The sequence below is a fragment of the Tamandua tetradactyla genome, chromosome 8, assembly GCF_023851605.1.
Source record: "Tamandua tetradactyla isolate mTamTet1 chromosome 8, mTamTet1.pri, whole genome shotgun sequence".
Classification (NCBI taxonomy): Eukaryota; Metazoa; Chordata; class Mammalia; order Pilosa; family Myrmecophagidae; genus Tamandua; species Tamandua tetradactyla.
The window spans coordinates 429,999-574,177 of NC_135334.1; positions in this window are offsets into that span (position 1 = coordinate 429,999).

Here is a 144,179-nt window from a genome sequence, read left to right on the forward strand (position 1 = left end):
AGTCCTGAAATGCAGAGGGACCAGACTTTCTAGAACATCAACTAGCTCTATCCTTCTATCCCATAATAATGGCAGCCCCTTCCAACATGAAAAAATTAGAATGGCCATAGCCCAAATACCCCTAAAAAGTGAGAGAAAAATCAAAGGTGATGGTGGAGTTACATAGAGAAGGTAGGATTTAATTAATGAGCATGAGTGCTGAATCAGTTTATTGATATTTCTTTTAATCTCCAGTACCTAAGAGTAGCTAGAAATAAAAACTTAACATTGTGGAATTGTAACCCATACCAAACTCTGAAATCTGTTCTATGACTACTCTAGTTTGCTAGCTGCCAGAATGCAACACACCAGAGATGGATTCTCTTTTAATAAAAGAGGATTTATTTTGTTATTTCTTCAGAGGAAAGGCAGCTAACTTTCTACTGAGGTTCTTTCTTATGTGGGAAGGCACAGGATGGTCTCTGCTGGTCTTCTCACCAGGCCCCTGGGTTCCAACAACTTTCCCTGGGGTGACTTCTTTCTGCATCTCCAAAGGCTTGGGCTGAGCTGTGAATGCTGAGATGAGGTATGCTGGGCTGTTTGGGCTGTGCTATGTTGACCTCTCTCATTTAAGCACCAGCCAATTACATCAAACATCATTCATTACAGTAGGCACGCCTCTTAGCTGACTGCAGATGCAATGAGTAACAGATGAGGTTCACGTACCATTGGCTCATGTCCACGGCAACAGAACTAGGCACGTTTACCTGGCCAAGTTGACAACTGAATCTAACTACCGCAACAACTAATTGTTGTAATGTACTTCGAAATTTATTACTTTTTTCTATATGTTATTTTTAACCAAAAAAAATGAAGGAAAAGTATAATAGAGAAGATAGAATTTAATTAATAAATATGACTGCTGAATCAACATATTGATATTTCTTTTAGTCTCCAGTATCTTGGAGCAGCTAGAAAAAAAAATGAAAAATCATGAAATTGTAACCCATACCAAACTTTAAAATCTGTTGTATAGCTACTTGTTAGGATGTGATTGGAAATTTATTGCTTTTTTGTATATGTATTATTTTTCAAAAAAGAAAAAACTTAAAAAAAAAAAACAATGAACAACAACAAAAAAATGAGTGAATGTTACCTAAGGACTTACACTCTATTCTGGAGAGATTTAGTGTATTTCGGGTTGTACACAGGATAGTTTAGTATTGGTAGGCAAAATGTCTGTTATTGTGCTTTATTTAGAAAGTAAGGCGTTTCAAGGTGTTATGTATAGCTGCCGAATTGACAAGGGGTGGACTGTGTTGGTTAGGTTCTGGTGTCAACTTGGCCAGGTGATGATGTCCAGTTGTTGGGTCAGGCAAGCACCAGCCAATTATAGCAAGGATATTTTGTGAATGGTTGAAAAACCAACAGACTGGTTATTAAATCAACAGTCAGTTGATTGCAGCTGTGGCTGATTACATCTATGATCAACTAAGGGTATACCTCCTGCAAATGAGATAATCCAAACAGTTGGATTTGAACCAATCAATTGAGGCCTTTTAAGGGAAAGAGGAGAATTTTCACTGTTCCTTCAGCCAGTGAGCCTCTTCTATGGAATTCATTGTGATCCTTCACCGGAGTTGCCAGCTTCACACCTGGCCCTATGGGTTTTGGACTCTTGCATTCCCACGGTTGTGTGAGAACATCTTCATAAATCCTGTATTTACAGGTATCTTCTGTTGGTTCTGTTTCTCTAGAATAACAGGTGTGTATTCTTTTCTGGATGTGGTTACTGTAGTCTTTGACTAACTTATTGGTGAGTTAATGATTGTACAAAGTTTTCCTTAAATGACTTGAAACAATAATCTCTGTGCCTTTGCAGTTGGAGCATGTGTTGGAGCATGTCTTTAGCAGGTAGCTCACAACTCTGCATTACCCTTAAATTCATGCCTACACAAATTTTAAAGATCATCCAGAGGTGAGGGATTAGAACATTCTCTGGTCTTTCCTTGATATGTGCAGAGAACAGAAGTGTGGACTTCTAGATTTCCAAAAATATTTTGGAGTTTTTCAAAGCTCCTGGTGGACAGCTCATTCCCTAGTTCTTCTTTGTTTGGTTTTGGTCTACCAAAAACCTACTTGGTAGTCTCAAATGGCACCACCACTGCACACAGTTGTGATATGAAGCAATTTTCACTCATTATTTTTTACCAATATCCTATGAAAAAAGTTATTTTTATGGAGAAAGCTATGAGTTAGTTCAAAGAAACACAAACCTTGAGAATGGAGCTTTACAAGGAACATCAGGCAGGACAAATATTAACAATTTTTGAGAGCTCCATATCTATTCTACCTCCTCTACTGGCTTCTAGACAATGGTTATTCACAGCTACAATAGTTGCAAGGCTGTTAATTTTCAAGGCTAGCTCAGAGCTGGGAATAGAGTTGTGGGGAAAAGGCAAGGTAAAATCTCACTGTTCTTACTGAGACTCAGTTTTTTTCTTTAAATAAACACCCCTTGAATTGTAGTAAGACTTTGGCTAATTTCTACAGTAATTAAAAGTTGTTGTTTTTCAAATTTTTGCCAGTTTTCTTGTTTTATGAGTGAGTGGATTTTCTGAGATACTTCACCATCCCAGAAACACTTTCTTTCTATTATACTTTAAATCCAATTATTCCATTTTGGGCTTTGGACCTTATGCTGATTAAACACTGTTATGTATCCCAGAAAAGCCATGTTCCCCCTCCTAATCCAGTCTTATGGGGGCAGACTTAATGTCTAGGGTGGGGCCCTTTTTATCATGTTGTTTCCATGGAGATGTGACCCACCCAATTGTGGGTGGATGCCTTTATTAATTGGTTGTCATGGAGATGTGCCTCTAACCATTCAAGGTGTGTCTTACTCCCCTTAGTAGAACCCTTTAAGAGGGAACCATTTTGAAAAAAGCTCAGAGACAACACAGACAGAGACGTATGGAGATGCAGAATGAGAATGACCCAGGGGAAGCTGTTTGATGCCAGAAGTCAAAGGACTAGCAGATGCCAGCCATGTGCTTTCCAGCTGATGGAGGTATTCTGGATGCCATTGGCTTTTCTTGAGTCAAGGTATCTTTCTCCAGATGTCCCAATTTGGATATTTTTATAGCCTTAGAACTGCAAGCTTTTAACTGTTAAAAGCCAACCTATTTCTGGTATATTGTATTTCTAGCAGCATTAACAAACTATAACAGACTTCATATGAGTTTTTCACAAAACTTTATCCTATTTTAATGCTTTGGCACCAATTAACATGATGAATTGGCTTTCCTGATCAAATGGAGAACAGGCTGGGTTGTGTATGGCTGGGATCAAGGTAGACTGGGCTTTGGAAAAAAAACAGTGGTATACCATTCATAACTCACTGCATGGCTAATATTGTTATTCTTTACCATGAGCTGAGCCTCTTCTTTGGGTCAGCTCAGATTCCTAATTCTACATCATCCCTCTTTTCCCTGACCTGACTCCTCAATATGTTAGAGACATTAAATCATGATGTCATGATAGACCAATAACTGTATAATATTTGGAGGCCACTGGAACCAGTTTAAATATTATGCCTTCAAGTGAATCATTTTGCCCTGCTATCAAACCCCAGTATCCTTACAGGGGCTGCTGGGATCAGCTAGTTTATACATTACTTCTTGGCAGGACTGAGAGAGACATCCTGGCTCTGATCACTGATCTCCTAGGAAGATTCACCTGATCTTGCTGTGCACTTGTGTCCAGGACATTTGGGACCCTTCTTTGAGGTCAAGCCCAGATCCCACAGACCTCTACTATACCTGCTGAGAGGTGAAGAGCAGGTATTTTCTCTACCTGACTCTAGTCACCTGTCACTGACAAGAGGAATATTTAGTAACCATTCATGGTAGCTTCTCTAACTGGAGTTCATCTCCATTGCAGCCCTTGCCTCCCAGTCCTTCCAACACCAAAGCTGTTCATCTTTTGAACTACCAGAATACCCTGGGGATATGAGACTCTGACAACTTTTGTCCTGCTGCACCACTGTTCACATTCCTCTCTGAGCTCCTTGGAGGATGTATTGGTTCATCAACTTTTTAAAAAAAATATCTGGAACATGCAGAGTGACCACTAAACGTATTATTCAGTTAGAAGAGCTCAGGGGGAAACATTTCTTGGTAAGGGTATCTTTTGTTTTTGTTGCAAATGATTAGTTGTTGCTAAATCATCCATTTTATCATGTTTTGTGGCTAATTAAGAATTGTGTATGAAGCTAAAGAAACAACTTGTTTTGTAGAAGTTGAGTTTTCAGTCCTATAAAGCTTGCCAAATCCCAAATGTGCTAGATAAGCACTTTTCTTAAGCACTACAAGATGGGGAAGTGGGGGGAGTAAGATCCTAACCACTCCTATAGGAAGCATCAGCCCAGCAGGACCAGCTGACTTAGTGCAGGCACAAATCTAGCTACAATTCACATCTTTTATGTGAAGTGTGGCCTCATTTACAGAAAAAAGGAACTCTGGCAGCTCCCTGTCCCACACTGTAAGACTGAAGGACCCAGATAAATAGTGAGACCCTCAGAGAGCCAGAGTTGTGGCTGCTGGTCATAGGCTGTGGTCTCAAATCCATGAATTGAGATGGTCTTTGCAGGGTGGAGAAGGAGACAGACTTAGAGCAGAAACTGGGGGTGGTTTGGAGTGGAAGCTCACTTTGTCACCAACTCTGTAACTTGCCCCACCCATGATCCACTCACCCTGACCATCACCCACACTGTCACCTGCTGCATCCATTGTCTGCCCCATCCACTCTGAACTCCATCACCTGTACCATCAGTCACCTGATGTGTAGCTCTGAACAAGTGTCTTAGCCTCTCTAAGTCCTGGATCCCTCCATGAGATTATATGGATCATTATATCACAGGTTTCTGGTTGATCAAGGAAGATAAAATAGAAGCATGCTTCACATAGTTTAAGAAGCTATACCAACCTAAAACATTCCCATTAGTTTTGGTGCTCAAGATTCTAAGGTTAAAAAGTTGTGGGCAATTTCTCCTTAAATCTTCTTAACTAGAAAAGAACAAAACAAAAAGCATCAGGCTGAGTCTAATGAAGAGTGGCTGAAGGGAATGAATAAGCTTTAAACACACTGAATATAACTGAAGTTTTATCTTCTGCTCAATGGGGACAGGGAACCCCTAATCCCCATTAAACCTATCCTTTCAGACTAAGGAATCCTTTTTTGGAGCTAAGTATCAAGATGGGAGTTCTTGCTAAACTTTACATCATGTTTCTGTGGAGGTAGATTCCCCAGGGCTCAGGGGCCAGGGCACTACCTCATAACTTGCTTTTATGCCCTTGGGTCCCTGAGCCTGGATGCTGAGGATCCCTGCGGATGACTTCCTAGGCGACTGAGATAGCCTCACTTAAGAAAACACACATGCTTGGCTTGGCTCCCATCCCCTGCTGTATCAGAGTCTTGGAAGAAAGATGGCAGTGTGCTCCCACCCTCCTATTCAAATTAAAGGAGAAAATGTGAACTTTGAGTGTTCACAGGATTTACAGCCAGCAAAAGTCAAGGATAGAGGCTGGAAGAATGCACTGTGAACAGCAGATTCTGGGTAATAAGCCAAGAATAGGATTCTGTAGATCCTATTGGAGAGATTCTATCTTGTTCACGTGAGAGACAGACGTTTCCACTGATCATATTGCTCATTTTAAGCAATTGAAGAAAAGATGTGTAGTACATGAATTGAAGGCTATATTGAAGGTGGTACTCATGCACTAAATGATGAAGGACTATACAATTTGGCCATTAAATATCTTACAAGCCCCATTTTCTATGTGTAATAGTTAGGTTCAGGGGTCAACTTGGCCAGATGATGGTGTTCAGTTATTCGGTGGCTGCGGTCTTAAATCATCAGCATCTGAAATTTATTTGTGGCTGATTACATCTGCGGTCAGCTAAGGGGAATGACTTCCACAACGAGTGATATGTAATTTAATTAGTAGAGGCTTAAAAAGTAGAGCTCAGCCCAGTTCTGAGGAGAACAGTACAACTCAGTACAGCCCAGCAGAACTCAGCAGCAGACCAGTGCACCTGAGTTCAGAGCTCAGAGGAGCTCAGACCAGATGTTTTGGGTTGCAGAAAGTATTCATCCTGGGAAAGCTGTTTGAACTGAGAAGCCAGTAGGGAAGGCCAGCAGATGTCACCATGTGCCTTCCCATGTGAAAGAAGAACTCAGATGAAAGCTACCTGCCTTTCCTCCAAAGAACAGTAAATTTGTAACTAAATAAATCCTCTTTAGAAAAGCCAAATCCATCTTTGCTATATTGCATTCTGGCAGCATTAGCAAACTAAAACACTATGCTTGTGTGGATTTTGTCTGGAACAGCACATGCCAAAGAAAACGATTTATCCTGTTGATATACTTGGTGCTGCCCTCATCCAATTAATAAAAGACAAGTCCTTTGATAATTCTGAAGGATAAAAGCTTCTAGGGTACATCTAGTCTATCTCCCAGGCAGAATAGTTCATTATCATTTTCTTCAGCATGGATCAATAAAGTGATGCCACCACTTGATCCCCTTCCATTGAGTCTCATCTTTAAATAATTTATAAATTACTATTTATAAATTTTGGATGAACATATGGAGATTGTGCCATATTTTCATCTTCTTTAGCCTGCCCACCTTTGGTGCCATGGAGTTCTTATATACATGGCCTCAACCTTTGTGCTCAACAGTGATTTAGTAGACTGAAAGAAGAAAGGGTGGCAGGAGAAGTCAGAGAGGAGGAAGCAAAGGATACTAACAATAAAGTATGGTTCAGTGAGCTAGGAAGGAGGGACTGCTGGTGAAGATGAGATAGGAAACCTGGAGGGCATGGCTCCATTTTAGAATTGTGTGTGTGCATATGTGCACATGTATGTGCTTGCATGCATGTATGTTTGTGGTGTGTGTGTTAACAGACTTAACATGTGGCTTTTTGGAAAAGACACACACTCTTTCAAAGCAAAATTTAACTGAACTTGATACTGCAAGTTTAAAGAAAGGATATCTGATTTCATGGTAGCTCTTATCATTGATGGAAAAGTAGACATCAGTGTTTTTAATTAATAGACTTTATTTTTTAAGCAGTTTTAGGTTTACAGAAAATTGTGTAGAGCACAGAGAGTTTCTTTATATTACCTCTTCCCCACTGACGGTTCTCCCTTTATTGTCATCTTGCAGTACTGTTGCATATTTGTCACAACTGATGAATCAATATTAATGAGCTATTTCATATTATTAATAAGTAAAGTCCATAGTTCACATTAGGAGTCACTCTTTGTGTTGTGCAGTTCTATGGGTTTTGCCAGATGTAATGCCATATTTCCACCAGTATGATATACAGAGAGTTTCACCCCCCTAAAAATGCCCTATGCTCAACATATTCATCCCACCCTTCCCCCAGTCTTAATTTTAACAAGAACATTTCTCTCATAACTGCAAAAGACTCTTTCATAGATCATTGTATTCTATGTCCAAGCCAGATGCATGGGTGGGTAAGGGTGGGTATTGACAATTTCATTGTCTTTCTACTTGAAATCTCACAAAACTGAAAGCCAGTTTTTCATTTATGCAAAAGGAAGTCAAAGGAGATCAAGGGAGAGGAGGATATTGCAAGAGCTGATTGGAAGAGGTTGATGTGTCTTCTCTGAGAAGCTGAAAGCTGATGGCTTAAGGTCTCATCCAAAAGGTCTGTGGAAAATGTCTTATGAAGATTCTTTATATCAAAAGAGCTTCTGTAACTCTACTCTGGGGCTGTCTATGTGCTTCCAGGGCACTGCCATCCTGAAGGTAGCATCACAAATGAATTTGTCCTTTCCCACACTGTGAAGACCAAAGCAATGGATGTAGAGGCTCAAGACTGTGAAAAACTGACTTACTGTAGTTCAGATTGTGCTTTTTTCTTTTCATGTTATGCTAAGACATTCATCACTTTCTTCATATTTAGTCACTAGAAAAGAGTTTTTCTGCTATATTTAATTAGTAGTAATGCCGAATGTGCAAGTACATACTCTTGTTCTCTATTTTCTACACCATTCTAAGACTTAGCATTAGGGGCTATATCATTAACTGCTCCCTTTTCACCTGCCAGGGGGCAGGTATCCACAGATTCCTGGGTCTACTTCAGTTTAGAGTTCTGGCGGATACCTTAGGATGTGTCAGGGGGAACTTCAGAGGTTTTGGGGGAAAGCTTCCCCCCCAAACTGCCTCCCCATTTTTCTCAGGAATTTGAATTTTTTTTCATGGAGGCAAAACCCCAATAAAAGTTAACACTTGAAGCATGAGACATGGTCAGGGAATCTGGGTCTCAGCCTTGTCCAGCTCCCTGGCCTCAGTTTCCACATCTGCACTGCTTTTGCCCTGCATTTTGGAAGCAAGGAATCTGGCAGCCTTCTTCCACAGCTGTTCCCCTGTGACAGTGGGACCCTTCCTCTCTCTGCCTTTCCTCACACAGGCCCCCAAATGCCCTCTGCTCCTCTGGGAAGTCTATCATAGCCACAGCAATTCCTCTTCTCTCACCATTGAGCCAAGGCTCTATGTCACATGGCAAGGAAGGGCAGGGACCCTTGTAACCCAGTTTTAGAATGACCCTTAGGGAAGGGGGAAAGATGGTCAGGAAAATCTGTGTAGCCCACACCCAACAACTGCTTCAGTTAAGTTTCTGAAAATGGGGACATTTATTTAATTTATTTTTTGGCAACCCATGGCTTCAGGTGAAACCAACATCATCAGGAAAGTTTAGGGGCAGGGATTGGAAGTGGAATTAACTCTCCAAAAGCTGGTTTCCTCTTTGCTCTTCCTATACTTCTGTATCCCTGGAGCTCAGAACACCTGACCTTTGCCTATACAGGAACCTTCCTACCATGTTGCTAAGTGGCCACAGCTGCCCTCTGGCCTGGGCACCTCTGGGGGATATTTGACTGGCAGTGTCAATGCTGCACCTGGGCCTGCGGGTCTCATAGCCTCCACCTTTTGCACTAACAGACTTCTTCCACCCCACTACCATAGTCTCTGCTCTAAAAGACATTGAGTCAATCATGCATTCATTGAACAAATAGTTAGAGCAGTTTATGATTTAGGATCATGCTCTTAGTAACCCTCCTTAAAAACCTTCCATGGCTCCCCACCACTTACCAAACAAAGCCAGACTTTATTCAGGGCATCCAAGACTCTTAACTACTTGGTGCCATCTTTCTTCAGTTTCACTCTCAATCACTTTTCTTTGTGCACTCTGCTCTTCAGCCACTCAGTTGGTTTTATTTTGCCAACTCTGTTTTTTTTCTTATGATTCCTTGCCTAGCACTTGTGATTCTCACTCTGGAATTATATGCACCCCTCCTCTCCCCTGTCATCCCTGTCTTCTGATTTACATTCATTTCCTCTGGGGGCAGTGTCATTACAAAGAAACATCATTTAAATGGAGAGTTAGACAGACATGGATTTACTTTTCCATTTTTCTACCAAACTTAGGCAACTTCTGCACCTTTTTTGTCCTCCTTTTCCCAGGTTCACTAAAATGGTGATGATAGTATGACAGAGGGCTTCAGTGAACATTAGTTGAGATAATAAATAAAGCAGTTATTCACTACCTGGCACACAAAAAGTACCTGGTAGCTGCCTGTCAAGGTTATTATCTCAGTGGAAGCTCAAGTGCAGTGCTTGATGTACCATAGTTGTGCAACAAAGATGGAACTTTTTGTCAAACTTCCTGTAAGAAGCTCTTCTAAGAATCCCTTCTAAGGAACCTCTGCCCCAACCAGGACATCTCCTACATACCTCACCCAGATGGATCTTTTCCCTTCTCTTAGAGCATCTTGCAGTTCTATGGTGGTGCTTTCACAGGTGATTTGTGGTGTGGATAGAGATTTTGCTGCTGTTATCCAGAGAGCTTATTGAAGACAGGGACCCTGGCATTCCCAATTTCTTGTTTGCTATCTAGCATATGAGAATTCTCCCTGTAAATGTTGTCCTAGTTGAGTTGAATTAGATGGGATTGAACAGAGACTGGACTGAATTGGACTGGTCTGGGCTGCACTGCACTGGGTTGGATTGGACTGGACTAGGTTGGATTGAATTGGATTGAAGTGAAGCTGATTTCCATGAATCCAATGCAGAAAGGGCCCAGTACAAATCAGGGCTGTAGGACACAATTTTTGGCTCAGGCTATGTGTCTGGTGGTCTTTCAGGAAGCTCTTGATTAATGAATTGGTTTGAACAAAAGACTATGACTGTGAAAGTGGCCAAATTTAGAAGGTTTTCAGGGTAAATTTCCCATAGCCATGAAGTAACCACTAATCACATGAGGATTTTGCACACTCAAAATGTGGCTAAAGCTCAGAGGAACTGAATTGTTTATTTAATTTTAATTAATTTAAATACAAATAGCTAAATGTGGTTCATGTATACTCTATTGGACAGCTATTGAGTTATTCATGGGTTTACTCCACAGACTTCAACTGGGTCCCTGTTATGTGCAAGCAAATTTCCATGACTTTTCTGGCTTATTTTCCCAGCTGTAGAGATCTTTTCTCATTGTGAGGGAGCCTTGAGGTCTCCTTCAGTTAGGAACTAGCCCTTCCTCTGTCCTCGGAGGAGCTAAGATAAATTTCTCTGCTTACCTGTCTCTAGTCTAACTCCTTTGACATGCAGTTGTCTGTCTTCAAGGGAGGACAATTGCCTTAGTGCAGGGTCATCTGCCATGCGCTATCCTGCACTGAAAATTTGGGTATCCTAAGGTTTCAGTGGGCTTGAAATGTTGGATTTGGAGCAAGTAGTGAAGAAAAGACCAAAGGAGGAGGAGAAAGAAATCACACCCTACTCGATATCAGAATCTTGAATTTTCCTTCCTTCTCTTTGATCATTTTATCAATTGTGTTTTATTCCTCTCTTGTTCTCTGATTTTAGATTTTTTTCATTTTCTCTCCATTTTCTATCTTCAATGTTTTCTTCTGCCTTAAAGAGAGTCTCCACCTGACACTTAGAGTGAAAAATTATGATGTTTAATGGCCTTCACAGTCAACTTAATTTTTTAAAAATCAAGACAAAATAAACAAATGAAGGAAAAACAGGGGTTAACAAAGAAAAATATGCTAAGTACAACTCCCATCACTTAGGGAAGAAAACAATCCAGAAAGACAGGTAACCTGGATTTCTACTGTGCAAATGAGAGCTGCACAGAGGCAGGCAATTAGCTGAGAACTAGGCTGACAACTCAGTGGGGTTTTCTGGTTGACTGGCTGCTGTGAGCTGATGGATTTTCTACTCTAATCCCCCGTCACTATATTTGAGAGAAGAAGTGATCTGCCTTCTGTGGGTGAATGCTTGACTCCATCTTCCAGAGGCATCTAGTAACATGTAAGGTCAGACCCACCTTTAAAACCCCAGCTTCCAATATCCCCCAAGGTTGTATTCAGAGAGAGGCAGGTGTAGGTATTTGGAAAGGGTGGGACTGCCACTTTCTAAAGCCCTGAGGATAAATGACTCTCAGACTTTGAAATCTAATGGACTTTGCCCTGCAGGTTTTCGAAACTGTATGGGTCCGGTGACCCCTGTGTTCCTTCCTCCCTATGGAAATGTGTCTGTGTATCCTATGAATGTTCCTCCTTTGTATGTTGGCAGCAAATAACTTGTTATGAGTTTTCAAAGGTCCAGAGCAAATGGAGAGAATTTTGCCTTAGGACAGACCATGCCTGTAACTGATTTGATGAGATTTTATACTATCTTTAATTTTGTACTTCATTTGTATTGCTATTGAAAGGTTTAAGGTTTCTGATATTGTTATGAAATTAATGTATTTTGTATATGGGAAAAACATGTCTTTTTTAGGGGCCAGAGGGTGGAATGTGCTGGTTTGAAAGGGTATATGCCCCCTAAGAAAAGCCATGTTTTAATATAAATCTCATTTCTTAAAGGTAGAATAATCTCTATTCAATACTGTATATTTGAAACTGTAATGAGATCATCTCCCTGGTTGATGTGATTTAGTTAAGAATGGTCGTTAAACTGGATTACGGGATAACATGTCTCCACCCATTTGAGTGGGTCTTGATTGGTTTATTGGAGTCCTATAAAGAGGAAATATTTTGGAGAATGAGAGATTCAGAGAGAGTGACACTACGAAGCAGAGAGTCCTTCAGCCAGAGATCTTTGGAGATGAAGAAGGAAGATGCCTCCCGGGGAGCTTCATGAAACAGGAAGCCAGGAGAGAAATCTAGTAGATGATGCCGTGTTCGCCATGTGCCCTTCCAGCTGAGAGAGAAGCCCTGACTGTGTTCGCCACGTGCCTGTCCAGCTGAGAGAGAAACCCTGAACTTCATCGGCCTTCTTGAACCAAGGTATCTTTCCCTAGATGCCTTTGATTGGACATTTCTTTAGACTTGTTTTAATCGGGACATTTTCTAGGCCTTAGAACTGTAAACTTGTAACTTATTAAATTCCCCTTGTTAAAAGCCAAAAAAAAAAAAAAACCCCAGCTTCCAGAGTTCTGGGAGGACTCAAACTCTGGAGTAAGGACATGGGACTGTCCCAAGAGAAATACAATTCAGGTAGAGGCCAAAGATGGTGTCATTGGCCTGTCTGCACCCTCACTGGGTGACATTGGGTAGATGAATTTATGTTTCAGTTCCTTTGTGAATGTGTGCAGAGAGTCAGACTAGCTGGGCCACATAGAGGGTATTGAAAAATTACTTGAAAAATCAGTAAGGCAATGGATTAACTAGAATGTATGCCCCATGAGACAAAGGCCTTTATTTGCTCCATACATTGTTGCTCCTTCAACACCTAGAATGGTGTTGCATAAAGCAGGAGTTCTAAATGCATTTACTGAATAAATGAATGAATGAGTGAACTACTAAACACTCCCTGGATGAACCTTATTTGCTATGCTTGTGATAGAACTCTTAGATAAACTGCCTGACCTCAGAGGGCTTTCATTCTAATAAGTGAAGAAAGAAAATACATCAACAGCAGCCCCTGGTTGTGATAGAAACAACAACATACAGTGGGGAGAGGGTTGGGAATTGCAATGTCTAATTTAGGAATAGATTGAGCCAACTCAGCAATGCTCCTTGAAGAGAAGTGTCCAGGATTCTGATTTAGCGTTACCCTTCCAAGTCTCCTTCCACCTCCAGCATCTCAGACAAGGGCTATCTGCCTGTCAGAGCAGATGTGTCTCCATTTCCGGGATGACTCCTGTGTCTCTCTAAGGAGACCCTCACTGACTGGAGCTGATGATGGTGTCCATGTCCTCTATTGAAGTGGGGATGAGCCCCTTGGCAGAGACTGACCAAGGACCAGAGACTGCCTCCTTGGGCAGTCTAGAGACTAGGCATTAAGAAAGGAGACTAAGTCTGAGGGCTTGGTGGTTAGGAATACCATTTCAAGGTAAATTTCCCATAATTGCACTTTATTGCAAAGCCATTAGGATGATAGTGCTATTTTTTCCCTGTCGGTTATATCTCTGCCTTTTTCACACATCCTGGAGACTCCTCCCTCTGTGCTAGGAAATTGTTGTGTCTGTAAGTGGAAATTTGAAAGAAACTGCCCAGAAAGCCATTTGCCAGAGCCAGGCCTGGAGCCCCTGGTCCTTCCTCCCCATTCAACCATTCATCGTGCCTACCCTCCTTGCAGGAGCCCTTCTGGGGCAGCAGACACCAAGTCAGCCCCACCCCAGGCACCTCTAGGAACAACACATTTTTTTGTAACTTCTGAGAGGGAAAGGTTGCTCTTGCCCTGACTGATGCAGATGGGCTATACTGAGTGCACCTGGATGTTCAGTTCATACAAAACAGGAGTTCTCAGAGGGTGGTCCAGGACAGCATGAAACAGATCTTCTGGGACTCTGTTAGATATGTGAATTCCATGCATTTGCATTATGCAAATGAATTAGACCCCAGACCGAGTGAACCAGAAACTCTAGGGTGGGCTCAGCTATATTGTTTAATAACACTCCCCCACACACACACACACACACACACACACACACACACACACACACACACACAGTAATTCGGAGGCAGCCAAATTTAGAGCCACTTGCTGAAAAACCAAGACTGTCTGGGTCAGGCAAAGATCAACAGAACAGCCTATAGCTGAGGATCTAGGACCTCAGGGAGACCCAGGGAAGGCAGTGGGGTTTAGTGGAATCTCTCCTTCTCAAAGAAACCTTTTCCTTGAGGCTTATGCACATCTCAGTTTGGATCCACATCAAACCCTCCAGCTGAACGAGCCCGTGTGGCTTTATAATTTAACCCCCAATCTCTAAACGAGTTTGATTCCATCAATCCCAAGAAGAGTCATTCTTTCTCCCTCTTCTCACAATTTGGAAGTTCTTCCTGATGCATTGACATAGTCCTTCTTGCTGCAGCACAAGTCCCCCATGATTTGGTTATTTGGGAGCCATCTAATTTCATGTTATTTAACTTCTCTAAGTTTTAGTTTTCTTTTCTTTAAAATAAAAGTGAGTACTTTTCTAGAAATGTCATGCAGAATCAAAAGATGACATATATAGAATAACCAGCAATGAGAAAACAGATGAAAAGGATTCAATAAAGGATAATTCTCCTCTATTCTCACAACCAATCCTAAGTGTTTTAAATATAAAGTTTTTTCTAATCTAAAGCTGTTATGAATGGTGACCCCCATCATCTTGTTTCCTGGAGAATCACCTAACTTCATACACACATTTTTGGCTTTTTATAACTGTGATTTGATTCTTTTTTAATACAGGCTAGCCATAATCTTTTACATTCATTGCTCAGTTAGGAAGTGGAGAAAGATAGTTGGTGTTCATGGTAGAATGCCTGAACCCTCTATTTTTATCTTGATTGTGAGGTCTCCACGGAAGAGCATTTTGTGTGGAGCCTTGTGACGTGGTTCTAACTAGCAAGCTCAGAGACATGTTTGATGTTTAATTGTAGAGGATATCCTTCCCAGATAAAATGATATTACTTCCTCCTTTCTTTGGTTCTGATACTCATTTTCCTTTTAATCATATCAGTCTTTCCATAAATATTTTCATTGTGGTTACAATATTGCTCAAATCTTCTAAGGGAGAATAGAGAGATGGTAGGACAAACAAACAATTAATAAACCAAAACAACACCAATTATATATCATAACTAGAGTCAACCCCAGGATCAGTAGCCCCTTGGGTGCTATTGGGATTGATACACATGAGCAGGAATGCACAAGGATGATGTGATGGTTAGGTTCTGGTGTCAACTTGGCCAAATAATTATGCCCAGTTTTCTGGTCAGGGCAAAGATATTTGCTGCAAGGATATTTTGTGACTGTTGATAAACCAGAAGTCTGATGTATTAAGTAATCAGCCAGTTGATTGTATCTGTGGCTGATTACATCTACAATCAACTAAAGCATGTCTCCTACAGCAAGATAACCCAATCAGTTGAAGGCTTTTAAGAAAGAAGAGAGATTCTCACTACTTGTTCAGCCAGCAAGCCTCTCCTGTCTTCATCACAGCCACCAGCTTCACAGCCTGCCCTATAGGTTTTGGAGTCTTCCATTCCCATGCTTGCATGAGATACCTTTATAAATCTCATGTTTAAAGATCTCTCCTGTTGGCTCTGTTTCACTAGAGAACCCTGACTAATAGAGCTTGGTACCAGGAGTGGTTCTTGAGAAATAGAATTTAAAAAAACGTGTTTTTACAATTAGTTTTCTACTGTGACTAGACATAGAGGCATTAATGACTCTGTTTTCAGTTATCAAGAGGGAACTGACAATCCTGGTGGTGAGTTGACAAGAGAAATACCCAGAATATCACGATTAGGGGTTGGGCCATAGTGGCTCAGCAGGCAGAGTTCTTGCTTGCCACACTGGAGACCCGGGTTCATTTCCCAGTGCCTGCCCACGAAAAAAAGTCACGATTAGATTCTGCTAACTGTACACTTATATAAGGCAAGGCTCTGAGTGATAATGCTTTTGTCACCTTTATGAAGATTTTTGAAATTAAGAGGTATAACGATGTTGGCTGGTTGTGGTTAAATACATTGGACACAGGGATGAGGGATAGGGATGAGCTGAAGGCTTCAAATTTGAAACTTCAGTACCATATGAATGATATAAAACTTTCCATGTGTGCTCTGAAAGAAAATCTTATTTCTTGTAGTGGCAGACTTGAGATGTCTGAAAAAAAGACACAAAGCCTCATTGTACAAGTAGCAGATTTACAATGTAAACTAAAATCTCAACTTTTCAGGGTATCTTCTGTTAAAGCAAGGGCTTTGTTTGGAAATTAATGGGATTCTGAAACATGGGATAGTGATATATGGCTTAATAATGGCAACAATGAGGAGATGGGATCCCTGGAATCTGCTGAACCTTTGCTAGATAGATCTATAATGGATTGCCCTAAGGAAAGAACTTCCTGACTTCTAGCTTGCCTTGAGGAAACAGCTTCCTGGCCTTCAGTCTACTCAGAGGAGTCAGTCTTTCAACCTCCACTTAAACAGATTAACCCTTCAGTGCCTGTTAAACCTCTAATCACCTCTTTTCTTCAAGACCTATAAATATACTAGAGTCCCAACAGGCCCCGAAAGTCAGTATAAGATGCGACCCAGAAGGAGGTACAAAATATTCCAAAAGAACTGTGTGAGTTTTCCAATATATATACACATAAATCAGAGGAATATGTGTGGGAATGGATATTAAGAGTGTGGGATAATTGTGGAAGGAATATAAAGTTGGATCAAGCTGAATTTATTGATATGGGCTCACTAAGCAGAAATTCTGCATTCAATATTGTAGCTTAAGGGTTTAGAATGGTGGTAATGTTTGTTTGGATGGCTGGCTGAAACATGGATCAAAAGGTGGCTGACATTATCTGAGGTTGATATGCTGGTATATCTATACTGCCCTGGTATAATGTAGATGAGGGGATCCAGAGGCTTAAAGAGATTGTAATGATAGAGTGGATTTATCATGGAAGATCTGCTCACACAACCTAGGAATGTCCAGAGGACACATATATCACCAGAAACTTGAGAAATAAATTTGTGAGATTAGCGCCATCATCCCTGAAGAAATCTGTAGTCACTCTTCTCTGTAGGTCAGATATAACTGTAGGAACTGCAGTCACTGAGATGGAGTCCTTAAACATGATGAAGATGATCAGATTACAAAACCAAAGCCAAAGGCTTGGTACTCTAGGGTAAAGACCCTTTTCTACGGCTCAAAATTTACACTGTTAACCTTCCTCCAAGCCTTCCTCCAAGGAGACCCATGGCCTTTTACCAGGGTGACTGTGCATTGGGGAAGAAAGGAAATGATAAGACATGTTAGGGATTATTGGACACTGGCTCAGAAGTGACACTAATTTGAGGAGACCCAAAATGTCACTCTGGTCCACCATTCAGAGTAAGAGCTTATGTAGGTCAGGTGATCAATGGAATTTTCGCTCAGGTCCATCTCACAGTGGGTCCAGTGGGCCCCTAGACCCATTCTGTTGTTATTTCCTCAGTTCCAGAGTGCATAATTGGAATAGACATACTGAGTAACTGGCAGAATCACAACATTGGCTCTCTAACTCATAGAGTGAGGGCTATTATGGCGGGAAAGGCCAACTGGAAGCCACTAGAACTGCCCCTACCTAGCAAAACAGTAAATTAGAAGAATACTGGATTCCTGGAGGGATTGCTGAGATTACTGCCACCCTTAAGGACATGAAGGATGCAGGGGTGATGATTCCCACCACATCGCCATTCAACTCTCCTATTTGGCCTGTGCAGAAAACAGATGGGTCTTGGAGAATGACAGTGGATTATTATAAGCTCAACCAAGTGGTAACTCCAATTGCAGCTACTGTTCCAGATGTGGAATCATTGCTTGAGCAAATCAGTACATCCCCTTGTACCTGGTATGCAGCTATTGATCTGGCAAACACTTTTTCTTAATAGTTGTTAGGAAGGACCACCAGAAACAGTTTACTTTTTGCTGGCAAGGTCAACAATATACTTTCACTTTCCTACCTCATGGGTATTTCAAGTCTCCAGCCCTATGTTGTAATCTTGTCTGCAGGGAACTTGGTCCATTTCTCCCTCCCTCAAGACATCACACTGGTTCATTATATTGATGATATCATGTTGATTGAACATAGTGAGCAAGAAGTAGCAACTATTCTAGATTTATTGGTAAGGCATTTGTGTGTCAGAGGATGGGAGATAAATCCAACAAAAATATAGGGGCCTTCCACCTCAGTGAAATTTCTAGGTGTCCAGTGGTGTGGGGCATGTCAAAATATCCCTTGTAAGATGAAGGATAAGTTGCTGTATCTGGCCCATCCAAGGACCAAAAAAGATGCACAAAATCTCTTTGGATTTTGATGACAACATATTCCTCATTTGGGTGTGCTACTCTGGCCCATTTACATGTGACCAGAAAAAGCTGCTAGTTTTGAGTGGGGACCTGAACAAGAGCAGGCTCTGTGACAGGTCCAGGCTGCTGGACAAGCTGCTCTGCCACTTGGACCATATGATCCAGCAGATCCAATGGTGCTGGAAGTGTCAGTGGAAAATAGAGATGCTGTGGCAAATAGAGATGCTGTTTGGAGCCTTTGGCAGGCTCCTATAGGAGAATCACAATGCAGACCTTTAGGATTTTGGAGCAAAGCTTTACCATCTGCTGCAGATAACTACTCTTCTTTTGAGAAACAACTTTTAGCCTGCTACTGGGTATTGGTAGAGTCTGAACGCTTAACCTTGGGCCCCCAAATTAGCATGAAACATGAGTTGCTTATCATGCACTGGGTGTTGTCTGCCCCACCAAGCCATAAAGTTGGGCATGCACAGCAGCACTCCCTCATGAAATGGAAATGTTATATATGAGGTAGGGCCAGCGCAGGTCATGAAGGCACCAGTAAGTTACATGAGGAAGTGGCCCAAATACCCATGGTCTCCACAACTGCCACATTACCTTCTCTTTGCCAGACAAGAGCTATGACCTCTTTGGGAGTTCCTTACAGTGAATTGACTGAGAAAGTGAAAACTCAGGTCTGGTTTACAGATCGTTCTGCATGATTTGCAAGTATCACCCAAAAGTGGACAGCTGTAGCACTACAACCCCTTTTTAGGGTGTCCTTGAAGGACAGTGGTGAGGGGAAATCCTCCCAGTGGGCAGAACTTTGAGTAGTGTACCTGGTTGTTCATTTTGCTTGGAAGGAGAACCAGCCAGAGATGCATTTGTATATTGACTCATGGGCTGTTTCGAATGGTTTGGCTGGATGGTCAGGGACTTGGAAGGACCATAATTGGAAAATCAGTGACAAGGGACCATAATTGGAAAATTGGTGACAAAGAGATCTGGGGAAGAGGTATGTGGATAAACCTTTCTGAGTGAGCTGAAAACATGAAGATATTTGTGTCCCATGTGAATGTGCACCAGAGGGTGACTTCAGCAGAGGAAGGTTTTAAAAATCAAGTGGATAAGATGATCCATTCTTTGGATACCAGTCAGCCTCTTTCGCCAGCAACTCTTGTCATTGCCCAATGGGCTCATGAACAAAGTGGTCATGGTGGTAGGGATGGAGGTTATGCATGGGCTCAGCAACATGGACTTCCACTCACCAAGGCTGACCTGGCTACAGCCACTACTGAATGCCCAATCTGCCAGCAGCAGAGACCCACACTCAGCTCCTGATATGGCACCATTGCCTGAGAGGACCAGCCACCTACATGGTAGCAGGCTGATTACATTGGACCACTCTCTTCATGGAGGGGGCAGCGATTTGTTCTAACCGGAATAAACACATACTCTGGATATGGGTTTGCTTTCCCTGCATGCAATGCTTCTGCCAAAGCTACCATACATGGGCTTACAGAATGCCTTATCCATCATCATGGTATTCCACACAGCATTGCTTCTGATCAAGGAACACACTTCACAGCAAATGAAGTCCAGGAATGGGTGCATGCTTATGGAATTCTCTGGTCTTACCATGTTCCCCATCATCCAGAAGCAGCTGGACTGACAGAACGGTGGTATGGCCTTTTGAAAACTCAATTACAGTGCCAACTAGGTGGCAATACCTTGAAGGGCTGGGGTAATGTTCTCCAGGAATCTGTGTATGCTCTGAATCAGCATCCACTGTATGGTGCTGTTTCTCCCATAGCCAGGATTTATGGGTCCAGGTACCAAGGGGTGGAGTTGGGAGTGGCACCAATCATTATTACTAGTGATTCATTAGGAAAATTTTTTCTTCCTGTCACTGAAACCTTGAGCTCTGTTGGTCTACAGGTTTTAGTCCTAAATGGGGGAGTGCTTCCACCAGAAGAAACAATAATGATTCCATTGAACTGGAATCTAAGACTGCCACTTAGTCACTTTGGGCTACTCATGCCCCTGGATCAACAACCAAGAAAGGCGTTGCCCTATTGGCTGGGATGATTGACTCTGACTATCATGGGGAAATAGGACTACAACTACACAATGGAGGCAAAGAAGAGTTTTTCTGGAATATAGGAGATCCCTTAGGGTGTTTTTTAGTACTACCATGCCCTGTGACTAAAATCAATGGAAAACTGCAACAACCCAAGCTAGGCAGGACTACCAATGGGTCTGAAACTTCAGGAATGAAGGTTTGGGTCACACCAGCAGGCAAAGAACCATGGCCAACTGAAGTGCTTGCTGAGGGTAAAGGGAATATGGAGTGGGTAGTGGAAGGAAGTAATGATAAATATGAACTACAACCATGTGATCAGTTAAGAAACCAGGACCATAATGCTGTTTTGTTCATGTTATACTATTTAAGTTGTAAGATATCAAGTTTAAGAATGAACATCACCCAAGGGCTTGGACCCTATTCCCGGGAGATTTTATGTGTTTCCAGTTATATGCAGGACAGTTGAGTATTGTCAGGTGAGGGAAAAAACTTGTCTTTTATTGTTTTCTATTTAGAAATTAGGCATGGTTAAGTTGACAAGCTGCTGAGTTGACAAGGGTGAAATATCACAGTCAGGCTCATGTGTCAATTTGGCCGGTGGTGGTATCTGTTTGTCTGCTTGGGCAAGTGCTTAGCCTGTCAGTTGCTATCAGAACATTTCATAGAAATAAATCATGATCACGTTGGCTGCATTCGCAGTTGATTCCATTTGTAATCAGCCAAGATGAGTGTCTTCTGCAATGAGCAGTGCTTAATCTAATCACTGGAAGCCTTTTAAGGAGGATTCAGAAGAGCAGGCTCTCTTTCTGCTTCAGCTGGTGATCTTCTCCTGTGAAATTCATCCAGACCCTCCATTGAAGTCATCGGTTTCCCAGCCTGCCCTACAGATTTTGGACTCTACGTTCCCATGGTTATGTGAGACATTTTTATAAATGTTATATTTACCAATATTTCTTGTTGATTCTGTTTCTTTAGAGAACCTTAACTAATACAATAAAGCATTTGCATGTGGGAATGGGAGATAAATCCATCAAAAATACAGGGGTCTGCTACCTCAGTGAAATTTCCAGGTGTCCAGTGGTGTGAGACATGTTGAGATATTCCTTCTAAGGTGAAGGTTATGTTTCTGCAGCTGGTCCCTCCTATGACCAAAAAGAGGCACAACGCCTAGTTGGGCTTTTTGGATTTTGGAGACAACGTATTCCTCATTTGGGTGTGCTACTCTGGCCCATTTACATGTGACCAGAAAAGCTGCTAGTTTTGAGTGGGGACCAGAACAAGAGGAGGCTCTGCGACAGGTCCAGGCTACTGGGCCAGCTGCTCTGCCACTTGGGCCATGTGTTCCAGCAGATCCAATGGTGCTGGAAGTGTCAGTGGCAAATAGGGATGCTGTTTGGAGCCTTTGGCAGGCCCCTGTAGGAGAATCACAATGCAAACCTTTAGGATTTTGAAGCAAAGCCTTACCATCCACTGTAGATAACTACTCTCCTTTTGAGAAACAGCTTTTAGCTTGCTACTGGGCCTTAGTAGAGACTGAACACTTTACCATTGACCACCAAGTTACTATGAGACATGAGTTGCCTACCATGAGCCGGGTGTTGTCTGAGCCACTGTGCCAGTTTGAAAGAATGTATGTACCCTAATCCTATTTTGTAAAGGCAGCCATTTCTTCTAATCCCTATTCAGTACTATAGTTTGAAACTGTAATTAGATCACCTCTCTGGAGGTGTGGCTCAATCAAGAGTGGTTGCGAAGCTGGATTAGATGGAGATGTATCTCCACCCATTTTTGTAGGTCTTGATTAATTTACTGAAATTCTATAAAAGAGAGATTCAGAGACAGCAGAGAAGGGCAGCAGAGAATGCTACAGAACCATGAAGCAGAATGTCCACTGGCCAGTGACTTTTGGAGATCAACAAGGAAAATGCCTGCCAGGGAGCTAGAAAGGAAGCTAGCATATGATGCTGTGTTTGCCATGTGCCTTTGCACTTGAGAGAGAAACCCTGAACTTCATTGGCTTTCTTGAATCAAGTGTCTTTTCCTGGATGCCTTAGATTGAACATTTCTATAGACTTGCTTTAATTGGAACATTTTCTCAGCCTTAGAATGGTACACTAGCAACTTATTAAATTCTCCTTTTTAAAAGCTTCCATTTCTGGAATATTGCATTCTGGCAGTTAGCAAACTAGAACACTCACCAAGCTATAAAGTTGGGCATGCACAGCAGCACTCCATCACAAATGAAGGTCGTATATACAAGATAGGGCTTGAGTAGGTCCTGAAGGCAGAAGTAAGTTACATGAGGAAGTGGCCCAAATGCCCATGATCTGCACTCCTGCCACATTATCTTCTCTTTCCAAGACCAGAGCTATGGCCTCTTGAGGAGTTCTTTACAGTCAGTTGACTGAGGAAGAGAAAATTTGGGCCTCGTTATAGATGGTTCTGCATGATATGCAGGACCACCCAGGAGTGGGCAGTTGCAGCACTTCAATCCCATTCTGAGATATCCTTAAAGAGCAGTGGTGAGGGGAAAACTTCCCGGTAGATGGAACTTCAAGCAATGCACCTGGTTGTTTCTTTAAAGGACTTGCACCCTATTCTGGAGAGATGTAGTGTGTTTCCAGTTGTATGAAGACATTTGAGTATTATTAGGCAAAACGTGTCTGTTAGTGTGTTCTATTTGGAAATTAAGTGTGTTTCAAAGTGATGTGTATAGTTGCCAAGTTGACAAGGGGTGGACATGTGGTGGTTATTGGTGTCACTTTGGCCAGGTAATGATGCCTGGTTTTGCTGCTGTGGACTTGAATCATTGCTATGTGAAATTCATCTATGAATGATGACATCTGTAGTTGCATAAGGAGAGTGTCTTCTATAATGAATGATGTTCAATTTAATTAGCTGGAGGCTTAAAAGAGAGAGGTCAGAAGAAAGCAACATGGCACAGCCCAAGCAGCTCATCATACCTCATTTCAGCATTAGAGGCTCAGCCCAGACATTTGGAAATGCAGAAAGGAATCTCCCCTGGGAAGGCCATTGGAACCCAGGAGCCAGGAGAGGAGGACAGTAGATGTCACCATGTGCCTTCCATGTAGCAGAGAGCCTCAGCAGAGGAGCTAGCTTCCTTTTCTGAAGAACTATAGACTTTTAACTAAACAAATCCCCATATTACAAGCTGATTCATCACTAGTGTGCTGCATTCTGGCAGCTTTGGCAGACTAAAACAGATGACTAAGCTCCCTTTTTTGATTTTCTCAGAGCTCTACTTAATGGAATCAGGGAAGGGCTAACTTGGGCAGAGATGGCAATGGCTCTTTGTGAAGTGAAGATGACCCACTTTGCAAAATAGTTACAACAATATTGACTGTAGTCACAAAAGTAATTTCATATCAGAATCAATATGCTTTGAAAAATGCACAAAAGTAATATGAACACAAGTTTTAATATTATTAAGTATTGCCTAACAATACTCAAATGTCTTCATACAACAGGAAACACACTGCATCTCTCCAGAATAGAGTGCAAGTCCTTAGGTAACATTCACTCTTAAACTTCATATCCAATGACTTAAGCACTATAACATGAACAATACAATGTATGTCATCTGATAAGAGAAAACAAGGTATTTGCAGTAGGAGAAAACAATGAGATGCAGCGACCTTCAGAAAGCAGCTGCTCTTACCCAGTTGGATGAAATCTTTCTCCAGCCAGTGCTCTGCTTTGATTACATGGAGTAAAGGGAAGAGGAAAATCTGAGCCATGGAGAGAATCTGGGAGACATGGCGAGAGCGTGAAACCTGAAAACACTATGCAGAAATGTAAGTTACCCAAGAAGAAAAAAAGACAAGCATGAGGAGGATTGCTTTCATTTTGTGGTGGTGACAATGCTGAAAATAATGGATTCATACTAAAAAATAAGCCATTTTTGCCAAGGGAAAAAAAAGAGAGAAAATTACATGAGATTTTTCAAAGAAAATAAACAATCTTTCCTGTTTTGATCTTGATTCCTCTTTACTCCATGCTGGATAAAGTCAGGCCTCTCCTCTAGATGTCATCAGATACTTAGCCCATTTGTTGCTGTCCAGTGCTGGAAATGATTACCTTCCCAGCTCTGATGTGCAAGCTAGAGTTTCATGGTTAGCCTTGGAAAATTGTCAAGTGATTTTTGTCTCTTAGAATAAAACTCTGTTTCCTACTGCGAAGGGTCATGAACATTTTATCACCTATATAGAATCAATATAAAAGTCATGAAGGATTAGTTCATCAGCGTCAAAATATCCACAATCTAGCTTGTCCACCAACCACTGGATCTGAATTAAAGACTTAGGAAAGAAATTGAGCAAGTGGACCTGGTAGAGATTCATCCCCATGAACTATCAGAGCTGGTGTTTTGCCTAAGCAATGTTTCTGATCATGCCTAGCCCTTTGAAAGGGTAGAGCAGTTGCACATCCCCTCTTTACTTTCTCTACTCCAAGTAAGATAATTTCTGATGTATGACTTATCATCTGTCAAAGTGCCCAGAAAATTATTTACAATAACATTTACTCTCACATTGCAAAGGTATTCTAAGGATACAATAAGCTTTGGCAACACACACACACACGTACACACACACACACACACACACACACACACACATGTATACATACCTAGAACCTGAGGGATGATGGGGAATGGAATATACTTATGACATCCAGCTGAAAGCAAGGTTTTTATTGAATGAAGTACAGAGGAGAGTCAACTTAGATAAGGTGCCAGAATAGTTCATAAGATGAGGATAGGTCTATAAAACATGGTGGATGTTTCCTATGGACAAATATCACTTAATTCATTATTTTACATCTAGAACTAGAAAGTTTATTTTTCTTTCCTTTATCCATCAAATACTAAGTATTGTAAGTGTATTCCTGAACTTGGGACCTATCCAGGAAAGAATTTGTGCTACATTTAACATTATCATGAGCATAAAAATCTCACAAGAAGGAGGAAGAGGTGGTAAAAGTGGAGAAATAGCTATAGTAAGTGTCTCCTATGTCAGTCACTGCTATGACCTTGCATGTGTCAAACTCTATTATTCAGGAAAACTCTTTCTCTGTTTTAATATCATGTCTGGGAGATTTTGTTGCAAGCCCAATTTACAAAGTCTGTGAGTGGCTCTAGGATTTCAAAGAACATTACTGCAGGTAATGAGATATTATTTTTCAAAATAAACTTAGAGATAAGCTGTTGAAGGAACTTTCTGATAAGTGCATAGCATGAAGGCTGTTCCCTCTTTGATTCTGTTGACCTTACTATCATACTTGAACCTCATCATCACAAGATGTCAACTATAAGTCAATATCATATCTATACTCAAAGAAGAACAAAAGAAGAAATCACAACATCAGTTTCAATTATCTCTTCTATTTGAAAAGAAATTTTTTGCCAAGACCTCCCTGACTTGGTCAGATATTTCAAAGACTTTTGTTACTGTTCTAGTTTGTTAGCTGCTGGAATGCAATATACCAGAAATGGAATGGCTTTTAAAAAAGGGGAATTTAATATGTTGCTAGTTTACATTCTTAGGCCGAGAAAATGTTCCAATTAAAGTAAGTCTATAAAAATGTCTAATCTAAAGCATCCAGGAAAAAATGCCTTGGTTCATGAAGGCCGATGAGGTTCAGGGTTTCTTTCTCAAGTGGAAGGGCACATGGTGAACACAATCAGAGTTTCTCTCTCATCTGGAAAGGCACATGGTGAACATGGCATCATCTGCAAGCTTTTCTCCTGGCTTCCTGTTTCATGAAGCTCCCTGGGAGGCATTTTCCTTCTTCATCCCCAAAAGTCACTGGCTGGTGGACTCTGCTTATTGTGGCTAAGTTGTTCCACTCTGCTTTCTCTGAATCACTCTCATTCTCTAAAATGTTTCCTCTTAGAAACATTTTGGAGTGTTTGGACTTCAGAAACTAATCAAGACCCACCAGAATGGGTGGAGACGTCTTCATCTAACCCTGTTAAACAACCAGTCTTGATTAAATCACATCTCCAGGGAGATAATCTGTTTACAGTTTCAAATGTACAGTTTTGAATAGGGATTATTCTACCTTTATAAAATGGGATTTTGATTAAAACATGGCTTTTCCAGGGGACATACATTCTTTCAAACCAGCACAGCCACCTCTATACCACGGCATTAGCTACAAGTATGAAGCAATTTACTGTACACTTATCTGGGCTGAATCATGTGTGATATCATGTGTAAGTAGGTCTGTGGGGATGCATACAACCTCTAAGGATGGATGAAGCAAATACTACCACTGTCCACTTTCATACTCATAAGTTGCAAAGTGTTCTGTTTATGTTTTAGTTTGCCAGAACTGCTATGATACAATGGGTTGGTTCAAGCAATAAGTCTTTATTGTCCCATGGATTTGAGGGGTAGAAGTCCAAAATCAAGGCACTGACAAAGTCATGTTTTATCCTGGGGCTGGGAGATTTCCGGTGAGGGCAGTTCTCTGTCCCATAGAGGTCTATCTCTTCTATGTCTTCTGGCTTCTGGCGTCTACTACTGTCCTCTTTCACTTTTTAAGGCCTCCAGTCATCTGATTCAGTTTGGCCACATCTGAATAGGCTCTTTGAACAGCCTATTCATAAATTAGTCAACACCCTGACTCACTTTAACAGATTAAAAGATATTGCATACAAATGGGTGTGAACTCATTAAGTAGGTGGATTAAGATTTGAACTTGTCTTTTGTGGCACACATCATTCCGTCCCCAACAGTTTACAAATACTTAACATGGATCATCATACTTAAAACCTTCTGCATCTATTAATAAATGTGATCAAGTAAGAAATCACCTTACCTCCTTACATGTATTTTTCACAAATGCAATTGGCATATTAATATAGGTTATAATATTTTATCACTAAACGTAAGAGTTTCCAATTATATTTTCACCTGCTCCCTTAGTGTTATTCCCTCACAGGAACTAGACACAATTTTCAACTGGCAGCTCCTTTTGGATTCTATCCAGAACATGCTTTCCTGAACAAAAAATATCTTTGTTTTAGCACCTTTTGCAATCTGGATAGCATGAAAATTTTCAAAATCATCAAGTCCTGGTTTCTTTGTGCTTAAAAGTTCTTTCCCCAATGCATCTCTTTCTTTTTCATTTTATTATATGCAGCAAGAAGAAGCCAGGCCACACCTTTAATAATTTGCTTGGAAATATCCTCAGCTAAGCATTCAAGTTCATAACTTACAAGTTCTGCTTTCAACATAATTGCAAGACACAATTTATCAAAGATTTCTGCCTCCATATGACAAGGATGGTCTTTCCTCTAGTTTCCAAGGACCTATTCATTTCCTTCTGAACTTTCACCATCAGTACTTTTTATGACCAACAGACTGTTAATGATGATTTAAATATTTTCCAAGATGATATTGGTTTGTGTACCATGCTCCTTACTTCCTTCTAAGCCCTCACCAGTAGAGTCTTTAACATCCATATTTGTACTAACAGTAGTTGCAAGGCAATATAGGCTTTTTCTATCTTGTACCCCAACATTCTTCTACCCTCTGCCCACTGTCCAATTTCAAAGCCACCACCATATTTTAAGGTATATGTTATGGCAACACTGTGCTCTTGGTGCCAAAATCCATTTTGCTGCACCAAAATATGGCTTTAAAAACTGCAAATCTATTATCTTAAATTTCAGGAGGTCAGATCCAAAACTGAGTTTTACTGGGACAAAACTAAGATGCCAGCAAAGCTGGTTCTTTTTAGATGCCCTAAGAGGAGAGTCTGTTACCTCACATCCCAGCTTCTAGAAACCACCTGCATTGCTTTGCTTGGGACCTCATCATCTTCAATGTCAGCAGTATTTCATCTTCCAATCACTCTGACTCTGATCTTCCTGCCTCTGTTTTATAAAGACACTTGTAATTACATTGGACTGACCTGAATAATCTAGGATAATCTCTCCATTTTAAGATCCTTAGCATAATTGCATCTGCAAAGTTCCTTTTATAGTATATGGATGGTTAGGAAGTAAAAGTCCTTGGGAGGTCTTTATTAAGCCTACAACAATTGAATTATCTGTTTACTCTTCTTGGTTTTCTGGAGCTGTTCAGCCAGCATCTGGGTGAATCCACATGGACCAGGGTAAGACCAATAGCAAGTATAATTTAGCTAATTCCAGATTTCCTAGTATTCACCTGAATAATTGCTTATAGTAGGGGGGTTCTGAAGCTATACTGAGTAACTACAAGGACGTATAGGTTCATAAAGCTGCCATCAACTCCGTCTCTTTACCCCAGTACTTGGGGATGGAGGAGGCAGTCTCAAAGGAGTCCATAACACTATATGGAAGAGGTGTGTTACAGATCACATTGGAGTTTAAATAACTTGAGAAATTAAGATAAAAACATTTTTAGAAGTCCTCTGAAAATCCCCTTTTTCTCAAGAATTAGTTTAAAAACCAATCTGGGGCAGGCCACAATGGCTCAGCAGGCAAGGATGCTCGCCTGCCATGCCAGAGGACCCGGGTTCGATTCCTGGTGCCTGCCCATGTTAAAGAAAAAAGAAAAAAAACCAATCTGGACACAAAAAATGAGCCTTCCTATTCTTAATGTCCTAAGGAAGGAGGAAAAGGAAACACCTCTGATGTCCTTTTGTGAGGAATAATATATGTCAGGCCCAAGAAATCTATATATTATATACTGTGTGTCTCAAATCAGGCTTTGCTCATGGTCGTCAGAGAAAATTGACATGACAAACCTCGTGGAAGCTGTAGTATTTTAAGATAAGTTGTTGGGATATGTAGAATTGGAGAAAAGTCAAATATGCTTACATTCAAGTTGATTTAAAAGTTTCATTGTAGAATATTTCATAAGACAATCAAATAAATAAATGGAGAGTTTGTTCAGATTGAGAATAAAAATAAGTAACAGCATCTAAGGGAGGATTCTATCTATGAAAATTTACTTGTTTTGCCATTTTAGAGGCCAAAAGAAAGGTATGGTCTACAGGGTGTTATTTTTTATTCCTCTGTAATTCCATTCTGTGTAACTATAGAATGTTAAATCTATTATTTATTATAGGTCAAGTTATTTTAATATGGTTATAACTATGTTTTTTCTCCAATTTCAGATATTGCTTGATTGATTTATCTGTTGGAAACCAATTTTCTAAAAGCATGCAAATTATCTGTAGTAGGTAAAAATTTCTTTCCTCCCATTGTCTCTCCTTTCTTTCTTTTTTTTAACACGGGCAGGCACCGGGAATCGAACCCGGGTCCTTGGGCATGGCAGGCAAGCACTCTTACCTGCTGAGCCACCGTGGCCTGCCCAAGGAAGTTTCTTTTTTCAATTAGAGAATTTAGAGTTGTAAATATATCCTATTTTTAACCTTTTATATACAGTTGAGGAAGCTGGGACCCAAAGAGGTACAGTGACTTGCCCACAGTATATCAGTGAACTGGAGGCTGAACTGAATTAGGCAAATATCCTAATTCTTGATCCAGGTGTCCTATCACCACACCATGCTGGTTGTTTGCCTCTGTACTAGATACTGTGTTTATGCATTCATTTGAATATTTATTGAGTACTCACTGTGAACCAGATGCTCTATTAAACACCGGGGTTTATAGTAATGGGAAAAGCAGATGTTGTTCATATTCTTATCAAACTTGAAGCAAGTGAAGAATACGCACTGTAAAAAAGTGAACAAAAACTTAATTATGTATCATAGGAAGTGCTAGAAAGAATAAACTTATGATGTTGGAAGGAGAGATCCACAGAATAGAGATCTAGGATGAGATAAGGGTCTGCAGAGGTGTATCCAATATGAGTCCCAAAAGGTGATAAGGGTTCATCCTGGTGAACAATGGGATACAGAGTATTTCTATCATACAGAATGACATAAATAAACACCCTCGGTCAAGAAAGGGCATAGTGCTACCAAGGAACTGAAAGAAGTTCACTATGACTAGGAGATAGTTGGCTATGGAAGAAATGATGTGGGATAAGGCTGGCGACATGGACAGAGGTCATACTTACCTTGAATACAAGTGTAAGACAGTCAGATAATAAAAAGTACAACAGAAAAGTACTTACAGGTCTTAAGAAGAAATTTGACAATGTAATACAGGTGTGTGTGTGTGTGTGTGTTTCAGAGGTAAATGGGTATACTGGAGCATAATTTATATCCATTAAAATATACAGGTCAGGACTTGCATATATTTCAGTGAGTTTTGAAAAGTGTTTGTTTGTGTGTGTAACCATTAGTCAAATTACATTATAGAATGTCTCCATGATGTTGAAATTTTCTTTATGCCACTTTTAGTCAATCCTGGAATCCAGGGAACTACCATTTTGTATAAGACATTTGCGTTGATATGACCGCATTTCCTGTTTCAGCAATGTAAGATTATTCCATTGCCTTTTCCTTATATTTTTTAATGAAATGCTGGTTCTCTTACTAATGGTCATTTCCATGAATGTAATGTGCTATTTTTTTCAGGACCTTTATAATTTAGTATTTACCTGATTATCAGAAGTTTACCATTGATGTATTTAGGTGCTTATTTAACTATTCTAACCATAGAGTTTTGGGCATCTTTGATCTGTGTGTTGATCTTTCATCATTTTTGGAATATAAAATTACCAGTACCTCTTCAACTATTTCCTTTACTCCAATTACACTTATGTTAGGCCATTTCATGTTCTACTCTAGGGGTCTGAAAGTCTGTTAAGAATTTCCCCCTTTGTGCTTCAGTTTTTATGTATTCTACTGATCTGTCTTTTAATTCACTGATGCTTTATTTCATTGTGTTTTTTCTGCTGGTAGCCAATCAAATCAATTTTTTTTTAGTTCAATAATTTCCATTTGTTTTTTTCTTTAGAATTCAAATTTATCTGATGAAATTTTTCCTCTATTCATCCATTTTTCTCATATCTTCCACTAAATTATTTAGTATTTTTTATTATTTATGTAAAAATTCCTATCTGCATATGAGATCTGGGTCATGTGTGGGACTAGCTGTATTGATGGACTTTTCCCCATTATTATGGTCACATTTTCTTGCTTCTTTGCATTTCTTGTCATTTGTTTTGATTGCATGCTGGGTGTTTCTAGAAAAGGGATGAAACTTGATACTATATTTTGAAATTTTTTTTTTTCAGGGAAGGCAGATTCTTTCCTTTGTAAAGCAGCTGGGTTGAGGAGATGATTACTAAATCCTTGTGGGTTAAACTATGACTTTTTTTGTCACATCATTATTTGTTTATCTGAGGTTTCAAATGATATTATTTAGATCTCTCTTTGCCTTTTCATGTTCCTGTGAAGAGGCTGATCACAACTTGAAACCACTAGGAGAATCTCCTTGTGTCCTTGCTGCCTTTCCCCTACACCCTACCCAGACGGTGTGATACTGGCCTGTGAGCTCTATTCTGGAGGGAGCAGTGTAACACCCATGTGCAAACTGGCATATGTATGTGCAAACTGGCATACGTATGTGGAAATTGTATGGTGGAATCCTGAAGGACTGAATCAAGAAAAAGTCTCTGGCTCATACTTCCCAAACTTACCCTGTAGGCAGGAGCAGCTTGTTCACAATTAAAGCAGAGTAAAAAAAAACAATTAAATTGAAATGGCCAGGGGCAAAAGATTACCAGTTTTTTCAAACCATTTTATTGTGAAATATAGGATATATGCAAAAGCAATAAATTTCAAAGTACATTTTAACAAATAGTTATGGTCCTTAACTCTTATTATTTACCTCTAGTATTATTGTGGTATTAGTGAAGTATTCCTGTTAAATAAAGACTATAGCTTGCAATAGGTGTTTTTTTCCATATACTCCACTATTATTAACTCTTTGTACCAGAGTCATACCTTTGAAGTAGTTCATACAAGAAATTATTTATATTTGAAGTACTAATCAGTGGGATACATGGCTCTAAACAATCCCTTTCAATCATATTCCTCTTCAATACAGCACTAGTACTTATAATCCCACTAACAAATTATCATCACCTCTATTCTTTTCCTTATATTTAAGTTCAACTTCAATAAAAGATCTGTACATACTAGGTAATCTCTTCCCCTTCCCAAGCTTTTGCCTATCACTAGAGCCTCCATATTCTACATTTTGAGAATCTGAGTTTATATTTTCTAGGGAGTTCATATCATTGAAATTATACAATATCTATCCTTCTGTGTCTAGCTAATTTCACTCAGCATTATGTCCTCAAATTCATCCATGTTGTCATATGTTTCGGGACCTCATTTCTTCTCACTGCTGCATAATAGTCCATCGTATATATACACATTTTGCATATCCATTTGTCTGTTGATGAACACTTAAGATTATTTCCTTCTTTGGACAATAGTGAATAATGCCACTATGAACATCAGTTTGTAAATATCTGTGACACTGCTTTCAGCTCTTTTGGGTATAAACTGAGTAGTGGTGTTGTTAGGTTGTAGGGCAATTCGATATTTAGTTTTCTGAGGAACTGCCAAACTGTCTTCCATAGTGACTGTACCATTATACATTCCCACAAGCAGTGAATAAATGTTCCACTTGCTCCAGCAAGTGTAGGTTACTCTCCAGCATTTGTAGGTTACTGTTTAATAGTAGCCATTCTTGTAGGTGTGAGGTGGTATCTCATTGTGGTATCTCATTGATTTGCATTTCCCTTATTGCTAATTGACGATCAACATCTTTTCATATGCTTTTTAGCCATTTGTATTTCTTCTTTGGTAAAATTTGTATTCATATCTTTTGCCCTTTTCATAATTGGGTTGTTTGTTCTTTTGTGGTTGAGGTGTATGATTCTTAAATATTTTCTCCCAGTAAGTTGGATGCCCCTTTACCTTTTTTTGACAAAGTCCTTTGAAGCACAGAATAATTTCATTTTGAGGCATTCCCATTTATGTATTTTTCTTTCATGGCTTGTGCTTTGTGTGCAAGTTCTAAGAAGTTATCTCCTATTGGTAGGTCTTGAAGATGTTTCCCTATATTTTCTTCTAGGAGCTTTATGCTACTGGTAATCTTATATTTAGGTCTTCAATCCACTTTGAGTTAATTTTTGTATAGGGTGTGAGGTAGTGGTCCTCTTTCATTACTTTGGTGATGGTATCTGGTTCTCTCAGTCCCATTTATCGAAAATATGATTCTGTCCCAGTTCAGTGGATTTGGGAGCCTTGTCGAAGATTGGTTAACATAGATCTGGGGGTCTATTTTCTGAACTCTCAATTCAATTCCATTAATCAATATGTCTATCTTTGTGCCAATACTATGATGTTTTGACTCTGTGGCTTTATAATAAACTTTAAAATCAGGAAGTGTAAGTCCTCCCACTTCATTCTTTTTTTAAGGATGTTTTTGGTTATTTGGGGTCCCTTTCCCTTATAAATTAAATTGATAACTTGCTTATCCAAGTCTTTAACATAGATTATTGGAATTTTGATTGGTATTTCATTGAATCTGTTAGTAGAATTGGCATCTTAAGAACATTTAACTTTCCTATCCATGAACATGGAACATCTTTCCACCTATTTATGTCTACTTTGATTTCTTTTAGCAATGTCGCATAGTTTTCTATGTCTGGGTCCTTTATATCCCTGGTTAGGTTTATTTCTATAATGGATTATTTTAGTTGCTATCATGGATGGAGTTTTTTCTTAATTGCTTACTGAGTGAGTTCACTACTTGTTTATAGAAACATTACTGATTTTTGAGCATTAGGTTTGTATCCTGCCAATTTGAGGAATTTATTAGCTCAAGTAGCTTTGTCATAGATTTCCTGGGATTTTCCAAGTATTGGATCATGTCATCTGCAAATAATGAAAGTTTAACTACTTCTTTTCCAATTTAGATGCCTTTTGTTTATTTATCTTGCCTGATTGTTCTAACTAGAGCTCCTAGCACAATGTTGAATAATAGTGGTGACAGTGGGTATACTTGTCTTATTCCTGATCTTAGGGGAAAGGCTTTCAGTCACTCACTGTTAAGTAGGATCCTAGCTGTGGGTTTTCCATATATTCCCTTTATCATATTGAAGAAGTTTCCATCAATTCCTACTTTTTGAAATGTTTTTATAAGAAAAAGGATGTTGAATGTTCTTGAATGTTTTTTCAGCATCAATTGAGATGATTATGTGACTTTTTCTCTTTTGGTTTGTTAATGTGTTGTATCATACTGATTCATTTTCTTATGTTGAATCACCCTTGTATGCCTGGAATAAACCCCACTTGGTTGTGGTATATAATTCTTTTAATGTGCCATTGGATTTGATTTGCAAGTATTTTGTTGAGAATTTTTGCATCTATGTTAATTAGGGAGATAGACTGTAGCCTTGCTTTCTTGTAGTATCTTTATCTAGTTTTGGTATTAGAGTGATGATAACATCATGGAATGAGTTAGGTAGTGTTCCTTTTCCCCCCAGTTTTTGGAAGAGTTTGAACAGGAATGGTTTTAATTCTCTTTTGAATCTTTGGTAAAATTCCCCTTTGAAGTCATCTGGCCCTGGGATTTTCATTGTAGGAAGGTTTTTGATGACTGATTCATTCTTTTTACTTGTGTTTGGTTTCTTGAGGTCTTCTGTTTATTCTCAAGTCAGTGTAGCTTGGTCATATGCTTGTTTCTAGGAATTTGTCGATTTCATCAAAGTTGTCTAGTTTGTTAGCATAGAACTGTTCATAGTATGCTCTTATGATTAAAAAAAATTTTTTTCAGGGTCCATGGTAATGATCCCCCCTCTCATTTCTGATTTTATTTCTTTGCATTCTCTCTTTTTTTCCCCTCTTTTCCAGCCAGTTAAGGACCACAGTTAAGGGTCCATCAATTTTACTGATTTTATCAAAGAACCAACTTTTGGTTTTTTTAATTCTTTTTCTCTTGTTCTTTTTTCATTCTCCAATTCATTTATTTCTATTTTAATCTTTGTTGTTTCTCTTCTTCTATTTGATTAGTTTACTGTTCTCTCTAGTTTCTCCAGGTGAACAGTAAGTCTTCAATTTTTGCTTTTTTTTATTTTTTGGCCTGGGCAGGCACTGGGAATCGAACCCAGGTCTCCATCATGGTAGGTGAGAACTCTGCCTGCTGAGCCACCATGGCCCACCCTTATTTCTTTTTTAATATAGGCATTTATGGCAAAACATCCCCCTCTCAGCACTGCTTTTGCCGCACCCCATAAGTTTTGATATATTGTATTCTAATTTTCATTCACCTCCAGATATTTACCACCTTCTCTTGCAATTTCTTCTTTGACTCACTGATTGTTTAAGTGTGTGTTATTTAATCTCCATATATTTGTGAACATTCTGGTTCCATGGTGGCTGTTGATTTCCAGTTTCATTCCATTGCAGTCAGAGTAGTGCTTTGAATAATTTCAATCCTTTTAAATTTATTAAGGCCTTTTTTTTGAAAGTATATCCTGATATTTTGGGGTGTAATGATCTATATATAACTGTTAGGCCTAATTCATTTATCACATTGTTTAGGTTATATATTTCCTTATTGATTCTCTATCTGGATGCTTTATTTATTATAGAAGAGAGTAGTTTATTAAAGTCTCCCATTATAGTTGTTGAAACATCTATTGTGCTCTTCAGTTTTGCCAATGTTTCTCTCATGTACTTTGGAGCTCCATGATTGTGTACATCAACATTTTTGATTGGTATCTCTTCTTGGTCAGTTGCCCCTTTCATTAATATGTTGTGTCCTTTCTTTTCTCTTATGAAATCTTTGCATGTAAAGTGTATTTATCTGATATTGGCATAGCTACTCCTGCTTTCTTTTGGTTACAGTTTGTGTGGAATACATTTTTTTCATCCTTTCACTTTCCATCTATTTGTATCCTTGGTCTAAGATGAGTCTTTTGTAAACAGCGTATAGATGATTTTTAATCTATTCTGCCAATCTGTATCTTTTAATTGGGGGAGTTTATTCTTTTAACATTCAAAGTTATTACTGTAAGGGAAGTTTGCCAGTTTGAAATGGTTGTGTACCCCAGAAAAGCCACGTTTTCTAATTCTCATTCAATATTGTTGGGTGGAATCTTTTTTACTAAGTTGTTTCTATGGAGATGTGACCCACCCAGTTGTGGGTGGGGCCTTTTGATTATGTCATTTCCATGGAGTTGTGTCTGGACCCATTCAAGGTGCAGTTGCTTACTGGAATCCTTTAAGAGGGAGCCACTTTGGAAAAAGCTGACGGAGCCACCACAAGACCCAGATGTTTGGAGTTGAAGGAAGTAAATGCCCCAAGGGAAACTGTTTGAAATGAGAAGACAAGGACCCCAGCTGACAGAGGTGTTCTAGGGGTAGGCACTGCATGTAGGTAGACAAGTCTGCTGGCTTCTGTGTATCCCATGGAAGCTCTCACCTGCAGAGCTGATAGGGAAGATCTCTCAAGCTGGCTGCAGAGGTGGGAGCGTGGAATTGCACCACTCCTTTGGTACCTGCTCTGGCCTGCATGTTGTAGCCATCCCTAGGTGTACCTTTGGCTGAGTAAATTCACCCAATACTCTCATAGTTTCTCTGCCTTTTCATTCAGGTTCTCCCTATATAATATTCAAATCTGTCTCTGGTCACCTGTACTCTGGCACTGCTGTTTTGGTCATTTTTCTGTCCTTTCTCTAGCTCTTCCAAGCTGTAGGGGTGAATTCAGACTCTCTTATTCCACCATCTTCCCAGAAGTCAGATTGCCACCTTCAGGACACATAATAGAGCACACTTGGGTGGAAGAAAATTCTATTACATTGTGAGTAGAGGGCCATTCATATTCCCATAGCCAAGAGAATTCCTAAGGTGATGAGCACAAGCCAAGGGCAAGACACAGTCTTTGAAAAGACAGATAAGATCAAGCACTTTTGCCTTGCATCAATCTTCTTGATAGGGTGACTAAACTCTGAAGCAGAGCACAAACCAATACAGAGTTAGTTTGAGAAGACTGTGAAAGGTGCTTTGTGCATTAATTTGTTTTGTTAACTCTTAGAGCTTAGAAAAATCTATCATATTACTAGGTGGTTACAAACTTAAGTAACAGAATAGTCAAGAACTAAATCATCAAGTTAACCAATGAAAATATTAAAATGCATAATGTATAACAAAAGATTATAAGGCAAGCAAAGAAACAGGAATGATGGCACATTTAAAGGAACAAGATAAAACTTCAGAAATCATCAAAAAGAAAATCAAATTTTGGACATATCAACCAAATACTTAAAATAAAATGATCTGCATTATACTTAACAACATAAAGGAAACACAGAGAAAGAACTAAATAATATTAGGAAAACTGTCAATGAACAAAATAAGTTAAATAAAGAGATTTTTTTTAATTTTAAAAAAGAATCAAACAAAAATATGAGAGTTGAAGATTTCAATAACTGAAAAAACTTCTCCAGAGGGTTTCAACAGCATATTAGAGCTGGTAGAAGAAAGAATCAGTGAAATCAAAGATAAGACAATTGAAATGATTCAGGACGAAGAGCAGAAAGGAAAAATAATGAAAATAGTTAACAGAGCTGTGATGCTTTGAAATTGTTATATACCCCAGAAAAGCCATGTGCTTTTTCCTAATCCAGTCTTATTATTCTTCAAAGAAATAATAAAAGAAAGCTACTTAAATTTAATGAATGATATGAATGCAAGAAATCAAACAAATACCAAACAGAATAAACTTAAAAAGAACTGACTCAGACACATTTTAATCAAACTGTCATGAGACAAGGACAATTCTCAAGTTCTGAAAGCTGCAAGAGGAAAACAAAGCACTACATATAAAAGAAGCTGAATATGATTAAGTGCCAATTTCCCATCAGAAATCATAGAGAAAGGAATGAAGTGTGATGAAATATTTAAAGTACTGAAAGAAAATAGTTGCCAACAAAGAGTTTCGTACCAGATGAGACAGTCCTTCAAAATTAAGATCACATTAAGTCATTTTCAGATAAATAATAGCTGAGGGATCTCTTCACTACTAGACCTACCATACAAATAATGCTAAAGGGAGGACAGGAAAGGACAGTAGATAGTAGTTCAAAGCAGCATAAGGAAATAAAGATCTCTAGAAAAGGTAAATATATGGGAAATTATAAACACTGTTACTATTGAATTGCAGTTTTTTTGCATGTAGCTCCACTTTTTTTTACTTCTTTTATGCATTGTGCTAAAAACGCATAAAATGTAATGATAAATCTATGGTTTGGGGCATATAAATTGCAAAGATATAATTCAAAACAAGTACAAGAAAACGTAAGAGTGGGGAGGAGGGGTATATGAATATGGTTTATGTATGCTATTGAAGTTAAGTTGGTATCAAATCAATGTGATGGTTATAGATTCAGATGTTAAATTTAAGACACATGGTAACCACAAAGAAAATAACTCTATTATATATACACAAGAAAATGAGAGACTCAATATGTTACACTATAAAATATTAAATAAATGTGAAAGGCATTAAAAAAGACAAGGGAATGACCAGGCAGATTTGAAAATAGAATCGATTAAATGAAAAAAATTTCCAGAATCTGGAAATGAAAAAATATATAATAACTAAATTAAAAACTCAAAGAATAGGTATAACAGTTTATCAGACCCAACTGAGAAAAGTATTAGTGTCTTGGAAGATGGAGCTGAAGGAATCATTCAGGATGTAGCTCAGAATGACAAAGAGACAGAAAGTATGGTAAAGAGACTAACATAGAGAAGAGAATGAGAAAGTATGGCAAAAATCTAAATGGAAGAGAGTGGACATGGGACAGAGGTTACATTTGAAGGGACAATGGCTGGAAATTTCCAGAATGTATTAGACACTGATTCACAGATTCAAGAAACTCAAATAAGTTCCAAGCAAGATGAATGAAAGGAGAGCCTTGGCGTCCATGGTGAAATTGCAGAGTGCCAAAGACAGGGAGGTCATGGCAGCAGCAAGGAAGAAAGAGCAGCTCACCGGCAGCCCACCACCCATGAGCAGTGTCAGAGCTGAAGGACAGTGGGACACATCTGCAATGGGTCGAGAGGAAGCAACTGCCAATCGAGCAATCCACACCCGGCAAAACCAAAGTATTTACTGACAAACATAACCTGAGAGAGTTTGCCACCAACATATGCTCACTAAAGAAGTTTCACGGGATTTACTTCCTCCAAGCAAAGCAAACTGTCTGCTGAAAGTCCGGAGACATTGAAAGCGTGAGAGCACAGAACAGCAAATGTCAAGTACGTCTAAACTGTCACTGTACAAAACGATATGAGTGACACCTTGTGGCACTGTAGAGTTGAGGGAAAAATCCAAGACTGAATGAAACTACAAGGCAATGACAGTTAATTCAGGGTGGAATCTGGAAAGGGGAAATGCTCCTGAGTAATTCAGCCTTTATTGAGGTAAAATTTTAAATAAATGTAGTATTACTTGTAAAAACAGTAGAAAAGAAGGTGTAGCGATATAATTTCCAAAGTGGCCACCACAATACTTCCAGCCCAATGGCTCTGCCAGAGATTTGGCTCTCTGTCCCTGAAATGTGGCGGGCCATGATGGGACACATGGATTGCAATATAGCAGAAATGGGCTGGCTTTTAAAAAGGGAATTTATTATGTCCAAGTTTACAGTTGTAAGGCCATAAAAATGTCCAAAAAAAAGGACTTAAGGACAAAAACAGTGTAAGACTTACAAAGAGGAAATAACAAAATGGTTAAGAGGAATTAAGAAAATGGCAGAAGTGCATTATGAGTAAGTTACTTTAAATGTAAATGAGTTAAATTCTCCAAAGGTAGATATTAACAGATAGAATAAAAAAGCATGACCCAATCCATGTTTCAAGAGAGTTATTTAAAATTAAAAGATACAAGAAAATTGAAAATGAAAAGATGAGAAAAAAAAGTATTTCATATACATAGTATCTAAAAGATACAACAATCAACAGAAATCAACAGATGCAACAATTATAAATGTTTATGTGCCTAACAGGAGAGCCACATAATGTGTGAAGCAAATATTGACAAATTTGGAGGGAGAAATAGGGAGTTCTATATTAATAGTAGGATACTCCAATACACACTTTCAATATTGGATAGGAAATCTAGTTATAAGACCAATAAGGAAATATAATATTTGAACAATACCATAAACCAACTAGATCTAATGGTCATGCACAGAAAGGTCACTCAACAAGACGACAATTTAAATTTGTCTCTAGTGCACATAGTTCATTCTACAAATTAGATCATAGGTTAAGTCACAAAACCAATCTCAGTAAATTTAAAAATATTGGAATCATACAATGTGTCTTCTCTTACCACAATGGAATGAAGCTAAAAGTCAATAACAGAAGTAAACCTGAAAATTCAAAAATATGCAGAGATTAAGCAGTGAGCTCTTAAATACCCATTGGGTCAAGGAAGAAATCACAAGGAAAATTAAATATCTTGAGAAGAATGAAAACAAAAACACAACATTCCAAAACATATAGTGTGCAGCAAAGGCAGCACAGAGAGGGAATTTATAGCTCAAAACAATTATATTAAAAAAGAAGAAAGAACTCAAATGAGTGACTTAATCTTATAATAAAAAAACTAGAAATTGATAGTCAAATGAAACTCAAAGAAAACAGAAGGAAAGAAAGAGCAAAGATAAAAATGGAGATAAATGAAGTAGAGAATTAAGAAAAAAGAATAGAGAGAATTAATGAAACCAAAGTTGGTATTTGAAAGGATCAACATACTTGACAAACTATAACTATACTGACAAAGAAAAAGAGAGGACACACATAGGAGAAAACAGTAATGAAAAGGAGGCATTACTATAACCACATAGAAGTAAAAAGGTTCATAAGAGAATACCATGAAAAAATGTTTGCCAACAAATTATATAACCTAAATGAAATGACAGATTCCTAGAACTACGTTAATGATATGAACTGGATTAAGAAAAAATAGAAGATCTCTACAGACCAATAATAAATAAAGAGATTAAATCAGCAATCTTACATTTCCCAACAAGAAAATCCTGGGACCAGATGGCTTCATTGGTCAATGCTAGAAGAATTCAAAGAAAAATTAACACCAATCCTTAAAAATAAACTGAAGAGGAGGAGACACTTCCTAACTCATTATCTGAGGCTAACATCACCCTAATACCAAAGCCAGATAAAAATACTACTGGAAAAGAAAATTGCAGACTAATATTCTTATAAATATAGGTCCAAAAATCCTCAACAAAACATTAGTAATCCAAGTCCAAAGGACATTAAAGGAATTATCTACCCCATATCAAGGGGATTTACCCCAGGTATGCAGGGGTGATTTGACATAATTAAATCAATGAATGTTATATACCACATTAGTGGAATGAAGAAGAAAAAAACATGTGATCATCTCAATTGACACAGAAAATGCATTTGATAAAATCCAGCACCACTTCTTGATAAAAACGCACTGAAATCTTGGAATGGAAGGAAACTTCCTCAATATGATAAAGGACATTATGAAAAACCCACAGGTGACATCATACTCAGCTGTGAAAAACTGAAAGTTTTCCCCCTAAGATCAGGTCCCTCTGTCACCACTGTTTTCCAACATTGTACTGGAAATTCTAGCCACAGCTATTAGGCAAGAAAAACATAACAAAAGGCATCCAAATTGGAAAAGAGGAGATAAAACTTTTCCTTGTTTGCAGGTAAAATGACCTCATAGATAAAAAATCCAGAAAAACATCCACAAGATATCTACCATAGCTAATAACAAGGTCAATGTAAAAAACTAAATAGTGTTTCTGTACATAAGTGGTGAATAATCTGCAAAGAAAATGAAGAAAAATTCCATTTATAATAGCACTGTGGAAAGCAGTTTGTTAGTTTACCACAATACTAAATATAGAATTACTATGTGTCCCAGCAATCCTGGATATATATATATATATATATATATATTCAATTATTTGGGATATATATATATATATATATATATCCCAAATAATTGAAATCAGGAACACAAACAGATATTTTTTGTCCCAAAGTTCAAAGCAGCATTATTCACAACTAACAAAAGATGGAAGCAACCCAAGTGCTTGTCAATAGATGGATGGGTAAACAAAATGTGGTACACACATACACACACAGGGATATTGCACAGTTGTAGAAAGGGAAGAAGTTCTGAAACATGTTACAACATGGATGAACCTTGAAGACATCATGTTGGGTGAAATAATTCAGACAAATGCAAAAGGACAAAAATTATATGATCTCAGTTATGTAAAATAATTAGAATATGCAAATTTATAGAGTCAGAAAGTAGATTACGATTTACCAGGAACTGGGGTGGGGATATGGAATGGGGACTTAATGCTGCATTGGTATAGTGTTTCTGTTTGGGATGATGAAAAATTTGGTAATTAATGTTGATAATGGTAGCAAGAAGTTGTGAATGTAATTAACTCCACTGAATTGTAAGGGAAATTTTAGGCTGAATATATGTTTTAATAGTTTTAAAAAAATTCCAACATAGAACTGTACAACTCAGTGAATCCTAATGTAAAGTATGAATTATAGCTAATAGCATTATTATATTAATATTGTTTCATCAATTGTAACAAAAGTACCACACTAATGGAAGTTTTAATAATAAGGAAAACTGTGTGCATGAAATGGAGTTTATGAGAATTCTGTAGTTGCTACATGATTTTTCTATAAACCTATGACTTCTCTTAAAAAAAAGGTAAAGAAAAAAGAGTTTCACGGTGCAAAAATCCAAAGCAAAACAAAAATGCCACTCTATAGTTTTTTTTTGCAGAAAATGGATTATATAAAAGGTAATCAAGAATGGAATCAGAAAAAGCAATTAGGAATTTGTTGGAATATCTAGGTGGGAGACCATTCTGGATTTCATTAGGGTAATAGAATGAACAGATATTGGGGAATTCCAGACATATTTTAAAAGCAAATTGACAGGATTTGATGAAGGATGAAGGAGAAGAGAGGTGCCCAAAATAATGGAATTTCTTATTCTATCAACTGGTTAGATGATGGTTCCATGTACTGAGATAATGAACACTGTTCAGGAAGAATATGAGTAGAGGAAAAAGGTAGAATTCTAGAGTTCAAGTCAGGACATCTTATGGTTTGGATGCCTTTGATGTATTTAAATTTAACTGTCAAGTAAGCTGTTTTGCTTACAAGAGATGTCCAGACTAGAAATATAAATTTTGGAGTCAGTTGTGTATGAAATTACCTTGGGAAAAGTAAATGTTTGGAATGTGGCGATTATGTCTGAATTCCAGAGAATATCCTGCAGAGCTCAAAATATTTCTTTAAAGAAGCTGTTAGCTCCTCACCATTCTCAAGCATAATACCAAGTATCTATTGTATTGATAGTTTTCTCCAGCTTAGTTTTGGAGAATTTATGTTTGCTGGAGATCTACTGACTTGCCTAGACCTTCTCATCTGCAGAAAGGTAAGGTGGCATAAAAATAGAAGGAGAATATAATTTAAATTTAAAGAGTTTATAATCCTTACTGGCTGCAACTCTCTATGTCTCTTTTTATGCCTATGTCTGTGTCTATGTTCACATATGATGTTTGTGCTCTGAACTGTCCTGTACATGATATGCATTTCCAGGGAAATTCAGAATCAAAAGTTTTAATCACAAAAGGTGCTTATTTTCAGGTAATTTAAACTTGGGAATTCAAAGCAATTGATATTCAAACGTTATGATTTGAATGTTGCAGACTGAATAATTGCACATTTAAGTGATATCTATTTCCTTGTATAAAAGACATTATATTGTTATTTTTAATTATCGATAGGGGAAATACATTCATTATTATTCATCAATACAGTTCAGGCTTGACATTTAATTAGGCTTTATGTCTTTAAAGCACTTCACAATCAAAGCTTGGCTGATACTCCTGGTGTCATCGAACTGGGACTTTTGGGAGTATCTCTATCCCATTTCAGTCAATTAGGTTCTGGTTGAACTCAGCTTCCATACCCTCTAGCTCTCCAAGGCCTACTCTAGTCTTTTCCACTAATGAGTCAAAATAAATTTATTTGGAATTGTTCACAGCTAACGTGCAAGCCTCCTCACCACTTGGTTCCATATACAACACATTTTCTAACTATTCATGTACTTTTTTTTTTTTTTTTTTGCATGGGAAGGCACCCAGAATTGAACCTGGGTCTCTGGCATGGCAGACAAGAATTCTGCCACTGAGTCACCATTGACCACCCTATTCAACATTTTTGAAAAATTTATACTCCCTTTCACCACCTGGTTTTCTCCTTTCACTTAATGATTTTGAATCAAATCCAAGACATCATATAATTTTATCCATGCCATATGCCCCTTTTAACTCGTATTTTTTCCAACAGGTAGTTTGTTAATACCAAGGTACAAAAGAGTCCACATCCATTGTATTGGCTACTTCCACTTTTATGGTCTCCATTAACTTTGGTATTTCTTATTTTCTGTTTTTTTTTAACATTGTAATTTGTTTGACTTGGACGCGAGTCAGAAGAAACTTGGTCATCAGTCCATTTCCAATATTCAATATTTTGTTGTATCCATGTGATTTGATTTAATGATTTTCCCTAACCCGTGGTTTTCCAATAAATTTCAAATTATTAGTTAGGTCTTGAAGCTTGATCGCATTCAGGCTTGATTTTTGCAAGAACACTTCAAAGAAAGCATTGTTTACTTCCATCACAAGGAGGAGCATCCTGCCTGGTTATCTCTCTTTTTGTTATGTTAACATTCATATGTAAATTCAAGTGACATCACTTTCTGTAAAGCTTCTAGTTGACATTATAGCTAATGGATTTAGCTGCCATCTTAATCTGTGTTTTTACCAGCATTTACAAATAATGATTTTTTTAAATAATGATTTTTTAATTGTCATAAAATTTTATTTTCTAGTTTTCAAATATATGGAGTTTTTCTCATCTTGTTTTTTTTTGCTGATTTCTTGTTGATTTACATCACAAAACATACACTGAGTGGTTTTTAAATTTATTTTTAAGGTATGTTTTACATACACGTAAAAGTCACCCTTTTAGTATAGGTTTGAGAGTTTTGATAAATGCAGTGAGCCATGTAACCACCATCACCACAACCAAGATGTAGAACCATTCTTTCAGTTAAAAAAGCCCTATGCCTCTTTATAGTCAACTTATTCCTCCAGTCCAATGACCACCACTATTTTGTTTTTGCTTTCTCCTCCAGAATGTTATATAATGGAATCATAAGTTACAAAGCCTTCTGAGTCTGACTTCTTTAACCTAGCCTATTGCATTTTAATCAATCTAATGTTGTTATGGATTTCAGTAGTTTCTTTCAGTTGCTGGACAGTGTTCTATTTTAGAGGTATATCACTGTTGGTTTCTCCATTTACCAGTTGAAGGACATTTCAATTGTTTCCAATTTGGGGGAATTATAAGTAAAGCAGCCCTACACATTGCTGTAGGTGTTTTTGCATGAGCTTAAGTTTCCTTCACATGATTAAATACCTAGGAATGGGAATGCTAGGTCAAATATTAAATATACGCTTCATTTTCTAAGAAACTGCCAAGCCATTTTCCAAAGTAACTACACCAATTTGCATTTCCATCAGCAATGCATGAAAGTTCCAGCTGGTCCAGATTGTTGGCGCAATTTCGAATTGCTAGATTTGTCTATCTGTCTATTTATCTACAACTATCTAACCATCCATTTACCTATTTATTTATTTTTAGTCCTTTTATTAGATGTGTGATGATATCTCATTGTGGTTTTAATTTGTATTTCCTTAATGTCTAATGATTCTGGGTATCTCTTTCTCTGTGGGTCCATTCCCTCTAGCAGTTATGAGATCTCTGATCTGGCCATTGGTAGTAAGATCTCATGCAGGAGAAATTGCAGATGTATTCGCTTTTCGTTTTAAGTTATTAGCTGCCTCTGTCCTAGTCATAAGTAATTTCCCAGAGGAAATTTATGTGGGAATTTATATTGATGGGCTTAATTGGGCTTTGGAACCAAAGCCACAATTGATAATAAAGTGGTCTAATACTTTTCTTTGCTATTGTAACTTGAACATGCTTTTCCACTGGAGAACATGGGAAGGAGAAATCTGTAAAAGAAGAAGAAATTTATGTATTCTGGCATCTATGGACCAAAACCACATTATGATGGCATCTCCTTATCCTGAGAATGCCTTAAAATTATCAGTAGATGAGATGTATTAGAGTAGGAGCTGCTTAATGGGTCTTGTTTTGCTTCCTCATGGTATCAGACAGGACTTTTTTAGAAGTGGCTGAGCTGGTGATGAGGGAGCATTCAGACTCAGAGAAGTCAAGTTAAAACCTTAATAAAGCAACCAGAAAATGAGTTTTCCAGGGCCACTGAGGTGTGCCTTTGGGAGTAAATCTTTGATTTTTAAGACAAGGCAAACAAATTCAGGCAAAACGATGACTTCACCACTCATACTGGCTCAGATTTTCATTTCCCATTTGGGGAATGATGATTCTTTCTTTCTTTCTTTATTCTCTTCCAACTTGCCAGAATTCATTCTTGTGCCCTACTTTTACAAAATATAGTTAATAATAAACACTTTAGATTGTGTGCCATAGATAATTTTTATATGTAAACATTTATATGTCTATGTATAATTTTTAAGTATCCATGTGAGTCACATAATTTGCATTTTACTAGAAATACTTTGTTGAAACCAGGTAAGTGATCTGGATATTTGGATGGTAAGAGAAACATAAGAGGGTGAGCTGGTGGTAGTCAGGGAAAAGGGCCACAGCTGAGATGAACTGGGCTACAGATTTTAAACTCTGCTCTGGAATAGTAAGATTTGCTATAATAAGTTTCATGTCCCTTGACACCAATTTAAAAAATCATTCACAATATCTCATCACCTCCATTTCTAATTTTAATAGCCTAATAAACTCATATTGGTTATTTCAGGCACCATCTTAATCACTGATTATGATCTTGTATATTTTGCTAGAGTACCCCAGGTCTTAAAGAGATTACAGAACATTATTGGTTGCTCAAGATTGGATATATTTTATTCAAAATTAAGTTCCATGACCTTCTGAAGTTGGAAACACTCCTGCAGTAAGGTGATTCTGCTGGTTTAAGAGTAATTGTGAGTCCACTGATCTTGTCCAAGCTCTTGAGCCCAGCACGAGTCCAGGTGCTGAACTTCATTCTCCCCAGATATCTGTGGCATCATTTGGATTTGAGGATCTCAGAGACTGTTGTTTTGAGCCAACGCTTGGTACTAGCAAAACTGGTTCCCTCTCAGCTCCTCAGTACCCCTAGAGCATGTCCCTCAGCCCCTGCCCAGTCCAATCTGCTTTAGTTCTCAACACCTCCAGGTAGCTGTTCTCCCTTCTCTGACTCACACCACGTTTTCCCCACTTGTGGGCCTGGAATTTGAAAAGTTCCCTTCTTTCTGCCCTTTTTCCTACCTCTCTAACACATTCCTTTTTACTCTTCTTACTGAAGGCATTCCTTATTTTCTTTTCCTCACTGAAGTTTGTGATGACTCTTTGAAATAATCTATTTGGCCCTTGAAATATGGAATCCAAGACAGTTAATCAATGAAAGAAATGGAAGATAATTTTGCTCTATCCTGGGAAGTATTGTATTTTATGATGGATTTTATGATGCAGAGATGGGGAAGGGTACAGGGAGAGAAGGGGGTAGGGGAAGGAGAGAAAGAAAAAGGAACAAGATGCATTCTTACAGCAAAATAAAACATAATACAACATTTAAAGCGAATATTTGTGCATCTTTTCATGTATACTACTTTTATTTATGGCAGCATAACTCAAGCGTCTTAGAGACAGAAAATCCAGGATTTGCATCTTTGCTCTTTTCTTTTCAGCTTTGCAGCTTCAGACAAGTGACCTCATTGAATACCCTTCACTGGTAAGTAGGACAAATAAACTCAGTGGGTCATAATCAGCCTCCATCCATCATCCGGACCCTGTTCCCCAAACCACATTAGACAAAGAACTGCGTGGTTTATTTTAAAAGTGAAATAACACTTTATTGCATGAAAAACAGTCATTATAGAAAAATAGGTGAATAAGGATAAGAAGACACAAGATTAGACACAACATATGTAAGGGGCCTAGAACACAAATATTCAATAAATGTGAGATATTCTTATTCTTTGGTTTCTATTCCTAAGGAACATGCTGAAAATAGGAGCAGGTCGAAAGACACAAGGAAGCATAATAGAGAAGGCTACCCTGTTTCTTGGGCAACCCAGGGCTAGTTCTGCATCCAGACCCTATGAAGGAAGGACACAGGGTGCAGTATGGGGTGCACAGGCCCAGTCTGTTGGGGGGACTCTCCTACTGAGGCCAAAGAGGCATGGGAAGCCAGTTTCTGACCAGAGTCAAAATGAGCTCAGAAATCACGTGGGATCTTGCTGGAGGAGAATGATGTCTGTTGATGAGGCCTTCAAGGTCACACCTTCTGCTTCTCTCTGTGGAGGTAGGAGGGTCTCCCAGAGCCCTGGAGGAGAGGCCCCTGGGCCAAGGACTCCATGCTGGGTGGTGAGTGGACACTGGTGTCTGGTGTGACCCAGATCAGCCTTCTTCACCTATCTCAGCTGGGAATGGGGTCATAGGACCATGGGGTCAGGGATAAGGCAGGTACAGTGGTCCCTGCAGAATTCTTCCCTAGAGTAAATTAAAGGGCATTTCAGGGCAGAGGCTTTGTTTCAAGTGAGGTGAGAGCAGAGCTGACCCTATGCCCTCCCCCTCCTTTGGCTATTGGGATGATTATCTTTCAGTTGCTAAGGTGCTATGTACAGATATTTATCTTTATCCCTGGACTTCACTGCCCTTCCCTACCATGCAGAGCAAATCCTAATAGACCCAAGAGTTCTCAGCTCCTTTGGCATGCCAGTGCTCTTTCATTCCCCCTACCTTTCTCTAGCCACTGCCCCTGTCTCTCTGCCTCTACCCTCACTTTCTCCTTCTCTCTTTCCCTCCTCCATCTCTGTTTCTATTCTAGTTTGTAAGCTGCCAGAATGGGATATACCAGAAACATAATGGCCTTTTAATAGGGGAATTTATTAAGTTGCTAGTTTACAGTTCTATGGCCATGAAGATGTCCAAATTAAAGCAAGGTATAAAAGCATCCAATCTAAGGCATCAGGGAAGGATACCTCGGTTCAAGAATGCTGATGAAGTTCAAGGTCTCTCTCTCAACTGGAAAGGCACATGGTGAACATGGTGACATATGCTAGCTTTCTCTCCAGGCTTCTTGTTTCTTGAAACTTCCCTGGGGGCATTTTCTTTCTTCATCTCCAAAAATCTCTGGCTGCATGAGCTCTTGTGGCTGTTATGGCTCTCAAGCTTTTTCCAAAATGTTCGTCCTTCCTTCATAGGCCTGGATGAAGAACTAGCTCTGGGTTGCCCAAGAAACAGGGTAGCCTGCCCACCTTTCCCCCATGGATCCTCCATTGGCTGAGACTTGGTTCGGGAGAAATGGTACATTTCTCCCACTAATGACAGCCTCCAGAATAGTCTCAGGTCCCAGTGTTTTCCCACCCCAGGAGCCTCTCTTTATTTGTGTTTCTATCTCTTCCATCAGTGACAATCAACATGAGGAGCTTCCCTGGTTGCGGGAGGTTGAGGATGCCAAACAGGAGCTGGCACGGAGCTCCAGGGGGAGAGTATGGGAGACCCAAGAATAGGACTCTAGTTCCTCTGTCTGTTGGTCTTGCGCCGTTAGGAGCTCAGGCAGGACCCACTGCAGTTGAGAGAAGAGCCACAGCAGAAAAGAACATAAATTGGAGGAAGAGAAGCAACATTATTTTCATACGCTGGTGTTTAAACCAAGGCAATGTGGTGACTCACTGCTCTCTGGAGTTTATCTGTGGCTCCAGAGGGGTCCTGAGATGTTAGGGACCTTTTAAGACACAGATCTACATTTCATCAGGGCCTTCAATAAGTAATTGCACAAATGAGCCCTGATAGACAAAACGGTGAAAGGCAGGTGGTCTTTTGGGAGGTGACCCCATGGGCCTGCTGGTGCCATGGGGCCCTGCTCAGTGCACATGGAGACACTCAGTAACATGGATGAGCACTTAGACTACCTTGTGTCCAGCTTCCCTTCAGTGCTCCTGTCCTGACTACCACGTGGAAGCTCAGAATGAGGGACTATTGAGAAATTCCAAGATCCCTACTCCTATTGAATACACTTTACTCTTAAATTCCTGATGTTCAGACCCAGTCCCCTGCACTCTGACCTCACTCTCTATCTCCAGCCCCAGGTGCTCACTATTTTTCCTTCCTCTCCCTGACATGTTTGTCCTGGTTTCCTGGCTTAGCTTTGGCTTAGGTCATCCTGGTCTTGCACCTATAACTTTCTCTGCAGAAGACTGCAGCCCACCCCCATCACAGTCTCCTGTCTTTTCTCAGAACTCTGCCTCCTTAGTGCATGGACACCCTCCAAGGAAGGACATGTGGGCAAAATGACAGTCTCAAAACTTGAGGTAACAAGCGAGGAAGGACAGTTAATTTACACAAGAACTGTGTGTGTGGGCATGCTTATAGTCCACAAATTATAAATACAGGCACACACAGGGGTGCTGGTAATGCAATGAACAACTGAACAGAATGTAACAGACATGAATTCTTGCAGATGGATCATAAATATAAGTTGCACAATGTGGGAAGTGGGAAAACTTCAGTGTAATAACAATTGTGCAAAAGATCTGGGGAATTTAATTGAAGGCAGTATAAAATGATATTGGCTTCCTTGTCTGAGCACTGTTTAAGCAGTTACCTATACCGATTCCTTCAGCCTTATAATAGAGTGAGGAGCGACTAGCAGGCCTGCTGCGTAAACGAGAAACTGAGGCAGAAGAGATGATGCATCACATAGCAAGTAAGTACCAGGACAGGGGTTTTCAAGCAGGCAGTTTAACCCCAACGATTATATCGTAACCACTATAATGTGGTGTATCTGAAATGGTAGCGGAAGTGAGGTGATAAGATTAATATTATGGGCTGGCACCCATAAATTAATGAATCCTGCCCTGCAAATCACTACTTTATCTTTCTGTTCCAATGTGTAGAGGTTCCTGATAGAATATTAAATTAAAAATATATATAAAATAAAACTCAAATAGCACTTTATTAGTGGCCAACATACTTCTGAAATAACACTCAATGAAAACTTGGTCTTGGATATGTTGGAGGATGAATTTGAGGTTTGAGATCTGAGTGGAATCTCCAGTGGAATTCCTCCTCTAGACTCATGGGCTCTTGCCTCCATTGCCTTCTGATCAGCTGCTTTGAGGAAAGACAAGAAGCAAATGGTCAGGCTTGCAGAGCAACATCCTTACTCATTGTACTCACCAGCTCCATGTAGAAGGAATGAGGAAAAGCAAACGACAGGGCAGACTTACCTTCTCCCAGCAAAGTAGCAAAGCGCAGAGCTTGGTTCCATTCCTTCTATCACTCTTTAACTCTAGTCACTAGTAAATAAGTCAATGAATGTTCTGGAAATCTGAGAAATGAAAATGTTAGATTACAATGTGCTAGGCACCATTTAAACATTTCATCTGTGTTGCAGCATAAAACAATGGCCTACTCCTTTTTATTACTAAGCAGTTTTACATTGTAAGAATGCGCTAGAGTTGCTTTATTTGTTCATGTTTTGAAGGGCATCACGGTTGCTTTTGGTGTTTGGCACTTATGAATAAAGTTGCTATGAATATTCACTTACAAGTTCTTGTGGGAACATGTGTTTTCAATTCACTTGAGTATATACTCAGGAATGGATTGCTTGTTCATATGATAATAGAATGTTTAATTTTATCAGAAGCTGTCAAATGGTCTTCCAAAGTGGTTGTACTATTGTGGGTTCCCACCAGCAACAAATTAGAGCTCCTGTAGCTCCACATCCTCACCAGCATTTGGTGTTGTCAGCTTTTTGAGTTTTTAAAAGAAATTCTAATAGGCATGTAGTAGCATCACATTGTGGTTTTAATTTGCAATTCCCTAATGACAACCTATGTTGAACATCTTTCCCTATGCTTTTTTCCCATCTGTGTCTCTTCTTTCATGAGATATTCATATATTTTGCCTATTTTAAACATTGAGTTTTTGAACCCTGATAATTAAATACCTTGCTTTTGGAAAATATTTTATATGTGTGTGTTTTTGAAGCAGAACTAAAAGAAACTAAAATAATTTTTAGCATAATAAAAACAACTAGGTTGTTCATTTCTTTATTATTGAGTTTTAAGTTATTTATAAATTCCAAATAAAAGTACTTTATCAGATTAATGCTTTGCAAACATTTTTTTTCTCAGTCTGTGACTTGTCTTTTTTTAACAGTGTCATTCACAGAGCAAAGGTTGTTACTTTTGGTTAAAGTCTAACTATTTATTTTTACTTATGGAAAATGTTTTTGGTATCATTATATTTGTTTTAAACAATGAAAGTCACATTATCCCTCTCTTTACCATTTCATGAATCTGTATGTGAGTATATAGAACTGTGCCTGCCAAATACTTCTTTGTACAATGGAAGAATAAATAAAGGAATCAAGAAATAGTAAATGACAAGTTCTGGTAAAATTTTTTTCATATGGAGGAAAACCTTGCTGGGAGGTCACAGTCCTGCCTTCTCCACTCCCCATAAGTCCTTGCCCAGACTGAGACTTCTTTGAAGAGGAGATTCAGTAGCCAGAAAAGAAGACCGGAGGATACAAGATGGAAAAAAGCCCTTGAGTTGGAGTCCAGGCTCATCCATGACCCACACTCCCTCTGATTTCAGGTACAGTGCGGTGGATAGTCCATGCAGCATGACAGAGTTCTAACTCAAGGGTCACCCCTTCTCCTTGCTCTTATGCTTCAATGTCCTTAGCCATATGCAGTTCAGAAGCGCAAGGGGCCTCGCTCAGCACAGTGTGAAAGAAGCTCATGGATTGGTGTTGGAAGGGATAATGTGGGATGTATTCTCTATGCTTCTAGGAAGGCTACAGCAGCGACTTTGGCAGTATGCTCCTGACTGGTCTTTATTCTTTCCCACTTTGGTCTCTCTGCTCCTCAGTCCACTTAACTGAAGTTCCCAAATTAGCTGTTCACAGGACCCGGGTCTGTCTCACCACAGACTTTCCCTACATGTCGTTTACGCCAGTAACTGACTTTCTATTGCCACGAAAGCCAGTGTTTGTGATTCTTCATATCTCATAATGAAGTTGAAACATTTCACTTCTTGTCACCCATATTACAAATTGCAAAAATCATCTCTTTATTTTGTACTCTCCCAACGTGTCTAGAAGTGTTTTGCATTCTCCCATTAATTAGCTTGTAAACTTGAGTTTATTTATCAACTTCTCTGTCTCAGAATATTTACTAAATTATAAAATAATAATAACTAGCTTTGTGTATTAGTATGCAGATTAAATAAAGTCATCTACTCCCAGTACCTAGAATCTGGCCAGTAAATTGTATTTCCCACGAAAAGAAACCAGGGCTTTATAGAGAAGAGAAAAAGTGCAAGATAACTATGAGGCATATTTTTGTGTATGAAATACTCATAGACCTTTATTTATCTATAGTTTTCTGTACAAACTGTGCTGAAGGGTATCCAAATAGTTAATAAGTAAAATTATTCTTTTTTTGAAGAATTCCAGCTAGTAAAGTAGAAGAAATAACAAAATTTAAAAATTGAAATTCTATCAACCATTAATGAGATGATGAAGTTAGGTAAAGATTATCATGAATGCTAAAACCGTTAGGCAAAAAATCAAAGGGGAATTTTATAATAGAAAAATTAGGCTGACATCACTTGAAGCAACCATCATTTCTGAATCACTAAATTGGGGCCACTAGACTGTATATGACTCATGATGTGATGCAACCAGAAGTACCCAGTGCCTCCTATAGAATATTTTTTTACTTCAAAATAAAACCTGAATATAACCCAGATTCTAGATATAAGGACCAGTTTAAAATGCACAAACATCTAATATAATAAGTTAAATGAGATCACAAAGAAGCAATTGGCCAAATCCATAATATGGTACATTTTACAGGGTGAATGACCTAGTTTATGCAAGAAATCAATTGCATTGGAAAGGAAGAGTGAGATAACATTTTAATAATATTTGGTAACATTAAATAACAAAATAAAACCCAATTGGTGGATTTAGGATTCTGTTTTGAACCAACCTACTTTAAGAAGATGTCATTAAGACAATAGAGGAAATTTGAATATGGACTGGTATTAGATGATTTTAATAAATTTGTTAAATAATATAATGATATCTTGGTTATAGGAAAAACTGTCTTTAGCAATAAAAGACACATACTGAAGTATTTACAGATGAAATTATAATGTGTTTGGGATTTTCTTAACTCATTCTTGAAAAAGAAAATATCGTGGTGAAGCTAAAACAAGATTAGAAAATGATGATAATTGCTGAAGTTGAGTGAGAGAGTTGATCAAATGATTTTATCTATGTTCTATGAATTTTGTAATTTTGGATATATAAAAGTTAAAAAATAAAATAAAGTAAAATCATATAAGCAATCCAGTTTATATGGAAGAGAAAAAGAACTTCAATACATGGTAGCTGTTATTATTATTAATTAATAATAAATCTTACTGGTAATTAAAAAGTTTTACTCTTTAAAGTAAAATAAAATAAAATAAAATCAGATGAATTAATTGTAATCCACCTTCACAGCCCTAACAGCCTTAATCTGCTTTATGGATGGATGAGAGTTTGTTCATTAAAGGATGTTTAGGTTGTTTCCAGTTTTGGACAATCACAAACAGAGCTGCTGTAGACATTCATGTGCAGGTTTTTGTGTGCTTGCAAATTTCCTTTTTTCTAAGGTAGATAGATATCCAGGAGTGGGATTGTTGGCTACTTGGTTCATCTGAATCAGTTCTCTATTGTTAAATAACAAATTTTTAAATTTTTTCTTGGGATCTTTCTGATTGTTTCCGTGGAGATATGACCCACCCAATTGTGGGTGGTAAGTTTTGATTACGTGGTGTTCTAGTTTGCTAGCTGCTGGAATGCAATATACCAGAAACAGAATGGCTTTTAAAAAGGGAAATTTAATCAGATGCCAGTTTACAGTTCCAAGGCTGAGAAAATGTCCCAATTAAAACAAGTCTATAGAAATGTCCAATCTAAGACATCCAGGGAAAGATACTTTGGTTCAAGAAGGCCGATGAAGTTCAGGGTTTCTCTCTCAAGTGAGAAGGCACATGGCAAACACAGTTAGAGTTTCTCTGCCATCTGGAAGGGCACATGGTGAACATGGCATCATCTGCTAGCTTCTCCTGGCTTCTTGTTTCATAAAACTCCCTGGGAGACATTTTCCTTCTTCATCTCCAAAGGTCATTGGCTGGTGGACTCTGCTTCTCGTGGCTATGTCGTTCTGCTCTACTCTCTGAATATCTTTCATTCTCCAAAATATTCCTCTTTTATAGAACTCCAGAAACTTATCAAGACCCACCCAAATGGGTGGAGACATGTTGTCACCTAATCCAGCTTAACGACCACTCTTGATTAAATCACACCTCCAGGGAGATAGTCTGATTACAGTTTCAAACATACAGTATTGAATAGGGATTATTCTACCTTTATGAAATGGGATTTTGATTAAAACATGGCTTTTCTAGGGGACATACATTCTTTCAGAGTAGCACGGGTGGTTTCCATGGAGATGTGTCTTCACCCATTCAAGGTGGGGTTGCTTGCTGGAGCCCTTTAAAAGGGAACTATTTTGGAAAAAGCTTTAGAGCCCAGGCAGCCAGAGATCTTTGGAGCAGAAGGAAAACCCCCACAGCCTTAGGAAATGAGGAGAGAAAGCTAGCAGGTCATCATGTGTCCTCCCAGTGGAGAGAAGCCCTGAACTTCATCAGCCCTTTCTTTGGAGTTAAGGTATCTTTCTCTGGATGCCTTAATTTGGACATTTTCATGGCCTTAGAACTGTAAAATTGCAACTTAATAAATTTCCCTTTTAAAAGCCATTCCATTTCTGGTATATTGTAAGTCTAGTAGCTTCAGCAAATTAAGACAATCTCCCTTCAAATTTTAAGCATGTGGAATCCTAGCTGCTTCCATAGTCAGTGCGAGAGAAAATTTTCATCTTTCTCGAGCCAGGACTAGAAGATTGCTCCTGGAGCACTCTCTGTCCATGCTGATATCCACTTTAGCCTTTCAGGCTGCTGTGAAAAAGATTGGGGGATACTAGAAGAAACAAACATAGCTCAATATTATTTTTGAATTCTGTTCCCCACCCCCGCCATATCCCTGTTGTTGTTTACTTCTCAAAATTTCCCAATTGTGACTCCATGCAGTCTGCCAGATTTCTAATTGCTGCATTAATTAGAGGAGGCAGGATGAGGTGGTCTTACTATATTTTACTCAGAACCAGAATCCCTGTTTTCTACTGAAATACCCAGTTATGGTCAAAGGTTTGAATGTGCATTCATGTTAACAATTTGTCAAATTAGCATTAACATATTTTTATTTCCTTTCTTGCTAAATCATTTGAAAGTAATTTGCATGGACCCTAATACATCATCATAAATATTTTGGCAAGTACTCTCTAAAAGCAGACATTCTTTTACTCCCCTGGTACAATTATCACACAGCATTTAATTTTGAAGTAATCTGATATACAATCTGTATTCAAATTTCAAATTCAATTTTTTTAAATGTAACCATAATATTTTATTTTATTTTTTATAAGGGAAGTTGTGGGTTTACATAAAAACCATGCATAAAATACAAAGCTCCATAATATTTTTACATAGCTTAAAATAAATAATTTCTTAATATAATCAGATATATACAGACTCATGAATTCACTTTTACATGTCTATTTCTTCGAATTAAGATCCAAATACTGTACGTATGCTGTATCTTACTGACACAGTTCTTAAAATTCTTTTCATGTTTTTGTTGCCTTCATCATATTTTTTCTTGAAAATTTTTTTTCTAAAAATGGGTTGTCATGTTAAGTTTCCCATCATATGGGTTTTGCTGATTGTATTACTGTGTTGTTTGCTTTTGACATCTTCTTCTTGTTTCCTATATTTTTTAATGATAATATCTATATGCTTAGTTAGATTCAGGTTTAAATTTTGGGCAAGAATTCCTCATAGGTTATACTGTATACTTCCATCAAGAAATATGTGTTTGTTTTTCTTTTTGAAATGTAAACATCCATTGATGATTATAGCCTTGATCCATTATCAGGGTTGATAAAATGTGTCATTCTAATTATGTCATTCAATCTTCGTTCACTGACTGAAATGGGTATAGGAAGATAAACATCATTTCATCAGCTATTTGATTTTCCCAAGTACAGTGTGTATAGTGAAGGCAAGGTAAATCTTTACATATTTCTCTTTATTTACCTGTTTTCATAATGATGAGTTTATTTACAAAATTTCTTCTAGTAGTGTCCAGTTGACTTTCCTGTGGTTGTTGCTTGATAATATTAATAATCATAACATAGTTTTTAATGACTTTAATGAACTGCTAAATTAAAACAAATTTGGTGTGTTTTAATCTATTGCAATTAATAACTTATTGGGAGCCTCTTTAGATTGGTTGGTTTCTGAGTCTTTTAAAATAACTAACTGCTTTTGAGAGTTTTCCTGCATTCTAATATGATAAAATGTTTCAGATTAATTTAACACATTTCCAGTTATGTCTCTATAAAGCCCTGGTCATTTTCCTGGAAACTGTGAAGGAGTCATTCATTAAAATATTCATTGTTTCTAAATAGTGTTAGGTAATATGTATTGGTTTAAAGACAAAATATATTATGTATTCATGTTTATAATTTCAATTCAAATTTATGACTACAGGATTTTTCCTTAATTTTATCAATCTTACATCTGTAAATCTTTTTCCACCAACTGAAAATCCTGCTTTACAGTGATAGCAGTATAATTTATTATTATTATTTTAAACCAGAATATACTCATAAGCATCTCAAAATAAGAATACCACCGCTACCACAATTTGGGGGTTAGGCATAAGTCTTTTTATCCTTAAGAATAAGATCTTTAAGAAAACTAGGGCTGTTCAATCCAATTACTGTATTTTAAATTCATTTGGAATAGGCCCACATTTGTGAGTATTGAAAGCAATTGTATACATGGTTAGATTCATTCATTTGATTTTATGGATAGAAAATATTTAAAACCCAAGCTTCTCTTGGTGGTCTCCAAATATTTGATTTGTTCACTCATAGTTAAACAATTTTTAAAAATATGGTTTATTCTTTTTAAACAACATAATAAAATTTGCTTACATGTTCTTATTACCCCATCATTTTCTTAGAGAAATGATAGCTGCTGTGCACAAATTTTCTAGTTTGTTTTTCTTTATTTAACACTTTATCCTGGAGATGAAGCCCTATAAAGGTAATCTCCATGTAAAGATATTCTCTATCCCTTGTTATTACTCATTAGTCCTCCATTCCATTGATCTACAATGGCTTATTCAACCAGTTCCCTATTGATGGATATGGGGTTGCTCCCAGTCTTTTGTCAAACTTACTTTTAGGGTGGATAGTCAAGACCCTCTCTTAAATCAACCCCATTAGAAGTCTTGGGAAAACAGAAGCATATTCCATATGTAACATCTGGTCTTTCTTCCTCCTTTCCCAGGTCTAAACATCCCAGACCATCCATTGACTCTGAGGGCACTAATGCTCCACAAATGGGACTAAGACTCATCCTTTAGAGCAGCTACCTGACAATTCCGACTGTGCTCCTCTTTTTCTGTTCAAATTTTGCAGCCTAAGCCCAGTTGGGAAGCTGTCTCCTAGCAACCAACTAGAGCTGGCAGCCTTTCTGGAATTCCCCATGTAAGAAACAATGCAAAACATGCATTGTTTTCTGACTGAACCTCTGTCCAGAAATAATGATACATAAACAGTTAAGAGGAAAGAGGAGAGAGGGGACATTTACAGATATGCTCTGTACTCCTCCCCTAGTTATCACTCACCCCAAAGTTCCCAGGAGAGATACATGAGCTTTCCATAAGCATTGGGTCTTCACTTGACATTCCAGGTCTGCTGTTCAATAGCTGTATTTAATAATTCCAGAAAAACAAACAAGCAAACCCTGCAGATTTTGTCTTGCTTAGGTTTGTTTCAGGAAAACTCAGATCAGGCTTAGAGTTCCATTTTCCCCAAATGACAGCATTGTGCCAGAGCCTGCTTCTCCCTTCGTTTTGAGTCTCCATCTTTTCCTGTCTCCTGATACCTTTGTCTCCATTTCCATAGGAAAGCAAACTAGTGGGCGGAATACGTACCTTACTTCTCAATACGGACCACCCTGGCATGCTCTGTTCAGTGATGCTGGGACTGAGCCTCTGTAAACTACACTTTCCTAGGCTCCTTTGCCAGCTTCCAGTTAGAGCCTGCTGATGAGAGGCTCTGGAAGGTGATTGGAAAACAAAGGATAGGAAAGGGACTCTTCTTTTTCCCAGTTTCTATTGTGGTTTTTGCAGCAGCAGTCAATAACTCCAGTACTTTCCCCTTTTGTCATTCTTAGTACTAGGCTCAGGACGTCAATTAGGACATTAGCCATATGTGACATCTTAGAAATCCAAGGTGCAGGATTGCTCTCACATGTCCTAACACCTCAGTGATATGAAAATCAGGTGCTTGGCAATCCTCACAAGGGTATCAGCATCAGAGAGGTGGTAGCATCTTTCTGAATTTCTGGATTCTATAATGAAACTTCTTCCTCCTCCCCACCTCAATAGATTAGGGATGGCAGCTCTTTGATTAAGTTCTAAATATCTAGGCTACCTTTTTATCCACTTTTTGCTCTTACATATCCAGTTTCTTTTATTGTATCCTCCTCTGCTTGAAAAGCTTAGCATGTTTTTCTATTTCCTGAAATTATTCTCAAAGATTCCAGGACTAGTATGAGATGGCTCTGGAAGTCGACCAATACTCTAAAACCTGTATTTGTCCCTTTGCCCTGCACTGCTCAAAATATTAATGGTTGACTTTGACAAAGATGTTAAGTTCCAGGCTCTCTTCACGAACATTCATACACTATTTTTAAGTGGGCATTTGTTTTTGTGGAATCTTTTCCTTCATTTGGAGAATATCTACCTTATAAGATTGGTGAGGCACAAAACCAACCTCCTCCATTGAAGCTGAGCTTCCAGGCATGTCCTATCCCATACTGCCTTGCAGCTAGGCTGAAGCTCTAGCAAGCAATGCAGCCACTTCTATGTCTGGGATTCACAAGGTGTCCTCTCTGAGGGGAAGATGCCAGGCAAACAAGTTCCTGGGAAAAAGGGGCAATGCCAGTGATGACATCTTGTCCTTGGTGCCCTTAAGGTTGGTGGCAGAAGGTGAGTTGGGGATTTGAGGCTTGTCAGTAGCAGCAGAGGCATCCACACTTCTACAAATCTGCAAGCTTTTTTTGGTTGTTTTCTCAAATGTATAAAACCCTAAACACATTTTTTTCCACCCAGCATATTTAATAAATTTATTTTTTTGCTAAAATCAATAAGAGTTTATTTGTGCTGCTTCATCTAAGGCCCCTGATGAGTAAAATTTCTAATCCTTACAACAATCTTCAGGGCAGGTCATATTCTAAATTTGTGGATAAGAAACTTGTGCCTGGCATGTGTCTAATAACTTTTCCTTGCCCCACAGTAAGCTTATGCATAAGCTGGGATTCAAATCAAATTTGTCTGAAAGTAGTTTTTCTGATTCTTCCTGCCCACAAGATTGCCTCTCCAGCTCCTTTTGTAGAAGGGGCACTGCCAAATCTGGATTCATTACACGGTGCAACTCAAATACACAGACACACTGAATGGGCTCAGGAGGGAAAAAAGGTTTATTTACGTCAGTGGGAGGATGAGGAATTTCCTTCTCAAATCAGCCTCTCTATAGTGATTTTTCAATTGCCTTTTATACCTGTCAGAGAAGAAAAGAAAGAATCATCTTAGTTAACAAGTAACAGAGGTCTGGAGAACTTCAATAGTTTATCTCAGTTATTTCCTACTTCCCTTCAGGATTTTTATCTTTGTGACACCTGGAAGGGGTGCCTCGGAGTCTAGGGAGATAGATGAAAAGTTTCTTCTTATCTGGGGGGTCTGAGACAATAGATGAAACCTTATTGAAATCTAGGTGCAGACTTTATCTTTACATATGCTGCTCCTCTGGGAGACTGACAGCTCTCATTCACAGCTTGCTTCCAACTTTAAAGTTATGCTTAAAGGTTACATTTTAAGTTACTATTATAATTTCCAGCATATATTTTTATTTTAAAAAGTTACTGTTACAATTTCTTAATTCTAGCCAAGTCATTCTCAATCTCATGTCTCAGTCTTTTCTTCCTACCCTGAGCACACCCTTTCTCTTGTATTCACTTATCAGAGTTCTCCTCATATTCTTGGATCAGCTTACTTTCTTCCTGTCCTGTGAAGCTTTCTCAGGTCCTTCCCTTCATTCTGGTTTTTCTTTAGTCTCACTTAAAGCTATGTTTAGAGTCAACTAGATGCTAACTAGATGTCAACTATACACCAAGATGACATAGCCACGTGTCAACTAGATGCTCCACTACATGCTAACTAGATGTCAATCATATACTAGTCTCATCTCCACAACCATGGGTGATGTCTCCCTACCTAGACCACAACCTATAACCTAGGCTTCATTATCTCAAACTTAGCTCCAGCTTAGTGCTGGGCACTTGCTGTTCAACAATTTAGAGGTGAGCTTTGTACACACTTGGAGAAGGTAGATACTAGAGAAGAAAGCTATATAGATCAAGATCTTTCTTCAAAATACTTATTCTCACCTATCCCACGTCTTTTTTTTTTCCCAGGAAAGATGCCTGCACTATCCACTCAGCTGTAGAAGTCAAATACTTCAGAGTCCCCCTATAACATCACTCATCAGTTCTCCTGGGTCTGCCTCCAACCCTTTCCTGATTCCATCCATTGCCTCTCTATCATCACTACCACCACATTGGTCCAAGTGATTATTTCTCTCATTCTCACTTGTCACATTGAATCCAATCTGGCCGCCCAACAATCCAGCCTCAATGTGGCAGCCAGACAGCTCCTTAAAAGCATGCATCACTTAGTTCTTACTTGTGTTTGAAGCCCTTCAATGCTATCTCGTTGCACTAAGAATCACAGTAAAGCTCTGACATGACCTACAAGGTCCCGTATTATCTGCCCCCGATTATCTGTCTGAAAGCATTTGATTATCTGATATTTATTGTGAGCTTAAACTAGGAGGGGAGCCAGTTATCAAATTTTTACCACATTGGAAAGTCTGTGTGAGCATCCCATTAACACAGAGGACAGCTTAGCAAGTGGTGGAGAGAGAGAGAGAGAGAGGGAGGGAGGGAGGGAGGGAGGGAGAGAGAGACAGAGACAGAGAGAGAGAGAGAGAGAGAGAGAGAGATGGAAACTTGATGGCATAATTTAAGTCCTGGCCAGAATTATGTGAGTTTCTTTAGCTAGCAAATCACCCCTTTCTGTTATGTTAAATTAAATTTTCCTCTCCAAAAAATAAAAATTGGAATTCCTTACCGATCATCTGCTTCTTGCAGCACCAGTCCTCTCTTCAGGAGGACTCAAGTTATCTTTGTTACAGTTTGGTGTATACCTTGGCAGGCTTCTTCTTGTGTGCAGATACTGATATTAAGTATTAAGTAGCATAGATTTCTAATTTTTACTTGTATTACTCTATGTTTTATTCTGCTATTTCTTTTTAGAAAATAATATGTCAATGATTTCTTTCCTTGTCAGCACATGCAGACCCATGCTTTAGTGGTCCTAGTGATTTGTAGTTAAGAATGCAGGCTTTGCCAGACTTCTTGGGTCTATATTCTAGTTCTATCACTTCCAAGATATGTAACTTCTGGAAATGTTTTTTGACTCCTCTGTGCTTCATTTTTCTCATCCCTCAATGGTAATACTATGTGAACATTAAATGAGATGATGCTAGGAAAATGACTAGGCCCTGTTAAGCACTCCACATGTTTCTTAGTTGTTACTATTAAAGAGTTTTATTGGAGGGGAGGTCCCTGAGAGATTAGAAAGATAACTTGCCTGATGAATTGGAGGTGGCAGCAAATGGAGTCTACTGCTCTTCCCTGGGGAACTGGAAACAGACTCCTGCCTTTGCTTGAGACCAACTAGATAGAGTGACTAAGATGAATCCTTGAATTTCAGCCCTTTTGTTTACCGTGTCCTCAGTGAGGAAGCTATGTACTATGAGTGCCTTTTATGACCATATAGGAGGCCAGTGGGTCATGGGGAAAGGCTGTGATTGCACAGACACCATCTACAGAACTGAGGCAGGGAAGCAAAGGTAGCCAGAGATTAATATGAGAGAAGGCCATGCAGAGAGGTTTTTGGTCAATTTCCTCACAGGGTAAGCAGAAGTGTGGGAAGGAGATAAGGGGGAAACACGGGCTTCATTTTCAGAATGAAATGAACAGTTAAGGAAAGGAGGTAAGCACACAACTTTCCAGCCTCCAGAAACATCAATACTTTTTGATAGCCAAATGCAGACTTGAGGAGCTTTCCAAAAGTTGATAGGAAGAGAGGGCTGGGTGAGTGTCAGTGGGGGGTAGGAAGGGGTGTCAGGTCAAAGATGACAGGGATAAGGAGAAGAAGGGAGGGAAAGCATAACTTGTTAGAGTCCTGTACATTGTGGGATTCACTCCAGCTTAGGCAGAAACATCTCAATTTTTCTCAAAAGGAGGTGCCTGCCTCCTCATGGGGGCCTTTTAACCACTAGCTCTAAGCTGAGGCTTCATGCTGGAACCTCAGCCACACACAACCTTTATTTATTGCTTCAGAGTCGACTAGAGTGGGAATTTATCAAGCTAAGGTCTCCAGAGCCTGTAGGGATCAGCCAAAGTGCAGTCAGCTTGTGTCTCTGGATGGTGATGAGCACAGAGGGGCCCTTGAATGAATGAGTCAGCTGGTCCTGGACACTTTGGCCTTCATTCTTGCTTGCTTTCTCGGTGAATGAGAAAATCAGACTCACAATTCTCCAGAAGCTGTCTTTTCTCTCCAAGCAGGACTATTCCCCCCAGGGAAAGTGTATAGGGTGAGAGGAATGAGATGCACATGTCCTCCTATCACATACCTACATACTCAACATCTTCAGCCTCTCAATTTGGTACTTGATCAGTCTCATCTCATGAGTAGAAGTGGGGAAACCAGGGGTTGAAGCCAGCAGTCTAAGTTCATGCCTTAGTTCTCTATGAATGGATCTAAACTTTCTGGCTGCTATTGTTACTAGCCATGGCTCTGAGCACTTATTCAAAGTGCTCCAAACCTCAGTTTCCTCATCTTCAAAGTGGGGACAATTGTAATACCCACCTGGAGGGGTGATTTGAGAATTGAATGTGAATGCATGTGAAATGCACATAAGAAATACTCAACAAAATGTAGCTAACGGTATTATTATCGCTATGTCCAAAGCACTGGATATGTGAATGTTGAAAAAAAGCCACTTTCCCTTTGATCTGGGATGCCACAGTCCAACCCCTTGGAAAATGAAGGATATGTGTCCCAGCCTAAGGCATCTGCCCAAAATATCGTTCGTTTTTTAGTCTAAATATAATAAATGAGAGACCGTGGTAAAATTGCTGCCCTTCAATGAGATGTTATCCCGCCAAGGTAGCCCTGAGATTGGTTCCCGGTTTCTACTAATCTTTCCCTCCTTGACCCATCCTTAAAAGATTCACACCGTACAAGGCTTTGATAAAAGATAAGAATGAAGCTGATCTGGTTGAGACTAAAGTGTATCAGAAGGCAGGGTAAAGGAAGATTTTGTCTGTGTTTTAGAACTTCACCTATTGTATGAAAGAAAGGAAAAGAGGTTTATTTTGTCCAAAACCTAAATTTTCTGTAGCACACAATCTAAATTAACCTGTCTGCCAGTTCAATTAAACAACCTAAACACATGGAGCCTAGAATTGGGAACAAGGCCTTGCAAATCTATATAGCTTAATGTTATATCCAGATACATTCTAGAGTATGTTGAGCAGTACACTAGTTCGAAAATATTATGTACCCCAGAAAAGCCATGTTTTAATCCTGATTCCATCTTGTGAAGGCAGCCGTTTCTTTTCATCCTGATTCAGTAATGTAGGTTGGAGAATTTTGATCAGATTATCACCACAGAGACGTGACACACCCAATTGTGGGTGTAATCTTTTGATTAGATGGAGATGTGACTCCACCCATTCCAGGTGGTTCTTGATTAGATGACTTGAGTCTTTTAAACGGGAGACACTTTGGAGAAATGACAGAGCCTACAGAAATGATAGAAGCCTCAAAGCCAACAGAAACTCCACAGCAGAGCTGACACAGATACCAACATATGAAGAACAGAGACAGAGATGTTTGCAGATGTTTGGAGCCCAGCAAACATCAGCATGAGATGTTAAGCAAGCCAGAGCCTAGAGAGAGCCAAGGGAAGCCAAGAGATGGAAGCTGGCCCTGGAGAAGCAAAGTGAGGAGCCCCCACAGGAACAGAGGCTGAAAACAACGCAGCCCAGGAGCAAGAGACCAGCAGATGCCAGCCACGTGACTACCTAGCTGACAGAGGTGTTTCTGACTCATCAGCTTTTCTTGAGTGAAGGTAACCTCTTGTTGGTCCCTAAATTTGGTCACTTTCACTTCCTTAGAACTGTAAATTTGTATCTTGTTAAATTCCCCATTTTAAAAGCCATTCCTGTTCTGGTATATTGCATTCTAGCAGCTTCCAGACTACAACAGGCAGATAATTAAAAAATATTGGCAAAGTTCTTTAAGGGACTGGACATAAAAATGTGGAACTATTAAACTTTCCTACATGGGAAATCCCTGACACTCTGTTAAACATTAAGGGTTCCCAAGTTAATAAGCCACACCCCTGATCTTGAGGCTTGCTCTTACGAAACTTGTTTCTATAGTGGAGAAGCTAAGCCTACCTGTAATTATACATAAGAGTTCCAGAGAACCTCTTTTGCTGTTCGGATATGGCTTCTCTCTCTCTCCAAGCCCAACTCAGCATGTAAAATCATTATCCTCCCCTTATGTGGGACATGACGCCCAGGGATGAGCCTGGCTCTGGCACTGTGGGATTGACAATGCCTACCTGACCAGTAGGGGGAAAAGAAGTGTAACAAATAAGGTACCCATGACTAAGACATTTCAAACACAGTCAAGAGGCTACTTCCCCAAGTTGAATTCTTGATATTCTCACAAGCAGTGTGGACAACCAAAGCTATAGGCTGAGCTTCCAGTCTTGGGGTTTGTTCATATGAAACTTAACCCCACAAAGGATAGGTCAAGTCTACTTAAAATTTAGGCCTAAGAGTCACCCCCAAGAGAGCCTCTTTTGTTGCTCAGATATGGCCCCTCTCTCCAGCCAATATGACGAGCAGTCTCACCACCCTCCCCCTGTCTACATGGGACATGACTCCCAGGGGTGTGGACCTTCCTGGTAACATGGGACAGAGATCTTGGAATGAGCGGAGACAGCATCAAGGGATTGAGAAAAACCCTAGAATGAGCTGGACTTAGCATCAAGGGATTGAGAAAACCTTCTCGACCAAAAGGCGGAAGAGGGAAATGAGACCAAGTTTCAATGGCTGAGAGATTTCAAACAGAGTCGAGAGGTTATCCTGGAAGTTATTCTTATGCACAAGTAGATATCATCTTGTTATTCAAGATGTAATGGAGAGGCTGGAGGGAACTGCCTGAAAACGTAGAGCTGTGTTCCGGTAGCCATGTTTCTTGAGGATGATTGAATAATGATATAGCTTTCACAATGTGACTGTGTGACTGTGAAAACTTTGTGTCTGATGCTTCTTTTATCTACCTTGTCAACAAAGGAGTAGAACATATGGAATAAAAATAAATAATAGGGGGAACAAATGCTAAAATAAATTTAGTTTGAAATGCTAGTGATCAATGAAAGTGAGGGGTAAGGGGTATGGTAGGTATAATCTTTTTTTTTCTTTCCTGTGTTTGTTTTATTTCTCTTTCTATTGTCTTTTATTTCTTTTTCTGAATTAATGCAAATGTTCTAAGAAATGATGAATATGCAACTAAGTGATGATATTGTGAACTGCTGATTATGTATGTTGTTTTATTTTGTTTCTTTATTTTTTAATTAATAAATAAATTAAGAAAAAAGTCTACTCAGGAGGTTACTCTTATGAAAGCTTCAGCTAGATATTGTCAATTACCATGACATACCAAGCCCCATACAACAGTATTCCTGTAAACCCTAAAGAATACCCAGGGCTCTATTTGTGGCTATAAAAGTTACACTTATTAAGTTTATTTTCAGAAAACCCATAACCTCCAGATGGTTCCTTCCTAGGCCAGATAAGCCCTGAAGCCAGGTGTTACCAGTCTCTCCAAGAGCATCATCCAGTTGCATCCCCCACCCCATAATGTTGACACCCCTTTTCAACATGAAGTTAGAATGGCCATTGTCCAAATATTCCTAAAGAGTATGAGAAGGTTCAAAGGAGAAGGAGGAGTTGTATCAGAGAAGATAGGATTTAACAAATGAGTATGACTGCTGAATCGTTATATTGATATTTCTTTTTAACATCAATGTCTTAGAGAAGCTAGAAGGAAACACCTGAAATGGTAGAACTGTAACCCATACCATACTTTGAAATTTACTCTAAAATCACTTGTTAAAAGGTACTTTGAAAGTTATTGCTTTTATATATATGTTTTATTTCACAATAAAAATGCTTTTAAAAAGTCACACACAGCTAAAGTAATGCTTTAGTTGCAAGGAACACAGTATCTTTAAAATTTCACACTAATTTCTTACTACTCTGAGAGGGAGTTTGAGCTGGGGAAACTCTCACCTACTGGTAATTAGAAGTTCACTTCCAAGCAGTCACTTAAAAAATGGCTTAAATCCCAAATTGTTAAAAATTTCTTTGGAAATATCTAGAAAAATTAATGATCATATTTAGATAGAATATTAGGACAAAAAGATATTAATATGAAAATTATATTTATAAATAAGTCAGCTACTGAATACAATTGCATACTGAATACAATTGCATTTTGTTAAAGAAAGTTTTTCCTGACGCTATGACACAAGTACATAAAGCACAATAAACAAAACATCAAAACAGCAGTCACATGAAGAAAGCAGTGTCTGAGGGCAGAGGGAGAGGAAATGATGTAGTTGCTTTCAGTGTGATATTTTTTTCCCTTTGAGTCTCATTGCAGATCTCCCAGCAGCCCTGTGCTCTCCCTCAGAGTGGCAGTCACCCACTGGCTTCCTGGTATTTCATCCCTCCTCCCTTAGGAACTTAGCATCTCCTCATAGTTTCCCTCTCCTTCTATGTCGTCATTATTGAGACCTTGAATAACCACAAGACCCATGAATACTGACCTTTAAGTCCTAAGCTTCTTCTCTCCATGCCACAGCAGCCATCCATACCCAGGGGATGTCCAGAACTTTGTCATCATCATGATCTCTAGCATCTCCAACATGAATTCAAGGAGTTACACCCTGACCACAATCTTTTCCTTCCAGCCCTCAGGCTCAGGTATTCTATCTGCAACTATTGTTTACTCCCATCAAGATTTGCAAAGCATTGCCCATACTTATCTATATATCTTTCTACCCACCCACCCATCTTTTCATCATCTATCCAAAAATCCATCCTTCCTTCCTTCCATCCATCCATCCACCCATCATCCATCCATCCATCCATCCATCCATTCATCCATCCATCCATCCACCCATCCATCTATCTACTGATCCATCTATCCCCACCCCCATCTGGTCTGTTTGATACTCATTTTCTTCATTAAGCATTTACATCTGTGGTCCTTACAGATAATCTCAGCTTTTTGTCCCATTCTTACTCCGTTGTTATTTTGCTAAACACAAAATTTAGAAGAAACCAACAATTCCTTTCTTTCTGACTATGCTTTGCATCACTACACATTCATGATTACCTACCCCAACACTGCTTAGCTACTCTACCATGTTTTTCAAATAGGATCACCCTGTTATTTCCCTAAATGTCTATTTCATACCTTCTTCTCTCTTTTAACCTTTCTATCATCCACATTCCATCCCCAGTGTTAACAGACCGGGCTTACACTTTGAAAAAGGAAAGCCATCAGGCAGTGGGTGGTGGGGAGTTGCAATATCTTTGTGAGATTTTTATTGTATGCTTCCTTCTGAAAATGTAAAGGAAGTGCTTTTCTCCTATTAAAGAGATGTAATTTATTGAGCTTTTCCTAGGTTCTCTGTTCTTGGTACTTGATTCATATCCTCATATATTCACAACCACAAGTAGGCGCTGGCATTTCTGTAATATTTCTTAAGATGAAGAAACAAGGCACAGAAAGGTTATGTAACTTGCCTAAGATGAAGTGGAGAGGAGATGGGATTTTCAGTGGAGCGAGTATTTGAAGCTGTGAAATGTGGTTCGAGAACCCAAGCTCTTGACCACCATGCTATATGGCTGCCTACCCACCTGTGATGTTTCCTCCCTCTTCACTTTCTCAAAGTTGTCCTTTTGAAATTTCAAAGTTTCTACGCTTCCACAATCTTTCTTAACTGGATCCTGCCCACCAGCATTTGAAGACTCGGAATCAGGAAAATCTACCTTTCTGAAAACAATTTCCCTTTTTTGGGAGAGGTATTTGGCAAGGATTTCAAACCTTCAAAGGCCACTAGCTTAGATTCTGGAGGGAGGCATGGACATTTCTGTCCTGGACAGTCATCATTGAGGCTGGGAGTAAATCCATCATCTGCCCCTACTCTTACCATACTATGGACATGGTGGTGTGGTGTCCCCTCTCCGCAGCTCTGCACACACCTCCCTGCTCCTTCTCCTTTGTTCTCCACCCCCAGCACTTGCCAATCCCCTTGCCATTGGCAAGGAGCAGGGACTCTGAGTGAGACGTTTATAGCCTAACTTAACAGGCTGCCCTTCTGGGAGTGTGCACAATTTCTCCCTGTCCCTTGGACAGGGACGTCTTGTCATCTTCTCCCTATTTGTCCAGGTCTCAGGGTGCAAATCCAGTCATGTTTATTAATGCAGCAGCATATTCAGAACTCATTGCCATGTCCACTAGAGTGGTAACCAACACAAAAAGAGGGCCAATGTCCTTGAGCTTGCTCAGGAGTCATCTCAGGACACTGGCAGGGCCTTGGTCTGGCTCTGAAAGATGAGGAGAAAGAGGAGACAAAGAGAGGACCCAGAGAAGAATCCATCTGCTGCCCCAGGTGTCTTGGAACCCTACATTCTCTTATTGCCTTCCTCATAGCTGGCAGCAGCCGTAAGCTCCCTCCAGCTGCCAGAATCAAAGGTCTTTTGAATTACAAAAAAAAAGATGGCTATGAATTGAACTCCTGCCTTTGTTTTCTGAAGACCACAGAGTACTTTTAAGATAATTTCTCTGGATCAGTGGAAAAAATGTCCCTGCCCTGGGACCTTGGATGTTCAGACAGAGCAGAAATGGAGTGTGGGTGAGATGAGATCGTTACAAGTCTAGTCCCTAGACCTTAATTCTTCATCAAAAAAGGGAATAATTCATATGTTCTACCTGATCCACAAGCTTGTCAATAAAATGATGTATATCAAAGAGCTTACATATTCCCTGAAGTCCAGGAAATATTTAGAAAATCAAAAAGGTCCATTTTGGTTCCTGATACATTTTTGGTATTGCTGTTCTCACATTTGCCTTCCTTTGATCTTACAGGAGTTGGATGAGTTAGTGAAGAGGAAAAATAATGGATATTAGAGTAACTAACAAAAGTAACTCAGCAGCTGTCTTCAAAACCATAGAGGACCTAGATTTCCATGTCTTCTTCTTCACTGGAATACCCCCAAAGACTCTAATGGCTGGCCCAGCAGTTAACAAGAATTATAATAATGGTGACAATAAACCACAGCTCTCTAGGAGGTCCTCACCATGGGTCTGCTTGTGTTCTAGGTCTTTATATCCATATAACTCATCTTCACAATGGGAAGAAACAATTGTTATTGAAAAACTGAAGTTGGAGAATTGAAGCAAGTTGACTTAGGTCACACATATAATAATGAAATAACCAGGATTTGATCCCAGGAAGTCTGATTTTAGAACCCGGCTACTGTTTTATTTTTTTAATTTTATGACTGTATGATCTCATTTATATGAAATACACATAATAAGCAAACTTCATAGAATGATAGATTACAGGTTCCCAGCAACCATGGCAGTAGGGAGGGGGTAGCAGGTGTGGCAAAGGGGGAGTTATTGCTTAATGGATACAGAGTTTCTGTTTGAGATGATAAAAAAGTTGAGGTATGGATGCTAGTGATGGTAGCACAATACTGCGAATAGAATTAATGCCTCTGAATTGTGCATTTGAAAGTTGTAAAAATGAGAAATTTTGAGTTGTATATTTGGTTCTACAACAAACAGTATATAAAAAAGATTAAAGTGGAAAAACAGTTCTATCTTCAATTTTCCACCTCTCTTCCCAAGAGGTAACTAGTGTGAGATGGAGAAGGTATAACTGAGAAATTAGGATTTTACAAATGACTGTGACTACTGCCTCATTATATAAATATTTCTTTTTAGTATCATATTTTAGAATAACCAAAAGGGGCTCTGGGGGAGAGTTCCTTCTTTGGCTCTTCTGGTTCGTGGTGGCTGCTGGTGTGCCAGGACCTGTGCCCACATCCCTCAGACCTGCGCCCACCTCCCTCAGACCCGCGCCTCTCTGGTCACTTTTTCTTTTCCTGTTCTGCCTGGTCAAATTGCTCTCTGCCTATTTCTTTCAAGGACGCTTATAATTACACTGAGCTCATTGGGTTAATGTAGGATAATCTCCTGTCTTGAGATCCTTAACTTAATCACACCTGTCTGCAAAGATGCTTTGGTTTTTGGATAACATTCACAGGTTCCCAGGATTAGAACCTGGTATTTTTGGAGACCAGGAGTAAGCCTAACACAACATTTAACACACACTTGATTCCCAGCCCTCATTCATAGGGTTATTCTGGTTATCTTCTCTCCTTACTATGAACAAACCCTAGAGCTTGCTAGTAACTAACATGCAGCTATTGTCCTTGTACCCACTGGTTACCGCCTGCTGTCTGGTCTCAGGCCCTTGGGGCCAATTTCTGTGTACAAATATCCCAAGCAGATGCCCCAGAGCTACAAAATACAAAGGTTCTGGCCTGGCCCCACCTCTGGGCTATAGAAATATTAATTTCAGACTAGACTGAAATACTGTGGGAGGGACTGAACTGGCATAAAGACTCCTTGGGTATCTTCAAGCTGACTACATCGCCAGGAGGTAGCCTTGATGATCTTTTGAAGACTGACTGTAGCTTGGGTTTTGTTGAGCCCTGACCACCCTTCTTCCAACCCCCCTGCAGGATGCATACAGCCCCCTAGTGTGTCCCACCCCATCACTGAAGCCCTGCCCTCCCTTGAAGCTGATGCCCTGAAGTCCATCAGACTACTGGATCTTCCTGACCAGCCATACCATTCATTTCGTATACTTTGCACACATTCTGTGCTCTGCCAAGAAGGATATTTCCCCTCTGCCTGAAAAATGGTTTTCCATTCTCAAGACTCAATTTGGAGGTCTCTGTCATGATGCACTTCCTCAGGCCCCTGGGGAGGTTTGGCCACTGTGTCTCACTGGACCTGCCTGTCTCTGTACTGTAACCCACTTGCTCCAAGCCCTCCATGGGGCATTCGCTCACCTGCTTTACCCTATCAGTCAGTCTGTGTGCTCTTTGAGTGCAGGGGCATTGTCCTGTAATCTCTGATCCTTGGCACCCATTGCAGCACCTGCCCCAGAGCAGATGTTTGGATGTGCCCGGCTTAAGTGAGTGAGAGAATGAATGGATAGCCCTGGAGAATGGCCACAAGGTGGCAGAACACATGACTCGGGGCTACTGAAGACCTCCTTCTGGGAAGGGGTGATGGAGGATGGCCCAAGCTGGCTCATGCATACCCTTGGGGACATAACCATCCCTGTGATGTCCCCACAGGGAGACATGCCGGCCTGTGTTGGGTGAGTGCCACTAATTCCTTCATCCCCTTGGGTAGATAATGGCCAGGTGGGTCGATTCCCTTTCTGGAAAGAGCCCAGCTAACTTTTTGACATTTACAGCTCTTATGTGGGCAGATACAGCCTATTTGTCAGAGGGGATTTGACCAGAGATGCACACCTCTTATTGGGCACAGTATTGTCAGAGCCAAGCCACTGTGGAAAGGACTGGGATTTCTCAGCTGAAAGTTCCTAGCCCATCCTGGCCTTGGTGTCCACATCTATGGGATGAAGGGGTTGGACTCAGCACTGATCCTCCCTGCTTGAATTGCCCTACAACGTCTTTGATGGAGGGCTGGGCCTCCATGAAGGGATGCCCACAGTAGGGATGGTGTCTGTTGAGCATTTAGTGTGAAGACACTGACTACTCAGCAGTTGACATCATTTAACCCTCACAGACATCTAGTGAGGTCTTCTTTAATTATCACCATATTAAAGAAGAATTTGCTGAAGTTGCAGGTTCAAGGTTGTACGTACAGGACATGGTGGCTGTGTAGAGTTTCTATTTCAGACCTGTCAGACCCCACAGCCCATGGCACGAATCTCTATCTTATACCAGCCAGCAGGGTACACAGTCCCTGTCACCAACTGGCTCACTAGCTTCTCACTCTTGTGGGGGGATGATGAGTCCCTGTGAAGATGGCAGGTGTTCTAACTGACATAACATACACACTGGAGATCTTGGAAACATTAGCAAATCATCCAACACTTGTGTAGCATTTGGACCAAAGAGCAGGGTGCTGGGATTTATGGGTGGTGGTTGGATTTATTCTTCCTAGTTTTTATCCAGATGCTTGGAGTATAGAAACTCTGGGCCCATACATGGGGACTCACAGCTTCCCACCTATCCCAGCCCTAGGAAAGTGGGCAGAGAGGGCCCATTTATTGGTGCATTGGCTCAGCCATGTTTTGGTTCTTTCAACAAGTCAGATTTTCTGTAGAACCATGTGGAAGCTGCAGCCTTTTAATGAGCTATTTAGAATAAGTACCAATTAAAGCATTCAGCAGGCTCAGCCTTGGCAGCCTCCAGCCTGTTAGTTACCCAGGGTGACCTATTATATTGCAGACTGCTGCTGAGATGCCTCATAGATAGCCATTCACAGATGGCAAATCCTCTGCCCAGATGGGACACCTGCCACCAGAAGGCTGGGGGACAGGGACAAGTCACCAGGCAGAGGCTGGTCTAGAGAGAAGGCTCTCGTTTTTCGATCCCAGACTTCAAATTCAGGGATTTTTCCTTAGTACTCAAATACATTAATCAGGATTCTTTATTATTATATCTTTGTACTTATAAAATTTAAAATCTCTCTTTTAGGATGTAATATTCCTAGGAACAGCGCCTATGGCTCCCAAGAGCAATAATTGGTATATATTAAGGTCTTGCAATATGCTAAACCCTGTGCAGAATGCTTTGCATATATATTTAAACTTCCTAACAACCCTGAGAAATGTTTTAATTTACATGTTATTGTTTTTTGACAATGATCCAGAAAACAAAAATAATTGACTTATCTGGGCTCACACAGACAAGGATTTGATCAAAAGTCTCCAACTCAATTCCAAACTTGTTTTGTACAACCTCCACTGAAATTTACCCTCTCTTATGGGGACACTGATTTATGCTGCAATGCTCTGTTGGTAAAAGTAAAAATGAACATTCTGTACAGCACTTCCTGCCAGGTGCCATTCTAAGCATCTCCTGGAGCCCAATCACCCCTGCATCCATCAGCCCTCCCCACCTTAACCTGAGCCACTTGGCAGGATTTCTATCAGCCTCTCCCCATCTTCTCCTGTGCCATTAGGCAGGGCTTCACAAACCACAGAAGAATTATATAGTTTTATCCAACTAACAGTGAATAGTTTTAAGCAAAGTGAGTTTACATGATCTGTTTTGAATTTTGTAAAGATCATTCCTGCTGAGGTGGAAATGTTGGCTATTAGGCTGAAGAGACAACACTTTCAGCAATTCTAGCAGGTGGTGAAGCCATGTGGAGAAGAAACAAATGTGAATGCTGTTTAAGAAGTAAAGGGCTTGGTGGTGGATTGTATTGTGGGGTGAGGAAGAAGGAGGAGGCAAGGGTGACTACTAGGTTTCTGGCTTGGGTTATTAGATGAAAGGTGATGTCTTTTGCCTCTTTGGGGCACAGTGAAGAAGCATCAGTTTGGGAGAAGAGAGGGAAGATGATGAGCTTAATTTGGGGCATTGTGTCTTTGAGGTGCCTTGAGACACCCTAGTAGGGAAGCCAAGGAGGCAACTGCATGTATGGGTCTGGAGCTCAGGAAGGATATCTGGAGAGGAGGGGAGCCTGGGTGTGCCTTCTACACATAGCTGTAGCTAGAACCGTAGGCTTGGTTGTGGTACTCTAGAAAGAGGATTTAGAATGAGAAGAAAATCTTGTCTCGGATCAAGCATGGAAGAATCCCAATTTTGATTAAGTAGAGGAGGATGAGACTGCAAAAAAAGATGGAAATTGGGTGGCTGTTGTTAGCTTTAGGGGGTCACACAGTAGCCTGAGCCTCTACAGTGGAGAAAATAGACAGTACCAGATAGGGTGTTCTGATATACATGGCAAAGATCCTTGCTGGGTTTGTTTCTGGAAGTTACCAAGCTATCTTCTACCCTTTCAATGCTCTGTCTACCCAGAAGAGTATGCTTCACCCACTCCCCTCCCTTTGAGAATTAGTCCTCTCCCTATCACTCTAAAAGTGAGTCTTGAATAAGAACAGTCATATTCTTTTAGATTCTGTCTCTCTAGCAAACCCTTGGCCCAGGCTGGGTTGATAACAGAACTCTCAGTGGGTTTCCTTTCCTTTACTTAGCTACAAGAGAACCTGTCTCTCTCTCTCTGGTGGCCCAGGGGGAGGTGTGGTGCCTGAGAGATGAAGCTCTGTAGACCTCAACTGAAAGACTGATGCCAACCTATTGGAGTGGAAAGGTGAAGAAGGTCTTGCTGGCATCTGAGCTCTAGATCAAGTCATTCCCAAGGCTCAGTTGCATCTCCCACCTTTCTGGTGTTTGGTCACTTATGACAATAAACATTCCTTTTTGCCCTCATACTGCCTTGTGTTGGATTCCAAGCACTTATAGTTTGAAATGTCCTGACATATAACTATGTGCTAAGTAAATGGCATGCCCTTGGCCTGAGAGAAGCTGTGGGTCCCAAGGAGGACTTGTTGAGGATGGGGACTTGGCTGTGGAGGGAAGACAGCTTCCAGGAGGGGCTCCTTACACTCTTGGGCTGTGGGACACTCTGTCCGGGGGGGGGCATGCTCTGCACTGGGGGTGGGTGGCAGGAGGACAGTTCAGGAAGGGGCAGGTGTGAGGTGTGCCCATGAGTGATGAGTGATATTTTGGGAATTCTCTTCTTGGGTCAGAAGGTGCCATCTTCATTTCAAAGTAAAAGGGCAGTGGGATAACACCACTTTTCTTCTTCTTCTTTTTTTTTGGGCAGAGAAAATGTATTTTATTTTACATGTAGACACACATATAAATGCATAGCCAGAGATGCATATGGATACAGATAGCTATAAACACAAGTAAAATAATTAAGGAATTTATATATACATTTCTCTCCATATTAAAAAATGTAAGTCAAAACTTAAAAAGAAACATTATTGATTGTTCATATAGCACCATTCCAACAATTTTTCAAGATTTAAGGACAAAGTTGACTTTATGTACTAATAGCAAAATGCTTTCATTGTTATCTAGTTATTTATGTATCTAATCTATAATTATACATAGTCAACATTATTACATCTAAAATATATAATATATGGAATTGTACTTAATTAGAAAGAAAAGTTAGGCAGATGTACTAAATTCGAGCCTTTTAATTTTTTTTATTTGCATTGATTTAGGAAAAGAACTAGCAAAACAACAGAAAAAGATATAGAATATAGAATGATAATATAGAGAAAAAAATAAAAATAATAATAAAAATAAAAAATAAAAAATATATAAAAAAAGGAAAAAAACAAAAAACACAAACAAAAAACTATAGCTCAGATGCAGCTTCATTCAGTGTTTTAACATAATTACATTACAATTAGATAGTATTGTGCTGTCCATTTTTGAGTTTTTGTATCTAGTTCTGTTGCACAGTCTGTAACCCTTCAGCTTCAATTACCCATTGTCTTACCCTGTTTCTAACTCCTGATGGTCTCTGTTACCAATGACATATTCCAAGTTTATTCTCGAATGTCGGTTCACATCAGTGGGACCACACAGTATTTGTCCTTTAGTTTTTGGCTAGTCTCACTCAGCATAATGTTCTCTAGGTCCATCCATGTTATTACATGCTTCATAAGTTTATTCTGTCTTAAAGCTGCATAATATTCCATTGTATGTATATACCACAGTTTGTTTAGCCACTCGTCTGTTGATGGACATATTAACATCTACTCAAAGGACTTAAGGGCAAAGACACAAACGGACATTTGCACACCAATGTTTATAGCAGCATTATTTACAATTGCAAAGAGATGGAAATAGCCAAAATGAGCCTTTTAATTTTTTTAAAACATTTTTTATTGTATAGTATAACATATATACAAAGCAAAGAAATAAAAAAGCAATAGTTTTCAAAGCACTCTTCAAAAAGTAGTACAGCATAGATCTCAGATTTTGTCATGGGCTACCATATGATTCTCTCATATTTTTCCTTCTAGTTACTCTGGAATATGGGAGGCTAGTGGTCTTAAATATTTTTTATCATCACAATCTATTTTTTTCCTTCTTTTTTTGTGAAAAATAACATATATACAAAAAAAGCAATAAATTTCAAAGCACAGCACACAATTAGTTGTAGAACATATTTCAAGCTTTGACCTGGGTGACAACTTCACAATTTTAGGTTTTTACTTCTAGCTGCTCTAAAATACTAGAGACTAAAAGAGATATCAATTTAATGATTCAGCATTCATATTCATTTGTTAAGTCCTATCTTCTATGTATAATTCCACCATCGCCTTTGATCTTTCTGTACCTCTCACTGGGGTTGTTTGAGCTATGCAACTCTAAATTTTTGGTATTGGAAGGATCTGTCACTAATATGGAGTAGGGAGATGGAACTAGCTTATGTTCTGGAGAGGCTGGGCTGGGTTAAGGACTTATCTGAACCAGGGACATATCTGGAGGTTGTAAGTTTCTGGAAAGTTGCTCTAGTGCATGGAACCCTTGTGGAATCTTATATATTGCCCTTGGTGTTCTTTAGGATTGGCAGGAATGGTCCTGGTTGGGGACTAATAGGTTATGATAGGTAGCAAGGTCTACCTGAAGCTTGTATAAGAGCAACCTCCAGAGTAGCCTCTCAACTCTATTTGAATTCTCTCTGCCACTGATACTTTATGAATTACACTTCTTTTCCCCCTTTTGGTCAGGATGGAATTGTTGATACCAAGGCGCCAGGTCTGGATTCATCCCTGGGAATCATCTCTCACATCACCAGGGAGACTTTCAACCCTGGATGTCATGTCCCATGTAGGAGGAGAGGCAATGATTTCACTTGCAGAGTTGGGCTTAGAGAGACTGAGGCCACATCTGAGCCACAGCAGAGGTCCTCCAGAAGTAACTCTTAGTCATGCCTATAGGTAGTCTAAGCCTCTCTGCTACCTACATAAGCTTAACAAGGTAAGCCTCATGATTGAGGGCATGGCCTATTGATTTGGGTGTCCCTAAAATTTGACACCGTGTCAGGGGATTCCCTGATGGTAAGGTTTAATAAATTCATATTCTTTCTCCCACCCCTCAGGGGACTTTGCCAATACTTTTTGATTATCTGGTTAATATACTGTAAGATATTTCCAGGCATTACAATAATCTATACAGGATTAAAGGACCTATTTCTCATTCTGTGCTCTCTGTGACACCACTGTTCTTAATCTGTTGATTTATGAGGATTCAATTGGGTGACTTGCCCCAGTCACTCAAGGGGAGGGAGAGATGGAGCAGCCACCAGGGATAAAGGTATGGATTCTTTGACTTGCCCAGGAGCAGACTTCCTGGACAGCAGATTCACAGCCTGCTTTAAGTACTGCTTAGGACCTACACAATGTGTGTTAGAACTGGAGAACGACCATTTGCTGTGTGTGGTATGTGAGGTATATAGTCTCTTTATATGTGTATGCTATGTGTGTGTGGTGTACATGTGTGTATTTATATATGGTATGTGTATGTGCATATGTAAGGGCATGTCTATGTGTGTAAGGTTTGTGTATGTGTATATATGGGGGTGTGTCTATGTGTGTGAGGTGTGTGTGTATGTGTATTTGTGTGTTGCATGTGATAGGCATATGTGGTATGTGTGGTGTGTGTCTATGAGTATGTGTATATATGGGTTGTGGGAGTTGCCTAAAAATGCAGAGTAATATAGCACAAAGTCTCTTAATAGAATCGTTTTTCTCTTGATGGTCTTATTCGCTGAAAATTGGCTTATGTGAAAGGGTTGATCTGATCAATCTGTTCTGTATTGAACAGTGACGATGATGACAGCTGACACATATTTATCACCAGTTATGTGCTCAAAGTGTCACTTGGCACTGAATGCTATTACCTTTAACCTTCACCGCATCCTGTACAGGGAGTGTTGCCAGCTCCACTTGATAACTGAGCAATAGGTTTAGATGGGCTGCTCTAAAGAGCAAAGTCACCCCATGGGAAAGAGGCAGAGTCAGGACTCAAACATAGGTCTTCTGTCCTGGAATCCTTAGGAATTGACCTCTTAATGTATCGCTACTTCTAATATCCGTTTCTGTAATTCTAATAGTGACCCTTATTTGATGGGCTGAAGTAGCTGTCAGAAGGTAATGGAGACTGCCCTGTCTTGTGGAAGTCTCCTTGGGGTCTGGCTGGAGGCAGGGGACTGGGCCCATTGACCTCTGTGGGCCCTCTGCTGTAAGAACACCATGGCTAGGAGATATATCATTGTATTTCTGGATGGTGGGCCTCTCTAGGAAGTGGATCAATGGTGGGGTAAACGCTAGTGATTGTCGGAGAAGAACTTACAATTTTATTAAAGTGGATAATCATCACCATACCCTCACTGCTCACAGTAATGTATGGAACAAGCTCCTCTGCTCCCTGGGCTGGCAGCCTGGAGCCACTTGCCCTTCCATGAAGAGGCACTGGCATCTCCTACATTTCTGAGCTCTCAGCTAGAAGAATAGGCTAAGGGGAAGCCCAGAGAGGCCACTGGGATGCATGACCTCTCAGGGATGCATGACCAGCCTGGCACTGGCTCCCACCTTGGCCTCGTCTATACAGCTCTTCTTGGATTTGTGTCCAAGCTTGTGGAAGGCTGCATCCTTGCCGTTAGATGATGATTGCACCAGCAACTATTCCAAGCAAGAGAAACAGCACCTAAATTCATGAATCACTGTGTCGCCAGCCCAGGAGGAAGCCTGAAAATCAGCAGCTGCCTCAGAGATGAAGGAGCAGTCCATGTCTGGGAGACAAATGTGCCCTTCCTCTTGGTGTTTTTTCTGCTATTCTCTAAGGAAGCAGGACATGGCCCCAACCTGGGCCTCTGCAGCTGCTGTTGGTCTCTCAATAACATCCTTGGAGGGCCCACAGCTATGGGTGGTCTAAGACGTACAGTGATGGGAGGACCACAGTGGGAAGTTGAGAGGTGCTTATTTCCTGCCGCACATGGTGGGTACCAGGCCTCTTGGCCACTATTTAACAGTTTCCATGACATGGGTCCAGGCTCTGGTTTGATTGGTCCATAAGGTGTTTTTGTTATTTCCATGTCCATTGTAAAGTCAAAGAGGAAAATGATATCCTGATAACTCAATGGATATTTGATTTTTATCCCTTGGGAAGAGGGCTTAATTGCACAAAGTCTTTCTCCTCGCTGGTGCTACTGTCCTGGTTACTGTGAAGACAATTCACCTTTTCCCATCACTAGACAGTGCCAAACAAACTATTCCATTCTGCACTTTAAGAAGTGTCCTTCATCTGGACATTGTCTAAGCTGGAGCCAGAAGAGTGGGGACAAGAGCAGGGCAGGCAGTTGAAAGTTCTTGCTCTTGTAGGATCCTGGATTTGCTTCTGAATCATGATGTGAATGTTCAAGCAGTGCATTGTTCCCTCAAGGTAAGTCAGCTGATGTCCAAGGAAGGAAAGGGTCAGGCAGCAAGAACGTACATCCCTGTGCCAATATGAGTGTGACTCCTTTGGCAATGTGGGGAGTGCAGGCACACAACAGCCAAACTGCCCTTTTCCAGCACCCTCCTATTCCTATTCATTCATCCATTTGTTCATCCATTTGAACATGTATGAGCACACAGGCCTTGTGCAAGGTCCTGGGTCTATAGAACATGCTTATTGAAATTTGTAGGCCTATGTTCAACTCCTTGAGGCTCAATTTATTCACTGAGTGACCATGGCTACATAACAAAACCACTCTGTGTCCATTTCCATAACTCTGATAAAAGATTTGATAACACCTACCACATACTGAAAGGTATTGGAGGATTAGTTGAGTTAATGTGTATCAAAAAGAAGCTATCAGAGTTCCTAGAGAGAAGTAAATGAATGTTAATGGCTATCCTCTCCCTCAGGGCAAGTCTGTCCTTGGGGACCTCACAGATTCCTGGGAGTGGGGCACACAGGATCAAGGGTATGACAATGGCCATGGTCTGGTATCTGTGTGTGGCCAAGACTGGGGTCTGCTTGTCTCCTACCTCCCCACAGGAAGTGATTTGGAGACAGGGTTCCTGTTTCCCTAGCTCCTGCCAGTACTCAAAATGTCCCCCAGGTTCCTATGGACTGAACTTGCTGTGAGTGGGAACACTTGCATTTAAGGCTGTCTTCCTTCAAGCTGTTTCCAAAAAGTGCGTAATAGTGTTTCCATGGAAACTCTCTCAGTGGGGACCTATCTTATTGATGCTTCAGTGGAAAACATTGTGTGTTGATATTTGGACAAATTGACAAGTTACCAAGTGGGAATGCATGTAAACTTGTATGTGTATGCTTGCAAGGGTGCACACAGACACATACAGAGGCGTGAATACAAGCACATGTACACTGCTTTTTATGCTTTTTTCTTCTTAGAGCATTTCACAATGCTGATTGTTGCTTGAAAAGCCTTGATGTCATTGGCCCGGTGGACAAAGGAGTCACTCTTATTCTACCAAGGGCTTGATTTGCATTTGCATTGAAAAAGGATAATAAGGAGGCTGAGAGTGGGAGCCAAAGAGGAGGAAGAGGAAGGGACAGGCCAGAGAGTGGCATGTAGTCATCATCAATGGTGAAGTCAATGGTTGAGAAGAAGTTAGAGAGACCAACTAAGAATCCCTTTTAGTTGATATTACCTTCTCTGGTTGGAGAAGGCTGTGGTGATGTTATGGAGCCTACCACCCTCCCTCTTGCATCTGTTCCCTTCTCAAACCACACACGCACACAGTCACTGTAGTGAATGTAGATTCTATGCAGTTATTAACAAAATCATTAAATATTCCTGTAACCAAACACAGTGAAAAATACCACAGAGGAATAAGAAGTTCTAAACCCAATGTGTTTGGTAGACAGCACACAGGTGCTCTATAAGGCAGAAAATATCTTCGTAAATCTGAAGCAGTATAGTATTCAGAGACAGGCAGTGTGCCTGGAAGAGAAATCAGAAGTTCTGACTTTGCCAGTTACTTACCATGTAGTGAATACTGTGTTCAGTATATATTTTTTCCTCATCTGTAAAATGTGGACAAGGATATTTATCTCAGAGGGTATCTGAAAGGAAGAAGTAAACATTTCTAGGACCTAAAGTTCAACAGGCAGGATCTGAGCAAAGCTGTGACAGCATATTAGAGCAAATGAAATAGCTTGAGCAAAGTTGGAAGGAAATGTGCTGCCTATTTTGGGAATATACAGAAGCAGCAATAGACAGGAAGGTGGATACACAAAAGGGACAGGGACTGGGAAGTTAGGTTTGAACTCCACTGAAAGAATCCTCAATGTCCAGCTGAGAAATCTACATTTCACCTCTCCAAGTGGGTAGAAGGAGTTGAAGGAGCTTGGACAACAGCATGGCATCATGTAAAGCAAGATCCTCCTACCAGTTGTCAGTAGATGCATTCAACACTGACATATTTCTTTTGCCGAAGGTTGCATTTTTATCTCATTTTAAAATGAATTCAAATGTCTATATGGAGGGCTTGCTCAGCTACCATTTGCTATAGTCTTGCCTCTCCTTCGTGCTTTTCCACTTCACAATCATATGCTTGTGCTTGCTCCTGACTCTAGGAGCTATATAGGCCATTATCTTCTGGTTAAGCGGAACTTGGGAATGATTGATCTGAATCATACAGATTAGTGATGGAAAGAAGAGTTGAGGGAGTTGAATCCTATCCCCTGGGAAGGGGGATCTGTGCTCAGACCCCCTATGTAAATAATAAGAACCTGTTGTACAATAAGGCGACTTACTTTGGTGGGAGCCGGTGGGAATGGAACCTATGGCTTTTGTGCTGGTTTGAAAGGAAGTATGCCCCCTAAGAAAAGCCATGTTTTAATATAAATCCCATTTCATAAAGGTAGAATAATCTCTATTCAATACTGTATGTTTGAAACTGTAATGAGATTATCTCCCTGGATGATGTGATTTAGTCAAGAGTGGTTGTTAAACTGGATTAGGGGATGACATGTCTCCACCCATTTCAGTGGGTCTTGATTAGTTTCTGAAGTCCTATAAAAGAGGAGAAGGAGAGATTCAGAGAGAGCAGAGAATGCTGCAGCACCACAAAGCAGACAGTCCACGAGCCAGTGACCTTTGGAGATGAAGAAGGAAAACGCCTCCCGGGGCCGGTTCATGAAATCGGAAGCCAGGAGAGAAAGCTAAGCAGATGATGCTGTGTTCACCATGTGCCCTTCCAGCTGAGAGAGAAACCCTGAACTTCATCAGCCTTCTTGAACCAAGGTATCTTTCCCTGGATGCCTTTGATTGGACATTTCTATAGACTTGTTTTAACTGGGACATTTTCTCGGCCTTAGAACTGTAAACTAGCAACTCATTAAATTCCCCCTTTTTAAAAGCCATTCCATTTCTGGTATATTGCATTCCGACAGCTAGCAAACTAGAACAGCTTTAAAGCCTAAAGCCAGTGTAATCTCTGTACAAGTGTCCTTTAATCTATGAAGACAGTGATTAGAGTTTCTTTGTTCACACAGGGGGGGGCTGCGTCCTGAGTAAGGAATGATCCTGGGAAGAGAGGCAGCTCAGTATCGTTCACAGGAGCACAGACTGTGGGGCCAGACTGTCACTATTGCCACAGTTAACTAGACTCTGACTTGGAAAAATTAAGAAAGCTTTGTTCTTAGGGTTTTTCCAACCATAAAATAGAGATAATAATATACCCTACCGCATAGGGAGGTTAAGAGTACTGAATGGCTTCAGAATTTCCAAAATGCTTAGACCAACACTTGGAACATATCGACACTGTCAAAGTGTTTGATAAATAAATAAACCACTGTCCATGTGCACAGGGAGGTTGAAGATGCGATCTATGATTTCAGGCTAAAGTTGACCTGGACATCTTCAGGAAAGATGTCAAATTTAAGTGGGAAAACAAAGGGAAGTTCAGGTTTGGATGGAAACTGGGCAAGGGAGAGAACAAATGTGTCAGGAAGAGGGAATAGAATAATGGAAAGTCATGGGAGGGATAAAGTGATGTTCTGATAGAGCAGACCAGTTTCCATGCAAGCCATCAGCTTCCCCGTGGGCCTGTGGAGGTGTGCAGCAAGCCCCAGCAAATTCCACACCTAATTCTTTCCTTCTGCACGTGACACACCTTTCTAAGATACCTGGGTCTGCCCACAAAGTCTTGTTCATTTCACCTACTAAACTCGGTGGAGGGTGGTGTACCAGGACACCTTCACGGAGATGTGTATTGGCTGGTTTTGCTTGTTTGTTTTTTAAATAATCTTAATTCCCAAATGAAAAATAATGTTTGTCCAAGTGGTAGTGGGCTTTGCACTGTGGACAGTCCCACCATGTCATAAAATTTGTGATGATGCCTGTTGGTATTGGTAGTAAAATATTGTCCATGTAATTTATACTACTGAATTATACACTTGAATGTAGTTAAAATGGGAAATGTTTTTAAAACAAAAAAAAGTTTTTAAAAATTGAAAGAAATGTCAAAAAGTCAAAGGTTAAGGATTTATGGTCAACAAAGGCAGCACAAAAGGGAAATTTATAGCTCAAAATGCTTACATTAAAAAATGACAAAAGATCTCAAATCAGTGACTGAAACTTAAAGCTGGATAAATCAGAAAAAGTAGAGAAAATGAAACCTAAACTGAGCTGAAGGAAAGTAATAACAAAGATTAGAATAGAGATAAATAAAATGGAGAATAAAAACACAATAGAAAAAAATGAATGAAAATGAAACTTGATTGTTTGGAAAGATCAATAAATTGACAGATCTTCAGCTAGACTGACAAAGAAAAAAAGGGAAAACACAAATAATTAAATCAGAAATGAAGGCGGGCATTACTACTGACCCCACAGAAATAAAAACGATTATAAGAAGATGCTATGAGTAATTGTATGCCAACAAATTAGAAAACCTAGATGAAATAGAAAAATTCTTAGAAAAACATAAACTACCTGTATTGACTCAAGAACAAATGCAAGATCTCAACAGGTAAATAATAAGTCAATAGAGTAAATCAGTACTCAAAACTGTCCCCCAACAAATGACCCAACTGATGAATTTTACCAAACGTTCAAAGAAGAATTAACAGAAAATCTGCTCAAATTCTCCCCCAAATTTGAAGAATAGGAAACACTACCTAACTTACTGTTTGAGACTAGCATCACCCTAATATCAGAGCCAGATAGAAATATCACAAAGAAATAAAATTATCAAGCAATATTCCTTATGAATATATATGTAAAAATCCTCAACAAAATACTGACAAACGTCATTAATGTAAATAAATCACATAAACAGAATGAAGGAGAAAATCACATTGTCATCTTAATCATGGAAAAGACATTTGAAAAAATCCATTGCCCCTTATGGAAAAAGAAACACATTAAACTAGGACTAGAAGGAAACTCCCCAACATGATAAAGAGCATGTATGAAAAACCCACAGTTAACATTTTACTCAATGGCGAAAGACTGAAAGTCTTCACCCTATGACCAGGAATGCCCACTGCCATCACTTTTATTCAATATTGTATTGGAAGGTCTAGCCAGAGCAAATTAGGCAAGAAAAATAAAAGTTATCCAAATTGGAAAGTAAGAAATAAAACATTCCCTATTTATAGATGATCCTATATATATAGAAAGTCCCGAAAAAATCCACAACGAAGGTACCATTGCTAATGAACAATGTAAGTATAGTGATGGGGAACATGATAAAGATGCAGAAGTCATTTGGGTTTCTATATGCCAATAGTGAACAATCTGAGAAGAAAATCATGAAAAATATTTCATTTACAGTAGCAACTAAAAGAATAAAATGTCTAGAAATAAATATAACCAAGGGTATATAAGACTTGTACATAAAGCATTGTGGAAAGAAAAAAAAATCATAAATAAATGGAAGGATATTCCTTGTTCATGGATTGGAAGAATAAATACTGTCAATTCTACCCAAAGTGATTTATAGAATTCAACACAATCTTAATAAAAATTTCAACAGCCTTTTCTGCAGAAGTGGAAAAGTTAGCCATCAAATTCATGTGGCAAGGCAAGCAGTCCTGAATAGCCAAAAGCATCTTGAAAAAGAATGAAGTTGAAGGACTCACACTTCACAAATATAAGACTTAATAATAATAGCTACAGTAATCAAAATAGTAGCACCGGTACAAGGATGGACATGTAGAGCAATTATATAAAATTTAGAGTTCAGAAATAAACACTTACATATATGATCAACTGATTTTTTACAAGGTGTCCATAGTCACTCAATGGGGAAAGAATAGCCTTTTCAATAATTGGTACTGGAAAAAACTGATTATCAATAAGGAAAAGAAAGAAAGTGAACCCTTTACTTCACTCGATATACAAAAATGAGCAAAAAATGGATCAAAGACCTAAATATAAGAATTAAAACTATAAAAATTCTTAGAAGAAAAACATCTGGACCTTTTATTAGCCAATGGTTTCCTAGACTACAAATCAGCATGAACAACAAAAGAGAAAATAAATAAATAAGACTGCATCAAAATTGAAAACTTGTGTGCTGAAGATACTATCAAGATAATTAAAACAACCTAAGCAGTGGGAAGAAATTTGGCAAGCATGTATCTGATAAAGATTTAATTTCCAAAATACATGGAAAAAATCCTGCAAATCAGCAGCAAAAAGACAAATAGCTGAATAAAACAAAAAAAATGAACAAAGTACTTGAATAGAAATTACCCCAAAGAAAATAGACAAATGGCCAATAAGCACATGGAAAGATACTCAACATTATTAGTAAGTATGAAAGTGAAACTAAAAACCAGGATGAGATACCATTTCACAACTCACTAGAATAGCTACTATTAAAAAATGGAAACTAACAAGTGATGATGAGGATGTGAAGAAATAGGAACCCTCTATATTAGTGGAATGTAAAATTGTACATCTGCTGTGGAAAGCAGTTTGGCAGTTCATCAGAAAGTTAAGTATAGAATTACCATATGGTTTTGCAATCCCACTTCTAGACATATACCTAAAGAAACTGAAAACAGGGACTGAGATATTAGCACACTGATGTTCACAGCAGTGTTATTCGCAACAGTTAAAAGGTGGAAGCAGCTCAAGCATCCATTAGTGAAAGAATGAATAAACAAAATGTAGCATATGTATATAATTGAGTATTATTAACAGAATGAAGTTCTGTAACATGCTACAACATGGATGAACTTTGAACATCATATTGAGTGAAATAAGCCAGATACAAAAGGACAAATATTGTATGATGTTCCTTATATGAAATATTAGAATATGCAAATTCTGAGAGTCAGAAATTAGAATACAAGTTACAAGGGGGAGGGTCGGAGGTGGAGAACGGCTTAATTGGTATTAAAGGTATTTAGAATATGTGTTTGGAGTGACGGAAAAGTTTTCATAATGGATGGTGCTGATGGTAGCACAACGTTAAGAATACAATTAGCACCATTGTGTTGTAAATTTGAAAATTGTTGGCTATGTATATGTTCTAGAATATAAATTTTAAAAATCCATGGAACTGTACAACACAAACCCTGAACCTTAATATAAACTATAGACTACAGTTAATAATACAATTATAATAATATTTTTGATCATTTGTAACAAAGTTACCAAACTAATGCAAAGTGTTAAAAATATGGGAAAGTGTGTGTGTATGTGTAGGGGGTATATGGGAACTCTGTACTTTCTGTATGATTTTATTGTAAACCTACAACTGTTCTAATAAAAAAATTAAAATTCAGGGATCAACCTCAGATTTTCTCTTTATTTCCTGGTGTCCAGTGGCAGCAGGGTGAGCCTGAGGGGTGGAGGGGTGGGCAGTAAGGAAAACATACTTGCATGCTCTCTGTTGAGAGCTTGAGCCCTGGGCCTACATAGGTGTAACTAGCTACAAGCCATAAAGACTTGACATTCAGGCTCAGTAAAGACAGGGAATAATGGTCCTATCAATCTGGTCACCTGAACTCTCCTGTGAGACGGATCACTTACAAAAATGCAACATTAGGAGGAGAAGAAAATCCTGTGACAAGTACCAATGTGACACCAGGCCAGGTGCTGATGGTTCCTTCCTCAGACTGGCCCCATCCCAATGGGACTGCCCACAAGCCTAGCTTGCAGTGCAGGACAAGCCTGCCTTCATGATGTGTGGAGGCTGGTCACCTGGAGGAGTCCCAGCCAGGGCCTCCATGCACTTCTGTGAGTACCAGCCTGCTCATCCTTCAGCTGAGGTATGGGTTTGGCCATAGCAGGACTTGTGTTGATGTGCAAAGCACTGCCCTTCCCCATCCAATGCCAGGGCCAGGGAGCAACTCCCCAAATAGCAATGATGGAGACTGACATTGTAATATTGGAATTTTTTCAGAAGCACTTAAAGTATTTTTAACATTTCATATTTAATTACATAAAATCAGACACACAAACGTATAACAATAAAAACAAGCATCTATGCAGTTTTCACTCAGTTAAAAAGTATGTCTTTGACAAATTACTTAAATCCTTGACTCGCAGGCACCTGTCATCATTCTTTGGCATTTTAAAACTATGTTTACCTCATATGTTTATGCCTAAGTGTCATATTGCACTATTTGAATGTGTTTTAACTTCATGTGAATGCTGTCATACTGAGATGTTCTTGGGGAACTTGGTTTTTAAAAAATTTAATGTTATCGTATGGTATTTATTTCTATAGCTCTATAACATTCACTCCACCACATGAATATACGACAGATTATTTATCTCATGTTGAAGAACCATACTGGTCAGTTTTTGCTCTTAACAAACTATTTTCAGACTCTTCATGACTTCCAACAACGAACATCGATATGCATTCTGAAGCAGTTGCTTGTGGGCGGTGATGAGCCAAGTGGGGTTGGATTGGCTGGGCTTGGTTGGATTCTAGGCTCTTGCCAGGACTTCCCCCTGGGGAAGGCTGAAGCACAGTGGCTATATGGCGTAGGAGCCACAGAGGAGCTCATGGAGGACAGGTCAAACCACCCAAGTGCATTTAAAGCTTCTGCTTGAATCCCAGCTACTATATTACTTCATTGGACAAGGCCAGTGACAAAGCCACACCCACCATCTGTGAGAGACATATACTCTGCCAGCTCTAGTCAGAAGAACTGCAGTGTCTCCTGACCACAGGTACAGATGTGCAATTCTAATCCATCATGGGAGTGGAGAAACGGGGGCAAAGGCCCCTCTCACCTTGAACTCTCAAATACTGCTGGTGAGAGGAAGAAAAGTTTGCCCTATATAGTACAGTTGAATCCATTTATCCTATGACCCAGACATTCTACTACAAGGAGTATACATAGAGAATCTGATATACAGTCTTACTTGCTATCATATACAAGCACTTTTGTGTGTATAATTTTAATCAATCTTTTCAAAAATATTTGGGGATAGGCGATATTCTTGTCACTTCCTAGATAAGAAAATTCAGGCTGGGAAGTTTCAATAGCTTGCTTAGAAACTGAGGAGCCAGGGCTTGGAAATACAGCTTTGTGGCCAAACCTAGTGACTGCTTCACAGCCCCCCACAGCCCACTGTCTGTGAGAGAGGTACTGCCCTCTGTGCGGGTTCCTGTGCTGAGAGGAAAGGCTCTCCTTACTTAACTCAGTCGTTAGAGGCTGCTGAATCTCTACCAGTACTTGTGGTTTCCTTCACAGAAGCCAAATGCTAGGATAACAGAACTGAGGAAATCAAAGACCCAAATATTTTGACTATGCAAAGCAATTTGGGTGTTTGGAAATGCCATCTATGTTTTGCTGTCCAAAGTGTCCCTTTTTCATACAGACAGTAGGCTCTGTGCTACCTCCACCTGTTATTCCGGGTTTGTCAGGAACCCAAACTGGTCATCAGGAGAGGCCCAGATACTGCTGCTGAAACATGGAATTGTGTGTTTCCCCTGTCCCCTGAGTTTCTAACAGAATCACAGAGATGCATTATTTTTGTGGATTGGGAATATTTAGATCATACTGAGTAGCTAAGCAAGGCTTGCGATGGGTGCTAGCTTTCCTTGTTACTGAAACATTAATACACTGTCCAATTGCTCTAGGAGGCTGAAGGTGGCTGAGAAATCAGAATGGGAGCAAGGGAAGCTGATCTATAATGATGGCCATTATGGATGGACTCTGGGCCCTTTAACCTGAGTTAGTTCATTATCTCACAACCACCCGGAGAGACTATGACTTTGAATTAAATTTATCAACAAGAAACTGTGGTGGAAAGGCAGAATCAGCTTTGCTGATGCAATAATAACAAATGTAACAATTTTAACTGCCATGTTTGCTGATTGCTTACCACACATGCTGCCCTGAGAGGCAACGCAGGGTCTCTTGAGGGTCATGCTGTCCCCTGACCACCTCCCTATTTCACCAATCCATGGAGGCCTCTGTCTCCTCTGTGAGCTGACAGGAGTGGATCCACCTTTCTGGGGTAACAATGTGTGGGACAGAGGTCCCAAGTGGCCATCATCACAATGCCAGCCAGGGTAAGACAAAAATAATAAAGGAACTCGAAATAAGTAAATAATATTTTGGTAAGGAGTTACTTCCAAGGAAGGGAATATGCCACTGGGGGGATCTATCAGATGCATTTTAAATAATAAAGAGGCTCCTGAGGGGACCCTCTGTTATTAAAGTTGCTAATTACTTGCTGCTGGGGACAAGTTCACCTGCATGTAAATTAGGTGTTCTGAGTGGTTACAATCATTCAATTGTAAGTGCTTATGAGTGCTTATGAGTGGAGAAGTAGAATTTGAGAGGAATCAGCAGGGCCGAGTCATGTTTAAAAAAAAGCCCAGAAAGGAAGAAGTAGGTCTGTGCCTTGGGATGCTATGATGAAAACCCACATGATATAGAACAACCAACTTTTTACTTCCTGGAAGAACTGGCCTTCTGCTGGAACTCAGCTATGTGCCAAGTCCTGTGTGAGGTAGACACACAGCATAGTGGCTTTGAGGGCAACTTGGGACACCACCTGTCTGACCAGAAGTCACTGGACAAACCTTTTCATTGTGAGGACATCTGGTAGAGCTACCCTCTCCAGCTGGAGCATCCTTCCCACTGAATCTTTCCTTAAGGAACAGATTTGTGACTTGAGAAGGTGTTGTATCAGTTCCTCCTCCATCTCCACTGTTCCAACCCATTCAGCCAAGTGAGAGTGTTAGAGAGAAAAGGAATGAGGAAAAATGGCCTTTTGCAGGCAGAGCACAAGCAGACCACTTGGGGGGGACCTGGGGCTGTGAACCTTGAGCCTGCCTGAAGAAAATAGCATTGCCAGTGGCTGCGTGATGCTGGGCTAAACTTTGTTTCCCAGTTCATCTATAGAGATAGATTTAAGGTGGAGTTTTAATCTTTGCAAAGAAGGTTCCAGATGTTTTTCTAGAAACTGCAGAGCCAACCTAGTGTTCTCTAAATCTCTGTGTTCCTCTAACGCCATGGGGAATGGGGGAGAAGAAGGCAATCATGTGGCAATGAGCAGAAGCCAAGTTGGAGCCTGTTGATAGGTATCTGCCTCCATGAGCTCACATTCCCCCGCACGCAGCCAGCCCTTCTCTTAACACCTGACACACAACCCAGTAAATTGGCTTTCACAGAGGGAGAGAGGACAGCACAGCCCCAAACCAGGCTAATCAGCATAATTTAATCTATGGATGGAACACCCTCTCAATTCAAATCACATCAGGTTTTGTGTTTGTAGATATTTATACAAATTTGAAAAGCTCTTTCTAAAATTCTTACGGAAATGAAAGAACCAAGAATAAACTTCTTGAAGCAAATATGTAGTTGAAAGCCTAATGCATTAAATACCAGGGATGATCATGAAGCTAACTAATTCAGGCAGCAGATTGCTCATGAAAGAATGGAATACATTTACCAAGGATAGAACAGAGAGTCTTGGAACCCCAAAAGAAGGGATTCCAAGACCGTGGATACCACAGCTTTGCTTCCTTGTCAACTTGTTAATCTCATAAGAACCCTGTCCTTCTTGTAGTTCCTGAGCTCACTCTTCTTGGGTCCCTGCTGTGAGGTTCACACCCCTCCCTTGTAAACAGAGATCTGGCTTCAGGATGAAGGGGAATTAGGGATGTGAAGAGTTCTCATTTTGACCCTCCCCACTCACTGGCCCAACCCTCTGTGACCATCCCATCCTCTTTTTGTACACCCTTCCCATGTTAAAGAACTGGCTGTGGCCTAATGACCTGGCAAAGCCAATAGACTGCACAGGATGGCTCTATCATGTGAGTCTACTTTGCACCCCACTTTTCTGATGTGTGTTGACCTGAGACAGTGGTCACCAGAAGACACTTAGGAACTTGTTGCTCTTACTTCACTCAGATGATGGGAATAGACTATAGTGGCCCATCTACTGACCCTGGTGTCCTGCACATATTGGTTCTCAATTCTTCTTCTTTCCTAACCTGCAATATGGGCCTGACTTCAGCTGGTAAACTTGATAACTACTTCTATCCTGAGTTCATCTTCTGAAGACCTCTGGCTCCAGATAACTTTGGGATAAGAAGAGGGGAGATTCTAGAAAGGAGAACAGAGTTGGTGGATCAGTTTACTGCCTCTCTGAGAAGCTCCTTACCCCAGAGTGCATGTGTCTAGGAGTTTGGTGTGTAGGCATCAAGAGTTGTTTACAATCTGCTTCACTGTTTCTTCCTTTGGCAAAATATCCCATAACCAGTGCTCTTTTGGACTTTGGTACTTTCTGCCAGTAGTCCTGATACTCTTTAGTCCTGTGGATGTTTATGCCCATTAATGCTGCAAGGACAGTGGAGTTGGTTTAATTTCATGGTTGCAATTTGCCAACATGTCTTCATGGGAGGAAAATATATTGTTGTTTGGTCAAGCAAATTCAATTTCAAATCCTAACTCCACCAGTTACACATTATGGAACTATTGAAATCTGAATGTTTCTGAACTACAGGGACATTATTCTTGTGAAAATTGATCAAGGGGTGGAAATTATGTAAAATTCTTGGTCAATATGGGAACACAAAAGACTCTTGATAAATGTATAGATTTAGTTACCAGATATTTATTGATTGCCTGTTTTGTGCCAGGCACTGTGCTAGGCTTTGGGTTATAATTAGAACAAATAAGATAGTTATGATCCCACTGCAAGCTTAAATTTCAATGGGAGGAATGGACAGTAAATAACTAGGCAAATCAATAAATGAAGGGTCGTCAATTTTTAAAAAGTCCCAGAAAAGAAATAATGATGGTTTTGGGGTAATGAATATAAAGGGTAAGGACGAGCCTGATATAAGCAAACACCTCTTCAAGGATGACTAATTGACCAATAAAAAATCAAATATAAACTGAGAAGAAGACAGCCACTAGAAATGAAGAAGGACGGAATTTTTAGACCAATACTCTGAGAGAGGAAGGTCTTGGTGTCAGGAAAACCCACAGGTAGGTAGAGTGTGGTGGGAAGAGGGGAGGGTGACCCAACATGAAATTGGAGAGGCAGAAACTAAACCATTGAGAATTGTAGGCCACTGAGATTCTAAATATAAGGCCATGAATGGGTTTTATAAGAGGAGAGAAGTGATCTTTTATTTATAAAAATCATATAATTGCTGAGTGTAGGATAACTGAAGGGCATAAGTGAAGTAATGGGGAGACTCGAGAAGGGGTATTGTGATAGTCAAAGCAAGACATTATGGTGATTTAGAGTAGGATGGTGTTCTAGTTTGTTAGCTGCCAGAATGCAATATACCAGAAATGGAATGGCTTTTAAAAAGAAGAGCTAATTATTAAGTTGCTAGCTTACAGTTCTAAGGCCATGGAAATGTACAAATAAAAGCAAGTCTATAAAAATGTCCAAATTAAGGCACCAACAAGCGGTTACCTTCACTCAAGAAAGGCTGATGAAGTTCAAGGTTTCTCTCTCAACTGGAAAGGCACATGGCAAACATGGCAATGTCTGCTAGCTTCCTCTCCAGGCTTCTTGTTTCATTAAACAACCCAGGAGATGTTTTCCAAAGGTGTCTGGCTGTGTGGGCTCTCATGGTTCTCATGACTCTAAAAAAGGGACTCTCTCCAAAATGTTTCCTCTTTTAAAGGATTCCAGTAAACAAATCAAGACCCACCTGGAATGGGTGGAGTCACAACTCCATGGAAGCCATCTAATCAAAAGTTACCACCCACAATAGGGTGGGTCACATCTCCATGGGAACAATCAACAAACTCCCAGCCAGCAATATTGAATGAGGATTAAAGTACATGGCTTCTCTGGCGCTCACCACAGATTCAAACCTGCACAGATAGTATATGAGGAAACAGAGCTAATTAAAGGATATAAATACCTGAATTTTCTGAAGGATTGGGCAGGGAAGTTTCAAGGAGAGGGGAGGAGCTGGAATAAATCTCTTCCATGGTTCCCTCACTCCCATACTGCTTTCTTTCTTTCTTTTTTCTTTCTCTCTTTCAAAATGTTTTTCTCCTATTTCTTTTTTTTTCTTCTTCTTCTTTTTTTAAATATACATAGGCAGGCACCAGGAATCGAACCTGGGTCTCTGGCATGACAGGTGAGAACTCTGCCACTGAGCCACCATTGCCCACCCTCTCCTATTTCATTTTAACCTTTATTTCTCTATTTTATATCTTTCTCCTTCCTTTCCTTCTCCAGATATGTTTATACAGAAAAGAAGGGGGATGTAATCATTTTGTTTCCCCTCCCCACCTCTTCTCATCTGCTGTCTTCTAAGACATTTTCTTTATCTCCTTCTCTTTCCACTATCTCTCTCTCACTGCCTCAGATGATGTTTTAATTTTCAAGGCTGCTCAAAGCAAATAGCATGAAATAGTTTGGCTTAAACAATAGAAACTTATTTGCTCATGGCCTCAAGCTGGGAAAAAGTCCAAATCAAGGCAAAGCTTTCTTCCCAGTACTGTGACTGCTGGCAATTCTTGGTTCTTCTGTCACATGGCAAGGTATATGGAGGTGTCTTCTGGTATTTATATCCTTTAATTAGCTCTGTTTCTTCATATACTATCTGTGCAGGTTTGAATCTGTGGTGAGCGCCAGAGAAGCCATATCCTTTAATCCTCATTCAATATTGCTGGCTGGGAGCTTTTTGATTGTTCCCATGGAGATGCAAGCCCCCAATTGTGGGTGGTAACTTTTGATTAGATGGCTTCCATGGAGTTGTGACTCCACCCATTCCAGGTGGGTCTTGATTTGCTTACTGGAATCCTTTAAAAGAGGAAACATTTTTCTCTTCTGGTTTTGCTCTTTCCAGCTTTTTGCTCCTGTGTTTTTTTTTTTTTTATCTTTCGGAATTTCTTTCTTTCTTTCTTCCTTTTTTTTAAATAAGAGGACTCCAGTAATAGGATTAAGACTCATCCTGATGGAGGTGGGTCACACCTTAACTGAAATAGCCTCATCATAAGGTCCTACTTACAATGGGTTCACATCTACAATAATGAACTAAATCTGGGGTACATCCACTTCAAAGCTCCATACTCCACCCTCTGAACCATCCAAAAAACACATTTTTTCTACATGTAAAATACATTAATTCCATCACAATTTCCCAAAAGCCTTAAGTCATTTCAGTAACAATGTTTAATACAAAGTCTCATCAAAATCAGTCATGGGTATGGTCTGTCCTGGGGCACAATTCCCCTCATCTGTAGACCTGTGAAACCTAGAGAACTATTTATCTGCTTCTGATATACAATGGAGAGATGAGCATAGGATAAACATTCCCATTCCCACAGGGAAAAAGTGGAAGGGAAATGGGGTCCACTTGTCCCAAATAATTCCCTGCAGGCAGGGAATACTCCATTAGATTTCAAGATCTGAGAATCATCCAAATAATGATATTTTGTCCTCTGGGCCTGATGGTACAGCAGCCCCAACCCTTGCAAGGGCTTGTGCAGTAGCTATGCTCCCTACAAACACTGGGGCAAAGACTTCACCATGAGAACACTGGGGTAGAAGAAACACCCTCTCCACATGCTAGGGCAGACTCACCCTTTGCATACATTATGAGTGGAACTGTTCTCTTGACCCAAAAGAACTTAATTCTGAATAACTGCATTTCCAATCTTGGGCTTCCATGGAAATTGCTGACTGGTTCCATGTTCAATTAAACCCTCACATGGAACACTATACTCCAGGAATTTGCTTTCCAGAAATTCAGAATTTTTCAAACCATCGGTTTCTGGTTTCTTTGTGCCAAGGAGTTCAGTTCTCAACTTATCCCTTTCCTCTAGCATTTTACTTTAAGCTACAAGAAGAAACCAGGCTGCATTTTCTACACTTAGTTTGGGAATCTCCTTGGCTAAATATCCTTTCATCAAAATCAGAATTCAATTTGGTCAAGTCCTCTGCCACTTTAAAACAAGGTTTACCTTTCCTCCAGTTTTCTATAACATATTAATCATTTTTAAGGCCTCATCAAAAGTACCTTTAGCATCCATATTTCTGCAGTCTCTTCAAAACAATCTAGGTCTTATCTATCAAGTACCTCACAATTCTTCCAGCTTCTACCCATTACCCAATTCCAAAACCATTTCTACATTTTTGGCATTAGCATTAGCAGTAACCCACTCTCTTGGTACCAAAATTTGTTTTAGATTCCTGGGCCAATCAAGCAAATACCATGAAATAGTTTGGCTTAGACAATGGGAATGTATTAATCTGCAATTTTGAGGCCAGGAAAATATATAAATCAAGTCACCATCAAGGCAACATTTTCTCCCCCAAACCAGCGTTCTGTGCTGGCTACTGGCAGCCCTTTATCCTTAGCTTGTCACATGGCAAGACACATAACAATGTTGCCTGGTCTCTACCATCTCTTCTGGCTTTGTTGTTTCTTGTTTTTTGTTTTTTCTTATAGGAGTTTGGTAGTCCTGTTTGTTTTCCAGGAGATGACCCTCCCTCTTCCAGATATCTGAAGCTGGCAACCCTTTGTCCTAGACTTTCAGCCTCGATAATTTCATTTTCACCTGTTTTGATTTTTTCCATTGCTTTTGCTAGGAGAGAAAATTCTGGGAGGAGTCTCAGCCTGGGGAGGACTTTTCCAATTCATTTTTTGCCAGCCAAACAATGGAGGGACCCATGACGAGGGCACCGACTAACTTCAGAGTGCTTGGTGGAGGGGTTCAGTTAACTGACCCTGCAGCTCTGAGGATGTTCTGCATGTTTAAATCTCCACTGCCACTGCTCCTATCAGAGAGGATTGAAACAAAGGCTTTAGCAGCCTTTGTCTGGGGTGGTTGGAACAATAGCTCCTCGCAGAGCTGGGACCTAGTGACCCTAGTTCACTAGTCAAAAACCATGACCTGTGATTAACTGTGCACATTCCTATTCTCGGGGAAGAGGATTTTTATGTCCCTTTCTGTCAGCAGCAATTAGCCAGGGACTGGTACAATCCACTATTGCTGTGAGAGTGGGTGATGGGTGCCAGTAGCCACCAGGTATAGAGAGAACAATTTACAGTTCTTTACTGTAATTTATCATCCTCTTCCTCCTGCTTTTCCTTGGATGTTGCAGTGTTCTTCTGACTTCTGGAGTTTCAATATATTTGTTTCAGAAAGTTCCTGCCATTTAATAGTTGTTTGGGTGAAAAGACTAAGTCCTGGAGCTTCCTACTCTGCAATCTTTCCCAGGAACTGTATTTACTTTTAAAAATAATATTGTTTATTGTCAGTTCTATTTCTCTGGAGAATCCTAACAAATATAAGAAACATGTGTCATTCAAATTGTTTTTTCCTTATATCTTTTCTCTTTGGCTCCTTTCAAGATTTTTTCTTGAGTGTGCATAGTTTTCAAAAAATTGGATATAAAGTGTCTTGGCCTAGATTTCCTTGGTTTTATCTAGTTTAGGCTTCACTCAACTTCTTGAATCTCTAGATAAATACCTCTTACCAAATTTGATGTTTTCATCCATTATTTTCTTTAGTACTTTTTCAACCCCACTTTCTTTTCCTTCTTTTCGTAGGCATCTAATGACATGAATATTAGATCTGTTATAGTCCCACAGATCCTTAAACTCTAGTCATTATTTACTAAGCTTTTCTAAAAAATTTCATTACAAATTTTTCATTTGGATTATCTTCATATCTTTTATTTCTTTCCTGAGACTTTCAATTTTTAAATTTGTTTCAAAGGTGCTCATAATTGCTGTTTGAAGCATTTGTATCATGGCTGCTTTAAAATATTTGCCATATAATTCTAATTTGTCTGTCATCTCAGTATTGGAATCTATAGCAGATTGAATTATGCACCTCAGAAGAAAACATGTTGTTAATCTTAATCTCATTCCTTTCCATATGGAATCCATTGTTAACAGGATCTCTTGAAGATGTTGTTTTAAGTTAAGCTTTGGCTCAACTGAATGAGTCTGGCTTAATTTGTATTGCTGGAGTCTTTTAAACATAGAAGAAATTCAGACATAGTGGAATAGAAAGCCACCGGAAAGGCCAGGTATAAGAGGTCAGCATATTCCAGAAGAGAAGGAGAATGCATCCTCATATGATGGGAAAGCCAGGGAACCAAAGGATTGTTGGCCAGCGAGAATGCTACTGAACCTAGGAGGAAGCAAGCATTCTAGCCTCTGAGACAGTGAGCCAAGGAATTCCTGCTGTTTAAGCCAACCTGTGGTGTGATATTTGTCATGGTAACCTGACAACCAAAACAGCATCTATTGTTCATCTTTGTAGTTCACTTTGTGGTCTTCATGGCTCTTTGTATGACGAGCATTTTTTTAATTGAAGCATAAGCTTTTTTTATATGTAAGACCACAAAAAAAGGCAACCAAGTCTGTGGTTCAACACACCTACTCTTATTAAAGGAATGCCCTGTTATCATAAATGAATACCTATATGATGATACTGAGAACCAATTGTTCACTTTGGGTGATTATGTAGTATGTGAATATATAATATATCTCAATAAAATTGCATAAAAAATAATGCCCCACTTACACATAATCCACCCATATAAGTATAACTGGTTCCCGCTCCAAGCAACAAAACTTAGCAAACTTTCTTCTCTCTGTTTATAAAACTGCCCACAAACTCCCCAGCCTTGAAGTTGCTTTTACTTTTGCAGGACATTAGTTCTTTTCTACTTCTGCCATCTTGGTGACCTGAATAAAAGTCTGTAAAGTGCAACTTGACTCTGATTTGGCTTGTGACCACTCACTGTTAAAAGTGGTTCACTGCCAGAAACGTATTACTGTGAAAGTGGGTTCACCGCCAAAGAAAATTTACCCCTAGAAATTAATGTGATCCTACAAAAATTCTTATGGTTATTAGGTTACTGTGGTTGTACCCACCTCGCAGAGGGAGAAAGTGAGACTGGAGAAGACAACCAGCTTATCCTACATAGTAACCAGCTCAGGTCTGAGCTCGGATTTTGACACTCACATTGGTTCCTTGCTTTGCTCAGTAACGCACCTGTGTCTCTCACATTATAAGGGTCTGGGATGTATTCTAAGCTTTCTGAATCTTCAAAGCTCAAGGTGGTGATGACTCCTACAGAGAAAGAGGCCAGTATGGATCCCTTAGACCACAGCAGGGGCTTGACTATGCTTTCTTCCAGAGGAGGGAGCAACCCTGTCTTCAGGCACCACATGCTCTGCAAGCTGGAATTTCTCAAACTTACAGGCATATAGACTGTTCTCCAGAATTAACTTGACCATATGCCCAGCTTTGTCAGAACTGGCTCAGCTCACATCTGCTGTCTTATGGTGGTTTAGTTGCCTATGCTGCTTAAGCAAATAGTGTGAAATGAGTTGGCTTAAACAATGGGGATTTATTAACTTTCAGTTTTGAAGTCAGGAAAATGTCCAAATCAAGATATCATCAATCTTATGCTTTCTTCCCAAAATTGTGTTATTCCAGGCTGGCTGCCAGCAATCTTTGTTCCATAGTTTTTCACACAGCATGGCACATGGTGGTATCTCCTGATCTCTTCCGTTCTTCCAAATTCTGTTTCAGTTTCTTGCTTCATATGGCTTTCCATCTCTGTGTTTTAATTTCATTCTCTTACAAAGGACTCAAGTAATAGGATGAAAACCATCCTCACTGAGGTAGGGCACACCTTAACTGAGGTAGCTTTATCAAAAATTCCTATCTATAATGGGTTCACACTCACAGGAATAGATTACCCTTTTTTTTATTATGAGCATTTTGTTCTACATATATAATCAGTAATTCATAATATCATCACATAGTTGCATATTCATCATCATGATCATTTCTTAGAACATTTGCATCAGTTGAGAAAAAGAAATAAAAAGAGAACAGAAAAGAATTCATACATACCATAACCTTCACCCCTCCCTTTCATTGATCACTAGCATTTCAAACTAAATTTATTTTAACATTTGTTCTCCCTATTATTTATTTTTATTCCATTTGTTTTACTCATCTGTTGATAAGGTAGATAAAAGGATCATCAGACACAAGGTATTCACAATCACACAATCACATTGTGAAAGCCAAATCGTTATACAGTCATCTTCAAGAAACATGGCTACTGGAACACAGCTCTACATTTTCAGGCAGTTCCCTCCAGCCTCTCCATTACATCTTGAATAACAAGATAATATCTATTTAATGCATAAGAATAACTCCAGGATAACCTCTCAACTCTTTAAATCTCACAGCTATTAACACTGTATTTTGTCTCATTTCACTGTTCCCCCTTTTGGTCAAGAAGGTTTGCTCAGTCCCTTGATGCTGACTCTCAACTCATTCTAGGATTTCTGTCCCACTTTGCCAGGAATGCCCACACTCCTGGGAGTCATGTCCAACGTAGACAGGGGGAGGGCAGTGAGTTTGCATGTTGTGTTGGCTGGAGAGAGAGGCCACATCTGAGCAACAAAAGAGGTTCTCTTGGGGTTGACTCTTAGGCCTAATTTTAAGTAGGCTTGACCTATCCTTTGTGGGGTTAAGTTTCATCTGAACAAACCCCAAGATTGGAGGCTAAGCCTATTGTTTTGGTTGTCCCCACTGCTTGTGAGAACATCAAGAATTCAACTTGGGGAAGTTGAATTTTCCCCCTTTCTCACCATTCCCCCAAGGGGACTTTGCAAATACTTTATTAACTGTTCAAATCACTCTGGGATTTATTGGGGCATCACTCTGGACAAACCAACAAAATTTCATGCCCTACTCAAGATTCCATGTACTTATGGTGTTCAATTAAGCTGTCCACATAGGTTATATTAGGAAATGTACTAGTCAAAATATAAATTTTGTACCAAATAAACATTTTTGGCTTTAGTCTCACACGTAAGTTAAATTTTTAAAATAGTAATTACTATCTATTTTCAACATCCTGCAGTAATGACATTCCTATGTTCTTCCTCATGCAAAAACATTTTTTAAATTTGCACATTTAGTCAGTATCATTATACATTCTAGGCATTCCTAGATTATTCCATCTCAGTCTTTACCATCTATCTTTCTTCCTGATTTCATTTGTGCCCCCAGCCCTCCTCCCTCTATCATTCTCACATTTAGCTTTATTCAGTGCTTTAGCATAATTGTATTACAGTTAGGTAGTATTGTGCTATCCATTTCTGAATTTTTACAATCAGTCCTGTTGCACAATCTGTATCACTTCAGCTCCAATTATCCAATATCTTACCCTATTTCTATCTCCTTTTGGTCTCTGTCACCAATGAAATTATCCAAGTTTATTCACTAATGCCTGTTCATATCAGTGAGACTATACAGTATTTGTCCTTTTGTTTCTGGCTAATCTCACTCAGCATAATGTTCTTAAGGTCCATCCATGTCATTACATACTTTATAACTTAATTCTGTCTTACAGCTGCATAATAGTCCATCGTATATATATATATATATATATATATATACACCACATTTTGTTTAGCCACTTGTCTGTTGATGGACATTTTGGCTGTTTCCATTTCTTTACAATTGTAAAAATTGCTGCTATAAACATTGGTGTGCAAATGCCCATTTGTGTCCTTGCCCTCATGTCCTCTGATACCTAAAACTGGTATTGCCGAATCATATGGCAATTCTATATTTAGCTTCCTGAGGAACCACCAAACTGCCTTCCACAGTAGTTGTACCATTTGACATTCCCACAAACAATGGATAAGTGTGCCTTTTTTTCCACATCCTCTCCAGCACTTTGTCATTTTCTGTTTTATTGATAATGGCCATTCTGATGGGAGTGAGATGATATCTCATTGTGGTTTTGATTTGCATTTCCCTAATAGCCAAGGAAGTTGAGCATCTTTTCATGTGGCTTTTGGCCATTTGTATTTCCTCTTCTGAGAAGTGTCTGTTCAAGTCTCTTGCCCATTTTGTAATTGGGTTGTTTGTCTTTTTGTTATTGTGTTGAACAATCTCTTTATATATTCTGGATACTAGATCTTTATCTGATATATCATTTCCAAATATTGTCTCCCATTGTGTAGACTGTCTTTTTACTTTCTTGATGAAGTTCTTTGATTCACAAAAGTGTTGAATTTTGAGGGGTTCCCATTTCTTTCTTTCTTCAATGCTCATACTTTGGGTGTAAGGTCTAGGGAACTGCTTGCTATTATAAGATTTATAAGATATTTCCCTACATTTTCTTCTAACAGTTTTATGGTCTTAGATCTAATGCTTAGGTCTTTGATCCATTTTGAGTTAATTTTTGTGAGATATGGATCCTCTTTCATTCTTTTGCATATGAATATCCAGTTCTCTAGGCACCGTTTATTGAAGAGACAGTTCTGTCTCAAGTGAGTTGGTTTGACTGCCTTATCAAATATCAGTTGTCCATAGATGAGAGGGTCTATATCTGAACACTCTATTCGATTCCATTGGTCAGTATATCTATCTTTATGCCAGTACCATGCTGTTTTGACCACTGTAGCTTCATAATATACTGTAAAGTCAGGTAGCGTGAGACCTCCGACTTCATTTTCTTTTCTCAAGATACTTTTAGCTATACCCTGCCCTTCCAGATAAATTTGGTTATTGGTTTTTCTAGTTCGGAAAACTAAGTTTTTGGGATTTTAATTGGTGTTGCATTGAATCTGTAAATTAATTTAGGTAGAATTAACATCTTAACTACAGTTAGTCTTCTAATCCATGAACACGGTATACCCTTCCATCTATTTAGGTCTTCTGTGATTTCTTTTTTTTTTTTATGATTAAAGAAAAAAGAAATTAACACAACATTTAGAAATCATTCCATTCTACATATGGAATCAGTAATTCTTAACATCATCACATAGATGCATGATCATCATTTCTTAGTACATTTGCATCGATTTAGGAAAAGAACTAGCAAAACAACAGAAAAAGATATAGAATGTTAATATAGAGAAAAAATAAAAATAATAATAATAGTAAAAAAAAGAAAAGGAAAAAGAAAAAAAAGACAAACAAACAAACAGACAGACAAAAAAAAAAAACCCTATGGCTCAGATGTAGCTTCATTCAGTGTTTTAACATGATTACTTTACAATTAGGTATTATTGTGCTGTCAATTTTTGAGTTTTTGCATCTAGTCTTGTTGCACAGTCTGTATCCCTTCAGCTCCAATTACCCATTATCTTACCCTGTTTCTAACTCCTGATGGATTCTGTTACCAATGACATATTCCAAGTTTATTCTCGAATGTCGGTTCACATCAGTGGGACCATACAGTATTTGTCCTTTAGTTTTTGGCTAGAGCCACTCAGCATAATGTTCTCTAGGTCCATCCATGTTATTACATGCTTCATAAGTTTATCCTGTCTTAAAGCTGCATAATATTCCATTGTATGTATATACCACAGTTTGTTTAGCCACTCGTCTGTTGATGGACATTTTGGCTATTTCCATCTCTTTGCAATTGTAAATAACACTGCTATAAACATTGGTGTGCAAATGTCCATTTGTGTCTTTGCCCTTAAGTCCTTTGAGTAGATACCTAGCAATGGTATTGCTGGGTCGTATGGCAATTCTATATTCAGCTTTTTGAGGAACCGCCAAAATGCCTTCCACAGTGGTTGCACCATTTGACATTCCCACCAGCAGTGGATAAGTGTGCCTCTTTCTCCACATCGTCTCCAGCACTTGTTATTTTCTGTTTTGCTGATAATGGCCATTCTGGTGGGTGTGAGATGACATCTCATTGTGGTTTTGATTTGCATTTCTCTAATGGCCAGGGACATTGAGCATCTCTTCATGTGCCTTTTGGCCATTTGTATTTCCTCTTCTGAGAGGTGTCTGTTCAAGTCTTTTTCCCATTTTGTAATTGGGTTGGCTGTCTTTTTGTTGCTGAGTTGGACAATCTCTTTATAAATTCTGGATACTAGACCTTTATCTGATATATCATTTCCAAATACTGTCTCCCATTGTGTAGGCTGTCTTTCTACTTTCTTGATGAAGTTCTTTGATGCACAAAAGTGTTTAATTTTGAGGAGCTCCCATTTATTTATTTCCTTCTTCAGTGCTCTTGCTTTAGGTTTAAGGTCCATAAAACCGCCTACAATTGTATGTTTCATAAGATATCTCCCTACATTTTCCTCTAACTGTTTTATGGTCTTAGATCTAATGTTTAGATCTTTGATCCATTTTGAGTTAACTTTTGTATAGGGTGTGAGATACGGGTCTTCTTTCATTCTTTTGCATATGGATATCCAGTTCTCTAGGCACCGTTTATTGAAGAAACTGTTCTGTCCCAGGTGAGTTGGCTTGACTGCCTTATCAAAGATCAAATGTCCATAGATGAGAGAGTCTATATCTGAGCACTCTATTCAATTCCATTGGTCGATATATCTATCTTTATGCCAATACCATGCTGTTTTGACCACTGTGGCATCATAATATGCCTTAAAGCCAGGCAGCGCAAGACCTCCAGCTTCGTTTTTTTTCCTCAAGATATTTTTAGCAATTCGGGGCACCCTGCCTTTCCAGATAAATTTGCTTATTGGTTTTTCTATTTCTGAAAAATAAGTTGTTGGGATTTTGATTGGTATTGCATTGAATCTGTAAATCAATTTAGGTAGGATTGACATCTTAACTATATTTAGTCTTCCAATCCATGAACACGGTATGCCCTTCCATCTATTTAGGTCTTCTGTGATTTTTTTTAACAGATTTTTGTAGTTTTCTTTATATAGGTTTTTTGTCTCTTTAGTTAAATTTATTCCTAGGTATTTTATTCTTTTAGTTGCAATTGTAAATGGGATTCGTTTCTTGATTCCCCCCTCAGCTTGTTCATTACTAGTGTATAGAAATGCTACAGATTTTTGAATGTTGATCTTGTAACCTGCTACTTTGCTGTACTCATTTATTAGCTCTAGTAGTTTTGTTGTGGATTTTTCCAGGTTTTCGACATATAGTATCATATCTTCTGCAAACAGTGATAGTTTTACTTCTTCCTTTCCAATTTTGATGCCTTGTATTTCTTTTTCTTGTCTAATTGCTCTGGCTAGAACCCCCAACACAATGTTGAATAATAGTGGTGAAAATGGACATCCTTGTCTTGTTCCTGATCTTAGGGGAAAGTTTTCAATTTTTCCCCATTGAGGATGATATTAGCTGTGGGTTTTTCATATATTCCCTCTATCATTTTAAGGAAGTTCCCTTGTATTCCTATCTTTTGAAATGTTTTCAGCAGGAAAGGATGTTGAATCTTGTCAAATGCCTTCTCTGCATCAATTGAGATGATCATGTGATTTTTCTGCTTTGATTTGTTGATATGGTGTATTACATTAATTGATTTTCTTCTGTTGAACCATCCTTGCATACCTGGGATGAATCCTACTTGGTCATGATGCATAATTGTTTTAATGTGTTGTTGGATATGATTTGCTAGAATTTTATTGAGGATTTTTGCATCTATATTCATTAGAGAGATTGATCTGTAGTTTTATTTTTTTGTAATATCTTTGCCTGGTTTTGGTATGAGGGTGATGTTGGCTTCATAGAATGAATTAGGTAGTTTTCCCTCCACTTCGATTTTTTTGAAGAGTTTGAGGAGAGTTGGTACTAATTCGTTCTGGAATGTTTGATAGAATTCACATGTGAAGCCGTCTGGTCCTGGACTTTTCTTTTTAGGAAGCTTTTGAATGACTGATTCAATTTCTTTACTTGTGATTGGTTTGTTGAGGTCATCTATTTCTTCTTGAGTCAAAGTTGGTTGTTCATGTCTTTCCAGGAACCCGTCCATTTCATCTAAATTGTTGTATTTTTTAGCGTAAAGTTGTTCATAGTATCCTGTTATTACCTCCTTTATTTCTGTGAGGTCAATAGTTATGTCTCCTCTTCCATTTCTGATCTTATTTATTTGCATCCTCTCTCTTCTTCTTTTTGTCAATCTTGATAAGGGCCCATCAATCTTATTGATTTTCTCATAGAACCAACTTCTGGTCTTATTGATTTTCTCTATTGTTTTCATGTTTTCAATTTCATTTATTTCTGCTCTAATCTTTGCTATTTCTTTCCTTTTGTTTGCTTTGGGATTAGTTTGCTGTTCTTTCTCCAGTTCTTCAAGTGGACAGTTAATTCCTGAATTTTTGCCTTTTCTTCTTTTCTAATATAGGCATTTAGGGCAATAAATTTCCCTCTTAGCACTGCCTTTGCTGCATCCCATAAGTTTTGATACATTGTGTTTTCGTTTTCATTTGCCTCGAAGTATTTACTAATTTCCCTTGCAATTTCTTCTTTGACCCACTCGTTGTTTAAGAGTGTGTTGTTGAGCCTCCATGTATTTGTGAATTTTCTGGCACTCTGCCTATTATTGATTTCCAACTTCATTCCTTTATGATCTAAGAAAGTGTTGTGTATGATTTCAATCTTTTTAAATTTGTTAAGACTTGCTTTGTGACCCAGTATATCGTCTATCTTTGAGAATGATCCATAAGCACTTGAGAAAAAGGTGTATCCTGCTGTTGTGGGATGTAATGTCCTATAAATGTCTGTTAAGTCTAGCTCATTTATAGTAATATTCAGATTCTCTATTTCTTTATTGATCCTCTGTCTAGATGTTCTGTCCATTGATTAGAGTGGTGAATTGAAGTCTCCAACTATTATGGTATATGTGTCTATTTCCCTTTTCAGTGTTTGCAGTGCATTTCTCACGTATTTAGGGGCATTCTGGTTCAGTGCATAAATATTTATGATTGTTATGTCTTCCTGTTTAATTGTTCCTTTTATTAGTAGATAGTGTCCTTCTTTGTCTCTTTTAACTGTTTTACATTTGAAGTCTAATTTGTTGGATACTAGTATAGCTACTCCTGCTCTTTTCTGGTTGTTATTTGCATGAAATATCTTTTCCCAACCTTTCACTTTCAACCTATGTTTATCTTTGGATCTAAGATGTGTTTCCTGTAGACAGCATATAGAATCCATTCTGCCAGTCTATGTCTTTTGATTGGGGAATTCAGTCCATTAACATTTAGTGTTATTACTGTTTGGGTAATATTTTCCTCTACCATTTTGCCTTTTGTATTATGTACATCATATCTGATTTTCCTTCTTTCTACACTCTTCTCCATACCTCTCTCTTCTGTCTTTTTGTATCTGACTCTAGTGCTCCCTTTAGTATTTCTTGCAGAGCTGGTCTCTTGGTCACAAATTCTCTCAGTGACTTTTTGTCTGAGAATGTTTTAATTTCTCCCTCATTTTTGAAGGACAATTTTGCTGGATATAGAAGTCTTGGTTGGCAGTTTTTCTCTTTTAGTAATTTAAATATATCATCCTACTCTCTTCTAGCTTCCATGGTTTCTGCTGAGAAATCTACACATAGTCTTATTGGGTTTCCCTTGTATGTGATGGATTGTTTTTCTCTTGCTGCTTTCAAGATCCTCTCTTTCTCTTTGACCTCTGACATTCTAACTAGTAAGTGTCTTGGAGAACGCCTATTTGGGTCTAATCTCTTTGGGGTGTGCTGTGCTTCTTGGATCTGTAATTTTAGGTCTTTCATAAGAGTTGGGAAATTTTCAGTGATAATTTCTTCCAGTAGTTTTTCTCCTCCTTTTCCCTTCTCTTCTCCTTCTGGGACACCCACAACACGTATATTTGTGTGCTTCATATTGTCCTTCAGTTCCTTGATCCCCTGTTCAAATTTTTCCATTCTTTTCCCTATTGTTTCTGTTTGTTTTTGGAATTCAGATGTTCCATCCTCCAAATCAGTAATTCTATCTTCTGTCTCTTTAAATCTATCATTGTAGGTATCCATTGTTTTTTCCATCTTCTCTACCTTGTCCTTCACTTCCATAAGTTCTGTGATTTGTTTTTTCAGTTTTTCTATTTCTTCTTTTTGTTCAGCCCATGTCTTCTTCATGTCCTCCCTCAATTTATCAATTTCATTTTTGAAGAGGTTTTCCATTTCTTTTCATATATTCAGCATTAGTTGTCTCAGCTCCTGTATCTCATTTGAACTATTGGTTTGTTCCTTTGACTGGGCCATATTTTCAATTTTCTGAGCATGATCCATTATCTTCTGCTGGCGTCTGGGCATTTAATCAGATTTCCCTGGGTGTTGGACCCAACAAGTTGAAAGATTTTTCTGTGAAATCTCTGGGTTCTGTGTTTCTTATCCTGCCCAGTAGGTGGCGCTCGTGGCACTCGTTTGTCTTCGCATCCCACCAGTAAAAGGTACTGTGAGTCCTTTAACTTTGGAAAACTCTTGCCATGGGGAAGGTTCGTCAGCTCAAGCAGCTTGGAGGAGTGCCAATTCGAATCTCCCAGCTGGCCCGGGGATCTGAACGTGGGGAGGGTCGCTGGCTGCTGAAGCCCGGGAGAGCGCCCGTCCGAATCTCCCAGCTGACCTGGGTTGTCAAGCGTGGCAGGAGGGCACCAGCCGCCACGGCCCGGGGGAGTGCACCGTTCCCAGCCGGACCGGGAAGCCACATGTTTGGAAGGGACCCCGGTCACCGTTCTCTGCGTCCTGGGGATCTCCCATCCAATTCTCCCTGCTGGTCTGGGGGGTCGCACGTGGTAGGGGGCACCAGCCGCCATGGCTTGAGGGAACCGCCTGTCCAATTCTCCCAGCCGGCCCGGGAAGGAGGGAGGGATGGACTCCGGCCACCTGCCGCCTTGGCCCAGGGAGCCCCACGCCCCTCGGCAATCTCACCGGAGTGTGTTCTCCCAGCTAGTCAGCTGTTCCAGAATGGGGTACGCTGTCTTCTTGATCTCTGTCGTGGCTCCGGGAGCTGTTCTGTATCATTTCTACTCCCCTAGTAGCTGTTCTGGAGGAGGAACTAAAACCTGTGCATCTTACTAAGCCGCCATCTTCACTGGAAGTCTTCTGTGATTTCTTTTAACAATTTCTTGTAATTTTCTTTGTATAGGTCTTTTGTCTCTTTAGTTAAATTTATTCCTAAATATTTTATACTTTTGGTTGCAATTGTAAATGGAATTTTTTCTTGCTTTTACCCTCGGATTTTTCATTACTAGTGTATAGAAACACTACAGATTTTTGAGTGTTGATCTTGTAACCTGCCACTTTACTGTACTCATTTATTAGCTCTAGTAGTTTTGCTGTGAATTTTTTGGGGGGTTTTTGACATACAAAATCATATCATCTGCAAACAGTGGGAGTTTTCCTTCTTCCTTTCCAATTTTGATGCCTTGTATTTCTTTTTCTTGTCTAATTGCTCTGGCTAGAACTTCCAACACAATGTTGAATAAAATTGTGGCTAGTGGACATCCTTGTCCTATTCCTGATCTTAGGGGGGAAGTTTTCAGTTTTTCCCCATTGAGGATGATGCTAGCTGTGGGTTTTTCATATATTCCTTTTATCATTTTGAGGTAGTTCCCTTCTATTCCTATCTTTTGAAGTGTTTTCAACAGGAAAGGATGTTGAATTTTATCAAACACCTTTTCTGCATCAATCAAAATGATCATGTGGTTTTTCTGCTTTGATTTGTTGATATGACATATTACATTAATTGATTTTCTTATGTTAAACCATCCTTGCATACCTGGGATGAATCCTACTTGGTCATGGTGTATACTTTTTTTAATGTGGTGCTGGATTCGATTTGCAAGAATTTTGTTGAGAATTTTTTATCTATATTCATTAGAGAGATTGGCCTGTAGTTTTCTTTTCTTGCAATATCTTCACCTGGCTTTGTATGAGGGTGATTTTGTAGAATGAGCTAGGTAGCTTTCCCTCCTCTTCAATTTTTTTGAAGAGTTTGAGCAAGACTGGTACTAATTCTTTCTTGAATGTTTGATAGAATTCACATGTGAAGCCATCTGTTCCTGGACGTTTCTTTTTGTGGAGCTTCTTTATGACTGATTCAATTTCTTTACTTGTGATTGATTTGTTGAGGTCATCTGTTTCTTCTCAAGTCAATGTTGGTTGTTCATTACTTTCTAGAAAGTTGTCCATCTCATCTACATTGTCGAATTTATTAGCATAAAGTTGTTCATAGTATCCTGTCATTACTTCCTTCATTTCTGTAGGGTCAGTGGTTATGTCTCCTCTTCCATTTCTGATCTTATTTATTTGCATCCTCTCTCTTCTTCTTTTTGTCAACTTCACTAAGGGTCCCTCAATCTCATTGATTTTCTCATAGAACCAACTTCTGGTTTTGTTGATTTTCTCAATTGTTTTCATGTTCTCAATTTCATTTATTTCTGCTGTAATCTTCATTATTTCTTTCCTTTTGCTTGCTTTGGGGTTAGTTTGATGTTCTTTCTCTAGTTCTTCCAAGTGAACAGTTAATTCCTAAATTTTTGCCCTTTCTTCTTTTTTGATATAGGCATTTATGGCAACAAATTTCCCTCTTAGCAGTGCCTTTGCTGCATCCCATAAATTTTGATACATTGTGTTTTTTCATTTGCCTCAAGATATTTACTGATTTCTCTTGTAATTTCTTCCTTGACCCATTTATTGTTTAAGAGTGTGTTGTTGAACCTCCACATATTTGTGAATTTTCTGGCACTCAGCCTATTATTGATTTCCAGCTTCATTCCTTTATGATTTGAGAAAGTGTTTTGTATGATTTCAATCTTTTTATATTTATTAAGACTTGCTTTGTGACCCAGCATATGGTCTATCCTTGAGAATGATCTATGAGCACTTGAGGAAAAGGTGTATCCTGCTGTTGTGGGGTGCAATGTTGTATAAATGTCTCTTAAGTCTAGCTGATTTATTGTATTGTTCAAATTCTCTCTTTCTTTATTGACTCTCTTTCTAGATGCTTTGTCCATTGATGAGAGTGGGGGATTGAAGTCTCCAGCTATTATGGTAGATGTGTCTATTTTTCTTTTCAGTGTTTGCCTCATGTATTTTGGAGCATTCTGGCTCAGTGCATAAATATTTATGATTGTTATGTCTTCTTGTTGAATTGTTCTATTTATTAATACATAGTGTCCTTCTTTCTCTCTTTTGACTGTTTCACATTTGAAGTCATATTTGTTGGATATTAGTATAGTTATTCCTGCTTTTTTCTGATTGTTATTTGCATGAAACGCTTTTTCCCAACCTTCCACTTTCAACCTATGTTTATCCTTGGATTTAAGATGTGTTTTCTGTAGACAGCATATAGATGGGTCCTGTTTTTTAATCCATTCTGCCAATCTATGCCTTTTGATTGGGGAGTTTAATCTATTACATTTAGTGCTACTACTGTAGAGTAGTACTTTCTACTACCATTTTGCCTTTTGGATTTTATATGTCATATCTAATTTTTCTTATTTTTGCCTTTAGTGATAGTCTTCATTTCTAAACGTTTTTTTCATACCTCTCTCTCCTGTCTTTTCATATCTGCCTCTAGTGCTCTCTTTAGTATTTCTTGCAGAGGGGTCTCTTGGTCACAAATTCTCTCTGTGACTTTTTGCCTGAAAATGTTTTAATTTCTCCCTCAGTTTTGAAGAGTAATTTTGCTGGATACAAAATTCTTGGTTGGCAGTTTTTCTCTTTTAGCAATTTAAATATATCATCTCACTGTCTTCTTGCCTCATGGTTTCTGCTGAGAAATCTATGCATAGTCTTATTGGGTTTCCCTTGCATGTGATGGATTGCTTTTCTCTTGCTGCTTTCAAGATTCTCTCTTTCTCTTTAACATCTGACATTCTGATTAGTAAGTGTCTTGGAGTACATCTATTTGGATCTATTCTCTGTGGGATACACTGCACTCCTTGGATTTGTAATTTTAAGTCTTTCATAAGAGTTGGGAAATTTTCAGTGATAATTTCCTCCATTAGGTTTTCTCTTCCGTTTCCTTCCCTTCTCCTTCTGGGACACCCACCACATGTATATTCATGTGCTTCATGTTGTCATTCAATTCCCTGAGTCCTGGCTCATGTTTTTCCATTCTTTTCCCTATACTTTCTTTTGCTTGTCATATTTCAGATGTTCCATCCTCCAGTTCACTAATCCTATCTTTTGCCTCTTGAAATCTGACATTGTATCTTTCCATCGTTTTTTTTTCCATCTCTTCTACTGTGCCTTTCATTCCCATAAGTTCTGTGATTTGTTTTTTTTTTTTTGAGACTTTTGATTTCTTCTTTTTGTTCATTCCTTGCCTTCTTTATATCTTCCCTCAAGTCATTGATTTGATTTTTGATGAGGTTTTCCATGTCTGTTTGAACATTGTGAATTAATTGTTTCTACTCCTGTATCTCATTTGAATTGTTGGCTTGTTCCTTTGACTGGGCCATATCTTCAATTTTCCTAGTGTGATTTATTATTTTTTGCTGGCATCTAAGCATTAATTTCTTTAATTACTTTATTCTGGAGATTGTTTTCACTTCTTTTACCTAGGATTTTCTTGCTTGATGACTTTGTTGTCTGTTCTTTGACATTCAGTTCAGCTTATTCTGGACCACTAGCTTGGTTTTGTTTAATAGAGCAGAATTTTTCAGTTTTTGTTTTCTTATTTCTTGCCCTGCCTGTAAGGTGCCTTTTCCCCTTCACCCTTAGGAGAGTCTATTAGGTATTATAGACCCCAGCCAGATTTTCCCAGACCAAACTGGCCTCCTGTCAGTAGGAAAGAGTCACCTGTGTCAGTTTTCCCTGAGTGTGAGACCAGCAGATTGAAAGACTTTCCTGTGAAGGCTCTGGACTCTATGTTTTTCCTATCCTGCCCAGTGTGTGGCACTTGTCTGCCTGTGGGTCCCACCAGCATAAGGTGATGCAGTACCTTTAGCTTCAGCAGACTCTCCCTGCTGAGGGCATGGTAGAGACAGAGGAAAGATTGTAAGCTGACTCTAATTGCTTCAAATTTCCAAAGCCTGGGGTCTGAATTCCTAGAGGGAGGAAATCTACCTGAATTGGGCCCCACCCCTCTCCTGGGGAAGGCACAGACTCCAGACAAGCTCTCCAACAAGCTTGTTTCTGCCTATGCCTGGGGCAGTTGCAGCTTGAGAAGCTCTGCTGCTGTATCTAAGGCAGTTAAGCCTTTGTAGAACACAGCCACAAAAAAGAAAGAAAGAAAGAAAGAAAGAAAAATCCTTATCAGAGCAGGTCCCCTGTTCCTCAGGTTTGCCAATGAAGAGCATAAATTGGCATGTTGCTGTGTCCCTTCAGATTCTATGTGGCCCCTCCTTTCCTTCAGGACCCAGACCCTTTCAAGTATTATGTGCTATCCCATCCAAAAAACTCTGTTTCTTTTTTTCTTTTTCCATCAGCCCTGCACCCTTGCGCAACCTCCACTTTGACCAGGTTCATCTGAGCTGGGAGCCTATTTTTAGTAGTCAGAATTTGTGAATTAATTCCACAATTGAAACTTAGTTGTGCTCAGCCCCTGCTGCTGGTAAAGTCCCTTTCCTGTCCTCCCTGGGAAGCAGCCTGTGGGGGAAAGTCACTGGCCGCCGCAGCTTGGGGAACTCACAGTTCTGGGGGGGCTTGTAGCTGGTCCAGCTGGTCCATACTGGGGTAATCTGTGTGTCTGGCAACTGACGTGGCCCCAGGAGTTGTTCTGTACTGTTCCTGGCTATTTAGTATATGCAGGACAAACTATATCCCACACTTCGCTAAGCCGCCATCTTGGCAGTCTCCTCGGGAATAGGTTACTCTTAAGAACACATTTATAGGGGTACTCACAGCTTCAAACCATCACATATAATAATTGTTGTGGTATCCTGTTACATTATCATAAGTTTCCCAACTCGAATGCCCTCTTCTTAACCAGGGCCAGTTGAAATTTTATTACATCCTACACTTAACCATATGTAAATGATGTCTCAAAGTCTAACAATTTCCTTTGCAACAAATGTGATGTGAAATACTCTTAGCGTGCTTCTGACCTTCATGATCTCATCCATACATGGCACTCAGGTTTGTCCACATCTTACAGAAAAATTAGGCTTTGTCCAAGGGTCAAATTCCATCAGATTGGTGCCAACTTCTTGGTTCCCAACTTGCTGCTGATTTGTTTCAACAGAACAGGCCACCATTCTATGCCATAAAAACCATCCTAACCTATGCCCCTCTCTAATTTGACTGCACAGTTTACTGGGTGTATCAACTAAATGGACTTTTTCTGGCACTCCACTTTCTGAGTTTCAGTTTTCTGAACTGAAAATGATGGCAATAATGCCAATTTCATGCAATTGTTGCAAAGTTAAAAGGAGATACTCTTTGTTGAAGGCATTAAAAATGGAAATAGCTCCATTGTTTTAATTTATTTTCTGCCTTTAGTATTTCTGAGTTTCCATCTTAGTTGTAGTCCTTGTCCAGGCACCTCCCAGACAATTCTGTTGCATTGCCACCCATGCTCCATCATGGCAAACCCTGCCTCCCAGTAAAGGAGTTCATTGAGATGTGTGGCAAGCTGATGATGGATTTTTATAGGTCATCTACTTATTGTAGAAATAAGAAACTTTCATGTGCCAGGCACACATGCTTCCTGCCCTTATGTTTCAATCATTCAATTCCTTGGCATCTATAACATGTGCTTCAGAAGAATTAGTGATTTTCTGGGGTTCAGACTATGGCTATGGAATCATGTCCAGGTAAGTGCTCCATATGGACTGACCCATAACCCTGATTCTGTGAATGGTGCTCTGGTCTGTCAGGCCCAGGCTTGTTCCCAGTCTCCATCCATGATGAGGCTACTTAGGGTGATTTGGAGTTATATGAACCCTAGAAAATATGATCTTAAACTTAATTAATTCCTGAAGGTATGAACCCATTGAAATAGAACCTTCTTGATGAGATTACTTCAGCTAAGGTGCAGCCTATCTCAATCAGGATGGGTCTTAATCCCATTATTGGAGTTTTCTGTAAGTGGAATGAAATTCAGATGAGGAGAAAAAGCCACAGGAAGCAAGAAACTGAACATCAATAGAACCAGGGAAGAGAAGGGAGAGACCGGGGGGAGCCACCATGTGCATTGCCATGTGGCATAGGATCCCAGGGACAAGGATCATCAGAAGCTGGCCCCAAAACCCAGTCTTTAGGAGGAAACTATTGCCTTGATGACTCCTTGATTGGACTTTCTATTTGCTTCAAAATTGTGAACTAATAAATTTCCACTGTTTAAGCGAACCAATTGCATAGTATTTGCTTGAACAGCCAGGAAACTAAACAATACTTGATCTCCACCTGCAGGAAGTATTGACATCTCTGCATAGCTCCAGGATCTGACTGATTGGAGGCATAAGTAAGGTAGGGCCCAGGAGCTCAGAATGAAGCAGTCCTTGCTGTGGTTCAGTTCTGATGTGCCTGGGACCTAATACCATAATCTTTACTTTGTTGCTCAACCTACCCTGGCCCCAATTCCTTGGCAGCATTTCATCCTTGGTCTTTGATCTAGTGAATTTCCTAGTATTTCAGAGCCCTCCTGGGCTTCTGGCTTTGTTCTTAACAGCTTTGTCCCAGGAAGATAACTTGAGTCGGGCTCCATGTGGAAAAAAGGCTGTGGTGTCACCCTGCTTGGCCATATGAACCTCACAATTCTGTGTTCTATGGCACTCTTTGCTACTTCACCTTGAGCCACACTTGACTTGACCTGGTCTTCCATTGCCATATGCACCTGTGTCAGCCTCCCCCAGCCAATTGTAATTTTCCATCCCTATCAGCAGCCAGGTCAGCTTCCCTCAATTCCTCTTCACCTAAGTGAGGTAGAGGGGTATGTCTAGTGGCAATACTGGACCTGGGCCCCAACTTGATCTGACGCTAAGTGGCTGTTCTCATGAATGAAAGGTAAGAACTAATTCAGAAACTGCAGTGTTCACTTACCTTCTTTCAGTTATATTAAAATTCCATCATGTAACCCCAAAAGGTCTGACATGCTCTAGCCCTGCTTTGTCTTTCATGACATTCTGTCTTTTATTATTCTTTTTTTTTTTTTTTTACTTTACAGGGGAGTTTTAGTTTAGAGGGGCTCCCTGTGGACAGAGGAATGGCATGAGCTTAGTTACAGTAAGCTCTGACCTGGTGCTCTCTCTTTTTGCCCCACAGGTTCATAGCCACACATAACATTTCAGAGAAGGTGTCAAGTTTACAGTTCACCCTACAGAATTCCGTGTGGGGAGAATGAATAAAGGACAACGGGCTCAGCTGGGCATTAGAGGAAATTAAGGAGCCCATGTTTGACAAAAGTGTAATGACACCTCTGATAAGAGACAAACACAGTTAGCATCTTTCCAAGCACCAAAGTTTACACAACAAGGCAGGAGGCCTTGGCAGAATTAATCACTTCCTGGAAAACAATTTCACACTAGAATAGACAGAGGAGAGATAAAATAATAAATGCATTGCATTGTCCAGTTTTTAACCTGGAACTCAATGTATTAGAAAGCAACAAATTAATTTCAGCAATGACTGAAACACATCTTATATAACAAAATCAGAAAAAGAGGCCAAGTGATGGAAAACATTCTGAGATGATAATTATCTAATGTCAAGCTTTTGCTCAGTCATGGGTTTCTGACAGACAGATAAAGCCTACTTGGTTATGTCTGGATGAATATAGGAAAGACAAAGGGGAACATTAGAAGAAGGAAACAGAAACAAAAATAACTATTGTAGGCAGTTATAAAATGAAACAAAGCATTCAATTGTAGAGATTTTTTTTCAAATAAAAGCACCTCACTTATCTGAGTAGTGTTAAGCTCTTGCTCCAGCATCCACTAGAACACCTTTGGAAAGGTGTCTGGTTTTCAGAGGGAAAACAAAACAAAAGACTGGAAAACATGCTTACTTTGCAAGGTAAAGCTGGGTTGATTTCCTCCTCCCAGCTGGATAGAGGAACATACTGCATCTATGATAATGGATTCAGAGATGTTTGTAGGGAAAATACTGTAATCCAAAGTGAATTGGATTTCCATGTTGACATGAAGTGCAAAATTCTTTGGCTTTTGACATCCTGATTCCAAAGTATTTGTTGAAGAGGCTCTTGGGCCCCTGGGTGTTGTGACAGCAGGATGGTGTCACATGTGCTGTGTCATGTAACTTTACCTTCTGGACAGTGGAAGTTTTACAATATGCCAAGATGGTTCTGCTCTCTGACTCAGATAGTAGGTGTCCTGCTTACTAGAGTAGAGAGAACACCCAATCTGGGACTTCCCCATTAAAAAAAATGCATAGCATTCCCTGTGTTTGGCTAAAGTACAGAAGGGCCACATTTCAGCTGTGAATTGCTATGTAGTAAGCCAGTCTGGTACTCGGTGGCATCAAACAAGAACTATTTCATTGCACTCATATTCTGTGTGTTAGGAATTAGGGTAGAGCACAAAAGAGAGAGCATGACTCTGCCCCTCTTCTCTGTGGTGACTGGCAATTGAACTGGGACCTATTTCTGAGATTTGGTTCAGGATGTTGGCTGGGCTCCATGTTTCTTTTGCATGTGGAGTCTGCTGGGGTGGAATGTCCAAAGGGGTGTCTTCATTCATAGAGGACTGCACAGGCTTGCACTCTCTTCACATGGTCTCCACATGGGCTACCTCAGCCTTCCTGACTGAGCATTCTGACAGACAAGAAGAAGTTGTCAGCTTCTTAAGGCTTGATCTCATGCAGAACAGTGTCTGCAGTGTTGAATTAGTCGAAGTAGCTATGGAGCTCACTCAAGTTCAAGGAGAGGAGAACTAGACTCCATCTTTCAGGTGGAGAAGCAGCAATGAATTTGTGGCTATCTTTCATCTACTACAGGCCATAAACTTCTGTTGGGAAAAAATTGTGAATTATACGATTAAGATTCTTCTTGTTTTTGAGAAGAGATATGACCATGAAAACAATCTCTCTGATAATTGTTTATCTCCAAGCAAGGACATTGAATTCTCCTCAGGTAAAAGGTGAGCAAATATGGGCAGAACCTCCTTTATTGATTTCCGGTGAGGCAGGAAGAGCAACATGTGTGTCACTAATAGGTGGCATCTGAGCGCTACAGCCACACTCAAGGGGTGCTCTGATCTAATCTTCCACCACCACGCTCTCCCAAGAAAGTAGGACTTGATTCAATTTGATTATATACACATCCAAACTTAAAACAAGCTAACAATTAAATTATTTCATATTTTTGAAGCCTTCTAGTGTTTAAAATAATAATTTTACTCACATCTGTTCTGGGAAAGAGACTATTTCATGTATAAAGGAAACTAAGACACCAAGATGGTAATAAAAGTCTTGTCCAAAGTCATAGGCTAAATGTTGCCCTCAACGACATGAAGCCTGGCCTGGATATTAAGCCCAGTGCTCTTGTGGGTCAGCGCCATCTGAAACCCAAGGACTATCCATCTGCTGAGTTCTGTCCTAGTCTAGCCTTTGCTAGGTTCCAGTGATTTGGTGTAACACCCCCTTTTCATCAGTGTCTGAAGTAGAGTTCCATTGGTTTTGCTTGGCTCAAATTCTTTCTCTTCTGAGATAATCACTTCTCTCTTTCCAATATGGCTTATAGGTTACCAAAAGCAGAGGCCATTTATCATTCTAATGTGCTTGTCTGTCCTCTAATTTACCCATGTTTTGGATAAGAGACTCAAGAAATTATTACTGCCTGCAATAAGCTTGCTGCCTGAGGCTTTTAAATGTAACACAGAAATTATGCTAAATCACCTGCCTGGTGGTTTTGATACAATTTCTACTCTCCTCTTGCCTCTCTCCAGTTTAGAGGTGATATTGACCCAAGCACAATTTGGGCATCACTTCCCTTCCTGTTTACCAGATCTACTTGCCCTAACCATCACAACATAAAACCCTGTGATTATAATTATTCCAATGTTTTGAATAGTCCCCAATCCTAGCTCCCCTGAATCAGGCAGGTCCGGAAATTTCCCTCCACACAGCCAAATCTTCTGCTGAAGGAAATTGGTCCTGCTGTCCTAGCTAATAAAGAGTAAACCTGTGTCTTCCTACTTTACATCTGATCACACTAACAAGAATGAAACTCATGAAGCTTCTTCAGAGACTGGGTGACGATCTCCCATAATCTAAGGAGGCAGTAATCAGAAGACTACATCACAATAAATGCCTTCAGTTCTCTCAGGCAGAGAGGGAGTCCATGAGCTCAGACCAGGAGTAGGTCAGTGGGAGGCCGGGTCCATGAGAACCTGGCATTCTTGCAACTTCTACCTCGGAAATTCTAACTTGAAAAGACAGCCATGCAGTGCAAAGAACATGAGGCTAAGGATCAGAAAGCATGAGATCTGACCTCACTTTTACATCTGTAGTAGTTAGATTCAGATGCCAACTTGGCCAGAAGAAGGCACCTAGTTCTGCTGCTGTGGACATGCGCCAATATTACGTGACCCTCATCTGTTGCTGATTACATCTGCAGTTCAGTTGGCTAGGAGGTGTGCCTGCTGCAATGAATAACATTTGACTTAATTGGCTGGTGCTTAAATGAGAGAGTGCAATGTAGCATAGCCCAAGCAGCTTTGCATACCTCATCTTAGCACTCGCAGCTCAGCCCAGGCCTTTGGAGGTACAGAAAGAGGTCACCTTGGGGAAAGCTGTTGGAACCCAGAGGCCTGGAGAGAAGGCCAGCAGACCTTACCCTGAGCCTTCCCACCTAAGAAAGAACTTCAGATGAAAGTTAGCTTCCTTTCCTCTGAAGAACTGATTAAATAAATCCCATTTTATTAAAAGCCAATCCATTTCTGGTGTGTTGCACTCCAGCAGCTAGCAAACTAGAACAGATTTGGTACCAGAGAGTGGGGTGCTGCTGCAGTTTGCAAATGCTAGATATGTTGGAGTAGTTTTTTTGATGGCTAAGGGGAAGATTTTGGAGGAACTGTGAAGAGAATGATGGAGAAGTCCTGGAGTTCTTAAAGAGACTGTTGGTGTAAATGGAACCACTGCCAATCTGGACAAAGGGGGACACAAGAGGGACAAATTGGAGTTTGCAGAGTGAGAACCATGGAAGCTCAGGTCTGAAGCCAAGAAACCTCATCCAGGAGAGTGGACCCATCCATATACATGGAGAGGGTGAGTTTGCTCTGAGGGCAGAGGATGAGTCTCCCATCTCATTGCAGTGGAACAGTAGTGCAGCCTCAGGCATTGGAAAAGGTATAGCATGCTCCTTGAGGACTTGGGAGAGCCTGGCTGCCACCTCATGGAAGGGTAGAGCATGTGCCCTGGAAATGGCAGAGAGCCCAGGGGGGGCCCTGATGCCTGGAGAGAGTAGAGCCGAGAAAAATGTGGTCTCCTAAGTGTTCCCCCAGGTTGATTTGGAAAGAGGCAGGCCACTGCATAGGCCCTTGGAAAGGGTGGGACTGCCACTTTCTAAAGCTGAAGGATAAATGACTTTCAAACTTTGAAATCCAATGGTGTTTGCCCTGCAGATTTTCCTTCCAATTTCTCCCTATGAATCCTGTGACTGTCCCTCCTTTGCATATTGGTACCAGACAACTTGTTTTGAGATTCACAGGTCCACAGCCAGAGGAGAATTTTCTTTTCATCTTAATATTGTTTAAGGTGATGAGTGCAGTTGCCAAGTTGACAAAGGGTGGACATGTGGTAGTAGGATTCAGTTGTCAACTTGGTCAGGTGAAGGCACCTAATTCTGTTGCTGTGAACATGAACCAATATTACATGAACCTCATCTGCTGCTGATTACATCTGCAGTCAGCTAGGAGGTATGCCTGCTGCAATGAATGACATTTGACTTAACTGGCTGGTGCTTAAATGAGAGAGCACAACGTAGCACAGCCCAAGCAGCTTGGCATACCTCATCTCAGCACTCACAGCTCAGCCCAGGCCTTTGGAGATGCAGAAAGGAATCACCCCGGGGAAAGTTGCTGGAACCCAGAGGCCCAGAGAGAAGGCCAGCAGACATTACCCTGAGCCCTCCCACGTAAGAAAGAACCTCAGATGAAAGTTAGCTGCCTTTCCTCTGAAGAACTGATGAAATAAATCCCCTTTTATTAAAAGCCAATCCATCTCTGGTGTGTTGCCTTCTAGCAGCTAGCAGACTAGAACACCCTCCAACATTTTATTATGAAATTGTATAACATACATGGAAATTTAAAGTCTTTTATAATGGACACCCATATATCTAACACTCAGATTCTACCATCATTGTTAGTATATCTCTATCTACTCAACTATGCAACAATTATTCCATGCCATTATCTAGTCATTTCAGATTAAGTTTCTGACATCAATAGAGTGTCTTCAAAATAAGTCTACATATGTATCATTAATATTTGTTCAATATTTGCTTTGTCATATTTTTATTTTAATAAACTTTTCAGAGAAGTTTTTATAGTTACATAAAAATTGCACAGAAATTATGGTTCCCACATATCCCCTCCTCCACACCTTGTTCCCTACAGTTTCCTCTATTATTAATATATTGCATTAGTGTGGTACAATTGATGAGCCAATCTATAAATTATTAATACCTATAGTCCATAGTCTATATCAGGATTCACTTTTTGTGTTTTATAGGTCTAAGAGTTTTGACAAATGCATTATGTTGTTGTACCAGTTAGAAACTGTTGTGTACCCCAAAAGAGCCATGCTCTTTAATCCTCATTGAATATTGCTTGATGGGATCTTTTTTATTGTTTCCATGGAAATGTGACCTATCCAATTGTGGGTGGTAACTTTGATTAGGTGGTTTCCATGGAGATGTGGCCCCATCCATTCAAGATGGGATTGCTTCCTGGAGTCCTTTAAGAGGGAACCATTTTAGAAACAGTTTCAGTGCTGATAGGGCTCACACAGCCAGAAACTTATGGAGTGCAGAAGGAAAACACCCCTGGGGAAGCTTATGAAATGAGGAGAGAAAGCTAGCAGGTGTCACAGTGTGCCTTCCAAGCTGAAAGAAGTGTCTAGAGGCCAAGGACCCCAGTAGATGCCAGTCACATGCCTTCTAAGCTGACAGAGGTGTTCCAGATGGCATCAGCCTTTCTCGAGTGAAGGAAACGTCTTTTTGGTACCTTCATTTGGACATTTTCTTGGCTTTAGAACTGTAATTTGCATCTTAATAAATGCCCCTTTTAAAAGCTATTCTGTTTCTGGTACATTGCATTCTTGCAGCTATAACACCTAAAACAATGGTTTATACACTATTACAGTGTATACCTTAAATTTTGAGTAACATTCTCAGAGAAGCTGTGTGGGCATAATGTTTTCTGTTTTGGAAGGTTATCAATCACTAATTCAATTTCTATAATAGAAATAGGCCTATTCAAATGTTTTATTTCTCCTTGTATGAATTTTTATGGATTGTGTGATTCAAGGAATTCATCCATTTCAACTAAGTTATCAAATCTGTGGGCATAAAGTTGTTCATAATATTCCCACATTATCCTTTTCATGACCATGGGGTCAATAGCAATAACATCTGTTTCATTTCTGCTATTAGAAATTTGTGTTATCTCTCTTCTTCTCCTGGTTAGCCTGGATGGAGGTTTATCAATTTTTATTGATCTTTTCAAAGAATCAACTTTGGTTTCTGTTTTAATTTGTTAATGCTGACAGGATGCAATATACCAGAAATGGGTTGTCTTTTATAAAGGTTAAGTTACAAGTTTACAGATCTAAGGCCATAAAAATATCCAAACTAAATCATCCAGAGATAGATACCTTGACTCAGAAGAAGCCAATGTCTGTCACATGGGCAGGCATGTGGCTGTCATCTACTGGTTCTTGTTCCCAGTTCCATTGCTTTCAGATTCTGATTCCAGTAACTTCCTCTCTAAGTGTCTGTGGGTCCACGCTTAACTACTCTGGGGCAAAACTCTGGGTTTCATCTCTTTGCTTAGCCTCCCCTGGGGCTGGAGATTTCTTCTCTTCAGATTCTGGCTATTTCTGTGAGTCCTTGCTTAGTATCCAGGCTATTTCTATAATGACCTTCAAACGTCTCTGTTGGCACTTCAAGCATCTCCAAGTGTCTGTGTCTATGTTGGTTCTGAGTTCTTTCCTTCTCCTTGAGCACTCTTAAAGACTCCAGTAAACTAATTAAGACCCACCTTGAATGGGTGGAGTCACATCTCCTTCTAATCAAAGTATCCAACCCACAACTGAGTGTGTCATATCTCTATGGAAATAATCCAATCAAAGTTTCCACCTTAAACAATAGGTCTGACCCCATGAGATTACATTAGTAAGAAGAACCTGGCTTTTCTGAGGTACATAACATCTTCAAACCAGCACAGTTTCATTGATTTTCTCTATTGTCTTCCTGTTGTTAATGTCATTGATTTCTGCTCTCATTTTTGTTATTTCTTCTCTTCAACTTACCTTGGTTTTAAAGTAATCCTTTTTTCTTGTTTCCTAAGATGAATGCTTGTTTAATTTTAGATCTTTCTTCTTTTCTAATATATGCATTTAAATATATGAATTTCCATCTAAAAGTTATTTTTGCTATATTGCAAAAGTTTTGTGTTTTCATTTGCAATTAATTGAAAATGTTTTCTAATTTTTCTTGAGAATTTTTCTTTGACACATGTTATTAAGAACTATGCTGTTTAACCTTTAAATACGTGGAGATTTTCCAGCTCTCTTTCTGTAATTGATTTACAGTTTGATTCTGATGAGGTTTAAGAGCATGTCTTGTATGATTTATAATATTTAAACTTGTTAAAGTGTGTTATATGTCCCAGTATGAGGTCATTCTTGGTGAGTGTGCTATTTGAGGCCTGTTTATGTATTCTGTTGTTGGTGAAAGTGTCACATAAATGTCAATTAGATCCAGTCAGTTAATAGTGCTTTTCTGTTCAATTCTATGCTTACTTATTTATTTGCCTGCTGGATCTGTCAGTTACTGGCAAATCTGGGTATTCATGTCTCCAACTTTAACAGAGGACTTGTCTATTTTTACTTGCAGTTCTACCAGTTTTTTTCCCTGAAGTATTTTGATGCTCTGTTGTTATATCTTCTTGTAAAGTTGATCACTTTATCATTATGTAATGCCCCTTTTTACCTCTGATAACTTTCCTTTCTCAGAAATCCATTTCTTTTACTGAAATTAATATAGCTACTTCATCTTTATTTTGATTAGAGTTAGCATGGCATATCATTCCCCACCCCTTTACTTTTTAAATTTTTTTCTATTTATTTTTAACTTTCTTATTGTATAGTATACCATATATGCAAAACAAAGAAATAAAAAAGCAATAGTTTTCAAAGCACTCTTCAACACGTAGTTACAGGACAGATCCCAGAATTTGTCATGGGCTACCATACGATCCCCTCGTATTTTTCCTTCTAGCTGCTCCATAACATAGGAGGCTAGAGGGCTTGATTATACATTTTTTATCATCACAATTGACTTTTTTCCTTCTTTTTTTGTGAAAAATAACATATATACAAAAAAGCTATAAATTTCAAAGCACACCACCACAATAGTCATAGAACATATTTCAGAGTTTGACATGGGTTACTGTGTTAGTTAGATTCAGTTGTCAACTTGGCCAGGTGAGCATACCTAGTCTTGTTGCTGTGGACATAAGCCAATGGTGCGTGAACTTCATCTGTTGCCAATTACATCTGCAGTCAGCTAGGAGGCGTGTCTGCTGCAATGAGTGATGTTTGACTTAATTGGCTGGTGCTTAAATGGGAGATTGCAATGTAGTACAGCTAAGAAGCTTGGCATTCCTCATCTCAGCACTTGCAGCTCAGCCCGGGCCTTTGGAGATGGAGAAAGAAATCACCCCGGGGAAAGTTGTTGGAACCCAGGGGCCTGGAGAGAAGATGAGCAGAGACCATCCTGTGCCTTCCATGTAAGAAAGAACCTCAGTGGAAAGTTAGCTGCCTTTCCTCTGAAGAACCAACAAAATAAATCCCCTTTTATTAAAAGCCAATCCATCTCTGGTGTGTTTCATTCTGGCAGCTAGCAAACTAGAAGAGTTACAATTCCACAATTTTAGGCTTTTACTTCTAGCTGTTCTAAAATACTGGAGACTAAAAGAGATATCAATTTAATGATTCAGTATCCATATTCATTTGTTAAAAATCCTATCTTCTCTGTATAACTCCACCACCACCTTTGATCTTTCCATCCCTCTCTTTGGGATGTTTGGGTTATGGCCACTCTAAATTTTGATATTGGAAGGGTTGGTCACTAATATAGGGTAAGGAAATGAAACTATCTGATGTTTTGGAGAGGCCAGGCTAAGTGTCAGGACTTATCCAGACCAGGGATTCACCTGGAGGTTGTAGGTTTCTGGAAAGTTACTCTAGTGCATGGAATCCTTGTGGTATCTAATATATTGCCCTAGGTGTTTTTTAGGATTGGCTGGAATGGTCAGAATTGGGGATTGACAGGTTATGGTAGGTAGCAAGGTCTAACTGAAACTTGCATAAAATCAACCTCCCAAATAGCCTCTTGACTCTATTTGAACTCTCTCTGCCACTGATACTTCACTAGTTACATTTCTTTTCCCCTATTTGGTCAGGATGGAGTTGCTGACCCACAGTGCCAGGGCAAGATTCATCCCTTGGAGTCATCTCCCACATTACCAGGGACACTTTCACCCTTGGATGTCATGTCCCACGTAGCGGGGAGGGCAATGATTTCATTTGCATAGTTGGGCTTAGAGAGACTGAGGCCACATCTGAGCAACAGAAGAGGTCTTTCAGAAGTAACTCTTAGGCATGTCTATAGGTAGTCTAAGCTTCTCTGGTACTACATAAAATTCACAAGGGTCAGCCTCATGATCGAGGGCATGGCCTATTGATTTGTGTGTCCCTAAAGTTTGACACAGTACCAGGGGATTCTGTGGTGGTAAGGTTTAATAGTTCCATATTCTTTCTTTCATCCCTCAGGGTTCCATATTCTTTCTTTCATCCCTCAGGGGACTTTGTCAATACTTTCTGATTATCTGGTTAATATACTCTAGGATGTATCCAGGAATTACAACAATCTATACAGGATTAAAGGACCTCTTTTTTATTCTGGGTTCCCTGTGTTTTAATTGTTCAAAAGAGATATACAGATAGGTTGAATTAGATTATGCACTACAGAAAATTTCATTTCCAGACCAAATAAGTCTTTCTTCCATTGATCTCAAAGAGTAGGTGTGGTTCTAAAATATAGACACTATCTTTCTTACCCCTATGTTTTGAATTACTTTAACCCCAACTTGTTCTGCTTCATTTTTATCTCTAAATATTAAGTTATATATATATAACAACTTCTCAAAATCCAGAAATAATAATCACCACTCTGGACTTAATGTGCCTGCTCTACAAGCTTACAATCTAGGCCCCTGTTTTCTTATAAGTATTTTCTAATGGTGACCATACCATTCTTATTCTTTTGTTTCTGGTTAATTTTGTCCCACCAAATGTCCCACATGTTCTTTCACATCATTGCATGCCTCATGACTTTGTTCCTTTTTGTAACAGCACAACCTTCATTCATGAGTATGCACCATCGTTCACCAATCTACTTCTCTGTCAGTGCATCCTTCAGCCACCTGCATTCATTAGGCATCATGTAGAAGGCCCAAAGTCCATCAGCATTCTCAATTTTTGACAATTTCATTGTTCCCAAGAGAAAGAAAACCAATAAACACACCCTCGCCAAATAGGAAATCTAAACCTCTTCTTAACTGTTGTCCTTCACCCCATTATTTACCTCTGTTGTTGTTTTGGTGGTGCTGATGATTTCCTTCTGAACATAGCTCAGAGCATGCAATAGCAGTTTTCCCCCTGTACCCTGGGCTTAAACATTCTTTGTATAAGAGTCATATCTTTGAAGCAATTCTTGTGGAAACTAATTCTTATTTCTAGTGTTAATCAGTGGGACACATAGGTCTATATAACCCCTTTCAATCTTGTTCATCTTCGATATGGTAATATTACTTATAGACCCACTTGAGAACCACCTTCACTCCTATCTATTCCCTTGCACTCGAGTTCAACCCCATTAGCTAATGGTTCACCCATCTCTAACTTCTATGTATCTCTAAGTCCCCTATATTCTGTATTATGAGCCTCTGATTATATCTTTATGCTGGTTATAAAAGTGGAACCATACTGTATATAGCCTTTTCTGTCTGGCTAGTTTCTCTCAGCATTATGTCCTCAAGGCTTGTCTATCTTGTCATGTGCTTCAGGATGTCATTTTTTTTCTTACTGCTGCATATTCCATCGTAGGTATATACAACATTTTGCTGATCCATTCATCTGTTGATGGGCATTTGGTTTGCTTCTGTCTTTTGGTGATTGTGAATAATGCTTCTGTGAACATTGGTATGCAAATGTCTGTTTGTGTTATTGCTTTCAGCTCTTCTGAGTATATACCAAGCAGTGTTATTTCTGGGTCATAGGACAACTTGATAGTTCATTTCCTAAGGAACCACCAAACCATCTTCCATAGTGGTTGCACCATTATACATTCCCACAAGCAGTACATGAGTGTTTCTGTTTCTCCACATCCTCTCCAACATTTCTAGTTTCCTGTTTGTTTAATAGCAACCATTCTTATAGGTGTGAGGTGTTATCTCACCGTATTCTTGATCTGCATTTCCCTTATAGCCCATGAAAATGAACAACTTTTCATGTGCTTTTGAGCCATCTGCATTTGCTCTTCAGAAAAAATGCCTATTCATATCTTTAACCCATTTTATTATTGGGTTGTTTCTTCTTTTGTTGTTGAGTTGTATGATTTCTTTGTATATACAGGAAATCAAACCTTTGCCTGATATGTGATTTCCAAATATTTTCTCCCATTGAGTTGGCTACCTCTTCACCTTTTTGACAAAGTCTTTTGAGGTGCAGAAGCATTTATTTTGAGGAGTTACCATTCATCTATTTTTTTGTTATTGTTGCTTGTGTTTTGGGTGTAAAGTTTAGTTAGCTACCTTCTATTACTAGGTCTTGAAGATGTTTCCCAACATTTTCTTCCAGAAGCTTTATGATGCTATTTCTTATATTTAGTTGTTTGATTCACTTTGACTTAATTTTTAAGTAGGGTCCAACCCCTTTACTTTTAATTTATCTATCATTATATTTTAAATGGATTTCTTATACATATTATATCGTTGGGGCTTCTTGTTTAATTCTAACAGTCAATTTAAAAATATTTGGTGTATTTAGATCATCCACATTTGAAGTGATATAGTTGAATTTATATCTGCCATATTTGAACTTTATTTTGTTTGTTGCTCTCATTCCTTGATACTTTTTTCTGCCTTAAAATATTTTTTTGCCTTGACTCTTTTTATGTCTTTTTTGGTTTTAATTGGGCATTTCATGTGATTCCATTTTCTCTCCACTCTGAGCATATCTCTTTTAAAAAAAAATGTCAGCAATTGCCCTAGAGTTTGAAATACATATCTACAACTACTCTAAATCTGCTTTCAGATAAGTCTATACTACATTGCAGATAGTGTGGAAACCTTATAGCAGAGTATCCCACTTTCTTCTGCCCTCTAAGACATAACTGTCATTCACTCCACTTAGCCACATGCTATAATCATCCAGTTTATTGTTACCATTATCATAGTAACAATGTTATTTTAGATCAGTTAAGAATAGGGAAAATAAAAGATTTTATGTTACTTTCATTATTCCTTTTTGTATGTTTTTCTTTCCTTTATGTATGTTTGAGTTTCTGCCTAAAATAATTTCCTTGTCCCTGAAGACTTACTTTTCTAATTTCTTGTAAGGCAGGTCTACTATCAAGAAATTCCCTCAGTTTTTGTCTGAGAAAGTCTTTATTTTTCTTTCACTTTTGAAAGATGATTGTCATGGATGTAGAATTCTAGGTTGGTGAACGTATTAATTCACTAAAGCTGCCAGAATATAATACACTTGAAGTGGACTGGCTTTTATAAAGGGAATTTATTTAGCTACAAATTTATAGTGCTTCAGAGAAAAGGCAGCTAGCTTTCATCTGGTTCCTCTGTTACATGAAAAGGCACACAACAATGTTTGCTGACTCTCTCTCCCAGCTTCTGCTTTCAAACAGCTTTCCCCAGGGTGTTTCCTCTCTGCATCTCCAAATGTCTGGGTCTATGTTAGGTCTGCACTCTGAGCTGAGCTGTGCTGGACTGCTTCTCTCTCTTTTCACTTCTTCTTTTAAACCTCCAGCTGATTAAATTAAACATCATTGCAGAAGGCACTTCCCATAGCTGGCCGCAGATGTAATCAGTCATAGATGAAATTCACATGCTGATAATTTAAGTCCACAGCAACAGAAAAACTGGGTAGCATCACCTAGCCAAGTTACCACCCAAATCTAATTATCACAGTGCCCACCCTTTTTTAACTTATCAGCTATACATGTCACCCTAAACCATATTTAATCTCTAAATAGAAAACAATAATAGACATAATTTTGCCTAACTGTGCTCATCTGTCCTGTGTACAATGCACTAAATCTTTTCATATACAAAGTACATTTGTTTCATTACAATATGAAGAAAGTCTCAAAACATTTCAGTAACAATACAAATATAATACCAATTCAAAAATAATATAAAATCCAATCAAAATCAGTTACAGGCATTGTCTGTCTTCAGGCAAAATCCTCCTCTGGGTGTGAACCTGTGATACAGCAAGTTAGCTGCTTCCAATATACAAAGAAGGAACAGTCATTGAATAAATTATCCCATTGGAGTAGGGAGAAATTGGAAAGAAAAGAGGGATCACTAGACCTAAACAATTCTGAAAATCTGCAGGGCAAACTCTATTAGATTTCTTTTTTCTTTTTTCTTTTTCGCATGGTCAGGCACTGGGAACAAACCCAGGTCTCTGGCATGGCAGGTGAGAACTCTGCCACTGAGCCACCATGGCCTGCCCTCCACTAGATTTCAAAGTTTGAGAATAATTCATCTTTGGTGCTTTAGAAAGCAGCAGTCCCACCCTTTCCAAGGGCCTACACAGCAGACTTGTTCTCTTCAAACACTGGGATGAGAGTTTCAGCATGGGGGAATACTGGGGAGACCAATGTTTTCTTGACTCCACACTCTTCAAGCATCTGGGTGGCACTTGGATTCTCTGCCATCTCCTGGACACATGCTCAGCTCCTTTGGAACAATGAGGTGGCAGCCAGGCTCCCCCCCCCCCCCCAATTTCTGGGGAATATGCTCCATCCTTTCCAAGTCATGGAACACCAGAACTCTTCCTGAACATTGAGGCCAGGGCTTGCTCTCTGACCCTCCACAAGCATGGGCCAATCTGCTTTCTTGGCCCAAGGTTTCTTGGCTTCAGATCTTAGTTTCTGTGGTTCTGCCTATGAGATTATTTTTCCTTCAATCTGTCCCTTTTCAGTCCCTTTTAGTCCACACTGTCAGTGGCTCCATTTACATAAGTCTTACAAAACATTTGTTGACTTGGCATGCAGCATACAGAGATCAAAACCATTAGAAAATAGGACTTTCCACAAATCCTTTCTGTATAACTCCATCTCCAGTACTGGCTTGCTTGTAATGACTGACTTGTTTCATGTTTGGCTAAATCCTCACATGGGGTACTATTCTCTGGAGTCTCACTGTCTGGAAGCCCAGAGTTTTCCAGATCATCAATTTCTGGTTTCTTTATACCTAAAAGTTCAGTTCATAGCATATCTATTTCTTGCCACATTTTATTATAAACTACAAGGTGAACCAGGTTGCACTTTCCACATTTAGTTTGGGAATCTCCTCATCCAAGAATCCCAGAGTGTTGCATTCAAATTCTCTCCTCCATCTAGCAGAAAGACTCAATTTTGCCAAATTCTGCACCACCTTAAAACAAGTGTCACTTCCATCCAATTTGCAACAACATATTCCTCATCTCTGTCCAAGACTCCAATGAAAGTATCTTTAGCATCCATATCTCTACCAACAGTCTCTTTAAAGCAATCTAGGCTTTCTCTATCAAGCTCCTTATAGTTCTTCCAGAATCTTCCCCATATCCATTTAAAAAGCTGTTCCAACATATTTGGTATTTGCAAATGCAGCAGCACCACACTTCTCTGGTACCAAAGTCTATTTTAGTTTGCTAAAGCTGCCAGAATGCAATGCACTGGAAATGGATTGGCTTTTATAAAGGGGATTTCTTTAGCTACAAATGTATAGTCTTGGAGGAAAGGCAACTAGCTTTCTTCTGGGCTCCTCTGTCACCTGGGAAGGCACTTGGTGTTCTACTGGCCTTTTCTCCTGCCTTCTGATTTCAAATATCTTTCCTCAGGCATTTCTTCCCTGCATCTCCAAATGTCTGGGTCTATATCAGCTCTGAACTTGAGCTGAGCTGTGCTGAGCTGCTTATCTCTCCTCTGACTTCTTCTTCCAAGCCTGCAACTGATTAAATTAAACATCATTCATTGTGGAAAACACTCCCCTTAGCTGACCACAGTCATAGATTTAATCAGTCATAGATTAAATTCATATGCTGATGATTTAAGTCCACAGCAACAGAACAACTGGGCATCATCACCTGGCCAAGTTGCCACCTGAACACAATTATCACAGTGGCTTTTTGTTGTTGCTGTTTCCCATTCCAACATTTTAAACACTTCCATTTTTTCCTTGATGATTTCTGAAGAAAAGTCCCATGCGATTCTTTCCTTTGTCACTCCATAGGTACCTTACCTTACCTTTAAGATTTGACACCCTGGAGTTCTTCAAAATAATTTTGATTGCCTTTTTTGGTGGCAGTTTTAATAATATATCTAGATGTAGAATTTTTGATATTCATCCTGCTTGATGTTTTCTTTGTTCTTCAATCTGTGATTTGGTATGTGTCATTGATTTGGAAAATGATCAACCATTATTACTTCAGATATTTCTTTGGTTTGTTTCTTTCTTCTGATATTCCTTTAATGCATATGTCATACCTTTTGTAATTTCCCTACAGATGTTGGATAGTGAATCATTTTCTTAGTCATTTTAGTCTTTGCTTTCCGGTGTGGGCAGTTTCTACTGACAAATCTTCAATATTAGTGATTCTTTCCTTATATGTGTGTATACACTATAATGATGAGTCCATCTTTGTTAGTTAGATTCAGTTGTCAACTTGGCCAGGTGAAGGCATCTAGTTCTGTTGCTGTGGACATGAGCCAATGGTATGTGAACCTCATCTGTTGCTGATTACATCTGCAGTTGGCTAGGAGATGTGCTTGCTGCAATGAATGATGTTTGACTTAATTGGCTTGTGCTTAAATGAGAAAGTGCAATGTAGCATAGCCCAAGCAGCTTCGCATACCTCATCTTAGCACTCACAGCTCAGCCCAGGCCTTTGAAGATGCAGAAAGAAATTACCCCGGGGAAAGTTGTTGGAACCCAGAGGCCTGGAGAGAAGGTCAGCAGAGATCACTCTGTGCCTTTGCACATAAGAAAGAACCTCAGTTGAAAGTTAGCTGTCTTTCCTCTGAAGAACTAATGAAGTAAATCCCCTTTTATTAAAAGCCAATCCATCTCTGGTGCATTGCATTCCAGCAGCTAGCAAACTAGAATATCATCAAAAGCATTCCCTTTCATTATGCTTTTTTTTTAACTTGTAGTATTTCCTTTATTTTCCTTTTTAGATTTTCCATCTCTGTTTACATTACCTTTCTGTTCTTACATGTTGTCCACTGTTTCCATTAGTGACCTTAGCATATTAATCATTGTTATTTTAGTTTTCTGGTCTAATTCCAACATTTTGATTATATCTGAACCTTATTCTAATGCTTCCCCTTTGTCTCTCCAGACTTTGTTTTTTGCATTTTGGCCTGTTGAAAACTAGGAATGATGTACCTAATATATAAGAACTGATGTAAGTGGGCCTTTACTGTGATGTTTCATGCTTTTCCCACTAGGATTTATGTTATGTATATTGTCTTCTGTAGCTGCAGATGCCAGAGGCTAACGTTTCCTTGCAGCCCTTGTTTTTGTCTCTTCTGTTGCCTTTGGTTTTCCTATAGAATTCTTAAGGTCTGAGCTTTGTAGTTCTTTCCCTTATAAAGCCCTGTTATCATACAGGGGCTCTACTGTGGTGGGGGGGATGGGCAACCTGTAACTACGTCTCAGACTTTTAGTGGCCTTGCGTCCCTGGGCAATGACCTTCACAAGGGTTTTTAGAACTTGTTCCCCCACCTCCAACCAAGGAACATGCTTCCATATACCTGACTTTTGAATAAAAAAATATTCAGGCAAGACTGATAAGGGTTTTTTTTGTCTGAGAGGCAACATTTAGGGGATTTCCCTGTTCTTAACATCCATGGCCAACTGGAGTTAAGGAGGCGTGTGTGTGTGTGTGTGCACGTGTTTGTGTATGTAATTGTCATTGTCACAGAGAGATGTGAGTCATTTTTAGCAGAGAAGACATCCATGGGAGCTTTTAGCTGTGTGGTTGTTTGCTTTTTTCTTTCTAAGCAAAGTATTCTTTATGTTTTTCATCTAAGTAAGTACAATGACTGCTGTTTTGTGTTCTGGTGTCTCCTAAGGCTAAGCTTTCTTTAGCCCTTGGGGTTTTTCAGTTTCTCCAGGAAAAGTGACAAAGGAAATCTTAGTTCAGATGAAGCAGGAAGGTTTTGCTGTTGCCTGTGCTAGGATTTCTGGTGTGTGTGCATGCATGTGCATGTGTGTGTATGTATATATGTGAGAGATAGCAGAGACATAGAGATAGAGAGAAGGACAGTCTATAACACTCCTCTCCTTTGATTGTAGGCCAGAGGGAAGGACGTTATTTGGCCTGCTCATATGTCTGACTGTTTGCTCCCCCCCCCACATTCATCTGCCACTTGCTTTTCTTCCCCAGTCCCCCCCATGCCTTGTCTCCTAAACAACCAGCAATCCCCCTCTACTCTGCTGCCTTGTCACCATGCTATGGTTTTTCCCTGCCAAAATCAGTTGGGGTCTCTTTTGAGAGCTCTCCATGTGTGTGAGAATCAGACCAGTGTCATCTTTGGGAGGCTTTGGAGGCCCTGATACTGGGAAGTTTTATCATCCTGGTGTTAATGACAGTTAGGTGTTAGGCACAGGAAAAGGGACAAAGAGTATGCACAAAGATGGGTGACTATCTAGCCACCCATCTCACCCTTCTCACCTCTCATGATCTCTCAGTCTCCTGGGTTCTGAAACTTGCTGTTTACAGATGGAATGAGGCTGCTGCTTGCCTTTCAGCTACCTTGGGCTCAATTCTAGGAGTCAGTGTATTTACAAATCCACTCATTCCACTGTAGTACCAAGCTACTTTGCAGGAAATCAACATCCCTGGTTGCATTTCCATCTATTTACTTATTTTTTAGGGTTGCATACATCACATATATTGATGCTTTGTGTTCTCTCAGGCTTAGCAAGGTCAATACAACACAATGTCTACTGGTGTAGACAGTGGCTGCTTTTCCAACTGCTTTCATTTTCCTTCTGGCTCTTGTCTAATCTGATCTGGAAGAGGATCTTTGTGAGCACAGCGCCCCCAAAGAGTCAGGGATAATGAGGGGAGTTCTGGAAGATCCAGTGAGAGGTAGTGCCCAGACAGTCCCTAGAAGCACTGCCAAAGTGTAATTTCTGCAATTAGAAGGTCATTGCATAATTACCTTCCCAAATGCTTCTATGGTCTGTTCAGGACAGAGCTGCCTGGAGCTCACTGTGCTCCTTGTCCTGGTTCATGCTGCAATGTGATGAGGACTGGGGTCAGTGTGAGGTTCTGTCTACAGATAGCCTCTGACTCCCTGTGGGAAACCCATCTTTTCTGCAGCTGCCAAGATATACTTTAACTGTGCCAACAATTCAATCTTGAAATACACATGAAGTGCTTTCTGACCTGTTCATATATAGCTTTGCTGACACAATGCATTCTATAAGGATGATGAACATTGAATCAGCAGTTAATAAAATGTAGACAGGACACTGGAAACTCTGAAAAGGTATCTCAGTCCTCGCAATGACTGCAGAGTGTGTGGCATAAATCCTTAGTACACACCCAGAAATGGAGGCACAGAGAGGTCACACACCTCACTACTGCTGGGGGGCGGCACCGGGATGTGAAATCAGGTCCCTCTGAATCTGATAATCAGGTATTTTCCTTTTCATATCTCTGGGTTTCCATGGGGACTTACAGATCTGACAGGATAATACATCATTCTTTTTAAAATTTTAATAAGAGGAGTTGTAGGTTTACATAAAAATCATGTAGAAATATAACTATAACATTAGCATATGCTTCTATTAATAATACTTCCCATTAGTGTGACGTCTTTGTTAGATTGATGAAAGAATATTATAACTGAACTATTAACTATGTCCATAGTTTACACTAGGATGTATTTTTCCCCATATAACAACTATTATTAACACCTTGCATTAGTGGGTTACATTTGTCATCATTCATGAAAAACATTTTTTAATTATGCTATTAACTATAGCCCATCATTTACAATTGGATTCACTGTGTTGTACAGTCCTATATATTATCTATTCATTTTTATTCTAATAACAAATAAATGACCAAAATTACTCTCCTTTAAACCACATTCACATATGTAACTCAGTGTTGTTAATTACACTCACACTGTTGTGCTACCATCACCGCCTCCATTTCTGAAAGTTTACAGTCAAACCAAACAGAAATTCTATACAATTTAAGTATTATGTCTCCATTCCCTACTCCCAATGCAACATGTCTCCTCTTTGGAGAAATGTCTATCCAAGTCGTTTGCCCATTTTTAAATTGAGTTGTTTGACATTTTATTGTTGAGTGATAGGATTTCTTTATATATTTTTTATATTAAGCCCTTTTGGATATGTGGTTTCCAAATAGTTTCTGCATTGGGTAAGTTGTCTTTTTACTCTTATGTAAAGCCTTTTGAGGCACAAAAGATTTTAATTTTGAGAGGTCATATTTATCTATTTTTTTTCTTTTTTTTTCTGTGTGGGCAGGCCCTGGAAATCAAACCTGGGTCTCTGACATGGCAGGCAAGAATTTGCCTGCTAAGCCACCATTGCCCACCCTATCTATTTTTCTTTTGTTGCTTGTGTTTTGGTGTAAACTCTAAGAAACCATTGCCTAACAGAAGATCCTAAAGATGCTTCACTACATCTTCTTCTAAGAGTTTATAGCCCTGGATCTTACTTTTAGGTCTTTGATTCATTTTGAGTTAATTTTTTGGTTGTGGTATTAGATAGGGATCCTCTTTCACTCTATTGCATATGGATATCTAGTTTTCCCAGTGCCATTTGTTGAAGAGACTGTTTTTCCAAATTGAATGGACTTGGCAGCCTTGTCAAAATCAACTGGAGTTAGATATGAAGATCTATTTCTGAACTCTCAGTTCAATCCTATTGGTATATGTATGAATCCTTGGTCCAGTACTATCCTCTTTTGACCACTGTCACTTTCTAATAAGCTTTAAAAGTCACAAAATGTGAGTCTTACAACTTTGTTTTTCATTTTCAGGATGGTTATGGTTATTCAGGACCCCTTACCTTTAAAATAAATTTGAAAATTGGCTTTTCTTTTTCTGAAGAGTAGTCTATTGGAATTTTTATTTGGCTTGTGTTGAATCTGCAAATTGGTAAAATTAATATCATAACAATATTCAGTCTTCAAATCCATGAGCATTAAATGTTGTTTCATTTATTTAGAACTTCTTTTATTTTGTTTAGGAAAGTTCTGAAGTATTTCATGTACTGGTCCTTTACATCCTTGGTTACATTTATTCCTTGATATTTTCTTTTAGTTGCTACTGTAAATGGATTGTTTTTCAATTTCCTCCTCAGGTTGCTAATTACTAGTATATACAAACATTACTGATCTTTTCGTGTTGATCTTATGCCACACCACTTTCGTGAATTTAGTGTTAATAGCTTTGTTGTAGATTTTTCTGAACTTTCTCTATATAGAATCACATCATCTGCATATAGCAAAAATCCCAATTCTTCCTTTCCAATTTGGGTGCCTTTTATTTCTTTTTCTTGCTTAACTGTTTTGGCTAGAACTTCCAGAACAATGTTGAAAAATAGTGTTGACAGTGGCCATCCTTTTCTTGTTTGAGATCTCAGAGAGAAAGCTTTCAGTCTTTCACCATTGAGTATGGTGTTAGATATGGGTGTTTCATATATGCCCTTTATCATGTTGAGGACATGTCTTTCTTTACCTATTTATTCTATGTGGTCTTATCAAGAAAGCATGCAGGGTTTTGCCAAATGCCTTCTCTGCATCAGTTGAGATGATTGTGCAATTTTTATCCTTTCATTATGTTAATATGTTATGTAACATTAACTGATTTTCTTATGTTGAAACACTTTTGCATATCTGGGATAAAACCTATTTGATCATGGTGTATAATTCTTTTTAAGTGCTGTTGGATTCAATTTGCTAGTATTTTGCATCTAAGTTCAGAAGAGAATTTGGTCTGCAATTTCTTTTATCTCCTAATATCTTTATCTGGTTTTGGTATTAGGATGATGTCTTCAACAGAGAGAATTACATAGTGTTTCCTTCTGTTCAACTTATCTGGGAGAGGTTGAGTAGCATTGGTACTAATCCTTCTAGAATTCACCTGAGAAGCCCTCTGGCCCTGGGCTTTCTCTGTTTGGAGGTTTTTCATGAGTGATTCAATCTCTTGTAGCTGGTCTGTGGAGGCACTCTGTTTGTTCTAGCCTCAGTGTTGGTCTCCATACACTCTAATGAAATTGTCCATTTCATCTTGATTGTGTAATTTTTAGCAAACAGTTGGAACAATTGTGAATAGAATCCTTTAATGAGCCTTCTTATTTCTATGGGGTCAGCAGTAACATCCCCTCTCATTTTATTTATTTGTATCATCTACTTTTCTTTTTTGTTAGTCTAGCAAAGATTTTCAATTTATCCTTCCAAAAAACAAACTTAAGGTTGTGTTAATGTTCTCTATGTTCTTTTAACTCTCTATTTTATTTATTTATACTCTAATCTTTATTCTTTCCTTCTGTTTGCTCTGGGTTTCGTTTGCTGTTCTTTTTCTAGTTCCTTTAGCTGTGTAGATAGGCTTTTGAATTTAGCTTTTCCTTTTTTTAATATAAGCATTAAGTGCTATAAAACTGGCTTTTATCTCAGAACTGGCCTTACTGCATCCCGTATGTTTTCATATGTCATATTCTCATTTTCATTTGTCTTAAGATATTTACTTTGACCAATTGTTTGATAAGAGTGTGTTGTTTAACTTCCAAGTACTGGTGAATTATCGATTTCTACACCTGTTGCTGATTTTCAGATTCATTCCATTGTAGTGAGTGAACTTTCTTGTATTATTTCAATCAAATTTATTGAGACATTTTATTACCCAACATATGGTCCATGTGCACTTGAAATAATGTTTATCGTACTGTTTTGAGATGCAAAGTTCTGTATATGTCTGTAGAATCTAGAACATATTTCATATTATTCAAATTCTCTATTTCCTTATCAATTTTCTGTCTATATGTTCTATGTATTGAAGAAATTGTTGAATTGAAGTTCCCAAATATTATGGTAGAGGTGTTTATTTCTCACTTCAGTTTTGCCACTGATTTCCTCATGTACTTTGGGACCCCATGCTTAGGTGTGTAAATATTTATGATTGCTATTTTTTTCAGTAGACTGACAATTTTATTAATATATAAATTTATTTTTAATAGCTTTTGGATTGAAGTTTATTTTGTCTATTTTTAGTATAGTTACCTCAGCTCTTTTTTGGTTACTATTTTCATGTAATATATTTTCCATCCCTGAATTTAAAACATATTTATGTCTTTGGATATAAGGTAAGTCTCTTGGAAACAATAAATAGTTGGATCATGTTTTTTTATTTTATCCATTCTGCCAATCTGTGTCTTTTGATTGGGGACCTTAATCCATTAATATTCAGTGTTATTACTATAAATGTAGTACTTACTTCAGCTACTTTATCCTTTAGATTATGAATGTTATATCTTTTTTGGTCTCTCTTTTACTTTACTGTAACTTCCTTTTCTGTATAACTGATCTTTTGTCATGTATCTCCTTGATCCCTTTCTCATTTCTGTTTCTGCCTGTTTTTCAGTACTTCCTATGTGGTTTTCCTAGGGTTTGTAGTACACAAACTATGTTTATAATCTATTAATTTGCAAAGATACCAATTTAGTTTCAGTAGCGTACACGTTCTCTGCTCTCAAATCCCTCCACTTCCCCTCTTTATGTTGTTTTTGTCTCATATGCTTTTTATATTCTGCAGGTTCATTATCAAGAAATATGCCCTTTTCCTGTTGAATTCTGAATCCTATTGGAATTAGAGAGTAGAGTTGTATTTTGAGGAGACAGTACTTTTGGGTTTCGCATTCATCCTTTTACTTACCCTTACTGATAGTCTTCATTGCTTCACACTACTGCAAGCCACTCTTTTCCTTTCAACCTGCAGAATTCCTTTTAGTAATTCTTTTAGGAAAGGTTGTTTGTTGATGAACGCTCTCATTTTTCTTTATCTGTGTATATATTAAACTCTCCCTCCTTTCTGAAGGATAGTTTTGCCAGATAAAGAATTTTTGACTGGTAGTCTTTCCTTTCAGTACCTTAAATACATCATGCTATTGTCTTCTCATGGTTTCTGATGAGATTTTGAAACTGAATCTTATTGAGGATCCCTTGCATGTGATAAATTGATTTTCTCTTGCTGCTTTCAGAATTCTCTCTTTATCTTTGACATTTGACATTCTGATTAGTATGTGTCTTAGAGTAGGTTTATTTGGGTTTACTTTGTTTGGAGTACCTTGCACTTCTTAGACAGTCATATTTATATTTTTTAAGAGTTGGGAAATTTTCAGCCATTATTTCCTCAAATGTACTCTCTACCCCTTTTACCTTCTCTTCTCTTTCCAGGATATCCGTGGTTCATATGTTTGTATGCTTCATGCTGTTACTCAAATACAATAGACACTGCTCAAAATTTTTCTATTCTTTTCTGTATCTGTTCTTCAGACTATATGATTTTGACTGTCTTCTAGCTCACTGATTCTTTCTTCTGCTTCTTCAAATCTGTTGCTGTATGCCTCTAGAGTATTTTTAATCTCTACTATTTTGCCTTTCATCCCCATAATTTTTATTACGTTTCTTTTCTAAAAAACATATTTATTGTTAAATATAACAGATATACAAATAAAAGAAAAGAAAAACAATGATTTTCAAAGTGTACTTCGACAAGTAGATGCAGAACAGATTCAGAGTTTGTTATGGCTTACCATTTCACCGCTTCAGATTTTTCATTCTAGCTGCTCCAAAGCACTGGAGGCAAGAAGAAATATATTTTTCCCTTTCTTTTGTGAAAAATAATGTATATATAATAAAATAATAAATTTCAAAGCACACTGAAACAATTAGTTGTAGAACAGATTTCAGAGATTGGTATGGGTTACAATTCCACAATTTAGGTTTTTACTTCTATCTACTCTAAGATGCTGGAGACTAAAAGAAATATCAATATGATTCAAGAAACATATTTGCTTGTTAAACCTTACCTTCTCCGTATAATTCTATCATCACCTTTGATCTTTCTCCCAGTCTTTAGGGGTATTTGGTGTATGCCCATCCTAACTTTTCACATTGGAAGAGGCTGTCAATAATATGGGATAAGGGGATGGAACTATTTGATGTTCTGGAGAAGCTGGCCCTTCTACAGATAGAGTTATCTGGTCCAAGGACCAATCTAGAGGTTGTAGGTTTCTGGAATGTCAACCTGGTGCATGGGACCTTCATAGAATCTTCTATAATGCCCTAGGTGTTCTGTAAGGTTGACTGGAATGGTTTTGATGGGGAGTTGGCAAATTATGTTAGGTAGCAATGTCTTACTGAAGTTTGCGTAAGATTGATGTCCACAGTAGCCTCTCAACTCTATTTGAACTCTCTCAGCCACTATTACCTTATTTGTTACCCTTCTTCTCCTGCTTTTGATCAGGATAGCATTGTTGTTCCCACGGTTCCAGGACCAGACTCATCCCTGGCAGTCATCTCCCATGCTACCAGGAAGACTTTCACCCCTGGATGTCATATGCCACATAGAGGAGAGGACAATGATTTCACTTGCAGAGTTGGGTTGAGAGAAGAGAGAGAGGCCACATCTGAGCAACAGGAGAGGTCCTCCAGAAGTAACCCTTAGGCATAGCTATAGGCAGGCATAGATATAGGTAGGCTCAGCTTCTCTGTATATCCATAAGCTTCACAAAAGCAAGCCTCAAGAGCATGGGCTTGGCCTATTGATTTGGATATCCCTAATGTTTGATGCATTATCAGGGGTTTCCCCAGTGGTAAAGTTTAATAGCTGCATAATTTCAATCCCACCCCTCAAGGGACTTTGCCAATCTTTTTGATTATCTGCTTAACATCTCTGGGATATAACCAGGCATTACATTAAGCTATACAGGATTAAAGACCCTCATTCTTATTTGGGGCTCCCTGTGTTTTGATTGTTTAAATGATCTATCAAACAGGTTGAGTTAGATTATATGCTACAGAAAATTTAGGTTCTGGACAAAATAAACCTTTCTTTCTTTAGTCTCAAAGAGTAGTTGAGGTTCTAAACTTATAGACAGTGTCTTCCTTAGCCTTGTATTCTGAATCACCTTAATCCCAACCTGATCAGCTTCATTCTTATCTCTAAATACCAGGTTATACATATATAAAATAGCCTTTCAAAATCCAGAAATAATAATTACCACTCTGAGCTAAATGTTACTGTTACAAGAGCTTACAGTCTAGGCCCTTGTTTTCTTATAAGTATTTCCTCAATGAAACCATATAATATTTGCTGTTTTGTTTCTGAGTTATTTTGCCTCACCAAATGTTCCACAGGGTTCATTTACAATGTTGCATGCCTCACAACTTCATTCCTTTGTGTAGCAGCAAAATGTTTGATCATATGTATGCATCATCTATTGCCAATCTATTCTCACTCAGTGCCTCCTTCAGGAACCTCCATTCATTGGGCATGACGAATAATGTCCAAGATCAACAGTCTATCAACACTCTCAATTTTAGATAATTTCATTGTTTCCATTAAAAAGACAACTAATAAACACACCCTCACCAAATAGAAAATCTAAACTTCCTCTTAACTCTTGTCCCTCCCCCCATTATTTACCCCTGGTGTTGCTGTTGTACTGTTGATGTTTTCCTGTTAAACATATCCCATAGCGTGCAGTAGAAGTTCCCTCCTATATCTTGAACTTGCACATTCTTTTTGTACAAGATTTGTATATTAGGTTTCTTTTTAAACTTTCAAAATCTTCCTTATTTTTATGTGTTGACCTCTCTTTTTTTTACTCACTGTCTTCTTAATATCGTTTAGCAATTTATCCATATTTTCCTTTATCTCCTTTAATTGACTTAGGAGATTTGTTTAAACTTCTTTTATTAGTTGTTCTATATTCTGCACATAGAATTCCCCTGAAGTTATACTTTGTTCCCTTGATTGGGCTATATCTTTGTGTTTCTTATAATGGCTTGTAATTTTTTGCTGATGCCCAGCCATCTGATTATTTTGATGTGCTAATTCATAAAGGTCTGCTTCTCCCTTTTACCTTTGGGTGGTATTGTTGATTTGCTTATGTTAAGGATTTTCCTTGATGCTTGGTTAAACTTATTCTGGAACTTTAGCTTAGCCCATGTTTAACTGATAAGATTTCCTGTACATGATTTTTGTCCTGCATATGTGACAAAATTTTAAGTTCACAGTTTTTGTGTGATTGTTTCACCTCTGGGAAAAAGCTTCCTTTCTCCAATTCCTTCTCTGGAAATCTTGATCTGTTCTCTTTGT